This window comes from Triticum urartu, chromosome 1A, assembly GCF_056163025.1.
Source record: "Triticum urartu cultivar PI428250 chromosome 1A, HENAU_Tu73, whole genome shotgun sequence".
Classification (NCBI taxonomy): Eukaryota; Viridiplantae; Streptophyta; class Magnoliopsida; order Poales; family Poaceae; genus Triticum; species Triticum urartu.
The window spans coordinates 262,658,342-262,802,520 of NC_141873.1; the positions used below are offsets into that span (position 1 = coordinate 262,658,342).

The 144,179-nt window shown below is 44.9% G+C and overlaps 1 protein-coding gene and 1 long non-coding RNA gene across 2 annotated transcripts; one reads left to right on the forward strand and one right to left on the reverse strand.

Annotated features, from left to right (window-relative positions):
- The first annotated feature begins 49,559 nt into the window (after nt 1-49,559).
- Nucleotides 49,560-92,303, forward strand: LOC147990791 (uncharacterized). Its single transcript, XM_087538395.1, has 4 exons — nt 49,560-49,572; nt 91,595-91,694; nt 91,779-91,998; nt 92,082-92,303. Exons 1-4 carry the CDS (start codon nt 49,560-49,562, stop codon nt 92,301-92,303), a joined length of 555 nt encoding a protein of 184 aa, XP_087394521.1.
- Nucleotides 92,304-121,550: 29,247 nt separating this feature from the next.
- Nucleotides 121,551-123,427, reverse strand: LOC125532837 (uncharacterized). The gene is made up of 2 exons (XR_015601023.1): nt 122,357-123,427; nt 121,551-122,250 (listed from the first exon to the last, which is right to left on the reverse strand). It is a non-coding gene; the product is annotated as an uncharacterized LOC125532837 (long non-coding RNA).
- Nucleotides 123,428-144,179: the final 20,752 nt, after the last annotated feature.

Genomic DNA, 144,179 nt, shown 5'->3' on the forward strand with positions numbered 1-144,179 from the left:
GACTAGCAATATCTAGTAATGCATGTCACAAAAAATGTACTACTCCCTCTGTAAATAAATACATGGTGTTTTATTCCTATCGGCCAGAGAACTAAATGTTTTTTTGCTAACTATAGTACTAATAGGATTACATGCAATGAACTAAACACTGCATGTCATGTTTGGTAGTCTCAAGTCATTGAAAACATGCACGGCCCACATCTCATTGGTTGATATGTCACGAAATAAGAAACAAGGAGGGAGTTAATGCACCGTGCCTAAGTATTTTGGGATTATTTGGTTTTCGTAAGGTGACTTACACAACATTTTTGTTTACATGCATTAACATTTTATTAGTTAAATCAAAGGTCAAAACTTGGCGCAAAATGCAAAGGGGACCAATAAACCAGTAAACATCAAACTTCTCTTGTTTGGCCCCAACTAGAGGTCCGGTGAGATGACTATACTGCAATGGCACGGAGGGGGATGCAGCTTCATTGACTTACGACAACTACCTTTGGGTGAATGACACGTGGGCCCAGGGGGTGGCTGGCCCACCTATCATACAGCCAAAGGCAGGTGTAGTAGAGGGCCGAGGAGTAGTATGAAATCCTATGCACCTATGCACGCTAACCAAGGGCAAGAGTGATCACTCGAATCGCAAGATCAGTTGACTAGAAGCTAAGCTAGACCCATGGAGGCGATGAGCGCGAGCATCAGCCGGCTGTGCCAGATGGTCCACGACGCCGGCCTGTGGCCCGGCACCGAGGAACGTCTCCAGGTAGTATTGCTTGAGGCCGCCAGAGCGAGGGGGCGCTTGGATGACAGCTTCGTCTCTTTGTTCGACGAGGTCCTCATCGGTTTCCTCGACAAGTTCACCATCATCAAGAAGCTTGCGGACGACTTTGACGTAAGCCTCCAGCCGACGTGCCTAGGCTCCGCGATGCCCGCCACCCTTAACGGCCACTATGGTGACAACCTCTTCGACGCACTAGTGGTCCTGCAACTGCCCGCCGTCGCGCCGGAGAATGTCCACCTCGAGGTCGCGCTCGCCGTGCAGCGCCTGGCGTAGCAAGACACCATCGACATAATCACCCACGTCTACGCACAAATCGTCCACAAGGACTACTACATGCAAGAGGAGGACGATAGGACGCTGGCCTTCTTGGACCGCAGGGCAACCTTGCACGGCACTGTTCAGAAGCACGTTGAGCTCGCCGCCAACGCCGCTGCTCCTCACAAGTCGGTTGGTGACCCGGCGCACTAGGGCGTGAGGATGTCGTTGATGGATCCGTATGTATTTTTATCTTTCCGTCAAATCCATGTAGTAGTATATGATACTACAGTAATTATCTTACCTTTCCCATCAACTTCATAATTTTCATACGTACTCCATGCATGAACGGCGCCAGAACCAAACTTCTCATTACTCTAGGCAAAATCATTATTTTCTATCTATCGGTCACGCCATGGAGCAGAACCAAATTTTACAAGTTATGAGTTCAAAAGGAAAACCTGCGTGTTCGCGTCGCACCCCCACACGGTTGGTCCGGCATGCCGCTCAAGCAGGAATGCGCGCAGTGTTGCATTTTCACTTACAGGTGGGACCGCAGTTGAGCAAACCGATTATCGGAAAACCCCCACCCCACCCATCGTGCGATGGCTGAGAAAACAGGAGGGAGAAGAGATGGCTGTAGCATGGACTCCAAGAAAATTGGTGTCGGATGGGACTCGTGTGGGTGGCGTGTGCCGTACTGCTAGACGTGAATGCTAGTTACGGCCCATGCCACCCCACTATATCGAGCCTATATCGAGGTACGTAGAACAAATTTCCTGCAATCCATGCTCAGCCCTCCTCTATCTCTCTTCTCAGCCAGCCAACGTATGCGCGGAGCCCATCATCTGTTTGCTCACATGCGGCCCCACATGTCAGTGAAAACGCAAGAGGACCCACTGAACCTGCACATTTTTCACCTCGACATGCTGGTGATGAAAAACAAATCCAATAAAGATCTTCGGTGTCCGCTTTTGGAGTTACTCAAGAGTAGTAAGATTCTATTTACAGTTTAACCCAAGATGCACATCTCGTGGCTTCAACTACCACTCTATTTTCTTTCATGACACGACCTGGATGCTGGATGTCCCACATGTCGGCAAAAGGAGGAAGAACCCGACCAAATCTTCGATTGTGCTCTCGGATTAGACTAGTTGTGCTAACTTAAAAAATTTATTGTGTACTCCATCCATTCCAAAATACTTGACTTCCATTTGTCCAAAAATGGATGTACCTATATACTAAAACATGTCTAGATACATATATATATATTGACAAATAGAAGGCATGTATTGTGCAACGGAGGGAGTAGAATGGATGAAAGTTTTTGTATTGGGAAGAAGAGTACATCCATATATTGATAGAGTGCATTTTAGTAGATGTTCTATCACTTTTAGCTAGCACAGAGGCCAGAGATGAGATTAGTGCACTTGTTGATACTCCTACTAGAATAGAGGCTAGACATGAGACTAGATGCGAGGAAGCAACATCTACTTCTTTACACTCGAAGAAGAAAGAAGAATGCAAGATCGAGCCTCCGCAGATCAACAATGAATGCATCGAGAAGGCACTAATCCAACTTACAGGAGTAGTAAAATGTATTCTTGTGGTTCTTGTTTTCTTTGGTCTTGCTTTTCTAGTCAAAATTATCGTTGGAGTTCATGCAAAACGGACGTCCGTTTGGGGTCGTGCGTTGGAGTTGGCCTTACAAGTGGGACCGTAGTTAAGGAAACCGACTATCGGCAAACCCCCACCTCGCCCGCCGCGCGATGGCTGAAGTTAGAGAAACGACGAGGTTGAAGAGATTGCTCTAGCACGGACTCCAAGAAATAATATGGTGTCAGATGGATGTCGTGGTGGTGGCGTGTGCCGTACTCCTGGACGTGAATGCTTGTTCTGGCCCATGCCACCCTACTATTCCTACTACTTACTCCTACTATATACTACTAGTATCGAGGATTCGAGGTGCTGGTTACGTACAGCGAACACATTAACATATGGCTACAGTAAAAACACCCGCCCGACGCGCGAAGCATGTGATGCTAGTACAAATAGTGTACTACTATTATTGATTGGCCTCATCCGATAACCTGTTGCAATGCACGTAAAATTATGTATTCGGAAAATATTTTTTTGCCTCGTCGCACCACTCACTCGGAGAAGCGACTCGAAAGCCATTCATAAATTTATTAAGTTTATCACAGGAATATCATTTTATTACATACAACAGGTCATCAACCCACATCGACAACGAGGATACATTATAAATACTAAAGTTTTCACCACACAACAAATAACAAGCAATGAAATGAACTTCAACTCAACCATTCCTCGGCGTTGGAAACGCTTGCTTTGAACCACAAGTGATTCTTTGGGACGGGCCATCGATTGTCGATCTGGAAACCAACGCAGGACTGATCATCCAGGCTGAAGCGGCCTACTATATCAGTACCAAGGTAGGGAACAACCCAAATGTCCGAGGTATAGACACAGTTTCTTCTCATAAATGGTACTAGTAACATTGTGTCAACATCAGTTGGATCGCCTTTCACCATCATCGAATAGTTTTGTCCAAGGAAGAGCGAGTTTTCTCCAAGACTATCAATTCTGTACCAGGGAGAAGGAGTTGGCGCTAGCACACTAGTATCCACCCCGAATACCATGCAACGGGTGTTGGAATAGGTCCGGAGAGTGCAGCCATGGGAGACTACACCTGCTTCCTTAGCAGTAACATCATCAGTGGGCTGTATACACACAAGAAGAGGTGATCCATCGGAATTAGTTGCCAGGCGCCACAGAGTATATGGGCGCTGCTCGTCCTCATGCTCGTGATCATCACCATCGTCATCTCCCCCTTGGTTATAAAAATTTTCAAGTATAGGTGGTGGGATGTTCACAGGACCTTGGAAACACAAGAAGAAGGTTAATTAGTAAAGGGAAACTTGCTAACCCGCATGCATGTGGATGAAACAATTATAATTACGGTGGAAGACAAACGTACTGAAACTACGAGGATCCCATGCAAAAACAGTGCCACGAGTGGTGGCAGCAAACACAAGTCCCTCGTATTGAATTGCATCACAGTACTCATCCGTGTACAGAAACTGATTTTTGAGCAATATCCATCGAGTGAAACCACCAAGGACGGCAACAAGCTTGTCGAAGATAGCAACAACTTTATAGTTGTTGTAATTCCAAGAGCGGTTGGGAACTCGACAAATTGCTATCTTCCTTAGAAGACAGTCACCATGCTCGTATTTGAACGTGCATACAATACCGGTGTGCTCAACCTCTGGGCAGTCTGCTGAGATTTTTGGAAGTGGAACCCGGTCACGAGTGTACACATTGTAAAGTTCCCACTCGCAGTTGGACCCAAAGTAAACAACCCAATCTCCATTTGCGCCCGCCCAAGCCTTGCCCTCAAGCGATGGCATCTTAACATCATACGTATCATTATCAAGCGGCATCAACTTGCACAGGGCGAGGCCTCCGTCGTGCCGACGCCAGTCATCAGGGTCACGACGAAGAAGATAGGGGAGATCAAACTGCTCCTTGACTCTTGGATTCTTTGTAATGATGTTATTAGTTGAGTCAAGAATGGGCTTGAACGAACCTGCCATGCTAGCCGAGGTGATGACGTCGCACCGATCAGTGAGTTCCTCCACCACATCATCTTTCAGATCGGGGCAAGAATAACGGGGTTGTTTCCGGCCTGTTCCCTCCGTGGAGAAGACGACAGAACAATGGCAGAAGAACGGGTGAAGGGCTGAAGGAGAATGGAGGAGGGAGAGGAAGAGCGTGCGACAGCAGTTCCAAATCGAGAGGGAAAGGCGAAGAGTCGGTGGACGGTTATGAGTTTGCCACGGTTCACGAAGAGGCGCCCCAGCCTACACGTCCGTTCAGAAATACTCCTACTACTCGCCGTCGTCTCGCTGATATGTTGGAACGGGACCACATGTCAATGAAACATGGTGTGTAATTTCTCGTGCAAAATGCGATCTGGCTGTGTTGGCCCGAGGTGCCGCATTAGTTATCGACCTTTATTTTTTTAATGGCATGCCGATCAGTTTTGAAGCACGACTAACTGGTACTGTATGCAGAGAAAATATAAATTACTCTACCACTACTCCACCTCCAGTACTAGTAGTATAAAAAAGATATATAGGCTGGAGCTTGAGCGCTTTCTTGCTAAGGTCTGCCCACTTGCTTCTCACACTACCACCCTCTCTCCAGATCTAAAAAAGACGGCCCCTCTCTCCCTCCTCACCGGTGGTCACAGATCTGCCGGGGAAGAAAAGGACGTGCAGCGTTGACGCACTCGTCGTCGGCGAGCGAGGTCACGCACTAACGACAAGGCCGTCCTCTCAGACCTAGCGCCCGCGCGGGATGGCCTCCGTCCCCAAGCTCGCTGCCGTAGTGTGTGCAGAGAACGACGACCACGAGCGAAGCCACTTCCTGCCGACCCTCAGGTATGCTACCTCTTTTTGAACCATAACCTTGTTCGATTGCCCCATCTGCCACGTCGTTGCATGTGGATCTTTTTCCACTCCACCATCTTCCCAATTTGCTATCATCTGCTCTGCTGGCCACGCAGACGAAAACCACAATTTGCACTATTAAAGGAAACCCTACTTCATGCAGACTAATCCATGTCTAGGTTGAATAAGGAAAGGAAGGGAGACTGTACTGTCCAAGAGAGTAGGCATCGAACCCGCATCTAGGTTGAAAAGGGGAAAATCAGTAGCTAAGGAACGAGTCTCGTGTCTCTTGGTTGAAGAAGGGTAGAAAGGCATGACAACGCAATAGAGAATGACCAGGTCGATCGGTTTGTTGTCCTCGCATAGGAAAAAGGTGGCTAAAGAGAACAAAAATGGGACGTAATCCACATATGCTGCCTGTATATTTGTTGCTCTGGGCAACCATACCTCCCTCACCACTCTGCGTCCGTGGAGGTACATCGTACTGGTGCGCCCACTGTCTGAATGGGCCTCCCATGTTATTATTGCCACTTTTTTTGCTGTTAGTATAACGCCAGCAGTCAAGTCAAGCAATGCTACTGCTAAAATGATGCCACATTTAACTAATGCCGCTCTCAGTCTAATGCCACCGATAAATTTAAGAAATGCCATTTAATGTCACTGGATTATTTCAGGGTTAGCTGTTGATTGTGGATGTATTAAAGATTTTTCAGCTAAGGCATTCTAATGCTGTTGCACAACCAGTATACCAACGATGAAACTTGTTACTACCTCCAGATTTTTGCACTGTTAATGCTTATAGATTACATACCTCACTTTCATGAGATAAGTTGATTTTTTTGTACAGTGTCACCAAAATGCCAAGGCGCTGATGTCATTTTATTTTGGTTAAACTGCACAGACAATTATGAAGACAAGAGGAAAGGTCAAGAGTGGGCACCTCCTCCTCCGGCTGTTCTCTTGATTCGTTTGATCAAGTTTTTATGTTTGATTGATTATCAAGATTGGGATAGCAATTTTTAAGGTCCCCCCAAGTTCGAAATGATATTTACCTTGGAGGTACATGGTTTGCAATTTTTTTATACTATCATTAGTGAATAATGCTAGTTACCTTCAGACTTTTGTATTTGGTTTAATGCTCATGCACAACTAGTATACCAATGCTGAAACTTGTTACCTTTACATTTTGTATTGTTAATTCTTATAGAAACCTTCCGGTGCTAGAGTTTATTGAAATCTGTTCAGTAAAACCATTGTACTGTACCCTGTAATAAACTAACTACTCTACTCTTGCACTAGCCACTTGATTAGTGTATATTTGTAGTATTCGAATGGTGTTGCATTAGCGTATGGACATAAATGAAGTGTGGCAAGCTTTCCCAGATATGTGCTCAAGAAAACTACCACCTGTTTTTCTAAATACTAGACATTTGGGTACTTTAAATTGAACCGCGAAAACGTCTTATATTAAGGAACAAAGGGTGTAGAGTTCACTCAAATTATCCCGGTAAAGCTAGTCACACCTTTGTTAAAATTAATGTTCATTATGTTATCGGAGGAGGTCTGTATGTTTGTCTCTAATGCCTGTCGACTACATACCTGACATCATGATGTAATGTTAAGTCATTTCCTTTTGTACAGTGTCACTGAATTGTCAAGGTGGTGATGGTATTTTATTTTAGTAGAACTACACAAAATTTGCTTAAAAGAAGAGGAAAGATCAGGAATGGCTCAGTTTTTTAGAAAAAACTATGTATGCCTTCCTGACATCAGCCGTTGTTGCTTTATTTATTCCTTCAAACAGGTGGTTAGAAACAGTCTTGCTACCTTTTCCCATTAAGAAATTGGAATGCTTATATTTGTGAGTGTATGCTTCAACTAGTGCCACTTTTAGAGTAATCACACTTTCAATATCTATGCAAATAGGGATGCTCGATTTTAGTGGAACTGCACAAAAAGTCCAACTGGTTCAACATTTGGAGCATGTTTTTTTTAAAACCTTTATGTCCAATTGGTGGCACTATGAGCTGTTCATTACGAAGGTACATGGTTTGCTACTATCTTGCTACTCTTTTTGTACTGTCATTAGATAGTAATACTAGTGGTTTTCATGTGAATTTATTGGCAGGGTGGACCTACATTGGAGGTGCAGGACAAGATTCAATGATTGGATGCTCAATTTCGGTTGTATTGATTTCACCTCTTCCATCACTGCGAACATGGATATCCTTGGTCTGATGAAGAATAGGCGCTGTATTTCTGCTCTGAACCAGCAAATCAATTCAGTATGAAATTGTCCAGGGCAAAACATAACTATATCAGATTGTCCAGTGCAGAACATGACAGATGCTAAGCAGAAGAGACATGTTTAAACCAAAAATATAAGGTGTGGTATATGTTTACTAGCTGCTTGATATTTGTGCAGACAGAGATGTCTGCCGTTGCTATTTTGCAAACAAACAAAGTGTTCGCAATTTTGGTTGAACTGCACAAGAGAATAGTATAGTCACTGGATGCAGTGCCATTTGAAAATAGACACAGAAAGATTGGATAGTCACTTCATGGACTACAGAAAAGTAGTATTGTACTATTTATTGGCCAACACTAGGTGCTTCATTGCTTTGGTCTGATTATACAATGGGCATCATTTTGCCTAAGTTAAATTTTGTATTCTGGAAATAGTCTCGCGGTGTGATCGAGAGAAGACCAAATCATATTGCAGTGGATGTTCCTCCATCATGTGTGGTTCATTCTCATGGTTCCAGCTGTTGGCGAAACCACTTACGTTTGCAAGAGGAATTGTAGACTTCACAAACAAATTTGTCTTTCAGTCTGTACTGAATGTTGACCAAGAGAAGCATCCGTGTTAGTAGGAAGAACAGATGTTTTTTTCTAGATCTTTGCTTTTGGAGCTACATATTTGTATATGATCTGTGAATCATTGAGATGCATTAACATGTTGATCTTATGTATGGGAATCGTACTAGTTAGTTTTAGTTGCGACACAAGATCCGAAGTGGCTAATCTTTGCTTTTGGAGCTACATATTTGTATATGATCTGTGAATCATTGAGATGCATTAACAGTTACTTATTTCTGTTCGCTCAGTGTTTACAAGTTACTGATCGATCACTAGCTAGCCTACAAATGCGCTCCTGGCAGTTTTATTTGCGACGCAAGATGCGAAGTGATAGTTTTTTGAATAAAAATGCCTACCTCTGAAGAAACTGACAAGCTACACTATCGATCCTACACGGATAAAAATGCCTACCTCTGAAGAAACTGACAAGCTACACTATTGATCCTACACGAATAAATAGCGGATCACGCACGTACTACCTCCTTTCCGGTTTGCAGGGCTCAATTCAAGAAACGACCAACTTGATCCTACACGAATAAATAGCGGATCACGCACGTACTAGTACCTCCTTTCCGGTTTGCAGGGCTTAATTCAAACCTCTCACCAACCAAGGTACTCCCTCCGTCCGGGTTTATTAGTCCCGTGAGCAAAGCAGCAAGACCAAGGCATGGCAATAATTAACGGCATGCAGAAGTTTAAGCCTAATTAATTCCAGTGATTTAAGTGGCTACATGCGTGCCCTCGCCTGCGACTCCAGCTAACTGATGTGAAAAAAGATACACTTTAATTGTTGTGGGCTTTTTAAATTCGTGGAATCATTATTGACAAGGAGGGAGATGATTCGAGTACACTCGTTGGACCGCCATGCCGGCGTGCGACCAGACGGGACGGGACGACACAGTCATAATTTCAGTTTCTCTAGTTTTCCACGGCAAGCTGGCGCGCTAAGCCATTATGGATTGAATTCCGATGACCGTCGCGCTACCTTCCGCCTATAGGTACTGTTTCCCGGCCTTCTCCGGTGCCATCGTGACCCAACTCGCCATATCCTCATATGCCCCCACCGGCCCGACGTCGCTCGCCACATCCGCCATGCCCCCGCCCGTCCGCTGTAGGCGACGCCGGAGGCGGTCACCGCCGGAACTAGTGTTCGTGTTTTCACTGGAAGGCAGACGGAGGGAGGAGGCATTCTATCTGTCTTTAGATGGCAATGCGGAGATCAAGGAGTTGTTGGAGCGTGACCGCATGGCGGAGGAGCAGGAGTTGTTGGAGCGCGACCGCCTAGCGGAGGAGCAGCGTATCGCCGATTTACGCCGCCAGGGGGACATGGAGCAGCAGTGCACCGACGCTCTAAGTCGCGAGCAGAGCGCCCGCAACTGGGCCGACTACGTGGAGGCCGATGCCCGGCAAATAGCCCTGGAGGCTGTCGGGCACGCACGCGTTCGCGATGCCGATTTTTACTACCAGCTCGTCAAGTGTGTTTCCCGCTTGGAAGCCGAAGCTTCGGTGGACCACGCCGGCATGGAAAGGGCCAACGCACGCGAGCAACGCGCCCTATCGCACCTCTTGCAAGTCCGAGGCGAGGCGCACGGCGCCTGTGCCGACGTTTAGCGTGTATCACAGATGGCGGCCAACATCGTCTAGTTAACTAAGAGTAAGTTAGTACTTGTACGCTACTAGAGTATTAGTGGGAGTAGATAGTTAACTTGGCTATGATGGTTGTCAACGTGGAAGTTCAGTACTCTATATGCGGATCAGACCTGTTACTTTGCTCTGAATGTTAAACTTTCCGTTTGAACGTATGGAATGGGCTGTTATTTTTTTAAATGGGTTGTATTTGTTCTCCACGGGTTTAGAGGCTGACTTGTGGGCCTAGCAAGTTGACGCGTACACAATCAGGAGATGATTGTATGTGGAGAGGATGACAGCAGGGACCCGCCAAGGTCATGGCAGTACGCAAGCAAGTGCCTCCTTATTTCAAGCCAATAAAAAATGGCTCCTCCTAGTGGATTTCTGACATCTGGGTCCCATGCCATTGTCAACGTAGTCAATAAACGAGAGAATTGCACAACGAGCGGCTGACACCAGGGACCCATCAGCTCGCCCAGTTATTTTTGTTTTGGGTTAATTTGATAAATGCCACTCCAAATCTGGTGTATCCGAGAAATGCCACTGCAATTTCCAAACTTTGAAAAATGCCATTTCATTCCATTTCTAGTGGCATTTTTCGAAGTCTGGAGTGGCGTTTTTCAAAGTTTGCAAACTACAGTGGCGTTTTTCAAAGTTTGCAAAAATTGAAGTGGCATTTTTCAAAGTTTGGAAATTGTAGTGGCATTTTTATGAATCGCCATAATTGGAGTGGCATTCATCTAATTTGTTTTTGAGACGGAAGCAGGGTGTCAACTGGGCTGTGCGGGACACTCTGGCCTGTCAAGACAACCTTTTCTTTTATGTTTACCACGGACCAGCCCAGTAGTTTTTTTTCTTTCTGAAAATGCCTAGCCCAGTTTTTTGTGATTTGTCAAGTAAGTCGCTTTATCAGGCCTGTTGGGCTGCAAATCTTTCAACACGAGGAGAGCTTCATTCGGCTGGCCGAGAAAATGGCCTATCAGTAATGAGAAATGGGTTGTACATTTTTAAAACACATCAAACCGGCAATTAGTTTCAACTATCTTTTTTCATTTAGAGATTTTAAATTGCATTGATTTTTATGCGTGGACAATTTATTGGATTTTATATTGATATACATTTATTTTTAAAATCAATATGAATGTGACTCGAAATTTCGGGATTAAAAACAGTTCAGACCGCACCGACATATGCAAAATATTCTTATAATTTTTTAACCGTGGCCACAATATGGGCTGTAATGCTAAAAAAAGAATATGGGCTCCAAAAAAAACCCGTAAGAATTAGCAAATGGGCTGTAAATTATTTGAAATAATGGCAGATGGGCTGTATGCTGTTTTCCACAGATTTGAGGCTTTCCACAGATGGCGTGTATACTGTTGGATGTCCATCCAACGGCCGTCGTGCTTCTTCAATCTCTGCTCTTCCTGCTCCAGCCGCTCAAACAAGCGCCGGCAGGACTGCCTGCTCCCTTGTTCCCGTGGCCGGCTGTGCTGCCGCGCAGGCCTCACCGCCCCACCGTACTCCCATCGCTGGCCTAGCCATCCCTCTACTCACCCACACCTGCTGTTATTCTCCGGCGACGGCGGGCGAGCCAGTAAACCCTCGTACAGTCATACTCCCCTCCGTGTGGGAAACAAACACAACTGCCGAGTCTTCCCTGCCTCCGTGGCGTTCCCTTCCTAGGCCTCACCGTCGTCCACCGCCCTGGTGCTCTCGGCGTGGCGTGGTCAACGTGGTCAACGACCGACATGCATCTAAAGTGGACTGTACGTGGAGAGGCTGACAGCTGGGTCCACGGCCGCACGCAAGGAAATGCCTCCTTATTACGTGCAAAATAATGATTCCTCCACCTGACATCTGGGACCCACCAAAAGGGCCTCTGTATTTCGCAAAAAAAACGTTACCGCCACTGACAGCTCGGACCCACCAGCTATATCTTCACACGCAAGGAAGTGCCTCCTTATTACGCACAAAAAAATGAATACTCCCCCTGCTAGCTGGGACCTAGTATAGTGGGCCTACTAAGTTGACCGGGACGAAGGGCTTTGTCAACTTAGTCAATATGCACGATTCTAGCTCGACTGACCGTACGATGTCCATCCAACGGCCGTAGTGCTTTTTCAACCTCTGGTCTTCTTGCTCCAGCCGCCCAAAGCAGCGCCGGTCGTGCCGCCTGCTCCTGCCTCCCGTCGCCGGCTGTGCTGCCGCGGAGGCCTCACCGCCCCATACTACTCCCACCGCTGGCCAGGCCATCCCTCCACTCCACTCACCCACACCCCATGTTATTCTGCGGCGACGGTAGCGCAGCCGAACCAGTGAACCCTCGTACTCCTCTTCGCGTGGGCATCAACTGCCCCGTCTTCCCCGGCTCCGCGCCGTCCCCTTCCTAGGCCTCGCCGTCATCCACCGCCGTGGTGCTCTCGGCGCGGCGTGGTTAATGTGGTCAACGAACGAATTCCATCGGAAGAATACTGTACGTGGAGAGGCTGACAGCTGGGTCCACAGCAGCTGCAAGGAAGTGCCTCCTTATTACGCGGAAAATAATTATTCCTCCACCTGACAGCAGGGACCCACCGGACGCCCACCAGTATTTCGCGAAAAAAACGTTTGCCCCTGACTGCTGGGACCCACCCGACGGGCCACCGTATTTCGCAAAAAAACGTTCCCCCTGCTGTCAGCTCGGACCCACCAGAAGTGCCTCCTTATTACGCACAAAAAAATGAATACCCCCTACTAGCTGGGACCCACCTTGGTGGGAGGCTGACTTGTGGGCCTACTAAGTTGACGGGGACGGAGGGCTTTGTCAACTTAGTCAATATAAACGATTCTAACTCCAGTGACCGTACGATGTCCATCCAACGGCCGTAGTGCTTCTTCAACCTCTGGTCTTCTTGCTCCAGCCGCCCAAAGCAGCGCCGGTCGTGCCGCATGCTCCTGCCTCCCGTGGCCGGATGTGCTGCCGCGGAGGCCTCGCCGACCCTACTACTCCCACCGCTGGCCAGGCCCTGCGGCGACGACAGCCTCACACCGCAGCCGAACCAGTGAACCCTCGTACTCCTCTCCGTGCGGGCTTCCACTGCCGCATCTTCCCCGGCTCCGCGTCGTCCCCTTCCTAGGCCTCGCCGTCGTCCACCGCCCTGGTGCTCTCGGCGCGGTGTGGTCAACATGGTCAAGGAACGACTTCCATCGGACGTGGACTGTACGTGGAGAGGCTGACAGCTAGGTCCATGGCCGTAGCAAGGAAGTGCCTCCTTATTACGCGGAAAATAATGATTCCTCCACCTGACAGCTGGGACCCACCGGACGGGCCACGGTATTTCACGAAAAAAACGTTTCCCCCTGACTGCTGGGACCCACCAGCTACATCTTCGCGCGCAAGGAAGTGCATCCGGGCAAAAAAAACGATTCTCCCCCTTAGAGGCTTGGACCCACCAGCTACATCTTCGCACGCAAGGAAGTGCCTGACAGTCGGGACCCACCTGGTCGAAGCGTACGTAGCGTTGTCATTCTGGTCGCGAACGTGTACGTACATATATACTGGTGGATGTAGAGGCGCGCACGTGTCGTAGTAGAGGCACGCACGTAGCATGTACACGTACGTACAGCGGCCAAAGTGCAAGAAATAAAATACGGCCACGTATGTGTACATACGGGCGGGGTCTTGAACGCCTACTCGCGCATATGTACGACGAGGGCTCGTGTACATGGCTGGGTCGGAACGGAGAAACAGCATCGTCATTGTGTTCATGGGGAGGCAACGAAATGCATCGTGTTCATCGGGAGGTCTTGGACGGAACAAGCGATGGAAACGAGGCCTGGCGTACCGCAGAACGGAGAAAACGGACCTCCTATGGTCGAAACGGGGGTCTTGTTGATCGGGAGGGGCGTGGCGTACTGCAAAATGGAGGAAACGGACCTCCTACGGTCGAAACGGGGGTCCTGTTGATCGGGAGGGGTGTGGCATACCGCAAAACGGACGAAACGGACCTCCTACGGTCGAAACGGGGGTCCTGTTCATTGGGAGGGGTGTGGCGTACCGCAAAACGGGACTCCACGGGATACTGTTCATCTCCACCGTCGACCTCCTCTAGCCTCCACGGGCTACCATCGACCTCCTCCAGCCTCCACGGGCTCCTGTTCATCCAGCCTCCACCGCGCGCTACTCCACCGGCTACTGTTCAACCACCCCTCCACCGACTATTGTTCATCCAGCCCTCCACACCACGGGGTCCTGTTCAACCACCCCTCCACGGGCACCCCTCCACCGTCTACTATTCATCCAGCCCTCCACCACACCACGAGGTCTTGTTCATCCAAAGGCAACGCCACCGCTCACTGTTCATCCACCCCCCCCGCAACGCTCACTGTTCATCCAATCGATCGGCTTCAGTTAGCAGCAGTAGCGAAGGAATCGCTCGATCGGGTTCAGTTAACAGCCATCGATCGATCGCTCGGGTTCAGTAATGCGTAGCCTGCAGTGCAATCGCTCGGGTTCGGTTAGAGCCCAACGCCTCGCTTGGGTTCAGTTAGAGCCAACGCCTCGCACACATGCGCGTACGCGTACGAGAGAAACGCGCATCGCTCGGCCCCCGACCTCCCACCGTAACCGGGAACTCCCCGAAATTTTCCTCCCCCTCGCTTCTACCATAGTTTTTTCTGTCATGGACAGCCCAAAGAATGTCATGCAGCTGCGTCTCCGGCCCGCCCAGGATGAAAAGCCCATTTTCTGTCATGATTTTTTGTCATAGAAGTAGGAGCCCACCACATCTATGATGATACCGGGTTTTGTCACAATAATCGTCATAGAAGTGTCATATGTATGACAGAAAAAATCCGTTTGGCCCAAAATGTCACGGATGTGTCTTTTTTTGTAGTGAAGGGCAACGTCGCGTCCTTCACAGCCAAGGAGGTGGAGAATATCAAGGCCAAGGGAGTTTCTTCCTTCTACAACCGCAAGTTCAAGAAGTGGCACTGCCCCTACTACACGACCGAGCCAAAGCCAAGGGATGGCCGCTTCGATCACCTTCTGTCTCATGCTGAGGATGTAGCGATTCGCGGGGATGACTACATGATCAGGGGGTAGCATGCCACCCTCGCGAAGGCCCTGACTCCAGCATGATGTGATCGATGATATGATGCTGTGTTACTTTTGGTTTGTTTGTTGAACTGTTGGATTAGTTTTGGTTTGTTGAACTGAATCTCGTTGGTTATGGTATGTTGAACTGAATCTCGTTGGCTATGCTAGTAATCTGGTTGCTATCTATATTTGCCTGTCCTTAAATTTGCCTGTGGTATATTTGTCTGTCCTGAATCTATGGTTAGTTATGTTTAGATGTTGTGAACTATGGTTTTAGGTGCTGCAATGATCACACATGTTGTGTAGGAAATCAAATGCATGCTCCAAATGTGATCATGTAAAACCTTGGCAAACCTGGACAGTATAAATTCAAGAAAATGCAAAACACAAGTAAAACCTTGGAAAACTTTCTATGTTTGTGTAGGAGATCATGTGTGCAAAATTTGAAGTGATTTAGAGGAGGTCAGATAAATTTGAATTTGAGAAATGTGCTCCGAATGAGCTCCCGGGTAGGGTAAACAGCCCATTTGTAATCAAGTTTTTTTGGACCTACTCTAAATGAGCCAAATGTTTTTTTATTAACACATATTCACTTTCCATAGTGTAGATTCGAAGTCTCACTATTTTTTGAATTTATTTTCATATTTTACATTTTCTTTTGAAAACATATGCTTTAATATAAAAACTATTAAAAACATGTTTTGAAACATGAAAATGGAAAACTAAGTTTAGATCCTTCTTATTCACTTTGAAATAAAGCTTTGGTGATTTTTTTGATTTTTTAATTTTTTTAAAAATAGAAGGTAACCCAACCTCCTCTCCTTGAACTCTATGAAATCTTGTACGTGATAGCTCATATGTGTGAAGGTTTTCTCATGAAAATGACCATAGACCAAGTTTATGATTTTTGGTTGGTAACATGTCACATAAGACAACATTGTGCGCAGGTTTTATATATTTTTGATTTTTTTAAAGTTAATGGTGCTCATTTGATCTCGATCGTGCCAGCTAGAGTTTTTTCATGAAAATGACCATAGACCAAGTTTAGTAATTTTCCTCATTAGTTTGTCTTATAAAATGACGAACATCGAAGGTTTCATATTTTTTCGATTTTTTTAAATTAGTTATGCTCAGTCAAAGCCTTCGAAACCCCGTTGACCAGCTCAAAACCCCTCTAAACCCGACGGGGTTTCGCCTAACCCTAGCTCCCAACATCAACCGTACGATCATACCCTCGCGCCAAGTGACAACCCTCAGATCTGGTCTTCCAGAAGGAATTAGGTGGGCTGGTTGCATGCAGGCTCCGCGCAGTTGGATCACAAGGACGGCTCTGCATCGTTGGATCGTGGAGCGATCCACGAGAGGCGATCCTATTGGTTGTGCTTGGCTGCTCGCCCACCACTGACTCCTCGAAAAAAAATTTGTTATTTGTGACGCCGTCGATTCAATCGTACACTAATCATACACGCAAATGTGTACGATCAAGATCAAGGACACACGGGAAGATATCACAACACAACTCTAGACACAAATTAAAATAATACAAGCTTTATATTACAAGCCAAGGGCCTCTAGGGCTCGAATACATAAGCCCAAAAACACAAGAGTCAACGGAAGCAACAATATCCGAGTACAGACATAAGTTAGACAAGTTTTCCATAAGAAGGATAGGACAAAAGCAACAACGATCGAAAAGGCAAGGCCTCCTGCCTGGGAGCCTCCTAACTACTCCTGGTCGTCGGCGGCCTCCACGTAGTAGTAGGCACCCTCGATGTAGTAGTAAGCGTCAGTGGTGTCATCTGGCTCCTGAGCTCCACCATCTGGTTGCGACATCCAGAAATAAAGGAAAAGGGAAAAAGAGGGAGCAAAGCAACCGTGAGTACTCATCCAAAGTACTCGCAAGCAAGGATCTACACTACATATGCAACATTATCAAAGGAAGGTTGTATATGTGGACTGGGTTGCAGAAATGCCAGAATAGAGGGGAGAGCCTAGCCCTATCGAAGATTCGAATCTTCAGCATCTTCAAGAATCTTGCAGTGTTTAGAAGAGTACAGATCAACATAATGTAAGGTAGTAGTAGTGTTATCAACCTCGGCCAGAGATCCTTTCTCGACTCCCTGCGAGAAAGCAATCCCAGAGCCATACTATCCAGTTATCACCTCAAGTTTCCAGTTCTAGTTGTATCGATCGGGATACAACTCCAAGTGTCCGTTACCATAGGACAGGCTATCGATAGATGTTTTCTTCCCTGCAGGGGTGCACCAACTTACCCACCATGCTCGATTAACTCTGGCCGGACACACTTTCCTGGGTCATGCCCGGTCACGCCGCAACCTGACCTAGGCTTGATAGAGAGGTCAGCACGTCGGACTAAACCTATGCCCCCAGGGGTCTTGGGCCATCGCCCCGGGAACTCCTGCACATTGCATGGGCGGCCGGTGAGCAGACCTAACTACCTCCTTAAAAAGGCAGGAGCTTACCAGTCCAACCCGGCGCACGTCGCTCAGTCGCTAATGTCTAATAAGCTTCGGCTGATGTATAGGACGCAGAACGCCCATACTATGCCCACGTGATGGTTAGTGCTATCAGGCCAGAGGCCCCTTGGATCAAATATCCAAACCGTTACTGTGTTGGTAGTGCGGTCATGAGCAAAGACTCACGAAAGGTGTGACCCCATCGCCTCGTCTCGAGTACTTGCGACAAGGGCTAAGAATGCCCGGCCATGCCTCATGTTAAACTCTCGGGTACCCTCCAGGTCAACCCGTCTCCACATCACTCGCGGGTACCCCTCAAGGTCGACCCGCCTTTCCAAGTAATAGTTGTAAAGTCCAAGTATCCGTGTGTCCAAACATCAAGGGGAAAACACGAGGAATCACCCCCAGTGAATTCCACTCGATGTAATCATCAAGGTGAACGTAAGAGGATCCACCCTTGAGGTTCACACTTGAGGGGTTGCACGATAGAGTTGTATCAGAAGTGGTTAAGGAGGAAATCACCCTCGATGACCACGACCGAATAGCTACACTACAGAGATCTCATCAGGAGTGATGTATGAGGTTCCACCCTCGGCACTTGATGGTAACTCTGCAGAGTCGTACAACTAGTGGGGGTGATGTGTGGTGTCGGGGCCTGGACGTCGATCACGTTGATCGAGTCATCGAACATAAAGCAGGGCAACTGGGACAATGTGGGGGTCACTAATGGATCTCTAACCAACCTATACTAAGCAGTTTAGAATAAGCAGGTAAGGTATGAAAGCAGGTAACAAAAACAGGCTATGCATCAGAGTAGGATCATACATAAAGCAGTAGCAGTTCTAATGCAAGCATGAGAGGGAAATAAATGGGCGATATCGGAATGCTCAAGGGGGGTTTGCTTGCCTGGAAGCTCTGGTGACAGACTCAGATCCTCGACGGTGAAGTAGTCGATCATCGGATCAACAACGGTCTCGGGATCTACCGGAAAGAAGTAACGAAGGGGGAACATAAAAAACAGAGCAAACAATGCATTACAAAGCATGACAAAGCAAAACGTTGCGCTGGGGGTGACCTAATACAGTGCTACACGTTGCCGACGAAGCAGGAAATTAACCGGAAGGTTTTCCCGGTTTCGGACATCTGTCAGACAGATGAACCGGAGGGGAAGGTTCCATGTTTGCAGTGCTGGAGGCATCTGACAGGTATGTGGATAGCGTAATCGAGTTCGTCATGTTTTTCTGAGCAACTTTCTTGTAGTAAACATTTTCATCGGAGTTAATGTTTAATTTCTATGAATTTTCAAAGTTTTAAAAGGTTTTATGTATTTATCAATATTTCAAAATAGAAAATAGAATATACTTTTGTCACCTAGTGCTATCCTAGCTTGTGTGTATGACAGTGGGACCAGTGGGGTTTGGTTGACCCAGTCAAGGGCTGACTGGTCAACATATGAACAGTGTAACTGGGTCCCGCGTGTCATTGCCTTTAGTTTAATAAAATGGTAATTAACATGGGTGATCCCACATGTCATTTCTTAGGCTAAATTAGCACTAGATTAGTACTAATTGATCCAAGACCTAAAGCTAAACAAGGGCCAGCGTGATGGCATAGCCGTGCACACAACACACACACACACACACACGACACACACGCTGCACACTCGGCCATGGCCACCGTGCACACACACAACACACACATACACGACACACACACACGCTGCACACTTGGCCATGGCCTTGCCCATGGCCAGCTGCAAGCAGCAGCATAGCAGCGTTGAGCAGCATGAGCAGGCAAACCAGCAGCGTAGCACCCTAAGCAGCACTAGCTAGCAGCAGTACACATCCATAGTAGCAGAACACAGTACAACAACGAACGCATAGGGGCGAGAGCAGGCAGCAACATCGCAGCGACAGCAGGAGGCGATCGGGGGCTCGGCCATGCGCGTGTGGGGGCGTGGCCTGGGTGTGGCGGGCGCGAGCGGGGGCACGTGCAGGCAGCCAAGGGCGTGGGGGACATGGCCAGGGGCGCGCGGGAGCGCGGACAGCGACGCGGTGAGCACAAGCTCCGACGGCATCGGGCACGGCGGCCTACGGCGGTGGTTCGATGGGGAAAATAGGGGAAACTGGAGGAGGGCTCACTACCGGGAGGTCATGGATGAGCTCGAGGGGTTTGGGGATGGCCGGAGCTCGCGGGACGATGGCGAGATGGCGACGGTCGAGGTTGGTGGAGCCAGTCGATGCCGTCGTTGTGGTGCTGCTCCCGACAAACGGGGACTCGGAGAAGACGCGGTGGTTGACGGGGGTCCTCCTAGACAACTCCTTCAACGCCGTGGAGTGTGTGATAACACACAAGCATAGGGGATTGCAACAGTTTTCGAGGGTAGAGTATTCAACCCAAATTTATTGATTCGACACAAGGGGAGCCAAAGAATATTCTCAAGTATTAGCAGCTGAGTTGTCAATTCAACCACACCTGGAAACTTAATATCTGCAGAAAAGTATTTAGTAGCAAAGTAATATGATAGTAGTGGTAACGGTAGCAAAAGGTAATGATAATAAAAGTAATGTTTTTGGTATTTTGCAGTGGTGATAGCAATAGCAACGGAAAAGTAAATAAGCGAAGAACAATATATGGAAATCTCGTAGGCAATGGATCGGTGATAGAGAATTATGCCTGATGCGGTTCATCATGTAACAGTCATAACCTAGGGTGACACAGAACTAGCTCCAACTCATCAATGTAATGTAGGCATGTATTCTGAATATAGTCATACGTGCTTATGGAAAAGAACTTGCATGACATCTTTTGTCCTACCCTCCCGTGGCAGCAGGGTCCTAGCGGAAACTAAGGGATATTAAGGCCTCCTTTTAATAGAGTTCCGGACCAAAGCATTAACACATAGTGAATACATGAATACCTCAAACTACGGTCATCACCGGTAAGTATCCCGATTATTGTCACTTCGGGGTTAACGGATCATAACACATAATAGGTGACTATAGACTTGCAAGATAGGATCAAGAACTCTCATATATTGATGAAAACATAATAGGTTCAGATCTGAAATCATTGCACTCGGGGCCTAGTGACAAGCATTAAGCATAGCAAAGTCATAGCAACATCAATCTCAAAACATAGTGGATACTAAGGATCAAACCCTAACAAAACTAACTCGATTACATGATAAATCTCATCCAACCCATCATCGTCCAGCAAGCCTATGATGGAATTACTCACGCACGTCGGTGAGCATCATGAAATTGGTGATGGGGGAAGGTTGATGATGACGATGGCGACGGATTCCCCTCTCCGGAGCCCCGAACAGACTCCAGATCAGCCCTCCCGAGAGGTTTTGGGGCTTGGCGGCGGCTCCGTATCGTAAAACGCGATGAATTCTTCTCTCTGATTTTTTTCTCCCTGAAAGCAAATATATAGAGTTGGAGTTGAGGTCGGAGGAGCTCCAGGGGGCCCATGAGGTAGGGGGCGCGCCCCCCACCCTCGTGGCTAGGGTGTGGGCCCCCTGGTCTTCATCTTTTGCAACGATTTTTTATTATTTCCGAAAAGATGTTCCTTGAAGTTTCAGGTCATTCCAGGAACTTTTGTTTCTGTACATAAATAACACCATGGCAATTCTGCTGAAAACAGCGTCAGTCCGGGTTAGTTCCATTCAAATCATGCAAGTTAGAGTCCAAAACAAGGGCAAAAGTGTTTGGAAAAGTAGATACGATGGATACGTATCAACTCCCCCAAGCTTAAACCTTTGCTTGTCCTCAAGCAATTCAGTTGACAAACTGAAAGTGATAAAGAAAAACTTTTATAAACTATGTTTGCTCTTGTTGTTGTAAATATGTAAAGCCAGCATTCAAGTTTTCAGCAAAGACTATGCACTAACCACATTCACAATAACGCATAGGTCACATGTTTACTCATATCAATGGAATAATCAACTAGCGAGCAATAATAATAAATCTCGGATGACAACATTTTCTCAAAACAATCATAATATGATATAACAAGATGGTATCTCGCTAGCCCTTTCTGAGACCGCAAAACACAAATGGAGAGCACCTTTAAAGATCAAGGACTGACTAGACATTGTAATTCATGGTAAAAGAGATCCAGTCAAGTCATACTCAATGTAAACTTACAGTAATGAATGCAAATGACAACGGTGCTCTCCAACTGGTGCTTTTTAATAAGAGGATGATGACTCAACATGAAAGTAAATAGATAGGCCCTTCATAGAGGGAAGCAGGGATTTGTAGAGGTGCTAGAGCTCGGTTTTGAAATGGAGGTGAATAATATTTGGAGTGGTATACTTTCATTGTCAACATAACAACCAAGAGATGGCGATATCTTCCATGCTACACACATTATAGGCGGTTCCCAAACAGAATGGTAAAGCTTATACTCCCCCTCCACCAACAAGCATCAATCCATGGCTTGCTCAAAACAACGAGTGCCTCCAACTAACAAGAGTCCCAGGGGGAGTTTTGTTTGCAATTATTTTGATTTAGTTTGCATAAAGCATGGGACTGGGCATCCCAGTGACCAGCCATTTTCTCGTGAGTGAGGAGCGGAGTTCACTCCTCTTGAGAATAACCCACCTAACATGGAAGATATGGATAACCCTAGTTGATACATGAGCTATTCGAGCATACAAAATAGGATATTTATTTGAAGGTTTAGAGTTTGGCACATAAAATTTACTTGGAACGGCAGGTAGATACCGTATATAGGTAGGTATGGTGGACTCATATGGAATAACTTTGGGGTTTATGGAGTTGGATGCACAATCAGTATTCCCGCTTAGTACAGGTGAAGGCTAGCAAAAGACTGAGAAGTGACCAGCTAGAGAGCGACAATAGTCATGAACATGCATTAAGATTGATCAACACCGAATGCAAGCATGAGTAGGATATAATCCACCATGAACATAAATATCGTGAAGGCTATGTTGATTTTGTTTCAACTACATGTGTGAACATGTGCCAAATCAAGTCACTTAAATCATTCAAAGGAGGACACCACCCTATCATACAACATCACAAGCATTTTAATAGCATGTTGGCACGCAAGGTAAACCATTATAAGCTCCTAGCTAATCAAGCATGGCACAAGAAACTACGATCTCTAGTTGTCATTGCAAACATGTTTATTCATAATAGGCTGAATCAGGAATGATGAGCTAATCATATTTACAAAAACAAGAGAGGTCGAGTTCATACCAGCTTTTCTTATCTTAGTCAGTCCATCATATATCGTCATAACTGCCTTTCACTTGCAGGACCGAATGATGTGGATAATAATAATAGTGCATGTGCATTGGACTAAGCTGGAATATGCAAGCATTCAATAAACAGGAGAAGACGAGGCAATATGGGATCTTTTGTCAGATCAACAATAATGCATATAAGAGCCACTTCAACAATTTAATCATGGTCTTCTCCTATCGACCCCCAAAGAAAAGAAAAGAAATAAAACTATTTACACGGGAAAGCTCCCAACAAGCAAAAGAAGAACATGAAATATTTTTGGGTTTTCTTTTTAATTACTACTACAAGCATGGAAAGTAAACTAATTAAAAGCCACAACTATTTTTTTTGGTTTTTCTTGAGGTTTATCAAACATACAAGAAGAAAGCATAAAAAGGAAAATAAACTAGCATGGATGATACAATGAAAAAGTATGAGCACCGACATCTAGCAATGAGTGTGTGAACATAAATGTAATGTCAGCGAGAAATACGTACTCCCCCAAGCTTAGGCTTTTGGCCTAAGTTGGTGTATGGCCACGGCTGGCCTGGCGGATATCCATAGTAATAGTTGGGGTCGTACTGAGATGCAGCGGCTATCGCCTCCTGAGCTGCAGCGGGGCGACGAGCGGCCTCCGCCCTCCTCTCTTACTAATCTGCCTCCTCTCTGGTAATAACATATCTTCCTTTTGCCTGATAATCAAAGAACGCAGGAGCAGGGAGAGTAATACGGACAGCACGACGTCTGTCAAAGGTTAAGCAATACTGGAGAGGTGATTCATTCCTCTCAACAAACTGGTGGTGAACCATAGCATTAAAGTCTAGGTAAGCAGGAGGCAATTCAATATCATCATTACGTATGGTTACACCAAGAAAATCAGCTAAGCGGGTTCCATAAATTTCACCAAAGAAATCTCCATTAAATCTATTAACATGCAACCTACGTGCAACAATGGCTCCCAAATTATAAGATTTATCTCCTAACACGGCACTCCTAAGAATACTAAGGTCAGGCACACACATGTGACATGCCTCATCTTTACCATTTATACACCTACCTATGAAGAGAGCAAAGTAATGTATAGCAGGAAAATGAATGCTCCCTATGGTAGCTTGTGTTATAGCTCTAGATTCCCCCACAGTTATACTAGCAAGAAAATCTCTAAATTCAGATTTGTGAGGTTCCCTGACACTACCCCATTGTGGAAGTTTGCAAGCAGTGGTAAAATCCTCTAAGTCCATAGTGTAAGAATTTTCATAAAGATCAAACAGGACAGTTGGAGAATTACGTGAAGATGAAAATTCAAACCTCCTCACAAAGGAACTAGTGAGATAGTGGTACTGACGGCATTTTTCTTCCTCGAAGCTCACAAGATCAGCGTTACGCAAATATGCATTAAATTCTTCCTTAATCCCCGCTCGATCCATGAAGTGCTCTGAAGGCCATTCATAGGGCCGCACTGGGGCCTCCCTTGGTGGCTCGTCATCAGCATCACGCATTGCAAGCCTGGGCTCTTGTTTCCTTAAAGAACCACCTTGGTACATTTTCTTAAACATATTTATTTCTCTGAAAAATTTCTGAAATTTTTAGTAACTTCAAACAAAAGTAAACCAAACTCAACAAAATTGATAGCAACTACTCCTACAAGTGCCTAGAGCCTATATCATGCATCAAAACTACTTGGAACCATATAAATTTGACATGCAAGCTCAAGAACATGGTCACCTAGGCAGCATAAATTTGCAATGAATAAAGCACTAGAACAAAAACTAATTGGACCAATGGAGGAGTCACATACCAAGGAATAATCCCCCCAAGCAGTTTTGTGAGAGGTGCTTTGAGCAAGGAGATCGAAAATGGCAGCAAAATGAGCTAGAACTCGTGCTTGAGCTGGATATTCGTGTTTGTGGGAGGAAGTAGAAGTGTGTGGGTGCAGGAATAAGTGGGGGAGGGCCACCATGGGCCCACAAGGCAGGGGGCGCGCCCAGGGGGTAGGACGCGCCCTCCACCCTCGTGGCCAGGTGGATGCCCCCCTGCTGTGTTCTCAGTGCCAGATATTCTCAAATACTCCAGAAAAAATCATATTTAAATTTCAGGGCATTTGGAGAACTTTTATTTTCGGGGTATTTTTATATTGCACGGATAATTCAGATAACAGACAGAAAAATACTATTTTTATTTTATTTAATATAAATAACAGAAAGTAAAAGGAGGGTACAGAGAGTTGTGCCTTCTACTTTCATCCATCTCATGCTCATCAAAAGGAATCCACTAACAAGGTTGATCATGTCTTGTTAACAAACTCATTCCGAATAACATGGAACCAGAGAAATTTCAAATAACACTATGTTACCTCAACGGGGATATGCACATCCCCAATAATAAGAATAGCATATGTCTTCTTGACAGTAGAAAGAGGAAATTCAAAACCTCCAAATATAATCGATGGAATTTTTCCAATAGAGTTGATACTATGAACTTGAGGTTGTTTCCTCGGAAAGTGTACCGTATGCTCATTACCATTAACATGAAAAGTGACATTGCCTTTAGTGCAATCAATAACAGCCCCTGCAGTATTCAAAAAGGGTCTTCTAAGAATAATAGACATACTATCGTCCTCGGGAATATCAAGAATAACAAAGTCCGTTAAAATAGTAACATTTGCAACTACAACAAGCACATCCTCACAAATACCGACAGGTATAGCAGTTGATTTATCAGCCATTTGCAAAGATATTTTAGTAGGTGTCAACTTATTCAAATCAAGTCTACGATATAAAGAGAGAGGCATAACACTAACACCGGCTCCAAGATCACATAAAGCAGTTTTAACATAATTTCTTTTAATGGAGCATGGTATAGTTGGTACTCCGGGATCTCCTAGTTTCTTAGGTATTCCACCTTTAAAAGTGTAATTAGCAAGCATGGTGGAAATTTCAGCTTCCGGTATCTTTCTTTTATTAGTAACAATTTCTTTCATGTACTTAACATAAGGATTCATTTTAAGCATATCAGTTAATCGCATACGCAAAAAGATAGGTCTAATCATTTCAGCAAAGCGCTCAAAATCCTCATCATCCTTTTCCTTGGATGGTTTGGGAGGAAAAGGCATGGGTTTCTGAACCCAAGGCTCTCTTTCCTTTCCATGTTTCCTAGCAACAAAGTCTTTCTTATCATAATGTTGATTCTTTGATTGTGGGTTATCAAGATCAACAGCAGGTTCAATTTCCATATCATTATCATTACTAGGTTGAGCATCATCATGAACATTATCATTAACATTATCACTAGTTTCAGGTTCATTACCAGATTGTGTTTCAGCATCAGAAATAGAAATATCATTTGGATTCTCAGGTGTTTCAATAACAGGCTCACTAGAAGCATGCAAAGTCCTATCATTTTTCTTTTTCTTCCTTTTAGAAGGACTAGGTGCATCTATATTATTTCTCTGAGAATCTTGCTCAATTCTCTTAGGGTGGCCTTCAGGATACAGAGGTTCCTGAGTCATTCTACTAGTTCTAGTAGCCAGTCTAACAACATAATCATTATTCCTACTATTCAATTCATTGAGCAAATCATTTTGAGCTTTAAGTACTTGTTCTACTTGAGTGGTAACCATAGAAGCATGTTTACTAATAAGTTTAAGTTCACCTTTGACATTAGCCATATAATCACCCAAGTGTTCAAGCATATTTGAATTGTATTTCAATTGTCTACCAAAATAAGCATTAAAGTCTTCTTGCTTAACCATAAATTTATCAAACTCATCTAAGCATGGGCTAGCAAACTTACTAAATGGGATTTCTGCTTTATCATATCTATAGAGAGAATTTACCTTTACTACCTGTGTCGGGTTATCAAGACCATGTTTTTCTTCAATAGGTAATGGATTAAGATCATATGTTTCTTCAATAGGCGGTAAATTAAGACCGTGTATTTCTTCAATAGGAGGTAAATTCTTAACATCTTCAGCTTTAATACATTTTTCTTTCATAGATTTCTTTGCCTCCTGCATATCTTCAGGACTGAGAAATAGAACACCTCTTTTCTTCGGAGTTGGTTTAGGAATAGGCTCAGGAAGTGTCCAATTATTTTCATTTGTCAACATATTATTCAATAGAACTTCAGCTTCATCCGGTGTTCTTTCCCTGAAAACAGAACTAGCACAACTATCCAGGTAATCTCTGGAAGCATCGGTTAGTCCATTATAAAAGATATCAAGTATTTCATTTTTCTTAAGAGGATGATCAGGCAGAGCATTAAGTAATTGGAGAAGCCTGCCCCAAGCTTGTGGGAGACTCTCTTCTTCAATTTGCACAAAATTATATATATCCCTCAAAGCAGCTTGTTTCTTATGAGTAGAGAAATATTTAGCAGAGAAGTAATAAATCATATCCTGGGGACTACGCACACAACTAGGATCAAGAGAATTGAACCATATCTTAGCATCACCCTTTAATGAGAACGGGAATATTTTAAGGATATAAAAGTAACGAGTTCTCTCATCATTAGTGAACAGGGTAGCTATATCATTTAATTTAGTAAGATGTGCCACAACAGTTTCAGATTCATAGCCATGAAAAGGATCAGATTCAAACAAAGTAATTATATCAGGATCAACAGAGAATTCATAATCCTTATCGGTAACACAGATAGGTGAAGTAGCAAAAGCAGGGTTAGGTTTCATTCTAGCATTAAGAGATTGCTGTTTCCATTTAGCTAATAACCTCTTGAGCTCGTATCTATCTTTGCAAGCTAAAATAGCTAGAGCAGCTTCTTTTTCAAAAACATAACCCTTAGGAATAACAGGTGATTCATATTTATTAGGGGAAGAATCTTCATCATCACTTTCATCAATATTATCAGTTTCAATATTTTGATTCTCTCTAACCCTAGCAAGTTGTTCATCAAGAAATTCACCAAGTGGCACAGTAGTATCAAGCATAGAAGTAGTTTCATCATAAGTATCATGCATAGCAGAAGTGGCATCATCAATAATCAATAACATGCGACATGTCAGAACGAATAGGAGAAGCAAGTTTAGGTGTCGCAAGCTTACTCAAAACAGAAGGTGAATCAAGTGCAGAGCTAGATGGCAGTTCCTTACCTCCCCTCGTAGTTGAGGGATAAATCTTGGTTTTTGGATCTCTCAAGTTCTTTATAATGATAAGCAGATATAAATCCCAAGTGACTCAAAGAATAGAGCTATGCTCCCCGGCAATGGCGCCAGAAAATAATCTTGATAACTCACAAGTATAGGGGATCGCAACAGTTTTCGAGGGTAGAGTATTCAACCCAAATTTTTGATTCGACACAAGGGGAGCCAAAGAATATTCTCAAGTATTAGCAGCTGAGTTGTCAATTCAACCACACCTGGAAACTTAATATCTGTAGCAAAGTATTTAGTAGCAAAGTAATATGATAGTAGTGGTAACGGTAGCAAAAGGTAATGAAAATAAAAGTAATGTTTTTGGTATTTTGTAGTGGTGATAGCAATAGCAACGGAAAAGTAAAATAAGCGAAGAACAATATATGGAAAGCTCATAGGCAATGGATCGGTGATAGAGAATTATGCCGGATGTGGTTCATCATGTAACAGTCATAACCTAGGGTGACACAGAACTAGATCCAATTCATCAACGTAATGTAGGCATGTATTCCGAATATAGTCATACGTGCTTATGGAAAAGAACTTGCATGACATCTTTTAATAGAGTCATACGTGCTTACGTGGCAGCAGGGTCCTAGCGGAAACTAAGGGATATTAAGGCCTCCTTTTAATAGAGTTCCGGACCAAAGCATTAACACATAGTGAATACATGAACACCTCAAACTACGGTCATCACCGGTAAATATCCCGATTATTGTCACTTTGGGGTTAACGGATCATAACACATAATAGGTGACTATAGACTTGCAAGATAGGATCAAGAACTTGTTGGGTTAGTAATTTCAAAAAATTTCCTACGCACACGCAAGATCATGGTGATGCATAGCAACGAGAGGGGAGAGTGTTGTCTACGTACCCCCGCAGACCGACTGCGGAAGCGTTGACACAACGTAGAGGAAGTAGTCGTACGTCTTCACGATCCAACCGATCAAGCACCGAAACTACGGCACCTCCGAGTTCGAGCACACGTTCAGCTCGATGACGATCCCCGGACTCCGATCCAGCAAAGTGTCGGGGAAGAGTTCTGTCAGCACGACGGCGTGGTGACGATCTTGATGTACTACAGCAGCAGGGCTTCGCCTAAACTCCGCTACAGTATTATCGAGGACTATGGTGGCTGGGGGCGCCGCACACGGCTAAGGAATAGATCATGTGGATCAACTTGTGTGTTCTTTGGGGTGCCCTGCCTCTGTATATAAAGGACTAGAGGGGGGGAGGCTGGCCGGCCAAGGGAGGGCGCGCCAGGAGAGTCCTACTTCCTCTGGGAGTAGGATTCCCCCCCCCCCCCAATCCTAGTTGGAATAGGATTCCTTGAGGGGGGAAAGAGAGAGAGGGAGCCGGCCACCTCTCCTAGTCCTAATAGGACTAGGGGAAGGGGGGGAGGTGCACAGCCACCTTGGGCTGCCCCTTTCTCCTTTCCACTAAAGCCCACTAAGGCCCATATAGCTCCCGGGGGGTTCCGGTAACCTCCCGGTACTCCGGTAAAATCCCGATTTCACCCGGAACACTTCCGATATCCAAACATAGGCTTCCAATATATCAATCTTTACGTCTCGACCATTTTGAGACTCCTCGTCATGTCCGTGATCACATCCAGGACTCCGAACAACCTTCGGTACATCAAAATGTATAAGCTCATAATATAACTGTCATCGTAACCTTAAGCGTGCGGACCCTACGGGTTCGAGAACAAATGTAGACATGACTGAGACTCGTCTCCGGTCAATAACCAATAGCGGGACCTGGATGCCCATATTGGTTCCTACATATTCTACGAAGATCTTTATCGGTCAGACCGCATAACAACATACGTTGTTCCCTTTGTCATCGGTATGTTACTTGCCCGAGATTCGATCGTCGGTATCCAATACCTAGTTCAATCTCGTTACCGGCAAGTCTCTTTACTCGGTCTGTAATACATCATCTCACAACTAACATATTAGTTGTAATGCTTGCAAGGCTTATGTGATGTGCATTACCGAGAGGGCCCAGAGATACCTCTTTGACAATCGGAGTGACAAATCCTAATCTCGAAATACGCCAACCCAACATGTACCTTTGGAGACACCTGTAGTACTCCTTTATAATCACCCAGTTACGTTGTGACGTTTGGTAGTACCCAAAGTGTTCCTCCGGTAAACGGGAGTTGCATAATCTCATAGTTATAGGAACATGTATAAGTCATGAAGAAAGCAATAGCAACATACTAAACGATCGGGTGCTAAGCTAATGGAATGGGTCATGTCAATCAGATCATTCAACTAATGATGTGACCTCATTTAATCAAATAACAACACTTTGTTCATGGTCAGGAAACATAACCATCTTTGATTAACGAGCTAGTCAAGTAGAGGCATACTAGTGACACTAAGTTTGTCTATGTATTCACACATGTATTATGTTTCCGGTTAATACAATTCTAGCATGAATAATAAACATTTATCATGATATAAGGAAATAAATAATAACTTTATTATTGCCTCTAGGGCATATTTCCTTCAGTCTCCCACTTGCACTAGAGTCAATAATCTAGATTACACTGTAATAATTCGAACACCCATGGAGCCTTGGTGTTGATCATGTTTTGCTCGTGGAAGAGGCTTAGTCAACGGGTCTGCAATATTCAGATCCGTATGTATCTTGCAAATCTCTATGTCTCCCACCTGGACTAGATCCCGGATGGAGTTGAAGCGTCTCTTGACGTGCTTGGTCCTTTTGTGAAATCTGGATTCCTTTGCCAAGGCAATTGCACCAGTATTGTCACAAAAGATTTTCATTGGACTCGATGCACTAGGTATGACACCTAGATCGGATATGAACTCCTTCATCCAGACTCCTTCGTTTGCTGCTTCCGAAGCAGCTATGTACTCCGCTTCACATGTAGATCCAGCTACGACGCTTTGTTTAGAATTGCACCAACTGACAGCTCCACCGTTTAATGTAAACACGTATCCGGTTTGCGATTTAGAATCGTCTAGATCAGTGTCAAAGCTTGAATCAACGTAACCTCTTACGGTGAGCTCTTTGTCACCTCCATATACGAGAAACATATCCTTAGTCCTTTTCAGGTATTTCAGGATGTTCTTGACCGCTATCCAGTGATCCACTCCTGGATTACTTTGGTACCTCCTTTCTAAAGTTATAGCAAGGCACACATCAGGTCTGGTACACAGCATTGCATACATGATAGAGCCTATGGCTGAAGCATAGGGAACACCTTTCATTTTCTCTCTATCTTCTGTAGTGGTCGGGCATTGAGTCTTACTCAACTTCACACCTTGTAACACAGGCAAGAACCCTTTCTTTGCTTGATCCATTTTGAACTTCTTCAAAACTTTGTCAAGGTATGTGCTTTGTGAAAGTCCAATTAAGCGTCTTGATCTATCTCTATAGATCTTAATGCATAATATGTAAGCAGCTTCACCGAGGTCTTTCATTGAAAAACTCTTATTCAAGTATCCCTTTATGCTATCCAGAAATTCTATATCATTTCCAATTAGTAATATGTCATCCACATATAATATTAGAAATGCTACAGAGCTCCCACTCACTTTCTTGTAAATACAGGATTCTCCGAAAGTCTGTATAAAACCAAATGCTTTGATCACACTATCAAAGCGTTTATTCCAACTCCGAGAGGCTTGCACCAGTCCATAAATGGATCGCTGGAGCTTGCACACTTTGTTAGCTCCCTTTGGATCGACAAAACCTTCCGGTTGCATCATATACAACTCTTCTTCCAGAAATCCATTCAGGAATGCAGTTTTGACATCCATCTACCAAATTTCATAATCATAAAATGCGGCAATCGCTAACATAATTCGGACAGACTTAAGCATCGCTACAGGTGAGAAAGTCGCATCGTAGTCAACCCCTTGAACTTGTCGAAAACCTTTCGCGACAAGTCGAGCTTTGTAGACAGTAACATTACCATCAACGTCAGTCTTCTTCTTGAAGATCCGTTTATTCTCAATTGCTTGCCGATCATCGGGCAAGTCAACCAAAGTCCATACTTTGTTCTCATACATGGATCCCATCTCAGATTTCATGGCTTCAAGCCACTTTGCGGAATCTAGGCTCACCATCGCTTCTTCATAGTTCGTAGGTTCATCATGATCTAGTAGCATGACTTCTAGAACAGGATTACCGTACCACTCTGGTGCGGATCTTACTCTGGTTTATCTACGAGGTTCAGTAGTATCTTGATCTGAAGTTTCATGATCATTATCATTAGCTTCCTCACTAACTGGTGTAGGTGTCACTGAAACAGTTTTCTGTGATGTACTACTTTCCAGTAAGGGAGCAGGTACAGTTGCCTCGTCAAGTTCTACTTTCCTCCCACTCACTTCTTTCGAGAGAAACTCCTTCTCTAGAAAGGATCCATTTTTAGCAACGAATGTCTTGCCTTCGGATCTGTGATAGAAGGTGTACCCAACAGTCTCCTTTGGGTATCCTATGAAGACACATTTCTCCGATTTGGGTTCGAGCTTATCAGGTTGAAGCTTTTTCACATAAGCATCGCAGCCCCAAACTTTAAGGAACGACAACTTTGGTTTCTTGCCAAACCATAGTTCATAAGGTGTCGTCTCAACGGATTTTGATGGTGCCCTATTTAACGTGAATGCGGCCGTCTCTAAAGCATAACCCCAAAACGATAGCGGTAAATCTGTAAGAGACATCATGGATCGCACCATATCTAGTAAAGTACGATTACGACGTTCGGACACACCATTACGCTATGGTGTTCCGGGTGGTGTGAGTTGCGAAACTATTCCACAGTTTTTCAAATGTACACCAAACTCGTAACTCAAATATTCTCCTCCACGATCAGATCGTAGAAACTTTATTTTCTTGTTACGATGATTTTCAACTTCACTCTGAAATTCTTTGAACTTTTCAAATGTTTCAGACTTATGTTTCATTAAGTAGATATACCCATATATGCTTAAATCATCTGTGAAGGTGAGAAAATAACAATATCCGCCACGAGCCTCAATATTCATCGGACCACATACATCGGTATGTATGATTTCCAACAAATCTGTTGCTCTCTCCATAGTACCGGAGAACGGTGCTTTAGTCATTTTGCCCATGAGGCACAGTTCGCAAGTACCAAGTGATGCATAATCAAGTGGTTCCAAAAGTCCATCAGTATGGAGTTTCTTCATGCGCTTTACACCGATATGACCTAAACGACAGTGCCACAAATAAGTTGCACTTTCATTATCAACTCTGCATCTTTTGGCTTCAACATTATGAATATGTGTATTACTACTATCGAGATTCAATAAGAATAGACCACTTCTCAAGGGTGCATGACCATAAAAGATATTACTCATATAAATAGAACAACCATTATTCTCTGATTTAAATGAATAACCGTCTCGCATTAAACAAGATCCAGATATAATGTTCATGCTCAACGCTGGCACCAAATAACAATTATTTAGGTCTAATACTAATCCCGAAGGTAGATGTAGAGGTAGCGTGCCGACCGCGATCACATCGACTTTGGAACCGTTTCCCACGCGCATCGTCACCTCGTCCTTCGCCAGTGTTCGCTTAATCCGTAGTCCCTCTTTCGAGTTGCAAATATTAGCAACAGAACCAGTATCAAATACCCAGGTGCTACTGCGAGCTCTAGTAAGGTACACATCAATAACATGTATATCACATATACCTTTGTTCACCTTGCCATCCTTCTTATCCGCCAAATACTTGGGGCAGTTCCGCTTCCAGTGACCAGTCTTCTTGCAGTAGAAGCACTCAGTTTCAGGCTTAGGTCCAGACTTGGGTTTCTTCTCCTGAGCAGCAACTTGCTTGCTGTTCTTCTTGAAGTTCCCCTTCTTCTTCCCTTTGCCCTTTTTCTTGAAACTAGTGGTCTTGTTAACCATCAACACTTGATGCTCCTTCTTGATTTCTACCTCCGCAGCTTTCAGCATTGCGAAGAGCTCGGGAATAGTCTTGTTCATCCCTTGCATATTATAGTTCATCACGAAGCTCTTGTAGCTTGGTGGCAGTGATTGGAGAATTCTGTCAATGACGCAATCATCCGGAAGATTAACTCCCAATTGAATCAAGTGATTATTATACCCAGACATTTTGAGTATATGCTCACTGACAGAACTGTTCTCCTCCATCTTGCAGCTATAGAACTAATTGGAGACTTCATATCTCTCAATCCGGGCATTTTCTTGAAATATTAACTTCAACTCCTGGAACATCTCAGATGCTCCATGACGTTCAAAACGTCGTTGAAGTCCCGATTCTAAGCCGTAAAGCATGGCACACTGAACTATTGAGTAGTCATCAGCTTTGCTCTGCCAGACGTTCATAACATCTGGTGTTGCTCCAGCAGTAGGCCTGGCACCTAGCGGTGCTTCCAGGACGTAATTCTTCTGAGCAGCAATGAGGATAATCCTCAAGTTACGGACCCAGTCCGTATAATTGCTACCATCATCTTTCAACTTTGCTTTCTCAAGGAACGCATTAAAATTCAACAGAACAACAGCACGAGCCATCTATCTACAATCAACATAAACAAGCAAGATACTATCAGGTACTAAGTTCATGATAAGTTTAAGTTCAATTAATCAAATTACTTAAGAACTCCCACTTAGATAGACATCCCTCTAATCCTCTAAGTGATCACGTGATCCAAATCAACTAAACCATAACCGATCATCACGTGAGATGGAGTAGGTTTCAATGGTGAACATCGTTATGTTGATCATATCTACTATATGATTCATGCTCGACCTTTCGGTCTCCGTGTTCCGAGGCCATATCTGCATATGCTAGGCTCGTCAAGTTTAACCTGAGTATTCTGCGTGTGCAAAACTGTCTTGCACCCGTTGTAGATGGACGTAGAGCTTATCACACCCGATCATCACGTGGTGTCTGGGCACGACGAACTTTGGCAACGGTGCATACTCAGGGAGAACACTTCTTGATAATTTAGTGAGAGATCATCTTATAATGCCACCGTCAATCAAAGCAAGATAAGATGCATAAAAAGATAAACATCACATGCAATCAATATAAGTGATATGATATGGCCATCAACATCTTGTGCTTGTGATCTCCATCTCCGAAGCACCGTCATGATCACCATCGTCACCGGCGCGACACCTTGATCTCCATCGTAGCATCGTTGTCGTCTCGCCAATCTTATTCTTCCACGACTATCACTACCGTTTAGTAATAAAGTAAATCATTACATCGCGATTGCATTGCATACAATAAAGCGACAACCATATGGCTCCTGCCAGTTGCCGATAACTCGGTTACAAAACATGATCATCTCATACAATAAAATTCAGCATCATGCCTTGACCATATCACATCACAACATGCCCTGCAAAAACAAGCTAGACGTCCTCTACTTTGTTGTTGCAAGTTTTACGTGGCTGCTACGGGCTTAAGCAAGAACCAATATCACCTACGCATCAAAACCACAACGATAGTTTGTCAAATAGACTCCGTTTTAACCTTCGCAAGGACCGGGCGTAGCCACACTTGGTTCAACTAAAGTTGGAGAGACAGTCGCCCGCAAGCCACCTATGTGCAAAGCACGTCGGGGGAACCGGTCTCGCGTAAGCGTACGCGTAATGTTGGTCCGGGTCGTCTAGTCCAACAATGCCGCCGAACCAAAGTATGACATGCTGGTAGGCAGTATGACTTATATCACCCACAACTCACTTGTGTTCTACTCATGCATATAACATCAACATAAATAACCTAGGCTCGGATGCCACTGTTGGGTTTCGTAGTAATTTCAAAAAAATTCCTACGCACACGCAAGATCATGGTGATGCATAGCAACAAGAGGGGAGAGTGTTGTCTACGTACCCACGCAGACCGACTGCGGAAGCGTTGACACAACGTAGAGAAAGTAGTCGTACGTCTTCACGATCCAACCGATCAAGCACCGAAACTACGGCACCTCCGAGTTCGAGCACACGTTCAGCTCGATGAAGATCCCCAGACTCCGATCCAGCAAAGTGTCGGGGAAGAGTTCTGTCAGCACGACGGCGTGGTGACGATCTTGATGTACTACAGCAGCAGGGCTTCGCCTAAACTCTGCTACAGTATTATCGAGGACTATGGTGGCTGGGGGCGCCGCACACGGCTAAGGAATAGATCACGTGGATCAACTTGTGTGTTCTTTGGGGTGCCCTGCCTCTGTATATAAAGGACTAGAGGGGGGAGGGCTGGCCGGCCAAGGGAGGGCGCGCCAGGAGAGTCCTACTCCCTCTGGGAGTAGGATTCCCCCCCCCCCCAATCCTAGTTGGAATAGGATTCCTTGAGGGGGGAAAGAGAGAGAGGGGGCCGGCCACCTCTCCTAGTCCTAATAGGACTAGGGGAAGGGGGGGAGGCGCACAGCCACCTTGGGCTGCCCCTTTCTCCTTTCCACTAAAGCCCACTAAGGCCCATATAGCTCCCGGGGGGTTCCGGTAACCTCCCGGTACTCCGGTAAAATCCCGATTTCACCCGGAACACTTTCGATATCCAAACATAGGCTTCCAATATATCAATCTTTACATCTCGACCATTTCGAGACTCCTCGTCATGTCCGTGATCACATCCGGGACTCCAAACAACCTTCGGTACATCAAAATGTATAAGCTCATAATATAACTGTCATCGTAACCTTAAGCGTGCGGACCCTACGGGTTTGAGAACAAATGTAGACATGACCGAGACTCGTCTTCGGTCAATAACCAATAGCGTGACCTGGATGCCCATATTGGTTCCTACATATTCGACGAAGATCTTTATCGGTCAGACCGCATAACAACATACGTTGTTCCCTTTGTCATCGGTATGTTACTTGACCGAGATTCGATCGTCGGTATCCAATACCTAGTTCAATCTCGTTACCGGCAAGTCTCTTTACTCGTTCTGTAATACATCATCTCACAACTAACATATTAGTTGTAATGCTTGCAAGGCTTATGTGATGTGCATTACCGAGAGGGCCCAGAGATACCTCTCTGACAATCGGAGTGACATATCCTAATCTCGAAATACGCCAACCCAACATGTACCTTTGGAGACACCTGTAGTACTCCTTTATAATCACCCAGTTACGTTGTGACGTTTGGTAGTACCCAAAGTGTTCCTTCGGTAAACGGGAGTTGCATAATCTCATAGTTATAGGAACATGTATAAGTCATGAAGAAAGCAATAGCAACATACTAAACGATCGGGTGCTAAGCTAATGGAATGGGTCATGTCAATCAGATCATTCAACTAATGATGTGACCTCGTTTAATCAAATAACAACACTTTGTTCATGGTCAGGAAACATAACCATCTTTGATTAACGAGCTAGTCAAGTAGAGGCATACTAGTGACACTAAGTTTGTCTATGTATTCACACATGTATTATGTTTCCGGTTAATACAATTCTAGCATGAATAATAAACATTTATCATGATATAAGGAAATAAATAATAACTTTATTATTGCCTCTAGGGCATATTTCCTTCAGAACTCTCATATATTGATGAAAACATAACAGGTTCAGATCTGAAATCATGGCACTCGGGCCCTAGTTACAAGCATTAAGCATAGCAAAGTCATAGCAACATCAATCTCAGAACGTAGTGGATACTAGGGATCAAACCCTAACAAAACTAACTTGATTACATGATAAATCTCATCCAACCCATCATCGTCCAGCAAGCCTACGATGGAATTACTCATGCACGGCGGTGAGCATCATGAAATTGGTGATGGAGGAAGGTTGATGATGTTGATGGCGACGGATTCCCCTCTCTGGAGCCTCGAACGGACTCCAGATCAGCCCTCCTGAGAGGTTTTAGGGCTTGGTGGCGGCTCCGTATTGTAAAACGCGATGAATTCTTCTCTCTAATTTTTTTCTCCCCGAAAGCAAATATATAGAGTTGGAGTTGAGGTCGGAGGAGCTCCAGGGGGCCCACGAGGTAGGGGGCGCGCCCTAGGGGGCAGGCACGCCCCCCACCCTCGTGGCTAGGGTGTCAGCCCCCTGGTCTTCATATTTTGCAATGAGTTTTTTATTTCCGAAAAGATGTTCCGTGAAGTTTCAGGTCATTCCGAGAACTTTTGTTTTTGCACATAAATAACACCATGGCAATTCTGCTGAAAACATCGTCAGTCCGGGTTAGTTCCATTCAAATCATGCAAGTTAGAGTCCAAAACAAGGGCAAAAGTGTTTGCAAAAGTAGATACAACGAAGACGTATCAGTGCGCAGGCCGCGGCAACGGCGATGACACACACAACCACATCGCGATCTCGCGAGCTCGTTTTTGAGCGGAAGGAAAGGGGACACGATGGGGAAAGAGAGGGGATCGGACGAGCTCGATCTAGGGTTCCCAGGGGACGTTCTTAAAGTGCTAGGGGGTACTGTGGTGTGCGTGGCGGCCATCAAGCTGTGGTGGCCATGGATGTGCGCCGCGCACATGTCCCTGCCCCCTCCCCTGTTGATAGATAGGAGAAGGCCTTAGGTGGGCTGGACTTTAGACTGTAGCATTGGGTCATAAGTGAACAGTGCTCTTTTATATCCCCTTTTCTTTTCTTCTTTACATTTTCTTTAGTGTTTTGCATTTAGAATTCATACCAAATAAATTTAGTCGACTAAGAAACTTGTTACATAAATATTAGTCATTATTTTGGAGAGGCCCGCAATGTTTCAAGTCAAAAGGGAAAATATATAAATATTTTTTTATTTGAAAAGGGGTAATTTTGTTGTTTTTGAACCACTTTATATTTTACTAGGGATTAATTGGTGAGTCAAATGATCTTGGTTCAACATGTTAAAATATCAGGAGAATTTATACTTAAATTCGATCATATTAGTTTTATACTTTGGAGAAATAAATATTTGACTTGCAAATTTAATTTGAAATTGACTTTGATTTTTGGACATGTGGCAAGTTGCATAGTAATCACGATGACATGGCCACCATTAGGCGGAGATCACTGTAGCAAGATTCTCGGGGTGTTATATTATTGGGCCCAAAAGGAAACCAAGCTCTGGTTGGGCCGTAGAATTGCGTCGTTTTTTGCATCGTTTGCTCTGTTTTTTGTGAACGTGTTGGCTCTGTATTTTTGCATCGTTTGAAATCAATTGACATTGCATAGCAAATGACCAAATTTTTAAGGGCCAAATTTATTTTTATCATGCAAAAGGCCACAAACTACTCAAAAATTGTCTCCTTTTGTTCATATAATATATATGACCACGGATTCCCACGCGTGCAATTAGCTTCTTTTTCTTCTTCTTTTTCAAACCACCGTTTCCCACGCGTGTACACTCCCGATGCTGTGGTGGGTTTGAAAACGGGTTACTTCACATTTGACCCCGTTATTGCCATGGCCAAATAACACGCAGCACTACGGCTATTTAAGCCACCCTCTGCCTCTGCCATCCCTCATCCATCTCCCATCCTCTCTGCCATCTGCCCTTCTTGCTCTTCTAACACTTCTCCTTCTTCTAGCACATCCTCAGCCATGCAGTACACCGGACCAACCTACCACTTCCCACCCATCATGTGGGAGAGGCTCTACCCTCCTGGCGTGTACGTTGAGCACACACTATGTGTGTGGGCAATATCAAGGTGGAGGACCGCAAGGAACTTCACCGAGTTCTTCCTTGCATCTGGCTACCACCACCTCCCACGGGGATCTCCAAGGATGTTCCGTGTTGAGGAGGTCATCCAAAACGGGGTGGTGATTGCTCCCCTTGCCCACTTCACCAACACATTCAACGCCTTCTACCTCCTTGGTTGGGTGTTTTGGTGTGGCTGCGAGTTCATCGCTTTCACCACCCACAACATGTTCACGGAGTACACCAACATCTACCCCACCGCATCCCGCATGCACACTCTTCCGTACCCCATCGACAATGCCCCGGAGGAGCAGTGAAGGGCGCCCAGAGGAGGAGCGAGGTGGAGAAGTCGGCGTCTAGGGTTCTAAACCCTCTATCTATTTTTCTTTTGTTTTTGAGTCTATGTTATGTTAAGTTGTAATCCCATTGAACTGTGTGAGAGATGCTATGGGCTTGTTGGCCCTTTTATCAAGTTCTATTATTAAGTTTTCTATCTATTCTATTATAAAGTTCTTCCTACTTTCAACTACGTGATCGTGCTATGGGCTTGTTGGCCCTATCTACATGTATGTTGATTGTTTTCTTAGAGAGCTCACTTTGTTAGTAACCACCTAGTGCATGCAGCCACAATGAACCCTTCTTTTCTTACACAAGCCACAAATATGTAGCCACCTAGCTAGTGCATGCAGCCACAACATATTTGTTCAATTTATTTGTCATAGCAAAACGGGTGCAGGTGCGAGTGGATCGAAAAGGCTACAATTGATCGTAAAAAATGATGCTCTAAATTGAGAAGACAAGTGTGCGAGAAGAGAGGAACCAGTGGCAGCGACCCTCGCTGCATCCGTGGAGGCTGGCATGCACGAAAGCGGCTCGGTCAGTGCATCATCGTGGCGGCACGCATCAGCGCATGCAGGCTCGGTCGGCGCATGCAGACTCGGTCGGTGCATCGACGTTTGCAGGCAGGCTTGTTGGGTGCATGCATAGCAGGCTTTTGTCATGGTGGCGCGCGCAGGCATTTAATGCAAGGGGCGGCCCAACGAAACCACGGCCCAACGGTCGAACAGCTACACCCCCAACGCAGCCCCACTCGTCAGAGTTAACGGTCAAAGCACTGACCCGACGGCGACGTCCGTTGTGACCTCTTTTGAGGGTTTTGGGCAAGGGAGTGGGGAAAACTGAGCAAAAGTTAAGAGTGTGGGGATGGATGAGTAGAGCTAAGGAACCAGGGGCACAGATGTAAAAAAACCTAGATATATCATAGGCGGTTCCCAAACAGAAAATAAAGTTTATTCCTTTTTCCACCATACTTTCACTTTCCATGGCTAGCCGTATCCACGGTTGCCCTCCATACCAACACTTCCCAAGGAATTTATTATTTGACAACATAAAGTAAATTCATTTTTTTGCATTTTGGGACTGGGCATCCCTAATACCTTTGCCTTACTCTCGTGCAATGACAAGTGAATAAACACTCATCTTGAGAATAACACATCTAGCATGGAAAATAGTAGCCACCCCTCACTGCTCCATGAGCGAAACAAACACACAAAAGAGAAGTTTATTTTGAAAATTAGAGATGGCACATGAAAATTTGCTTAGAACAGCAAAAGAATACCGCATATAGGTAGATATAGTGGACTCATGTGGCAAAACTGGTTTAAGGATTTTGGATGCACAAGTAGAGATCATACTTAGTGCAAAATGAAGGCTAGCAAAAGATATTTCTTTGACTGTGCACTGTAGGGAAAAAACCCACAACCTATCTCTTTATTCCACTCCAAAAAGTTACAATATATACAAGGTTATGAAGGATAACCCCAAAATAAATCCTAACCTATACAACAGAAGAAAAGAAAATACATCAAGGGGGAAGATAGGTTAGCCAACGCACAAGGCTATCCTTGAATCTAGGCTTAATCCTAAAGGAGAGTAAAGATATGTCATGTACAAAAGATCTCCTCCAATGATTGAAGCTATGTCTGACATGCCTAAAAACTTTAGCATTCCTGATCAGCCAAATATTCCAGCAAGCAGTGAACACCACTTCAGCAAAAAAGGGCTTATTGAAATCTCTTCTAGCTTTAACAACAATATATGACATGTTGTTACCATGGGACCAATCAATGTGAAGATAGTTCCACACACGTTGACTAAAAAGGCAATTGAAAAAGAGATGATCCATGTCTTCTCTGATATGCAAATGGCAGAGCACACATGAGATCCCATCATTAGTATGTCGATGCCTTCTCTCAATCATGTCCTTAGTGTTTAACCTATCCATTATCATCATCTAGGCAAAGACCTTGATTTTCATAGTACAAGAGCTGGCCCAAATCCAGTTCAGAAGAGGATTTGAAAGACAAATTCAAATGCATTTGGATGTAAAATCTCTTGGGGGTATAGAACTTGTCAGTTCCATGCCAGTACCACACATCATTGGATTCAGGTTGAACCTCATGAAGCAACAACAGATTTTTTAGAGAAAGAAACTCCCTGTAAGCTTGCTCAGATAGAGGTAGATTAAACCAAGAAATTAGGTCTGAACAATCCAAGCCCTCTTTAATAGTTGACAGAGCATCTTTGCAGTAAGAAAAGAGCCTTGGAAATCTTTGCTGCAATGGGATAAGAGAATTTTCTAACTGCCATTTGTCAGACCAAAAGAAAGCAGTATCCCCCTGATTGACCTTAATCCAAGTCACCTCTTTGAAATGATCCACCAACTTTAGAATGTCCTTCCACCAAAAAGATCCACATGAAAATGTACACTGTGGTACCACCCCATGATAGTAGGAATTCCAAACAAGTTTAACCCAGGGCACACCAGCCTTATTAAAAAATGTGTTCACATGCTTGAGAAGAAGAGCCACATTCTGAATGCCAATGTTCAAAATTCCCAACCCACCTTGGTTTTTAGGCCTGCAAATGAGCTCCCAAGCAGCCAGAGATGGAGCAGGCTCTTGCCTGTTCTTTATCCATAAGCACTGCCTCTGAATTCTTTACAACTGCTTCAAAATTCCAGGATTAATGAGCAGACTGCAAAGAAAAAATATGGGCAGAGAGGACAAAGAAGAGTTTAGATACTGTAGCCTCCCCCCTTGTGCCAAAAAATAGGAGCTAGCAGTCATTCTCCTTTCCATGCAATCCACCAGGGGCATAAGATCTATCATTTTGGGGTTTTGTAGTGCCAACAGGAAGACCCAGGTAAGTAAAAGGCATTGCTCCAACTTGACAACCAAAGATTTCATCCAATCTCTTTGTCTCCTCTTGAGAAACATTAATTGGTATCATGCAAGATTTATGGTAGTTTACATCAAGTCCAGTGGATTGGGAGAAAACAAGCAACATTCTCTTAAGAGCCAGCAACTGACTTTCCACAGCAGGCACAATAATCAAAGTGTCATCATCATACTGGATAATAGATGGTGTGTTCATGATGAACTCCTTGCTCTTGTGCTTCAAATGATAGTCTCCCCAACACTCAACTCTCTCTCACAAATTTGGCTATGGTGGAAAGAAGATTTGAGTGGAAAGCAACTTGGGGAAGCCTAGAGATCAAGATTCTTGTGGTTGGATTGGAATGTCTTGGTCTCAACACATGAGTAGGTGGTTTTCTCTTAGAAAATGAATGCTGGAAGTGTAGGCACGTTCTGATGGCTCTCTCACTTATGGAGAGGAGGGTGGAGGGGTAAGCAAAAGATTGAGAAGCGACCAACCAAGAAACAGATAATCTCATAAGCAAGCATTAAGCATAAATAACACCGAATAAAGCATCGCAAGTAGGATGTAATTTCATTGCATGACTATTGACTTTCGTACTTGCATAGGGAATCACAAACCTTAACACCAATATTCTTACTAAAGCATAATTACTCACCAACATAACTCACATATCACATCATCATATCTCAAAACTATTACTAAGAATCAAGTTTATTTTGTCCAATGATCTTCATGAAAGTCTTTATTATATCCTTCTTGGATATCTATCACTTTGGGACTAATTTTCATGTGTTGCTTTTGACAAGCTCCAACAAATATAAGTGAAGATCATGAGCATAATAAATTTTTCTTTCTCTCAAATTAATTTAAGTGAAGCAAGAGAGAATTTCTTGAAAATTTTACTAACTCTCAAATAAATCTAAGTGAAGAAAGAGAGCATTTCTTCAAAAATACTAAAGCACACCGTGCTCAAAAATATATAAGTGAAGCACTAGAGAAAGTCCATAACTCATAAAAATTTAAGTGAAGCATAGAGAGCAATTCTAACAAGTCATGACATAATTTTGGCTCTCTCAAATAGGTGTGTCCAACAAGGAATGATGACTTAAAACACAAAATAAAACAAGCAAAGATTCATATCATAGAAGACGCTCCAAGCAAAATACATATCATGTGACGAATAAAAATATAGTTTCGAGTAAAATACCGATGGTCGTTGGAAGAAAGCGGGGATGCCACTCGGGGGCATCCCCAAGCTTAGTCGATTGCTCATTTTTGGATAATAGCTTGGGATGTTGGGGCATCCCCAAGCTTAGGCTCTTCCATCCTTCCTTCATCCATCGTAAGATAACCCAAACTTAAAAACTTCAATTACACAAAACTCAACAAAACCTTCATGAGATCCGTTAGTATATGAATAATAAATCACTACTATAAGTACTGTATCAATTCATATTTTGTTTTTGTATTACATCTACTGTATTCCAACTTTTCTATGGCCAAAACTCATCAAAGAAAACCATAGAGCATTCAAAATAAGCACACAACACAAAGAAAACAGAATATGTGAAAACAGAACAATCTGTAGTAATCTGACTATTTTGAGTACTTCTGTAACTCCAAAAATTCTAAAAAGTTAGGAAGACCTGAGAAATTTGTATATTGATCTACTACAAGTGGAATGGGTATTTTATCGCTCTCTAGTAAACAATGGAAATTAATTTCGCGAGCGTAAAAGTTTATGTTTTTTAGCAAGATCAAACAATTATCACCCAAGAAGATCCTAAAGGCTTTACCAGGCACAAACACTAATTAAATCATACAAAACACAATCATAACAGTAGCATAATTGTGTTAACACTCAAAAACAGGAAGCAAAAATCAAAAATAAAATTTATTCATTGGGTTGCCTCCCAACAAGCGCTATAGTTTTACACCCTTAGCTAGGCATAAAGCAAGGATCTGAGGTTTGTTATCTTTGGTTCGAGATCCATAAGATGCCCTCATGATTGATTCATAAGGTGGCTTAATTATAGTTCTTGGAAAGTGTTCCATACCTTTCCTCAAAGGAAATTGGAACTTAATATTGCCTTCTTTCATATTAATCACGACACCGATAGTGCGTAAAAACGGTCTCCCAAGAATAATCAGACAAGACGGATTGCAATTAATATCAAGAACAAGAAAATCTATGGGCTCATAATTCATATTTGCAAGAATAAGAACATCATTAATTCTTCCCATAGGCTTTTCAATAGTAGAATCCGCCAAGTGCAAATTCAAAGAACCACTGGTACTTGTCGGTGCTATACAAACGGTTTTTAACCCCTTTCCGCGACAGCATTTGGGACCGTCACCAAGTGAGTGTGTGGATAGGGTGTCCTTCCCACATGACCCAGAAACCATAGGGGATATGGAGCAGTGATCCAGAGGCCTTCCAAAATGTAATCGTGTGCGATGCAGCACACACTAAATTCTTTCGCACGTGTGGTATCGGTGATTAAGCATTTCTAATGACGCAGTGAAACCATACGGTCTGTCGTAATGAATCGTTTGGGAAATAGTATGTAAGGCACATGGGCCAACATATGAACTGTGTGCAATTTGTGCCCCATCACACACGAGTTTTCTGCGTAACCCGTCTGCCATGCTAGACTCCATCGCACACGTTTGCCAACAATTACCGTCTGCGATAATGTTCTATCACAAACGGTTCAGTAGCCCCTTCACACACATACAAGTCTTGCATACCGTTTGTTATTTGTTGGGTATCACCGACGGTTACCGCAAGAGTGATGTGTGCTTTTCGTTTGGGATCCCACACGTTTCCTGAAAAAATTACGACTGGGATTGTATTTTACATTGGGCACGGTTTACTCCCAGTTCTCGTGTGCGATAACGCGATATCACAAATAGTTCCAAAGACCCTACGCACACGTAGTAGCACAGCAAATCGTTTGTGATCTGCTGTGCATCACCGACGGTTCCGCTACGATTGACGTATGCTTTCCGATGTGGATCACACACACTCATTTAGTTTAACCGTGTGCGGAGCAATTGCCAGGTTAAAACAAAAATTTCCCATTTTGAATCGGCATGCAAAAAGAAAATTTGCCACAATATTCAATTGAACAAATAAACAAAAATATCATATTTTGAATTGGCACACAAAAAGAAAAGTCGCCACAATATTCAATTGAACAAATAAACAAAAATATCCATTTTGAATCGGCACGCAAAAAGAAAATTCACCACAATATTCAATTGAACAAATAGTGTCCACAGGAAGAACATTCATCAGATTTTGTAACAATTGCAATTGAACATATGGTAGCTAAATTCCAATGATTTGTCCACACAGATATGCATTACATAATTAATCATAGTGCACGAAATACGAAGACCTCATCAGATGGAAAACAATGGCTCCATGTGTTATATGTTTAGCGGCTAACTCTTACCCAATGTTTCAGGAGAAGGCATGCTTAAATCTTCATTATCACCAGTGGTATTGATGTAGTGCTCCAGGAAGAAGTTGCTGATAAATCTCTAAATCATCAACAATTCACCAGCCGGGAGTGGTTCAGGGGTCCTCGGTTTTAAGATGAGCTGCAGTATTTTTAGGATCAAAATGTGCCATATGAGTGGAGTAGAAGATATTAATTAAGATAGACTTACTAGTACTAATTCACGAGGATCGTCACAGCTATCAGCAGATTTGCAGATGGAGATCATGTGTCTGCAAACATAGTATCCACAAAGGTTGGTCCCTGCTTCTTGGTGAGGACACTGAAATTTTTTGTACAAAATTAATCATGTATTTGTCCTGTTAGGAACAACCTAACCGGTGTTAGATGCATCATTTTTTCTTTGGACAAAATAGAAAGAGGTTTATTTAGAAGCTTGAACATTTGACTAGCGTACGGAAAGGTATTTGCAGACTATTGGATAAATTTTCCGAAAATAACGGATTTCGGTGTGTTACCGGAGAAACGATCTCGGGGTGCAGAGGTAGTTCCCTCTCAAACAGGTTCCCTGGTGTAGTTTTCCACAATGCGAGCACACTGCAAATGATGATGAATTTTGACAACATCAATTATTGAACCAGATATGAATGCAAATTAATTTCAACATCATGGAATTCAATACCTATCCATGAATTGCTGAAGATGCGTCAGATCCTGAGCGTTTGTTGACTCTCTGAGAGAATCGATGTAGTAAACTATGTTCTTGTTTGGAACAATGAATACCAATATTCAGTGTTCGCTACATATTAAGAAAGCCATGAACTAGCGAATTATGTCGAAATCTGAAAAACAATAAGTGTATGCGTGGTTGACTTACCGTTCATGATATGGCCAGAGAAATGATTCTGTATGGGATGTGTTTTCGAAGAGACGGAGGACCGTGTTAACGTCCCAGTCCCTTAGGTCCTTAGCATGTATTGTTGTGTTTTCTAATTCACGATCTATGAAATATACACCCTCCCTTTTTCTTCTCTGCGTGTTCAATCCCCTGAGAGGAATAAAATTCAGTTAGCTCTTTATCATTTACAGCCTTGTATGGAGAAGTTGATCAGAGTTTGTTAAGTACTTACAAAATCAGGCATCTAACAAGAATGGCATCGAGCACGTTGAAGTTGAAGAAGAGTTGTAAGTCCTCGAAACTCACATTGATGGAACCAGCATCGTGTCGGAAATGATCTCTATTGTAGTGGACTAGCAAAGCTTGATGACCTGCTGACATTTGATCCATGCAATATTCATGTAACTCGCGGCAACTCGAGCTGCACTCATCAAAGTATTCACCAACAAGAAATGGCTGGCCATGGACGTAATTGCGTACTTCAAGTATGTCTGCTTTACTTTTAGCAAGCAACAAACATACTTCTTCATCATCCATGTCGTTAGAAATAATATTACTCCATGATTCGCACAAGCTGCTGTTAATTTGGTTCTGGGCGATGAGTGCTTTAAGTAAGAGGCAATCGTTCTCTTTCCTCTTCACTCTCCCGATGCGCTTCCTCGTGGTCGTGAGTGTAGCCTTTTTGGCCACTTCCTTCTTGGTACTTGAAGCATTTCTGGCAGAACGTCTGGTTTCCTGCAAGGTAGACTGCCAAGCGGACGGTGAAGCTTGGACGGACTACTTAGTAGATGATTTATCTATGCCGGACCGCTGAGCTGGCGGTGCTGCTGTGATGGACTGTTGGGCAGTAGGAGCAAAGGCATCGGACTACTGACCATGTGTTGAAGCTATGTTGGGTTTCTGCGCAGGTGGTGCCAACTTGTCGGTGTGCTGAGGAGGTCGTGCCAATGCGTTGGTTTGCTGAGCAGGAAGTGCTGACGCATTGGTATGCCGATCACGCAACTGCGGACCGACGGACTGATGAGCAGTCGGTTCTGGACCTACAGACTGCTTAGCACGAGGTTCCGAAGCATCAGACTACTTAGCAGTCTGTTCCACCAGGTTGGTCTGCTGAGCATGTGTTGCAGCTGGGTCTCCCCCTAGTGCTTCAGCGGCCAACATCTGAACTGGTGGTGCGTCTTCAACAGTTTTAGGCCTTTCCACTGGCTACTTTGGGTGGAGGATGAAATGTCTTGTATGCCACAAAGTCGGGTCGGCTGATCACAGGTTGATGCATCAGCCCGTGAGAGCTGTTGTGGAAAGGAGAGTGTCACCGGTTGAGGGGCGATGGTGGTTGCTCTTGGCGGGGCTTCAGGGATCTCATCGATGAACTCTATTTCCTTTCGTGGCCATTGGATGACATGTAATAGTGTTTGTCCAAAGGTCCTTTGCTCAGCGAAGTCTCCTAGGACATTCTTCCAGGCAAATTCATTGAATCCAGGCTTTATGTTAGTGATGTAGCACTTCACACCGCCCGGCTTCAATGGCACATTGTCCAAGAGGAGGCCATCTTCCAAGAAGGGTGGACAAACCCAGGCTGTTACACATTTTAATGTACCTTCATAATGTGTAAGCACACCCTTCAGCCCGTCTTTCATTCCAGATAGATCAGATATAGCATCATCACGAGCAGTTGCAGTCTCAGTGTCGCTGGGGTCAGCTGATGCACAACTACTCTTGTGCAGTGTTGTCGCGCAATAAGCAGCATCCTCCATGCCCGCGTCCCCTCCCATCTGCTGGCTATCTGTCAGTGTTAGAGTCTTCTGCATCATCATTGACTCCTCAACATCCTTTCGAATAGCCGGATAAATCTCCTTCCTCAACCTTTTATACAATGCATTCTGCTTCATTTCACTCCTCGCTTTTTTCATGCTGAGCCTCTCTTCTTTGCTGAGTGTGAAAGCCCTCTTGTGCGGGACATTAACACCTATACCCCTTGCATGGCCATGGGGCTCTTTTGTTCCCAGAGCAATGGACAGAATGTCACATGGCCCTAAGTTCCTGTAGAACCTTCCAGGGATCTTGGAAGCCTCTAACATCACTTCATACAGTTTTGCGTCACGTGCGTTTTCAAAGTAATAAGTTTCGTCATAACGCATCTTTGCATGTGCCCACAAGTAGTCTCTGGCGCGTTCGCCCTGATTTCACTAAAGGCCGGATTCCCACCCGCCACTACTGCTTCTTTGTCCTCCTGTTCCCATATCAGTTTCATGCCGTAGTATCCTGCCACACCCATACGGTGGGGGTGTATGTTCTTCTTCTAAAGTTCCGATTGCTTGAAAATCTTCTCAGCAAACTCTTTAGTTGTCCTCACCCTTTGGAATTCTGCCCAGTCTGCCTTTGTAATTTGGGGGTATGCGGGGATTGGGTCTGTAAGTGCATCTAGTGCCTCTTAGTGATTTTGGTGTATTGAAGACTTATAGGTTAAGGGACTGATGCGTTTGTGAGTGTACACAGGTCTATAAGTATATGAGGAGTTTGATATTTATAGAGAAAGTCGACCCCTAAAAATGAAGTTCTTTGACTGAAGACTTTGGATTTCTGAAGACTTTCTGAAGACTTTGAAAGTGAAGAAATTGGTGAAATCCTGAAGACTTGGTATTCATTCGAGGAACATGAAGCATGAAGACTTTTTTCGCGGTTTCATTTTCTCTTTCTCGAGTCATAGGGGGTCGAGAAAATACTATGGAAAAATTTCCAAGTGATGCTCAACTCAAATCCTACACCTACCAGTCCCTTCGAGTGAAGCCATTGGAAATCTCATACAGTTCAGTCAATTTCTTCAGTGACAGAGACGAAGTTCTTCTGCTCTCTGAGGAATTTGTTCTGACTGAGGAGTTAGGAATTCGCCAGTGCAGATTGCCTACACAGTGAGGAACATGATAGCCCTGAGGAATTTGATACTCAAAATTCCGACCGTTGTTGTGCTATGCGCCAGCTGTCCCAAAATATCTACCCACCTAACGGTCATATCATTGAAGGGCATTTATGTCTTATCATGCCGGGCTGCTCCCTAGGTTATAAATATCCGTCCCCTACAACCATTAGCTGGTTGGCTGCTCCGAGAGAAACTGACACTTGTCATTTGACAGCATCCCATCCTCCGAGGACTTTGAGTGAAAATCATCAAGTGAGGAAAACCCAAACCCAAACACCTACAAACCCAAAGTGATTGAGCATCACTGAAGAGATTGATCCTGCGTGGATCCGATGCTTGTTACCTTTAAAGACTGTGCATCTTCCAGACAGTTAGGCGTCATGGTCTAGAGCATCCAAGAGGAAATTTTGGATCGCTGAGTGACCGAGTCTGTGAAGGTTTGGATGTCACCTGAAGACTTACCACGAGTGATTGGGCGAGGTCTGTGTGACCTCAGCTCAAGGGGAATACGGTGAGGACTGAGTGTTCTGAGTTGAGTGTTCAGGACTAGGTGTCTGGGACTGTGTGTCCTCAGGTTTAAATACCCAGCCGCCCTAACCAGACGTGCAACTGTCACATCAGTTGGAACTGGTCTACCAAATCATTGTCTTCACCGAGCTTAACTGGTTCCATTTCCTCAACCCTTCCATTTCCTCTTATCTGTGTTGTGTGCTTGTTCATATCTGTTTGAAGACTTTGACTGAAGACTTTCTCTATTTCCTCAGTTCAATTTCTTCAGTCTGTTTGTCTTATTGCTACCTCTTGAGCACTTGCCTTGGTTTTTCCTTGAAGAGGAAAGGGTGGTGCAGCAAAGTAGTGTAAGTATTTCCCTCAGTTTTTGAGAACCAAGGTATCAATCCAGTAGGAGGCTACGCGCGAGTCCCTCGCACCTACACAAAACAAATAAATCCTCGCAACCAATGCGATAAGGGGTTGTCAATCCCTACACGGTCACTTACAAGAGTGAGATCTGATAGATACGATAAGATAATATTTTTGGTATTTTTATGATAAAGATGCAAAGTAAAATAAAAGCAATGAAAATAACGAAGTATTGGAAGATTAATATGATGAAGATAGACCCGGGAGCCATAGGTTTCACTATTGGCTTCTCTCAAGAGCATAAGTATTTTATGGTGGGTGAACAAATTACTATTGAGCAATTGACGGAATTGAGCATAGTTATGAGAATATCTACGTATGATCATGCATATAGGCATCACGTCCGAGACAAGTAGACCTACTCCTGCCTGCATCTACTACTATTACTCCACACATCAACCGTTATCCAGCATGCATCTAGAGTATTAAGTTCAAGAGAATAGAGTAACGCTTTAAGCAAGATGACATGATGTAGAGGGATAAACTCATGCAATATGATGAAAACCCCATCTTGTTATCCTCGATGGCAACAATACAATATATGCCTTGCTGCCCCTACTATCACTGGGAAAGGACACCGCAAGATTGAACCCAAAGCTAAGCACTTCTCGCATTGCAAGAAAGATCAATCTAGTAGGCCAAACCAAATTGATAATTCGAAGAGACTTGCAAAGATAACCAATCATACATAAAATAATTCAGAGAAGATTCAAATATTGTTCATAGATAAACATGATCATAAACCCACAATTCATCGGTCTCAACAAACACACCGCAAAATAAGATTACATCGAATAGATCTCCACAAGAGAGGGGGAGAACTTTGTATTGAGATCCAAAAAGAGAGAAGAAGCCATCTAGCTAATAACTATGAACCCGAAGGTCTGAGGTAAACTACTCACACTTCATCGGAGAGGCTATGGTGTTGATGTAGAGTCCCTCCGTGATCGATGCCCCCTCCGGTGGAGCTCCGGAACAAGCCCCAAGATGGGATCTCGTGGATACAGAAAGTTACGGCGGTGGAATTAGGGTTTTGGCTCCGCATTTGATCGTTTGGGGGTACGTAGGTATATATAGGAGGAAGGAGTACGTCGGTGCAGCAACAGGGGGCCCACGAGGGTGGAGGGCGCGCCTGGGGGGGTAGGCGCGCCCCCCTACCTCGTGGCCTGCCTGTTAGTTGCTTGACGTAGGGTCCAAGTCTCCTGGATCTTGTTCGTTCAAAAAATCACGTTCCTGAAGGTTTCATTCCGTTTGGACTCCATTTGATATTCCTTTTCTTCGAAACCCTTAAATAGGCAAAAAAACAACAATTCTGGGCTGGGCCTCCGAATAATAGGTTAGTCCCAAAAATAATATAAAAGTGTATAATAAAGCCCAATAACGTCCAAAACAGAAGATAATATAGCATGGAGCAATCAAAAATTATAGATACGTTGGAGACATATCAAGCATCCCCAAGCTTAATTCCTGCTCTTCCTCGAGTAGGTAAATGATAAAAACAGAATTTTTGATGTGGAATGCTACTTGGCATAATTTCAATGTAATTCTTCTTAATTGTGGTATGAATATTCAGATCCAAAAGATTCAAGATAATAGTTTAATATTGACATAGAAATAATAATACTTAAAGCATACTAACTAAGCAATTATGTCTCTTCAAAATAACATGGCCAAAGAAAGTTATCCCTACAAAATCATATAGTCTGGCTATGCTCTATCTTCACCATACAAAGTATTTAAATCATGCACAACCACGATGACAAGCCAAGCAATTGTTTCATACTTTTGACATTGTTAAACTTTTTCAATCTTCACGCAATACATGAGCGTGAGCCATGGACATAGCACTTTAGGTGGAATAGAATGGTGGTTGTGGTGGAGACGAAAAAGGGAAGATAGTCTCACATCAACACTACAAAAAAAGACACATCCGTGACATTTTGGGCCGAACGAATTTTTTTTCTGTCATACATATGACACTTCTATGATGATAATTGTGACAAAACCCGTTATCATCATAGATGTGGTGGGCTCCTACTTCTATGACAAAAAATCATTACAGAAAATGGGCTTTTCGTCCTTGGCGGGCCGGAGATGCAGCTGCATTACATTCTTTGGGCCGTCCATGATGGAAAAAACCGTGGTAGAAGCGAGGGGGAGGAAAATTTCGAGGAGTTCCCGGTTACGGTGGGAGGTCGGGGGCCGAGCGATGCGCCATTCTCTCGTACACGTACGCGCGTGTGTGCGAGGCGTTGGCTCTAACTGAACCCGAGCGAGGCGTTGGGCTCTAACTGAACCCGAGCGATTGCACTGCAGGCTACGCTTTACTGAACCCGATCGAGCGATTCCTTCGCTACTGCTGCTAACTGAAGCCGATCGATGGGATGAACAGTGAGCGTTGCGGGGGGGGTGGATGAACAGTGTGCGGTGGCGTTGCCTCTGGATGAACAGGACCCCATGGTGTGGTGGAGGGATGGATGAACAGTAGACGATGGAGGGGTGCCCGTGGAGGGGTGGATGAACAAGCCCCCGTGGTGTGGAGGGCTGGATGAACAGTAGACGGTGGAGGGGTGCCCGTGGAGGGGTGGTTGAACAGGCCCCCGTGGTGTGGAGGGCTGGATGAACAGTAGACGGTGGAGGGGTGGTTGAACAGGACCCCGTGGTGTGGAGGGCTGGATGAACAGTAGATGGTGGAGGGGTGGTTGAACAGTAGTCGGTGTAGTAGCGCGCGGTGGAGGCTGGATGAACAGGAGCCTGTGGAGGCTGGATGAACAGGAGCCCGTGGAGGCTGGAGGAGATCGACGGTGGAGATGAACAGTATCCCATGGAGGCCCGTTTTGCGGTACGCCACACCCCTCCCGATGAACAGGACCACCGTTTCGACCCTAGCGCTCCAACACAAGTCTGTTTCCTCCATTTTGCGGTACGCCACACCCCTCCCGATCAACAGCACCCCCGTTTCGACCGTAGGAGGTCCGTTTCCTCCGTTTTGCGGTACGCCAGACCCCTCCCGATGAACAGGATCCCGTTCCGAACGTGGCCGGTCGAACACAAGGCCGTTTCCTTCGTTCTGCGATACGCCAGGCATCGTTTCCATCGCATGTTCCGTCCAAGCCCTCCCGATGAACACGACGCATTCCGTTGCCTCCCCATGAACATGACGACGACGTTGTTTCTCCGTTCTGACCCAGCCATGTACACGAGCCCTGGCCGTACGTATGCGCGGGTAGGCGTTCGAGACCCCGCCCGTACGTACACATACGTGGCCGTATTTTCTTTCTTGCACCCTGGCCGCTGTACGTACGTGTACATGCTACATGCGCGCCTCTACTACGACATGTGCGTGCCTCTACATTGACCAATATGTACGTACACATTCGCGACCAGAATGACAACGCTACGTACGCTTCGACCAGGTGGGTCCCGACTGTCAAGCATTTCCTTGCCTGTGAAGATGTAGCTGGTGGGTCCAGCAGTCAGGGGGCGAATCGTTTTGTTTTTTGCTTTTGCCCGGACGCACCTCCTTGCGTGCGAAGGTGTAGCTGGTGGGTCCCAGCAGTCGGGGGCCTGGTGGGTCCCAGCAGTCAGGGCGGCGAATCGTTTTTTTTTTCGGACGCACTTCCTTGCGTGCGAAGATGTAGCTCATGGGTCCTAGCAATCAGGGGGCGAATCATTTTTCGCGAAATACAGTGGCCCGTCCGATGGGTCCCCGCTGTCAGGTGGAGGAATAATTATTTTGTGCGTAATAAGGAGGCACTTCCTTGTGGCTTCCGTGGACCCAGCTGTCAGCCTCTCCACGTACAGTACTCTTCCGATGGAAGTCGGTCGTTGACCATGTTGACCACGCCGCGCCGAGAGCACCAGGGCGGTGGTCTGGACGACGGCGAGGCCTAGGAAGGGGATGACCGGAGCCGAGGAAGACGCATTAGTGGAAGGCCGTGCGGAGAGGAGTACGAGGCTTCACTGGTTCGGCTGCGGTGTGAGGCTGCCGTCGCCGCAGAATAACAGGGGGTGTGGGTGAGTAGAGGGATGGCCTGGCCAGCGGTGGGAGTAGTACGGGGCGGCGAGGCCTCCGCGGCATCACAGCCGGCCACGGGAGGCAGGAGCACGCGACACGACCGGCGCTGCTTTGGGCGGCTAGAGTAAGAAGACCAGAGGTTGAAGGAGCACTACGGCCATTGGATGGACATCGTACGATCACTGCAGCTAAAATCGTTTATATTGACTAAGTTGACAAAGGCCTTGGTACGCGTCTACTTAGTAGGCCCACAGCTCGGATTTGGCAGAGAACATATAGCCCATTTGCGATTTGTAAGAATGTACAGCCCATTTTTTAATTCTAATGGACTTTACTACAGCCCATTTACAGTTTGTTAAAAGTACAACCCAACTTCTAGCTAGGACAAGATTAATAATTTCAAACAACCGCTCAAAACAGAATTCAAAAAAATCCCACATTTTGATGGGATCCGAAATATTTGTATCCGAAATTGTATTACGTTAAAATCCAACGAAATATTGCGCGCGCAACAAGTAATGAAATTAAAATTTTCAAATTCCAAAAATAATATATTTTTCAAACTAATTACGTGTTTGGTGCATAGTAACTGTTCAGTTATTATAATTACATCCCATTTATTATTTCTTAAAGTCCATTTTCTTGTTAAGCCTAATGCATACCTCCTAGGAAAGTTTGCAGCCCAGCGGGGCGGAGAATAACAAGTTGACCCGGATATTGTGTACAACTGTCAGCCCAGTTGCATTGCTGATGTTGAAAAAAAGCTATTTTTATACACACATTAAAAAATTGTATAGATAAGGAACATTTTTTATACACACATTTAACAATTTTTAAATACATGATTAACACTTTTTAAAACATATTTTTTAGTCAACAGTGGGCCCACAGCGAGCGGAGGAGGTCACAATACACATATTTTTAAATACATGGCCCACAGCGAGCCAATTAGCTCTAGTTGGCCCACAGTGGGCCGACAGGGGCCAGTCGACCAGTTGTAGGCTGACTGGAATCCAATCGGCCTGCTGTGGGCCGACTAGGCCCATTCGGCCTGCAGCAGGCGGACGGTGTATTATTTTTGAAAAAAATTTACCCAGCGTAATATTTATGAAAATTAATAAAAAATTTATTATTAAAAAAATAGCGAAAAAAGACCTGTGTAGTACAGTACAACCTAACATGGTTACTCAGCCCACATTCAGCGACGTCGGAAAGGCCCAAAAAGGCTTCTGTACAACTTTTTGAAGTCACTGAGCTCAATTAATAACTTAAGAAAAAATTTAGATTACAGTGGAACCTAATTAAAAGCTGTCATGAGCAAATAAATAATTCAACGGGTCCCACTTGTGTGTGTGCGTGTGTGTGAGAGAGAGAGAGATAGAGAGAGAGAGAGAGACCCATCGGCCGATACTCGTAAATACATATTTTAGCCATATGCATTGCTAATGCTCAGTAAAACCTTATATAGTTGACACAATCATATAGAACATCATAGCACACTGAACTTCCACACAAAAATTTCACGCAGGCGGCACAATCAGGATGGAAGCAGTGGATCGCTACGGGAAGGGCTATGTTGAAACCAATGAAGTCGTACATAACGGTTCATTGTCTTCATCAATGACGGGGAAATATCTTGAATGTTGTGCAAAGAAAACAGGCAGACAACACAATAAGTTCTCCTAGCACATTAAGTTGACGTACAGCCCTTTCTAAAAAAAGTTCAGTTACAAAATTAGAACAGGTCACAATCAAATGTATCGGCATATCAGTGCTTCACACCCATAGCTCGGATTTAACTAGTATCTGACAAGATTCAGTTGTTACCTCAAATTAGAGCACATCCAGGCAGCCAGCCCTGCCTCTTCTCCCAAAGAAGCAGTGGCCTCCGGCGGGCGATGGAGTAGGCCCTGTGCCATCCATCGTTCCAAGCAACATGGGGAAAGTCTGACGTTGACTCCTGTAATGGACGTCGTTGACGGACCCTGGCACCAGCGGCGGAGACAGGACTTCGATTGATGGATTGACCACTTCTTCGACATGCATGAACACTCGATACAGGTACATCCCTAACATGGTCCGCGGCGGCCTTGGTGGCGATGAATAGTACAACCCCGGTTCCTGCACCGGTATCTCAACACCAATCACCTTCGGTATGGTGGACGGCTTCTTCATCCATGCCATAACCGTCAGAGCCCAGCTGTATGGAGGAACATACTTACGAGCTCACCTCCAAGGTCGTTGATAAGCTCGTTCATGGACTCGTTGTTCCAAGCACGTCGAGGCATGCCGTGGAAGGTAAGCTTTGTTAAAAACTCAAGCTCAAAGGGCACCGAGCCCCATCCTGGGTGCCACCGATCAAAGCTCACCAGCGCGCCATCGCAGAACAAACGCCGGGAAGATTCGAACACATGACTGCAGTCGAAAGTTGACCGGAACCTGATGAAGAAATCAGCCGGTGGCGGACAGACTTCGATGAGCAAGTCACTTATTTGGATGCAGTGCGCAATGCCAAGAGCTTTGACAAGGTCATCCGGCGAGACGGGAGGCCGGTCGCCATTGATGGTTACCATCAGCACTTTGCCGGCAAACTGGTTGTCAAGCGCCGCCATGCCACTATTGAGCGACATCACGCAGCGACCGAAGGCAGGACGGACCTCAGGATCTCCGTCTCGGAGATCCGTGTTGACCGGCGACATGATAGTGCGCTTGAGTACGGGGAGTACAGGAGGGGGATTTTGGGTAATTGGAGTAGGAATCGAGATTCCAGAGGTGGGGGAGGGCGGGAGACTGCGGATAAAAAGGTAGCATGAATTTCAAGCACGCGCCAATATGCTCTCGGCGCGCAAGCGCATGAAAACACCAGTGGCGCCCACATGTCGGCCTAAGAGTCCTTATTCATTCTTTTTTGGAGAGCCCGGCCATTTTTCAGGATCTTTTGAGAGCCTGGCCTGAGAGTCATAATTGACGTGTTTGGCATTGCGTTACTACTCGGCCCATATTCAACGACACCTCACTGGCCCAAACAAGTGTACATCATCGAAAAGACACTGAGCTCAAATTATATAACTTGAAAAAAGGAGATATACTCTGAACACTGGAGAATGGTGATGCCCTCATTTAGCCCACAAGTAGTTCGAGACAATAAACAGTTCGAAACAACAATATATACAACATTCAAACACTGACTAGTGACTACTACTGACATAAACAGCAAGACATGATAGTTCATAAGAAGTCTTGCTACACCACCAAAACGCACCCATCTGCAGCGCTGAGACTCTCGTGATCCAGACGAGAATGACATTCTAAACAGAAGCAACTATTACATCGTAAGAGTGTCATAGACGAGGATGACCAAATGACAAGGAATATGCATAACAAAAGAAAGAACTACCCATCCAGAACCAGCAGCAAAGACAACAAAGTCATTCGAAGAGATGATCCAACACCATCATAATTTGCAGCCCCGCTTCAGCGACCAGTGATCCGGAGACACCAGTACTCCACCCTTTCGATGCAATAGCCCAATTACCTATCAACCTGAAGGCTATAACCACATCATTGTCTGTCGTAATTGAGACATCCAAGGATCAAAGTTAATCCGGATGCCTTTGTCATTCTCACCTTCTTTTGGCTGCAGGCTGTATCGTTGACAATCAGGGGAGTTTTCTCCCGAACTCCTAGGGCTCACCGTGTAGACACAGTTTTCCATAGCAAACAGAGCCTCTCTGCCATCAAGGTCCTTGCCAACGGTGATCTCCTGGTTAATCGGATAATTGAGTCCGAGAAACAGAGAGTGTGAACCAAGGCTGTTTACCCGCCTCCAACTAAAAAATCCTAAAGGCCCCAACAAGCTGGTATCCTACTCATAGACGTAACCTCCACTGTCCGAATACTCACGTATTACACGGTGCTTGTATACGGTGGGGTTTTTGCAATATAACTTTTCCGGCTCATGTGTCAGAATGATCATCAGTCTGTTGCCGTCGTCTGATTGAGCGAGGAACCAGTTGTGCTTCCCTGTTTTTGGCAAAGGTGGTGTGATTACAAAGGGTAGTAACTGTAGGGACACTGCATCATATCAAAAAGGACAGGCATTGTTAATGTAAGATCAACATTGTTCAGAGTATGAGTAGGATAATGCAAGAAACAACATTGATATGTCCCTGTTGGAACTAGGAGGAAAATACAGGGAAATGTATACTGGGTTCGAAAATATAGAAGTGCCATGCATGGTTACACTCATGTTATCTCGCAATCGATTCTTCACAGGAAACTACCATGTCATGCATGTTATGTAATCATGTTCTCTCCTCACAAACAAATTCTTCAAGGTAACTAACAGACCATGCATTGTTATATACTCGTGTTCTGTGGGTAAAAATTTTGTGAGGATATTATTCTAGCCATTGATTGCTGAAGGGCGAATATAGGTATGTACACATGGTAAGCATTGCAGGATTTCACTACTTCCAAATATAGAGTTATCCATATGCATATTTACTTCCCTAATGTATGGTTAGATGAAACCAACAGTGTGGTGCATGTTTGTACATCATGAAAATGAGGAAACTAACATGGCCATTGATACACACTCATATTTAGTAGTAGTATATAGATTACTGTAAAATAAGGATAATATCCATATATTCCTAACCATTTGATTATTCAGGGTACAAATTGGCTGTAATGACATGGTCACAATCACATGAATTAACTCATTCCAAATATAGCTGATTTACGGCGTCTCTAATACATTGCCATAGTTCTACTCAAATTCTGCTCAAACAGAGATATGCCAATCATCACAAAAAGTTCAAACAGTGTCATGGCGTCATCATTAACATGAGAGGAAACAACTTACACGCGCCGTCCCAGCAATACGTGGTGCCATCTGCTTTGTCGATCGCATAGATGATGCCATTGTGTTCAATAGCATCACAGAAGTGTGTATCAGCTTTGACGATGATCCACTGTGAGCCGAGTTGTCTCCAGCTAAAGAAGGCACCGGCGTAAAGATAGGCGAGTCCGCGGTCGAACAAGGCAATTAGCTTGAAGTCTGCGTAATTCGCATGTCGTGTGGGCACTTGGCAGATTACAATCTTCTGCAAAACAAGGTCCGTCCAACTGACGTAGTAATCTAGATGACTTGGACCGCGATGGTAATACTCTATATAATCCAACGAAGGAAGGATAATCTCATGGGAGGTCTGGAAGTTCATGAGCACCAACTTTTTACCGTCTTCTCTGAAGGCAGCCATCTAGTGGGAGTTCATGCCGACCCAGTACATATCTGCCAAGAAGTTTCGGGCGATGGTGATCGGATCGATGTCGAGGGAAATGATGTACGGTGACCCACTACATACCTGCAAAGAAGTTTCAGCTAATGGAGATCGGATTGAAGTCGAGGGGCATCATGCACGTCTCCGTATCATGGTGAGCCAATCTCGCAAGACTAGATAGCAGCAAGCAGGGTGTCTTGAAAAGCTTAGGCCTCGCTTCGACGATGGCCGTGTGCATGTCCCTCGAGCATGCAGCCAGCCGCAGGGAGCTCAACATATCCATACACGAACAACAGAGGTCGAGGATGTCAATGGGGAGATTGCTCCAACCGCGGCTCATATGGATGCTGCGCGGTTCGCATTCGGCCATGGTGGAGTTTGGAAGGGGGCTTGATTTACGGCGGAGAAGGATGTCGGTGCTGGAGCGGCTAGCGAGGGAATAGTGGTACTGGGGGAGGCGAGTGAGGCGACGGTACACGAGGGCACAGTGAGATGGAGATGGAGAAGGAGATGGAGATGGAGTGGTGCTATGGGAGCGGAGAGGGAGACGAGGCAAGGTGCCAATGTGCTGTACAGCGGCGGTGACAGACTGCACTGTGCACGGGGTGAGGCTGACTTTGGTAACCCGAACACGCCGTCTAGACTAGTGTCAGGCGCAGGGTGTTGTCACTTCACCGTGAGGACCGGATGAATAGTATTTTGACCATCAAGTGTACCACAGTTGTACTACTACTAGTAGTAGTAGGTACATGAGTACTCCAGTATTGTATAGCGTAAATAGGTCTCCCGTGCTAGCATGCTTGTTCACTTCATCGTTCAGGTATCATCCATATTGCGAGCAGAACCAAATTCTCGTGCATTCCCAATCAACGCTCTGCCGCGATGCATGCAGTGGTCGTTCTGGTTAGGGGTGGAAAGTGGTAGCGGATAATCCGAAATATCCGCTATTCATATCCGATAAAATTCCTATTCGTATCCGAAACATCCGCATCTGAACCAAAATGGAAATGGAAATTATCCGTATCCGAATTTATTAAACAAATAAAAAATAAAATATGGTAGGACATTTTGACACAAATATGGATATGGAAGTGGATATATCCGTATCCGTATAAGATTATGGGAGGTAATTTTCAAAATTCTAGCCCCAATATTCCAATTATCCAACATAAAAGCCAAATAAGTGGTCAAATTTACTCTTTGTATGATTAAACTTAGAAATTATTATGCATTACAATAGTATTTATTCATAAACCTATTTATCATTGACTTATTGTATGTCACAAGTTGACTATTTCATATCACATAGCTATTGACTAATTTACTTAAGCAATATGTTGATATTATTTGTATCCGTTCCGAATCAAGAAAACATCCAATACGTATCCGTATTCGAATAACATCCGAGCCGTATCCGTATTCGATAACATCCGTATTTGGATTCATATTCATTTTGCAAATATGAAAATGGAAGTGGTAAGAGCACTATCCGATCCGTTTCCACCCCTAGTTCTGGTGCATCAAGGGCGGCATGTAGATCGTTCCACACTTGAGAAGAGGAAAAATGGAAAGGTAGAACGCGGCAGCAGAGGAAGAGAACGCTGGCTAACGAGGCTGGGAGGGGATCGAGCGGGAAGTTAATGCTCCACGCCTAAAGGTTTTGGGAAAACCTGATTTTCATAAGGTGACTTATACTCACCTAAACGAAGGGAGTATTACTTAACCAGAGAATGTTGTGTCTCCCACTCACGCGCTGAAAAAAAACTACGACACATTTTTTTATCTGTTTGCATAGGTCCCACCTATCAGGAAGGTTGGGCACGTACACGAACAGGTACGACTCGTCAGTCTACCCGCATAGCCTTTTCGTTTAGTCTACCTAGTCGTCTAATCAACTGCCTGCACGCCACTTCTCCCATTTACTTCTCCATCGGGAACCGATTCTCCTTGGCTTCTTCACCTCCCCTTCGTCTTCATTTGCATCCAAACCCCACTGCGTTCACATTGTTTTAACCTCTTTAAATAATCATCTACTACTTCAGTTAGACTAGCCATCTAATCCTAATTCTCCAAACCATAGCCCTCCGTTACAGCGGTTCCAAATGGCGATAGAGATCGAGATGCAGGTTTTTAGCGTCCAACATGTCCTTGTCGAAGGCTCGATGCGCATAGTTGCCACCATCACCGTCCACCCAAGGGTTGTTCGGTAGTCGATCAACAATGTATCCAACTCCCTCGAAAAGGTAGAGACGAGGGTCATCGGTCTTGACGCAGAGTACACAGAGCGTGCCCCTAGGAAGATCCAGCGCGCCGCCGTCCTTCAGCTGTGCTTCGAAGATGATGTTTTGGTGTACCACATCATACACTTGCCCTCCATACCAGGTGAGCTTCATGATTTCTTGTCTCGGGAAGATGTATACTTCTGTGGGGCAGCCAACGAAGGGGACAAACAGAAGCTGGAGCCGTACAACCTTGATTTGAATAGCATCGCTGACCTACAAACCAGAATCAAAATTCCTGTAGAAGTTTGTGATAAACAGACACCATCCCTATTCGACATAGCAAATTTTGTGCTCGGTACAAATCTTCAGAAGGGTGACGAGACGGTGGCATTAAGGTCGTCTGGATGGGAGAATTATCCCTTGACGTACGAGCGGATAAAATATGCTGCCCTCGATGCCCGTGTGAGTTTCAAGATAGCTGCAAGGTCCAAAGAGCTTGTTGCGAAGCCGTCTCCCACAGAGAATGAGAACAAGAAGAAGAAGAAGAAGAAGAAGAAGAAGAAGAAGAAGAAGAAGAAGGAGAAGAAGAAGAAGAAGAAGAAGAAGAAGAAAAGGCTGCACCAGCAGGAGGGCATTATGGATGGATGAACTATTTCCTCTCTTGTAAAAAAAATTATTCCCTCTCGGTGTATATTGATATAGATGGACTATTTCGATGGTGTGCATGTCTTTGTAACAGAGTAGTAGCGTGGGTCCGCTTGACTATAAGGAACTATTTATCCGCATATATAGCTTTCTCTGCTACTCCTTCTAGTGATCGGTATGCAGTGCATGTGTCTGTAGACATGACAGCCTGTCCATGGAAGTTCAACTACGGCGACCATCATGTTTCATCTCGCGATTCCCACGACGCCTCTCCAACCCATGGCACCACGCCCCCCGACGTGCGCCTCACCCCTCTCGGCCGCACCGCCCCTCTGCCTTTGTGTGCATGACATGTGGGCCACCTAAAATGCGGTGAGCATCAAGTTTCTACCATAGTCACCCGTGATTCCCACGACGCCGCTCGAACCCATGAAACCACATGTCCCCCGACCTGCGACTCACCCCTCTTGGCCCCACTACCCCTCTGCCTACGGGAGCATTACGTGTGGACCAGTCACCTATCGGGTCCACATGTTATTGACTCAAAGGTAGGTGTAGTAAGGCGCTGAAGCTCAGTCCCGACGGCCCTGAGAGGGAAATGTAACTCCTGCGCCAGGGATTGTGGTGCTCCCGCAGCACGAACTCGTGCCAAACTCGAGATTTGTTTCTTTACTATACATGCACGCAACAATTTAATGGACATTGTAATCTCAACATGTGATGGGGAGCTCTAAATTTGAATTTGAAACTTATAAAACGAAAAGATTCAAAACAAATAAACTGGGAGAGAGCGAGTATATCGTAGGATGTGTCCCATACAAAATAAATCCCCTGGTTTGTCACCGCGAAGATGCGGTTAGAAAGGAGCACAGCGTCTTCCTAATCATACGGCAACAAATCGGCCGCAGACAGCATGGTCCGCCTTTGGCCGCCATGTGCAAGGTTCGTGCTATCTTATTCAATATCACCGTGGTTCTATCATACCAATTCATGTGGTGGACCGTTGCATGGCTGATCCCAATGTTGGACAAAGGTTCTACGGGAACGGTTTCACCGTTGTAAATATTGTGCAAATTGATGTTGGTACCCTCCCGTACATATGCAAGCCAATCTCCACTCGCACCGAGCCTAACCTGTGAAACAGTGGGTAGGGGGAGAATTTGGAAATGGACACGGAAGTAGTCTTTAGAATGCATTTACTACGTGATCAAACTCATCTTACCTGCTCATTGGAGGAAATCCGAGTGCCCCTCAATGTCGGCATCTCAAGGGGCGTCAACTTGCAACTACAGCCACGCCGCGCTGGAGAGACCCCCAAGGAAACATCCTCGTGCGTTCCACAGAACATCAAGATGCATTTGTATGAGTAGTTTATCTTGTGAGAGAAAAGGATGAACGAGGGAAGGCCTCTAGAGATAGAGATGGACACTACTACTACCAATGTGCTGGCCCGTGCGTTGCAATGGATCCAAAGTAGTAGAATAATACTTGTTCACGTGCTTGAAATATAAACACTCTAGTTTTGATATACATGTGTCAGTAGACATGACAGCTTGTCCATGGAAGTTGAACCACGGCGACCAACATGTTTCTTGTTTCTACCACTAAGCCACTGAAGTTCGGTCTCGTGGGCCCCGAGAGGGAAATGTAACTCCTGCGGCAGGCCTTGTGGTGCTCCCGCAGTACGAGCTCGTGCCAAAAACTAGAATTCATTTCTTACTACTACCAACTAGTACTAGTAAAGTACACGTGCATTGCACGCATGGGATTCTGGTGGTTTGTGCATTATGCTTCTACATGTGGATCTTTCTAGATTCTAACATGTGGCAAAATCTGGTGGAATGTAAGGTTAGGCAAGTTTGATTAACTTAGGCGAGTGTTTGATTCAGGCCACACCTTAGGCAAGCCACACTAAGGCCCCACATGACATACACACAAAAAATGTGGCAAGATTCCCTTAGGCTTGCCAACTTCTTTCTCTCGTTTTGAAGAACTAATAACTTTGCCTAAGCTTAGTTGTGGCAAAGTTAGGGTCTGTTTGATTCAAAGGATTTTCATAGGATCTTTGAAGGATTAGAATCCTTAGGAATTTTTCCTACGTTTGTCGTTTGATTCGTAGGATTGAATCATGTAGAATATTTTCCTAAGGATTCATTTGTACTACGTTTCACAGGAATTCTAACATGCACTCCAACCTCTTGAAAGAAATCCTTTGTTTTTCATGTGACACAATCAAACAAACTCAAATCCTATAGGGATCCAATGAACATGCCATTCCAATCCTGCTTTTTTCCTATTCCTGTGTTTCTGCAATCCTATGAATCAAAGAGGCCCTTAGTCATGAATTAAGTTCAACCATGGAGTCTTCTAGATTATACATGTGGCAGAATCTGGTGGATGATATCCAGCGGCCAGTAGTGCTCGGATTTGCCATCTTTGTACCGTCGGATTGGCTTCATCCAACGACCAACTTTCAAAGTTTTTCACACACTATATAGGGGGTATAGATATAGATGTGCCGGTCCATTGAAATGGATCCAAAGTATATATATATATATATTTAGTGGAGTGCACTCTAAACACATTATCTATTTATTTTTCTCTAACCTTCCGTAGCCATGCAACCAAGCCACATAAGCTTCATGGGTGCCCCCCACATCATATTATTCATACTACGTTGATTGAAAAAAAGATAAATCACCCAAAACAAGATCTTCCTATTTTTTGTTCCTACGATGTTGTGTCGTGCACGTACCTACTAGTTGTATAGTGGTAGTACTAGTAATATAGTATTAGGAGTACAAACTTGGTACTAGTAGGAGTAGTACTAGTACGGAATGCTCCTACTCTATCAACGAGCCCCGTCTGACACCAAATTTCTTGGCTTCCGTGCTACAGCTAGATCTTCCCCTTGTTTCTTTTTTCCAACCCGGCGGCGGGCGGGGTGTCGGTTTGCTCAACGGCGGTCCCACATGAAAGTGAAAATGCTAGGCAACACGCCTTCCCTAAGCCATGTGTCGTGCCGGACGGGCCGTGTTGTACTCCCGATTCCCGGGCGTGTGGGGGTGCAACGCGAACGCGGCAGGCCTTTTCCTTTTACCAGCAATGTGCTCGTGCGTTGCGACGGATCCAAAGTAGTAGAATAGTAGTATTTGTTCACAAACTTGAAAGAAATCACTATTGTTTTGATATACTCCTAATATATTACTCCCTCCGTACCTAAACATTTGTCTTTTTTGAGATTTCAAATGGACTATCACATACGGATTATATAGACATATTCTAGTGTTTCTAGCAAGATGCCCGCACGTTGCACAAAGCACAACTTATAAATTGACGGATGGAGTACTAGTTACAGTGATGCATATAATTAAGCAAAGGGATCACACATGTCGGTATTGACTGGAACGAGAATGCAACAGCACAATAAGAATTAAGGCCACGATGATGCGATCGCAGTGGTGGTTACAGAAGGCAAGAAGAAAGATGGATCCACGAACGTACGACCTCCTCCTCCTCCTCAACTTAGTGTGCCGGGCCACCGACCGGCGGCTAAGGAGCGGCGGCTTTTGTGGCGAGGTCGAGGTGCTTCTCAGCAAAGGCATCCAAGGCTTCGAGTCTGTTGAGGAAGGCCAACGTCGTAGCGTCCTCACTGGCCTTGTAGATACCTATGTACACGATTTCCTCGTACATGTGGATGTGTAGGTCGACGAATTCTTGTAGGGCGAGGTGCCTCGCGGCGAGCGCGACCTCCAGGTGGACATTCTTCGTGGCGTCGGCGGGCAGTCGCAGGGCCACCAGTGCTTGAAAGAGGTTACGGCTATGGAGCCCGATTAGGGTGGCAGGCAATGAGGAGCCCGGGCGCGCGGGCTGGAGGAGTACGGCGATGTCGTCCGCGAGCTTCTTGAGGACGGTGAACTTGTTGCTGGTGGCAACGATGATCTGGTCCAACTGAGAGTCGTAGTTGGCGTCGAAGGCGGCCATCCACCAGCCGGTCTCCAACATCGTCTGGAGACGATCCTCGGCGCCATGCCGCAGGCCGGCGTTGTGGACCATTTGGCGCAGCCGCTGGCCGCTCACGAGCATCGCCGCCATGGGTCTGGGGTGAGCTCTTTTGCGCTTAGTGTAGGTGCTTAGGCAAATGCTTAGGTGCGTACGATGTGGTAGATGCATTGGAATGGAGGGGCGCCTTTATATGAGGGCAATAAGGGAAAACTGTGTTGCATTCACATCGTGTAGCCTCTTTTCCCGGACCTCCTCCCATTACTTCCCTCATGCATTAATTGAAGAAGGATGCATTGGCCGTTCAACATATCGGGAACCGCTACTCCCTCCCTCGTCTGCATTAAAGCCGTATCGGGAACTGTGCCGCCCGCTGTCAAATCGAATACTCCCACCATCTAGGTGAGTATTAAGTCATCTTACGAAAACCAAATAGTAAACACATAGGCATGGTGCATTAACTCTCACGTTGTTTCTTATTTTTTGACATAAATAGAGGAATCAACCAAGAAGAGATGTGGGGCTTGTATGCTTTTAATGACTTGAGACTATCAAACATGACATGCTGTGGTCAGTTCGTTGCACAAGAACAAATACAACCCACGTCAGCACACACGCATCTTATATAACATCACATCCACTGGCTATAAAAGATGAATGAGACCAAATTATATCTCATCTAGATGAGTTCTAGCAAAACTGTATTAATAATACTTAGTACTCATGCGCCATGTATCATATATTAGTATCATGTAGTACTTTATTTATTTATGAGGTATCCAGATGGAACTGCACCGCCAAGAAAAGAGGGTAACATCAAAATTATGGACTACTTTTTTGAGTATGTTGGTGAGGTCCGGTTATAGTCACTTGTTGAAATCTCTAAAAAGACAAATACTCCCTTCGTCCGGAAATACTTGTCATCAAAATGGATAAAAGGAAATGTATCTAGACGTATTTTAGTTTTAGATACATCTCTTTTTATCCATTTTGATGACAAGTATTTTCGGACGGAGGGAGTAGAAAACAGAGTTGGTGATGATGGTGTGCGTGCCATCCTGCAATATAGGCCGTCGGATTTATATCTAACGGATAGGAAAGAAACTATGGCAATTTTGCAAAAATATACCCAGACGTCTCTCCACATTCGCAAATAAGGCCTTCCCTCGTTCAACCTTTTCTCTCACAAGATAAACTACTTATACAAATGCATCTTGATGTTCCGTGCAACGCACGGGCAGCTAGCTTATTTCTTTTAAAATAGTTGCTGCGATAATTGGGTTGAAGTGATATATTTTATGTCTGCCCCGAATGATTTCAGATTCACTAGTAGTAACAAAGAAAAGGTTGCCTTGTTAATTAACAGAAAACAGGGTGAAAACTATCACATGAGGCCGGTAAAAAGAAGGCACACTGGGTTCAGCGTCATCGTCACTACAGTTGTGCGCGCGAGAAGTCTACATATCGAGGGGGCTACCAAGCGAGGCACCGAGACACAATGTTTGAGAGAGAAACCAATTGACAGATTACTGTCACCCTTCTGCTGTCATTTTTTTGGGGGGGGGGGAGGGAGAGAAAGCCGTATTGAAAGTGTGCGCGGTAGGCACAGAGGCACAACTAGCGAGTGTGTGTGTGTGTGTGTTTGAAAGAGGAGTAGATAGATTATTATCAAGATCGATGTGCCACCCTACTCCTTCGGTGCTGGGTAGTGTGTGTGTGTATGTTTGAGAGAGAAGCCAGTCGATAGATTAGTATCAAGATCGAGGTGTCAGCCTACTCCTTCGGTGTTGGGAAGTGTGGGTGTGTGGGGGGGCAGTGACACTCACATATCTCTACTCTTATAAAAAACAGAGTTGGTGATGATGGTGTTCCTGCCATCCTGCAATATAGGCCATCCAATTTATATCCGACGGACAGGAAGGAAACTATGGCAATTTTGCAAAAAGATACCCACACCCCTCTCCGCATTTGCAAAAAAGGCATTCCCTCGTTCATCCTTTTCTCCCACAAGATAAACTTCTCATACAAATGCATCTTGATGTTTCGTGCAACGCATGGGCATCATGCTAGTAGGGAGAAGAAGTTTGTGTGACACATATCTAGCTATATTAAGGGATAGGTAGATAGCATATGTGTGAGAGACATTAGTGGCTGTGGGTGGGCGGAATTAAAGGGGTGGGAGTGTTAGACATAGAGAGCGTGTGTGTTTCTGTGTGAGAGACTTGTAGGACGGGGTAGAAAGACGAATTTAACCCTCACGGAGGGAGAGAAATACACGAAGTGCGCGTGTGTGATTCCGATGCCCACAGTGAAATGGGATATGTATGCGTGTGAGAGAGATTGCACAATTCATTCACGTATCACTATCTAGCGATCGTGGACGTGCATCGCTTGAACATAAGTCAATATCTACTTCGTATCATGGCCAAAGGTACAATATCGATTCAACGCTATAAAGATTGGACACTCACATATCACAATTTTTTCTATTTAAATAAGCCTTTTTAGTTGTGCATGCCAAAGTTACAGTGATGTTTCTTCAAACAACCAATGTAGCTATCATGAACATGCACCATTGTTACTCTTGCATTCAAATTCATTAGTCTTGGATGATTTAAGTTTCTATTTTGAAGTAATATATATAATATTCATATATGAATTCAACGGGTACGCAATTTATGAAATGGAGGCTATGTAATCATATGAGGTAACACTTTTAAGTAGCTGACTATAATATCCATTTCTTTTTGTGCGCCTCTACACTAACACGTCAATGCATTATGTTTAAAGTAAATAACTAATGGCACTAAATTATCTATTTACACGAGAAATACATAGGCTGAGCGTTTGATCTCCTTTTTTGTGAATGCGCCACTACACCCGTACGATTGGCCGCGCCCGTGTGAACGTCCAAGTTATCGGTGCATCATCCCAAGTTATTGTCTTTTTTCTGGGGTGGACTTCGCACCAGTTATTAACTGTTGACGCGTGCCCCGTGTACACAGTCTAGCATGACCTTCCCGCTAGCACGGTCCAAAATTAGTTGAAACTGGATACGAACGATCCTGCGGGCGGCAAAATCTCCCGCCTCCTTCTAAAATTTCTGCCACCTTAGTCTTTAGCATGTGAAATCCCCCTTTTGTCCTTGGTGCACGGAGACCAACAGTTACAATACCGCCCTCATCTACATGATAGGTCGGGGCTGCTTTGGTAACTTCTGGTTCCCCCACTACACGGCACCCCCATTTCCTCTCCCCCTCCCGCAAAAACGACTAACTCCACAGCACCAGAGCATCTTACATCACGCTGTTCGTACTTCATCTCCCTTTCTCCCCTCCCCTCTCGAAACCCTAGACTGCTCATCCACCGGCGTACCATAGCCCATTCACAGCCAGCGGCGTCCACCTCGTTGGATTTGCTTCTGCGGCCGCATCTACCCCTCCCACCTCCCCTAGAAACAAGTAGACTGCTCATCCACCACTGTACCACAGCCCATTCAGTGCCGGCCTTGTCCACGACGCTGGATCTTCTTCGCCGGTACTCTCGTGAACCGCCACGCATCTGCAGTGGCTCATTCGTACTCCCCACCGGAGACGCTTCGTCCACACCCCCCGGAGCCGCCCCACCGACGCCCCCGTCGACGGCCTCTGATCCTCTTCGCCGACACCTTCCTCAACCCTACCGGAGCCGCTTCGCCGACACCTTCCTCAACCCTACCGGAGTAGCTTCGCATATACCATTCTCAACCCTACCGGGGCCGCTTTGCCAACTCACAAGTCCACGGCCTCAGATCCGCTCCCTCGCACCCTCATCCAACCTACCGGAGCAGCTTCTGATGCCCCATCCACGGCCGCAGATCCGCATCGTCGACACCACCCTTAACCCAATCATTGGAGCAGATTCTGACGCCCCGTCCACGGCCACAGATCCGCATTGTCGACACCATCCTTAACCCAACCACCGGAGCAACTTCACCTACGCCCTCGTCCACGGCCATAGATCCGCTTCGCCCACACCGTAGTCCACCCTACCAGAGCCGCTCCACAAACACCCTACTCAACGGTTCTAGATCTCCTTATCGGACCCCGACAGCCAGCGCAGCGTCATCACCCTCGACGTTTCTAACCTGATTCCCACAGTCTGGAGAGATGCCAAGGACCCGCCACGGCCTAGGTACTTGTCACCTTTAAACCCTTCCAGCAAAACCTGCCCGATGTACTTCAAATATACTAACCGGTCGCTGTTACCTGTTATGCAGCTGGCAAAAACTACAAGGATGATGTTTCTTATGGATCTAACAGCTTGGCCAACCAAGATCCTGGACTGAGGCATTGCTATGATCTTGTAAGCGCGTCTCTCTCTCTTGTATTGTTCTGTGCATGCCTGCGTGCTTTGCTAGGATTTTTGACCAGTAATCCCTTTGTGCAGACAATGATTTCTACTACTGGCTGCTAAATTAGATATGTAGATGTCATACATGATACTACCTCGTACCTCCGTTCCTAAATATAAGTCTTTCTAGAGATTCCACTATAGGCTACATACGGAGCAAAATGAGTGAATCTACACTCGAAAATGCATCTATATACATCTGTATGTGGTCCATACTAGAATTTCTACAAAGACATATATTTAGGGACAGGGGCAGTACATTACACAAAATTGTAGGTGGCATGTAGGAATTCCAGTGCACTACATTAGGCTCCCTTAGAGTGCCTGCTAGTCCAGCATACAGAGTCATGGCAAGTTTATGGTATGCACACAATCGTTAATTGGTGGTTTAAATATGCGCAAGGGATATGCAATGTAGTATCATGTAGAGATGTCTGAAATTAGCCATGTCAACTTGCAGATAGGGTTACACAATGAAAAAGTACAAGATGTATGTGGCAATTTCATGGAACATCGCAAAAAGGAGAGGCAGCGGTGAGCCTATACAGTGTGCCATGGTACGTCACTCCTCCATTGCAATCATCGTGATATGTTATTTGTATGCCAGTTCTATTAGCCAAGTTTCTTAGGGACAGTTATTACGAGTTATCCTAAGAAAATAAGCACATGTGAATATAAGCTCCATGTAATAAGCCAACTAGTTCTTTTCATTGCGTTTTCAGCTTATCTTTGGTATGATCAGTGGAAAGTCTATATTGCATTATTATTATTTCATTTTGCTGCCCATATGGAAATTAATTTGACTTGCAAACATCACAAATTGAACCCAGTACAGTAATTAATATGATAGGTAAATAGACCATCACTATTTGCTCAAAATGCAAATACAAAGATACCATCTACTTGGCACAATCTACTTTGGTCAATGTTTTCCATAGAGATCCCATTGCCTAATTTAAACAAAGAACGCATGACCCACATTTAAATGAAGAACAATTATTTATTGAAATTCAATGGTCCAAGTGGCTGGTTATTATCGTATAGCAGCACCACCTGAAAGCATCATATAGCAGCAGCAGCTCATAGCAACTCATCATACAGCAGCAGCAGCAGTCTGTAATTCATCATATACCAGCAGCAGCTCATAGCAATTCATCATATAACAGCAGCAGGAGCAGCTCATAGCAATTCATCATATAGCAGCAGCAGGAGCAACTTGTAGCAACTCATCATATAGCAGCAGCAGGAGCAGCTTGTAGCAACTCATCATATAGCAGCAGCAGCAGCTCATAGCAATTCATCATATAGCAGCAGGAGCATCTCATAGCAACTCATCATACAGCAGCGACAACTCATAGCAATTCATCATATAGTAGCAGCAGGAGCGGCTCATAGCAATGCATCATATAGCAGTAGCAGAAGCAGCTCATAGCAATTCATCGTATAGTGGATTGAAATAAAAATTAGGCAAAAAATCAGAGGAGATCCTCACCTTGCTGGATGAGCTCATCCTTCAACAGCACCTCAAGGCCATGGCCTGGGAGGAGGGGAGGGGGAATAAATTGCCTTCTGTTGGGGAACGATGCAGAAAACAAAAAATTTCCTACGATTTCACCAAGATCCATCTATGAGTTCATCTAGCAACGAGTGATCGGATTGCATCTACATACCTTTGTACATCACGCGCGGAAGCGTTCAAAGAACGGGGATGAGGAAGTCGTACTCGATGTGATCCAAATCACCGGAGATCCTAGCACCGAACGGACGGCACCAACGCGTTCAACACACGTACGGTCAGCGTGACGTCTCCTCCTTCTTGATCCAGCAAGGGGGAAGGAGAGGTTGATGAAGATCCAGCAGCACGATGGCGTGGTGGTGGATGCAGTAGTCACCGCAGCAGGGCTTCGCCGTTCTCTACGAAGGAGGAGGAGGTCTTGGAGGGGAGAGGGAGGCGCCAGGGGCATGGGTCGGCTGCCCTCCCTCCCCCCCTCTATATATAGGGTCCCCAGGGGGGCGCCGGCCCTGGAGATCCAATCTCCCAAGGGGGCGGCGGCCAAGGGGGGTGGAGTGCCCCCCAAGGCAAGTGGGGCGCCCCCCACCCTAGGGTTCCCAACCCTAGGCGCAGGGGGAAGGCCCAAAGGGGGGCGCACCAGCCCACTAGGGGCTAGTTCCCCTCCCACTTCAGCCCATGGGGACCTTCGGGATAGGTGGCCCCACCCGGTGGACCCCCGGGACCCTTCCAGTGGTCCCGGTACAATACCGGTAACCCCGAAGCTTGTCCCGATGGCCGAAATAGCACTTCCTATATATAATTCTTTACCTCCGGACCATTCCGGAACTCCTCGTGACGTCCGGGATCTCATCCGGGACTCCGAACAACTTTCGGGTTACTGCATATACATATCTCTACAACCCTAGCGTCACCGAACCTTAAGTGTGTAGACCCTACGGGTTCGGGAGACATGTAGACATCACCGAGATGGCTCTCCGGTCAATAACCAACAGCGGGATCTGGATACCCATGTTGGCTCCCACATGCTGCTCGATGATCTCATCGGATGAACCACGATGTCGAGGATTCAAGCAACCCCGTATACAATTCCCTTTGTCAATCGGTACGTTACTTGCCCGAGATTCGATCGTCGGTATCCCAATACCTCGTTCAATCTCATTACCGGCAAGTCACTTTACTCGTACCGTAATGCATGATCCCATGACCAGACACTTGGTCACTTTGAGCTCATTGTGATGATGCATTACCGAGTGGGCCCAGAGATACCTCTCCGTCATACGGAGTGACAAATCCCAGTCTCGATCCGTGTCAACCCAACAGACACTTTCGGAGATACCCGTAGTATACCTTTATAGTCACCCAGTTACGCTGTGACGTTTGGTACACCCAGAGCACTCATACGGTATCCGGGAGTTACACGATCTCATGGTCTAAGGAAAAGATACTTGACATTGGAAAAACTCTAGCAAACGAACTATACGATCTTGTGCTATGTTTAGGATTGGGTCTAGTCCATCACATCATTCTCCTAATGATGTGATCTCGTTATCAATGACATCCAATGTCCATAGTCAGGAAACCATGACTATCTGTTGATCAACGAGCTAGTCAACTAGAGGCTTACTAGGGACATGTTGGTGTCTATGTATTCACACATGTATTACGATTTCCGGATAACACAATTATAGCGTGAATAAAAGACAATTATCATGAACAAGGAAATATAATAATAATAATCCTTTTATTATTGCCTCTAGGGCATATTTCCAATAGTCTCCCACTTGCACTAGAGTCAATAATCTAGTTACATTGTGATGAATCGAACACCCATGGAATTCTGGTGTTGATCATGTTTTGCTCTAGGGAGAGGTTTAGTCAACGGATCTGCTACATTCAGGTCCGTATGTACTTTACAAATCTCTATGTCTCCATATTGAACACTTTCACGAATGGAGTTGAAGTGACGCTTGATATGCCTAGTCTTCCTCTGAAACCTGGGCTCCTTGGCAAGGGCAATAGCTCCAGTGTTGTCACAGAAGAGACTCATCGGGCCCGACGCATTGGGTATGACTCCTAGGTCGGTAATGAACTCCTTCACCCAAACTGCTTCGTGTGCTGCCTCCGAGGCTGCCATGTACTTCGCTTCACATGTGGATCCCGCCACAACGCTTTGCTTGCAACTGCACCAGCTTACTGCCCCACCATTCAAAATATACATGTATCCAGTTTGTGACTTAGAGTCATCGAGATCTGTGTCGAAGCTAGCGTCGACGTAACCCTTTACGACGAGCTCTTCGTCACCTCCATAAACGAGAAACATTTCCTTAGTCCTTTTCAGGTACTTCAGGATATTCTTGACCGCTGTCCAGTGTTCCTTGCCGGGATTACTTTGGTACCTACCTACCAAACTTACGGCAAGGTTTACATCAGGTCTGGTACACAGCATGGCATACATAATAGAACCTATGGCTGAGGCATAGGGGATGACACTCATCTCTTCTATATCTTCTGCCGTGGTCGGACATTGAGCTGAGCTCAATTTCATACCTTGCAACACAGGCAAGAACCCCTTCTTAGACTGATCCATATTGAACTTCTTCAATATCTTATCAAGGTATGTGCTTTGCGAAAGACCTATGAGGCGTCTTGATCTATCTCTATAGATCTTGATGCCTAATATATAAGCAGCTTCTCCAAGGTCCTTCATTGAAAAACTCTTATTCAAGTAGGACTTAATGCTGTCCAAAAGTTCTATATCATTTCCCATCAAAAGTATGTCATCTACATATAATATGAGAAATGCTACAGAGCTCCCACTCACTTTCTTGTAAATGCAGGCTTCTCCATAAGTCTGCATAAACCCAAACGCTTTGATCATCTCATCAAAGCGAATGTTCCAACTCCGAGATGCTTGCACCAGCCCATAAATGGATCGCTGGAGCTTGCATACCTTGTTAGCATTCTTAGGGTCGACAAAACCTTCCGGCTGCATCATATACAGTTCTTCCTTAAGATAACCGTTAAGGAATGCCGTTTTGACGTCCATTTGCCATATCTCATAATCATAGTATGCGGCAATTGCTAACATGATTCGGACGGACTTCAGCTTTGCTACGGGAGAGAAAGTCTCATCGTAGTCAACCCCTTGAACTTGTCGATAACCCTTAGCGACAAGTCGAGCTTTATAGATGGTAACATTACCATCCGCGTCCGTCTTCTTCTTAAAGATCCATTTGTTTTCTATCGCTCGCCGATCATCGGGCAAGTCTGTCAAAGTACACACTTTGTTTTCATACATGGATCCTATCTTGGATTGCATGGCTTCAAGCCATTTGTTGGAATCGGGGCCCGCCATCGCTTCTTCATAGTTCGAAGGTTCACCGTTATCCAACAACATGATTTCTAAGACAGGGTTGCCGTACCACTCTGGTGCGGAACGTGTCCTTGTGGACCTACGAAGTTCAGTAGCAACTTGATCTGAAGTTTCATGATCATCATCATTAACTTCCTCTCTAGTCGGTGCAGGCACCTCAGGAACATTTTCTTGAGCTACGCTGCTTACCGGTTCAAGAGGTAATACTTCATCAAGTTCCACTTTCCTCCCACTTATTTCTTTCGAGAGAAACTCTTTCTGTAGAAAGGATCCATTCTTGGCAACAAAGATCTTGCCTTCGGATCTGAGCTAGAAGGTATACCCAATAGTTTCTTTAGGGTATCCTATGAAGACGCATTTTTCCGACTTGGGTTCGAGCTTTTCAGGTTGAAGTTTCTTGACATAAGCATCGCATCCCCAAACTTTTAGAAAAGACAGCTTAGGCTTCTTCCCAAACCATAATTCATACGGTGTCGTCTCAATGGATTTCGACGGAGCCCTATTTGAAGTGAATGCGGCAGTCTCTAAAGCATAGCCCCAAAATGATAGTGGTAAATCGGTAAGAGACATCATAGATCGCACCATATCTAATAGAGTGCGATTACGATGTTCGGACACACCATTACGCTGAGGTGTTCCGGGCGGCGTGAGTTGTGAAACTATTCCACATTTTCTTAAGTGTGTACCAAATTCGTGACTCAAGTATTCTCCTCCATGATCTGATCACAAAAACTTGATTTTTCTGTCACATTGATTCTCAACCTCACTCTGAAATTCCTTGAACTTTTCAAAGGTTTCAGACTTGTGTTTCATTAAGTAGACATACCCATATCTACTCAAGTCATCAGTGAGGGTGAGAACATAACGATAGCCACCACGAGCCTCAACACTCATTGGACCGCACACATCAGTATGTATGATTTCCAATAGGTTGGTTGCTCGCTCCATTGTTCCTGAGAACGGAGTCTTGGTCATCTTACCCATGAGGCATGGTTCGCACGTGTCAAATGATTCGTAATCAAGAGACTCTAAAAGTCCATCTGCATGGAGCTTCTTCATGCGTTTGACACCTATGTGACCAAGGCGGCAGTGCCATAAGTATGTGGGACTATCATTATCAACCTTACATCTTTTGGTATTCACACTATGAATATGTGTAGCATTACGCTCGAGATTCATTAAGAATAAACCATTCACCATAGGAGCATGACCATAAAACATATCTCTCATATAAATAGAACAACCATTATTCTCGGATTTAAATGAGTAGCCATATCGAATTAAACGAGATCCTAATACAATGTTCATGCTCAAAGCTGGTACTAAATAACAATTATTGAGGTTTAAAACTAATCTCGTGGGTAAATGTAGAGTTAGCGTGCCGACGGCGATCACATCGACCTTGGAACCATTCCCGACGCGCATCGTCACCTCGTTCTTTGCCAGTCTCCGTTTATTCCGCAGCTCCTGCTTTGAGTTACAAATGTGAGCAACCGCACCGGTATCAAATACCCAGGAGCTACTACGAATACTGGTAAGGTACACATCAATTACATGTATATCACATATACCTTTTGTGTTGCCGGCCTTCTTGTCCGCTAAGTATTTGGGGCAGTTCCGCTTCCTGTGACCACTTCCCTTGCAATAAAAGCACTCAGTCTTGGGCTTGGGTCCATTCTTTGGCTTCTTCCCGGCAGCTTGCTTACCGGGCGCGGCAACTCCCTTGCCGTCCTTCTTGAAGTTCTTTTTACCCTTGCCTTTCTTGAACTTGGTGGTTTTATTGACCATCAACACTTGATGTTCCTTTTTGACTTCTACCTCTGCTGATTTCAGCACTTCCAGTGACCACTTCCCTTGCAATAAAAGCACTCAGTCTCGGGCTTGGTTCCATTCTTTGGCTTCTTCCTAGCAGCTTGCTTACCGGGCGCGGCAACTCCCTTGCCGTCCTTCTTGAAGTTCTTTTTACCCTTGCCTTTCTTGAACTTGGTGGTTTTATTGACCATCAACACTTGATGTTCCTTTTTGACTTCTACCTCTGCTGATTTCAGCATTGAAAATACCTCAGGAATGGTCTTTTCCATCCCCTGCATATTGAAGTTCATCACAAAGCTCTTGTAGCTCGGTGGAAGCGACTGAAGGATTCTGTCAATGACCGCGTCATCCGGGAGATTAACTCCCAGCTGAGTTAAGCGGTTATGTAATCATGACATAGTGAGTATGTGCTCACTGACAAACTATTTTCCTCCATCTTACAGCTGAAGAACTTGTCGGAGACTTCATATCTCTCGACCCGGGCATGAGCTTGAAAAACCATTTTCAGCTCTTCGAACATCTCATATGCTCCGTGTCTCTCAAAACGCTTTTGGAGCCCCGGTTCTAAGCTGTAAAGCATGCCGCACTGAACGAGGGAGTAGTCATCAGCACGTGTCTGCCAAGCATTCATAACGTCTTGGTTCTGTGGGATGGGTGCGTCACCTAGCGGTGCTTCTAGGACATAATCTTTCTTGGCAGCTATGAGGATGATCCTCAGCTTCCGGACCCAGTCCGTATAATTGCTGCCATCATCTTTCAGCTTGGTTTTCTCTAGGAACGCGTTGAAGTTGAGGACAACGTGGGCCATTTGATCTACAAGACATATTGTAAAGATTTTAGACTAAGTTCATGATAATTAAGTTCATCTAATCAAATTATATAATGAACTCCCACTCAGATAGACATCCCTCCAGTCATCTAAGTATAACATGATCCGAGTTAACTAGGCCATGTCCGATCATCACATCAGACGGACTAGTCAACATCGGTGAACATCTTCATGTTGATCGTATCTTCTATACGACTCATGCTCGACCTTTAGGTCTTCTGTGTTCCGAGGTCATGTCTGTACATGCTAGGCTCGTCAAGTCAACCTAAGTGTTTGCATGTGTAAATCTGTCTTACACCCGTTGTATGTGAACGTTGGAATCTATCACACCCAATCATTACGTGGTGCTTCGAAACAACGAACTGTCGCAACGGTGCACAGTTAGGGGAAACACTTTCTTGAAATTATTATGAGGGATCATCTTATTTACTACCGTCGTTCTAAGTAAACAAGATGCAAAAACATGATAAACATCACATGCAATCAAATAATAATAGTGACATGATATGGCCAATATCACATAGCTCCTTTGATCTCCATCTTGGGGCTCCATGATCATCTTGTCACCGGCATGACACCATGATCTCCATCATCATGATCTCCATCATCATGTCTCCATGAAGTTGCTCGCCAACTATTACTTCTACTACTATGGCTAACACGTTTAGCAATAAAGTAAAGTAATTTACATGGCGTTTCTCAATGACACGCAGGTCATACAAAAAATAAAGACAACTCCAATGGCTCCTGCCGGTTGTCATACTCATCGACATGCAAGTCGTGATTCCTATTACAAGAACATGATCTCATACATCACATATATATCATTCATCATTCATCACAACTTTGGCCATATCACATCACAAAGCACTTGCTGCAAAAACAAGTTAGACGTCATGTAATTGTTGTTGCAAGTTTTACGTGGCTGCAATAGGGTTCTAGCAAGAACGTTTTCTTACCTACGTAAAAGCCACAACGTGATTTGTCAACTTCTATTTACCCTTCATAAGGACCCTTTTCATCGAATCCGCTCCAACTAAAGTGGGAGAGACAGACACCCGCTAGCCACCTTATGCAACTAGTGCATGTCAGTCGGTGGAACCAGTCTCACGTAAGCGTACGTGTAAGGTCGGTCCTGGCCGCTTCATCCCACAATACCGCTGAAGCAAAATAAGACTAGTAGCGGCAAGAAAGTTGACAACATCTACGCCCACAACAAATTGTGTTCTACTCGTGCAAAGAGAACTACGCATAGACCTAGCTCATGATGCCACTGTTGGGGAACGATGCAGAAAACAAAAAATTTCCTACGGTTTCACCAAGATCCATCTATGAGTTCATCTAGCAACGAGTGATCGGATTGCATCTACATACCTTTGTAGATCACGCGCGGAAGCGTTCAAAGAACGGGGATGAGGAAGTCGTACTCGACGTGATCCAAATCACCGGAGATCCTAGCGCCGAACGGACGGCACCTCCGCGTTCAACACACGTACGGTCAGCGTGACGTCTCCTCCTTCTTGATCCAGCAAGGGGGAAGGAGAGGTTGATGAAGATTCAGCAGCACGACGGCGTGGTGGTGGATGCAGTAGTCACCGCAGCAGGGCTTCACCGTTCTCTACGGAGGAGGAGGTCTTGGAGGGGAGAGGGAGGCGCCAGGGGCATGGGTCGGCTGCCCTCCCTCCCCCCTCTATATATAGGGTCCCCAGGGGGGGCGCCGGCCCTGGAGATCCAATCTCCCAAGGGGGCGGCGGCCAAGGGGGTGGAGTACCCAACAAGGCAAGTGGGGCGCCCCCCACCCTAGGGTTCCCAACCCTAGGCGCAGGGGGAAGGCCCAAAGGGGGGCGCACCAGCCCACTAGGGGCTGGTTCCCCTACCACTTCAGCCCATGGGGCCCTCCGGGATAGGTGGCCCCACCCGGTGGTCCCCCGGGACCCTTCCAGTGGTCCCGGTACAATACCGGTGACCCCAAAACTTGTCCCGATGGCCGAAATAGCACTTCCTATATATAATTCTTTACCTCCGGACCATTCCGGAACTCCTCGTGACGTCCGGGATCTCATCCGGGACTCCGAACAACTTTCGGGTTACTGCATATACATATCTCTACAACCCTAGCGTCACCGAACCTTAAGTGTGTAGACCCTACGGGTTCGGGAGACATGTAGACATGACCGAGATGGCTCTCTGGTCAATAACCAACAGCGGGATCTGGATACCCATGTTGGCTCCCACATGCTCCTCGATGATCTCATCGGATGAACCACGATGTCGAGGATTCAAGCAACCCCGTATACAATTCCCTTTGTCAATCGGTATGTTACTTGCCCGAGATTCGATCGTCGGTATCCCAATACCTCGTTCAATCTCGTTACCGGCAAGTCACTTTACTCGTACCGTAATGCATGATCCTGTGACCAGACACTTGGTCACTTTGAGCTCATTGTGATGACGCATTACCGAGTGGGCCCAGAGATACCTCTACGTCATACGGAGTGACAAATCCGAGTCTCGATCCGTGTCAACCCAACAGACACTTTCGGAGATACCCGTAGTATACCTTTATAGTCACCCAGTTACGCTGTGACATTTGGTACACCCAGAGCACTCATACGGTATCCGGGAGTTACACGATCTCATGGTCTAAGGAAAAGATACTTGACATTGGAAAAACTCTAGCAAACGAACTATACAATCTTGTGCTATGTTTAGGATTGGGTCTAGTCCATCACATCATTCTCCTAATGATGTGATCTCGTTATCAATGACATCCAATGTCCATAGTCAGGAAACCATGACTATCTGTTGATCAACGAGCTAGTCAACTAGAGGCTTACTAGGGACATGTTGGTGTCTATGTATTCACACATGTATTACGATTTCCGGATAACACAATTATAGCATGAATAAAAGACAATTATCATGAACAAGGAAATATAATAATAATCCTTTTATTATTGCCTCTAGGGCATATTTCCAACACCTTCTGCCGCAGTGTGGCATCACCCTTAGTTGTGCAGTGCCCGCCGGAGTAGTGCATTGGACGAACCATAGTGGAGCAGCTGCTGGAGACCATGAGAATGAGGGGCGGCGCCAGAGGGAGGAGAAGCCAGGGAGATTTGCCCCTACCCGCCAGCCATGTAGCCTAGCTGGACATAGCATCGTCGAGGACAAGGCCAGATGGGACCAGTGGCGATGGCTCGCTGGAGGAACCCTAGTGCTGCAAGCAGGGGATCGAGGTAGAGGGAAAGGGGAGAGGAGATGCAAGCGGGCAGGGCAATGAATGCTTGCGTGTTTGTTTTTACTTGAGGGTCAGGTGTGACACGGGTGTCAGAAGTTGTGTTTTGAGTGTAATATAGGCAGATAATAGAGTCATTTCACTATTCCCCTTCCCTTCAATTTTTAGTGAGGTTCTACCCGAAACACCCCCCTCCAAAGCGAAATTAGTTAAGCCTAAGCCCATAACTCAAAAATGACTTCTTTACATCTTTTATGGCTTATTTTGACAATATGCCCTGAAAAGGCGAAATCGAACTGGCCCTTAACCTGCAATTCAATTGTGTGTGCAATGATGAATCACTCCTGCCTACTATGTGTACATTTAGGCATCATCATACATGGCATAACCTAATACATGTGCATTCCATTGTAGAATCTGGAATATGCAATGTTTATGTTAGTTCATAAGTTGCACATGATGTTTAAATGCCCTTAAATCTGGTCAGTCAAGTGATGGTCTTTAAGCCTCCTTCTTTGCTTCTTTTCTTGATATGTAAGATTTGCTCACACATTTGTTCAATTGCTTGTTTGCATCAGCCAGCCATACTAGGACTGTTTGCTTTGATTACTTGTTGTTCTTCACATAACACTCTAATAGAGCTTGTCAACGATTTAAACACTAAGGGCTGCTGTAGTGGGGCCTTGTCTAACTCATAGGTGACATAAAGGTTTGGTTGTACACTACAGTAGGCTCTCCAAGAGTACCTGGAGATCCAGTTCGAAGGTATGCCTAGTTTTTACATAGTGCAAACATAGTAAATGCTCATTTCATTGTGTGCAAGTGCAAGAGATGCGACATGTTTCATTATGTGGTGTTGTTTTGTTATAATCTCATTCTTTTGTGTTCACAGACTGGAAAGTATGCATATTTATCTTCCAAGGAGACAAGTAACTAGTTTGTGTCACCTTGCAGAGGGGGTGCAATGAAGATAAGATTGAGGATTTCCAAGTACAAGATGTTAGGAAGGAGCCTTGCAAGAGAAGTAGGAGCTGCGCTGAGCCTCTTCAACCTGCTAAGGTAAGTCACTGTATGCAACTCAACAGTTCAATTCCTTGTTTATTTCAGGCATAGTTAATTTTCTCTTTTCAATTGCTTTATTTGTCCTCAGTTAATGAGATGCCCAAATAATCATGCCTGATGTTCGGTACTTGTATCACTGTTAGTTGACATAATTAAAGGCCTTACCATTTAATTACTCTGCCGAAGTGTGCCTGAAGCTTTGAAGTCTATTAACCAACTATTATTGCATGAGGCTCACAATCTAGTTTATACTACGCTAATGATTGCATAGTTTTGCCTGCTGTAGTATGTTTGTATGAAACCCTCTGCTGTTCATTATGCTCCCTAAGACTTTAATTGAGGCACATAATGGCCAACTTCTTTCTTACTTATACGCAATGTGCTGTCTAAATTTGTAACTTGTCTGTGTTTTCGATTGGGCCCCAACATCATGCTCCTCTGGTGAGCTAAGAGGGATTTCTGTATGCAGTCTGCACAGACTATCTTTTTTATAATTTTTAAAATATCACCTGCTTATTCTTCATGACGTTTAACATTTTTTTTGAAAGTGACGTGTAACATTATTGTTAGTCCTGTTTTGCCATGTAGTACAAAATACTGTCTTGTTCGCTTCACTGTTGTAACTATATTTTTGCCCTAGTCATGTGTACTTACAGAAACACTTCAGGATGAAGTGACAGCAACACAGAGATCTGCGAGCAGTGTGGCATGGCCGTTACCGAATGATTATGGATTGGAATTGGAATGTGCTGATGTTCTCGAGCATCAACTAGAGGTGGCAAGACAACATGTACATGATTGTCAATGTATAATCAACAAGTTGAGACTGGACATGCAGGTATTAGATGCAGGAGTCAAAAAAATGAAACAAGACACTGAGGTAACCATGAAGGAATTGGAGATTTTGCAGACTGAAATTTGTGCTATCTGAATCCGGCCAATCCTATTTTCTGAAGAGATTATAGTTCAAATGGAGTTAAGTTAATGTGCGTCCATGATGTATGAGATGTATTTGCCCAGAGGGTATAACCGGCTGTAATTTCTTTATTGTATAGTGTAGGATTATTCTACCTTTCTATGCCTTGATCTCTTTGTTGTAATAGTGTAGGCTTTTTAGAGGTGATAGTATTGAGTAGGATAATTCTTTGAATATGCTATATCGTTCAAATGGGGGCCAATTCGCCCGACCATGGCCCTTCTACGTCTCGTAGGATCCATCGGCCTTCTACGTCTCGTAGGATCCATGGGCCTTCTACGTCTCGTAGGATCCATGGGCCTTCTACGTCTCGTAGGATCCATGGGCCTTGTATGTCTCGTAGGATCCATAGGCCGCCGGCTCATTTATGGGTCTTGTACGGGCCTTTAATGGGCCGTAGGCGGGCCTTTAACGGAAATCGTATGTTTTATGGGCTGACCATAACGGGCCGTTAATAGGCCGTATTTGGTGATGCTATGAAAATGGCCCAACAGACTAACGGTCCACAAACGGGCCGACTGTAACGACGGGCTGAATTTGGCTCACAAACAGAAAATGACAGTAGTGGGCCGTAAGTAACCGAATGCTGCAAATGAGCCCAAGAATAAATGGGCCCTCAGAAGGCCGAAAGTTAACTTGGGCTGGAAACGGCCCAACGGAATAACGGGCTGTTAATGGGTATAAAGTGATACACTGTTCATTATGGGCCAGTTTCACCACGGGCCGTTAATGGGTGTAAAGTAATACACTGTTCATTACGGACCAGTTTCAGCACGGGCCGCTAATGGGCCAAGAGTTACAAAGGGCCTCATATGGGCCGAAAGACGTCATGGGCTATACATGGGCCAGAAGTGAAAACTGCCTGGAATCATATTGGACGGCCGAGATGACGCTACTGGGCCTAATTCGGAAAGGGCGTAACGGGCCTTGGGTTAGCGGGCTGTAAATGGGCTATATGCGAATATGCCGTTAACAGGCTTTCCATGGGCCAACCCGCCAGCTTTTGACCAAGTCAAATGGGCCGGCCTTTTCACAGGAATGGGCCACTGTTGGGTCGTGCCACGTGTCGACGTATCATAGGCGCCTTATGTCCAGTGAGTGGATGACATCTGTCCCAATGATGAGCCGACACGTGTTTCCTCTAGCCAATGATGATTTTACACGTGGAAAATCCCCATTGGTTGGGGCTATTAACGGGTTATCGGATCCAAAACCCAACCCGATAGCTTAACGGCGCTCCATTACGGTTGATGCCACGTGTCGGTCACCCTTGATGAAAGCACTTCCGTGACGCGCGATTTATTGTCATGGAAGTGGACACTTCCGTGATGATAATTTTGGTAATGTTATGGAACACTTCTACGACAGCACAGGTATGACTATCGTGATTCTGTCATAAATTTGTCATGGATGTACATGCATGACAAAAAAGCGACCTACTGTGACAAACACGTATCATCCCGGAAGTGTATTTTTTTATAGTGCAACTAGGCATATTAACGGGCTATGGAGATGCCCATCACACTACTGGAATCAGCTACTTTGCCATCTGCCAGCTCTTTGCCGTCAGCTAGCGGACGGCAAAGAAGCTCTTTGCCATCAGCTACCCGAAAGCAGGCGGCAAAGAACTGGCTGATGGCAAAGAAAGCCTTTGCCATCAGCCAGCTCTTTGCCGTCCGCTAGCTGACGACAAAGAGGGAGGGGGGGCCCACTGAGGAGCTGGTTAAAAAATACTTAACGTCCCCCCGCTTTGCCGTCCGCCGCAGATGGCAAATATGAAGAAAAGCGGACGACAAAGGAGGGCGGACGGCAAAGGCTACCCTAACTAGCTAACCTAACTAACGGCCGAGCCCCCTCCCCCGCCCGTTACTCATCTCTCTCCCTCGACCTCCTCCGCCCCCGCCCCCGCCGCCCCCGCCCCGACCGCCCGGCGCCGCCCTCGCCGCACCCGCCACCGCCCATCGCCGTCCGGTGCCGCCGCCGCTCCCACCCCCTCCCCCACCCGCCACCGCCCCCACCGTCCCGCCGCCTGGCGCTGCCCCCGCTCCTCCCGCCCGGCGCCGCCCCCGCCCCCTCCGCCCGGCCATCCCACTGCCCCGGAGCCCCGCCGCCCCCCCCCCCACCCACCCACCACCCCGACGCCAGCGTCGCCCCCTGCTCCGGTTAGTTTTTTTTGTCTGTTTTTCTTTTTTTGCTGTTTAATTCTTGTTTAATTGTTAGTGTTAGTGTTAGTGTTAGATTTAGTGTTAGAAAATAAGAAAATTTAGTGTTAGTGTTAGAAAAAAGAATATGTAGAAGAAAAGAAGAAGTGGAAAAAAGATGAAAAAGAAGAAAAGAAAAGAAGTAGAAAAAAGATGAAAAAGAAGAAGAAGAAAAGAAGTAGAAGAAGTAGAAGAAGTAGAAGAAGAAGAATAGAAGAAAAGAAAAGAAGTAAAAGAAGTAGAAAAAAGATGAAAAAAGAAGAAGAAGAAGAAGAAGAAGAAGAAGAAGAAGAAGAAGAAGAAAGGAAAGAAGAAGAAGAAGAAGAAGAAGAAGAAGAAGAAGAAGAAAGGAAAGAAGAAGAAAAAAGAAGAAGAAGAGAAGGAAAGAAGAAGAAGGATAGAAGGAAACACCCCGACCATTGACCCCGACACCCCGACCCCGACACCACACCCCGACACCTGACCCCGACACTCTGACCCCGACACCCCGACCCCGACACCACACCCCGACACACAGACCACGACACCACACCCCGACACACAGACCACGACACCACACCCCGACACCCCGACCCCGACACGACACCCTAACCCCGAAACAGCATCCCGACACCGACATGACACCCCGACCCCCTGAACCTCCCGAAAAGGTGCTCTTTGGCCTTCTAGAGGCCGACGGGGTTATATATTTGTGAATTATTAGTTAGGTCATATATTTTTCAATTTTGTTATGAAAAACATCATATATAATTGTGTTGATCGGGTAGATTTAAATGTGCAGTTGTTTCATCGCTGCGAGGTTTGGTGTTCGACGACTGCGCCGTGCGTTTAACGAGCTCTGCCCCTTTGTGCGTGGGTGAGCACAAATGACATGTCCTTCTCCCCCATTAATTATTTGCACAAATGACATGAAATTTGGTAGCTAGCTATATATGTGTCTTGAATCATCAGTATGCGTAACCAATATGTGTCTCCCGTTCGAAAGCGTCATAGTTATAAATATGCATGCATTTGCATATTTATAACCTTGATTCTTTTGAATTGTCCAACGCTATCCACGGACAGCCCAAGTATGTGTATATTGGGTTCGTTTTCCCATATGCTTTGCTCCGGATCCGACGCATAAATTTCGTCAGTGCCTCCCCTGTTGTTCTCCGGGTACACATCCTCTCTATTTATTGCAGAGACGTGTATCAGGAGAACAGTGGGGAGGTGCTGCCGAAATTTTGCGTCGGATCCGGAGCATAGCATATGGGAAAATGAACCCAATCTACACATACTCGGGTGGGATTAGGACCTATCATTACCTATTAGAGTGTAGGTTGCATGGACGTAATAAAATTGACAAAGTAGATCAACTGATGAATATATACATGGTGAATTACATATATAATTGTTGTGTGTCCAGTAGCTCTGAAAGTCAAGATGAGTGACCGTGCTTGGATGTATACCGGTCACACTGGTCAGAACAAATGGAGCGCTGAATGGTTCACAAAAACCAAGGGGTTTGTGCAAGCCGCATTTGCAAATGGCCAGAGGAAAACTTGGTGCCCCTGTTTCCAATGCGGCAATTGGGAAAAGAGGACAGAGGCAGAAATGGGTAAACACCTGCAGAAGAATGGTTTTATGCCCGATTATACGGTGTGGACATTTCATGGTGAGTCTGCCCAACGTGACGGCAGCCCAATACAGTTGTTTGGTATGATCCGAGGCATCCTCGAGTCGGCATCAGCATCGATGGGTTTAGTGTGTTTGGTATGACGGCAGCCCAATACAGTTGTTGGCCCGTATTTGTCTTTCCACTCAATCTCCCCCCCCCCCCCGGACAGATTATGCAAAGAAAGAACATTTTCCTGACGTTGATAATTCCAGGACCCAACTATCCGGGGAAAAATATGAATGTGTACATGCAGCCGCTTAAGGACGAATTGCAAGAAGCCTGGGATAATGGGTTCAAGACATACGACGCCTTTAGCAAACGGAACTTCATAATGCGTGTCTGGTACATGTACTCGACGCATGACTTGCCGGCGTATGCGCTATTCGTTGGCTGGTGTGTGCATGGAAGGTTCCCGTGCCCCACATGCCAGGGAGCTCTTGAGTTTCGTTGGCTTCAGGCCGGTCGCAAGTTTTCTTGCTTCGACATGCATAGACAGTTCCTGGATCCTTGCCATAAGTTCAGGAAAGACAAGAAGAACTTCATCAGGGGTAGAGTTGTCAAAAACTCTGCACCACCTGCATTGACAGGCCAACAGACCCTGGATCAATTAAACGCTCTCGAGCCAGATCCACAACGTCCAGGGTACTTTAAGGGGTATATTACTAAGCACGCGTGGACTCACAAAACATGCTTATGGGATCTGCCTTACTTCAAAGACCTCCTTTGCCCACACAACATCGACGTGATGCACACTGAGAAGAATATCGCCGAGGCACTTTTTGGTACATTGTTCGGCATAGATGGGAAGTCAAAGGATAATACTAAGGCTAGAGTCGATCTGGAGGCGCTATGTGATAGGCCGTTACAAAACATGAAAGAACCGAAAGGAAAGCATAACTAGACGAAGCCAAAGGCATGGTTCAATCTTGGAAGGCCAGCTATGAGGGAAATTCTCTTGTGGGTGCAACAGCAGTTGATGTTCCCCGATGGGTATGCAGCGAATCTAAAGAGGGGAGCGAATCTTGATAAACTGAAGATATTTGGTCTCAAGAGTCATGATTGGCACATATGGATTGAGCGGGTAATGCCGGTGATGTTGCGTGGCTTCATCCCTGAGGATGAATGGCTAGTACTGGCAGAACTCAGCTATTTCTTCCGTGTTCTTTGTGCGAAAGAACTATCGCCTGGCGTGCTAGAAGAAATGGAAGAGTTGGCGCCGGAGTTGATCTGCAAGTTAGAGAAGATCTTTACACCGGGCTTCTTTAATCCAATGCAGCATTTGATTTTGCATCTCCCGACCGAGGCAAGATTGGGGGGGGGCGTGCAAAATCGTTGGTGCTACCCAACTGAGAGGATGCAGAAGACGCTTCGAGAAAAATGTAAAAATAAACGTAGAATTGAAGCATCGATGGCTGAGGCATTCATCACAGAGGAGGCGGCAAACTTCGTAATAGCGCACTACGAAGCCAAAAATCGTCATTTGCATAATCCGAAGCCTCGGTACAATGCTGACGAGCCTAAAAAGGGTGGATCCAACCTCAGCCTATTCAAAGGGAATCTCGCACCAGCTAGTGTTTCACATCCAGTATCTTTGGATAACGAAGAATGGCGGACCATTTCGTTGTATATCTTCAACAACCTGATAGAAGTGCGGCCGTACATCGAGTAAGTTCTCGGTACATTGTTTCGCAACTTCTATTTCCTTTGAACTACTCTTATTCCTGGATATGTCATACAGTCGATACGTCGCCATATTCTCGTATGGAGCGGAGATCCAAAAGGATTCCGTCGAAGAGTATGAGCTTCTCGCAAAGCAAGGAGGTGGCTATCCCGGTTTCATCTCTTGGTTCAAACAAACGGTAATTTCTATTAGACAATTTCATTTCATTCGCTAATTTGTGCATAATGCAACAATCCTTTCATATTAAACTTGTAGGCTAATTCAGAGTCTATGGACGCCAAATTGAGACAAGTCGCTAATGGTTTTGACTATAAGGTCTGTTCATTTGACAAGTACGACATCAACGGGTATCGCTTTCGTGCCTATGGCAAAGATCTATCTATGGCCGACCGAAAGTCTACAAATTGTTGTGTATCTGCTATCGGCGAAGGAGGTACCGAGTATTATGGGAGAGTTGAAGCAATTTATGAACTTCTGTTCTATGGTGAAAACCCACCGAATGTCGTAGTCTTCAAATGTTATTGGTTTCAGCCGAAGGAGACTAGAAGGACTCATGAACATATAGGGCTAGTTGAAATCAACCAAAGCACTCATTTAGATGTTCCTGATGTCTATATTATGGCTCAACAGGCGACCCAAGTATTCTATCTACCGTGGGCCTGCCAAACTAATCCAAATCTGAAAGGTTGGGATGTCGTTTATGAAGTGCCGCCACGTGCTAGACTTTCTCCCCCAAAGGAAGAGGATTATGAACCTCACATTAACCCAGACACATATGAAGGAGAATTCTTCCAAGAGACACGTCTTTCCAAAAAGCGTTTCAAGAACCGCTATACTTCACCCCAAAACATTGAAGTAGACAGCGACAATGAATCCGACATCACCCCAGAGGAGGAACAAGAAGAGCCGGAACAAGAAGAGGTTACTGCTGCGGATGACCTGTCAATGCTTGACCGATTACGTCAAGGTGGCCTTGCACATGTTGATGCCAATGAACCCTATGATCCCATCATTGATTATAGTGATGATGATGATTATGCATTTATTGATGATACTGATCAAGATTATTAGTAGTGTCAGGTATTCAATTTTTTTATGTTGTACTTGATGATGATACACTTAAGTGATATACATATTATTATTCATGTCGGTACTTTTTTTATGTTGTACTAATTTCGTTTATTCTTTGTCATGGCAGGTGTTGAAAGATGGTGGGCGCTGGTCGGGAGCGCGCCGAGGCCCCTTCTTCGTCGGCGCGTGGTGCGAGGTCTTCCATTCCACACGCACCTCTCCGCCGAGAGTTGCTGGATAGTATGGCGACACCGCCGGGCCCTTCTTCGTTGACCGCGGTGCCCAGCAGGGGACGAGGTAAGAAGAAGAGAGGAGGTGGAGCACGTGGTCGCGGGAGAGGAGGTAGGGTGACTCTTACAGCGCCTTCCTCGCCACCGCCCCCAGCTGTTTCACCCGAGCACGTGACTGCTAGGGTGGACTCGTCTGAGGAGGAGGCTGCACGGACTCTGGTCCACGAGTCTTCGGCCCACGAGCCTCGGGTCGACGGGCCTTCGGCCCACGAGACCCCGGAGGAGCACACGTCTGGATGGGGTACCTGGTCGGGTCAGCCTGAGCATGGCGGGGAGCCGACTGGCCATGCTGATGATGGCGGGGAGCCGACTGATGAGGAGGGGGAGGAGGGGGCAACGTCTACCAGCGTGGTGCTACACGGCTCCCGTCCGTGCCGGTGACCCGCGAGCAGAGGTGGTTGATTTTCCCTGATGGGGAGAGGTACGTAAGTGCATTTAATATTTTTGTACCTTCTGCATTCACGTTTCTTCAAATAACTAATGTGTTGGCCTTGTCATGCTACAGGGGTTGGGACCACCATCATAGTGTCCGCCGGCCCAACTCCGTCCTTGGAGTTCTTTGCCGGCAAAACTTCCCGGGGTTTGTCACGTTGCCTGGTGAGGGTCGGCTTCCAGAGCTTGGATTGAGCTGGGAGCACTACGTGGCTGCCCCGGCCCCGCCGGATGAGATTATCGACGGTGTCGTGTGCGACACGAGGGCAGACATGGTGATCAGAAAGTTCTGGGTAATTTCTCCTTTACACATTTAAAAATCTTCAACTAGCTAGTTATTAATTGTACTAATCAATATTGTCTCATTTGATTGCAGACATTCTACAGGTGTGAGGAGGGATACGAGGAGGACGCGGCACATGTTATCGAGAACGTCTGCAAGCGCCTACTCCAGAACTTACGGCACGAGGCTCGGGTGCAGGCTGTTCGAGACTACTACGCCTTGCGTGGTATCAAGAAGACCAAGCCGGCGTGCCGCGATAAGTTCCTGAGTAAGGAGCAGTACATGAAGGTAATTCTTAAGGCCTTCTCTACTTAAGTTCCTTCATTTAGTAATTCTTAGCCGTAGCGCTCAAGTTTCTATTTGCTAACTTAGGCGCCTCCGAGATGGTGTGCGGATCGGATGGATTGTTGGGAGGTGTTGGTCGATGAGTGGTGCTCAAAACAATGGCTAGCCCTCCACAACGAGGCCAAGGACAAATGTGCCCAAATGGAAGGTGTGCCACACCATCAAGGCAGCTCCAACTTATATCAGTTCGGGCGCAACTGGGTATGTGGTTTGCTTCATGATTCATGCAATTCATTCATCATGCTAGCTTGAGACCTTTAATTACTAATTTTCATTGTTTCTCTCTTTGAGGCACGCTACAATAAGGCGGATAAGGTGCCAGAGGTGTACGACCTGTATGCCATGGCCCACACTGCCTCTTTCAAGAAAGTCAAGGCTTTCTCTCAGTCTGACCTCGATGATGCAAACAACTTCACCAACATCTCCTCCCACAACAAGCTCGTGAGATATAGAGATGAGGGGAAGGTGAGGAAAGGGGAGGACTTTAACCCGAGCCAGGGTCCCATTGATCCAGAGCTGGTGATGATATCTGGTGGCGGGAGGTCCCATGGCTCCATAGCCATTGGAGATGGACTTATCCGTTGTCCTAGCACTCTCCCGGAGATCAAGGCGCGCCAGTCGAGCTCCGCTCCTGAGATAAGGCCTCGTGAACGGCCAGTGCAACTCGCCATCAAGGTTAGTGATACGTACTCAGTTATCTTTCTCCATTACATTGTGTGCGCTTCCATCAATGATTACAAATGGTCATGTGAGTGGTGTTGCAGGCTGCTATACAGAGTGAGAGATAGAACGGAGAAACTTCTGGCGGAGGCGGCGGAGAGGCAGCGGGAGTTGGAGGAGAGGACGACAAAGATGATGGAGGAGGAGAGGGCACGGAATGACATGCAGGCAAGGGCCATGTACGAGCTCCTTGTGGTAAGTTTCTTCTGCAGATTAGCCAAAACATTCATGTAGTGTTTGTCTCATTACTAACTAGTATGACTGAGTCGTCAAAACCAAATGTGCAGTCTGTGTGCGAGAAGACAGGTCAGACCGCTCCGCCGATGCCAGTGATTGCCCCTGGGACCACGGTGAGTTTTATTTGAATGGACATTACTTGCTAGTCTTAACATTTGAGTGTCATCATGCTAACAAGACATTGGAAATGATCTTTGGTGCAGCGTAACTCCAGACAAGCATCGCACGATCCTTCTCCAGCTACCGACACGAGCCACCCCGCTCCTACACCTCCTAGATCTTGGTAAGTTTATCTAGTGTTTTGCTTAACACATGCATAAAGACCTAAACTTAGCTTTATTTCCTCCAATGCTTACCATAATGACCTAGACTTAGCTTCTTCTCCTCCAAAATGACTAAATAAGCTTACTGACCTCCAAAACCATCCATTTTACCTAAGTTAGCTCTAAAACGATCTGTACTTAGCTTACTTATGTCAAAAATTGCATAATTAGCTTAGTTAGCTCATAGACGATCCATTTTACCTAAGTTAGCTCTAAAATGACCCATTTTACCTAGGTTAGCTTATAAATGATCCAGTTCATCCAAGTTAGCTCAAAAATGACCCATTTTACCTAGATTAGCTCCTAAATGATCCATTTTACCTACGTTAGCTTTAAAATGACCCATTTCACCTAGGTTAACTCCAAAATGACCCATCTTACCTAGGTTATCTCATAAACGATCCATTTCAACTAATTTAGCTCATAAACGATCCATTTCACCAAGTTAGCTAAAAACGATCCATTTCACCTAAATTAGCTCTTAAATGATCCATTTCACCTAAGTTAGCTCAAAAAGATCCATTTCAACTAAATTAGCTCATAAATGATCCATTTCACCTAAGTTAGCTCAAAAACGATCCATTTCAGCTAAGTTAGCTCATAAATGATCCATTTCACCTAAGTTAACTAAAAAACGATCCATTTCACCTTAGTTACCTCAAAAACGATCCATTTGACCTTAGTTAGCTCATAAACGACCCATTTCAACTAAGTTAGCTCATAAATGATCCATTTCACCTTAGCTAGCTCATAAACGACCCATTTCAACTTAGTTAGCTCATATATGATCCATTTCACGTAAGTTAGCTCATAAATGACATACTCTTCTTGTTCTAGTCTTCTTCTTGTTCTACTCTTCTTGTTCTAGTCTTCTTCTTGTTCTACTCTTCTTGTTCTAACTTTCTTATTTTTCATTTTGCAGATTTCATTCACTTGACGAAAGCTTGCATAGATGGAGTGCTCCTTATCCCTTTCTCTGTTTCTTTTGTATCATTGAACTATGCATGTATCGTTGGATGAAACTATTGTAATATATATGGTTGGATGCCTCTATGTTGAACTTGTTATGTATGATGGAACTATGCATGTAATATATATGGTTGGATGATGAAGTTATGTGTTGGATATCTTATATGTTTGCTCTGTAATGGCCTTTTGAAATATATCTATATATGTCATATATATTTGTGATGAAATTGTTGGATTTAATAAAAAAACAGATAAAAGAGCCAATATGCAGGCTCTTTGCCGTCCGCCACCGACGGCAACGGGCTCTTTGCCGTCCGCCGCGGACGGCAAAGAAGACACGTGGCATCCAGCTGTGCTTCCTTGGAGCTGACCCATTTGGTCAGTTTGCCTACAGTGGCAGACGGCAAAGACTTTGCCATCAGTGGCAGACGGCAAAGAACCTGCACTTTGCCATCAGTGGCAGACGGCAAAGAACCTGCCATGTAGTGACGTGTAGATGACATCATACGGCGGACGGCAAAGACACTAGAAATTTTGCCGTCAGCGGCGGACGGCAAAGGCCTGCCGTTAGCCACTTAACGGACTGACAGCGCAATTATTGCCGTCCGCTCTCTTTGCCGTCCGCCGCAGACGGCAAAGGGCCTTTGCCGTCAGCCGCCAGGAAGCAGACGGCAAAGTAGCTGTTTACCGTAGCCTACTTTGCCGGAGCCTTTTGCCATCCGCCGTTCATGCCTTTGCCGTCCGCCGTGGCAGACGGCAAAATAGCTGATTCCTGTAGTGTCAATAGATATCAGTGTGAGCGAGTAGGGATTTCCATGCAACGGATGCACTAGAGCTATAAGTATATGAAAACTCAAAAAGAAACTAAGTGGGTGTGCATCCAACTTGCTTGCTCACGAAGACCTAGGGCAATTTGAGGAAGCCAATCATTGGAATATACAAGCCAAGTTCTATAATGAAAAATTCCCACTAGTATACGAAAGTGATAACATAGGAGACTCTCTATTATGAAGATCATGGTGCTACTTTGAAGCACAAGTGTGGTAAAAGGATAGTAGCATTGTCCCTTCTCTCTTTTTCTCTCATTTTTTTATTTGGGCTTCTTTGGCCTCCTTTTTTTATTTTTACTTTTCATCCGGAGTCTCATCCCGACTTGTGGGGGAATCATAGTCTCCATCATCCTTTCCTCACTTGGGACAATGCTCTAATAATGATGATCATCACACTTTTATTTTCTTACAACTCAAGAATTACAACTCGATACTTAGAACAAGATATGAATCTATATGAATGCCTCCGGCGGTGTACCGGGATATGCAATGACTCATGAGTGACATGTATGGAAGAATTATGAATGGTGGCTTTGCCACAAATACAATGTCAACTACATGATCATGCAAAGCTATATGACAATGATGGAGCGTGTCATAGTAAACGGAACGGTGGAAAGTTGCATGGCAATATATCTTGGAATGGCTATGGAAATGCCATGATAGGTAGGTATGGTGTTTGTTTTGAGGAAGGTATATGGTGGGTGTATGATACCGGCGAAAGGTGCGCGGTATTAGAGAGGCTAGCAATGGTGGAAGGGTGAGAGTGCGTATGATCCATGGACTCAACATTAGTCATAAAGAACTCATATACTTATTGCAAAAATCTACAAGTTATCAAAGCAAAGTATTACGCGCATGCTCCTAGGGGGATAGATTTGTAGGAAAAGACCATCGCTCGTCCCCGACCGCCACTCGTAAGGAAGACAATCAATAAATAAATCATGCTCCGACTTCATCACACAACGGCTCACCATACGTGCATGCTACGGGAATCACAAACTATAACACAAGTATTTCTCAAATTCACAACTACTCAACTAGCATGACTCTAATATCACCATCTCCATATCTCAAAACAATTATCAAGTATCAAACCTCTCTTAGTTTTAAACACACTCATAAGAGAGTTTTATTATTAATCTTGAATGCCTAGCATATTAGGATTATTTAGGAAAATTACCATGCTATTTAAGACTCTCAAAATAATCTCAGTGAAGCATGAGAGATCAATAGTTTCTATAAAACAAATCCACCACCGTGCTCTAAAAGATATAAGTGAAGCACTAGAGCAAAACTATATAACTCAAAAGATATAAGTGAAGCACATAGAGTATTCTAATAATTTCTGAATCATGTGTGTCTCTCTCAAAAGGTGTGTACAGAAAAGATGATTGTGGTAAACTAAAAAGCAAAGACTCAAATCATACAAGACACTCCAAGAAAAACACATATCATGTGGTGAATAAAAATATAGCTCCAAGTAAAGTTACCGATAGAAGTAGACGAAAGAGGGGATGCCTTCCGGGGCATCCCCAAGCTTTGGCTTTTATGTGTCCTTAGATTATCTTGGGGGTGACATGGGCATCCCCAATCTTAGGCTCTTGCCACTCCTTGTTCCATAATCCATCAAATCCTTACCCGAAACTTGAAAACTTCACAACACAAAACTTAAAGTAGAAAATCTCGTGAGCTCCGTTAGCGAAAGAAAACAGAAGACCACTTCAAGGTACTGTAATGAACTCATTCTTTATTTATATTGGTGTTAAACCTACTATATTCCAACTTCTCTATGGTTTATAAACTATTTTACAAGCCATATATTCATCAAAATAAGCAAACCACACACGAAAAACAGAATTTGTCAAAAATAGAACATTCTGTAGTAATCTGTAGCTAGCGCAAGATCTGGAACCCCAAAAATTCTAAAATAAATTGCTGGACGTGAGTAATTTATCTATTAATTATCTGAAAAAATAATTAACTAAATACCACTTTCCAAATAAAATGGCAGCATTTCTCGTGAGCGCTAAAGTTTCTATTTTTTACAGCAAGATTAACAAGACTTTCCCCAAGTCTTCCCAACGGTTCTACTTGGCACAAGCACTAATTAAACACAAAAAACACAACCAAAATAGAGGACAGATAAATTATTTATTACTAAACCTGAGCAAAAAGAAAGGAATAAAAATATAATTGGGTTGCCTCCCAACAAGCGCTATCGTTTAACGCCCCTAGCTAGGCATAAAAAACAAGGATAGATCTAGGTATTGCCATCTTTGGTTTTAGGGAAGAAAAGAGCAAACTTGCTATCTATGGAATTAATCTTTCTATTTTGATAAAGCACATGGCCATTGATGGTAGAAGAAAGATTAAGTATGTTACGGAAATTTGTATCTAAGCTAGCCTTCATCTCTTTGATCGATTCATTTTGGTAAGAGAGCAAAAGAGATGTAGATTCAACTTTCTCATTCATGGGGTGCCCAAATATGGTTTTCATCTTCTCATAAGTGTCTACGGCATCCCCTTCAAGAAATCCTTCTTCAAATATAGAATCTAAGACATGCTTAAAAGAAGAAGGAAGGGCAATATAAAAGCTTTTTAAGTAAATTTCAATTTGGTATTGAGGCACATAGCTAGCCCTGATCCTTAATAGTCTATACCAAGAATCTTTCAAAGATTCATCCAGTAAATAACGAAAAATTCCGGAATCATCTTCATCAAAATTATTAAGATTCTCATTGATAACTTCGGTAGGTTTTTCCATAGTATCCTTTATAAGCTTAGCGAGAATAGAAGGGTTGTCCAAAGTACTAAAACTCGGGAGAGAACCCCCAACCCTTTTTGATTCAGACATGGAGGAAGAAAGGCGAGCGAGAAAAAGAAAGGGCGGATAAAACGGCAAGGGTGAAGTGGGGGAGAGGAAAACGAGAGGCAAATGGCAAATAGTGTAATGCGGGAGATAAGGGTTTGTGATGGGTACTTGGTATGTTGACTTTTGCGTAGACCTCCCCAGCAACGGCGCCAGAAATCCTTCTTGCTACCTCTTGAGCACTTGCGTTGGTTTTCCCTTGAAGAGGAAAGGGTGGTGCAGCAAAGTAGCGTAAGTATTTCCCTCAGTTTTTGAGAACCAAGGTGTCAATCCAGTAGGAGGCCACGCGCGAGTCCCTCGCACCTACACAAAACAAATAAATCCTCGCAACCAACGCGATAAGGGGTTGTAAATCCCTACACGGTCACTTACGAGAGTGAGATCTGATAGATATGATAAGATAATATTTTTGGTATTTTTATGATAAAGATGCAAAGTAAAATAAAAGCAATGAAAATAACTAAGTATTGGAAGATTAATATGATGAAGATAGACCCGGGGGCCATAGGTTTCACTAGTGGCTTCTCTCAAGAGCATAAGTATTTTACGGTGGGTGAACAAATTACTATTGAGCAATTGACAGAATTGAGCATAGTTTTGAGAATATCTAGGTATGATCATGTATATAGGCATCACGTCCGAGACAAGTAGACCGACTCCTGCCTGCATCTACTACTATTACTCCACACATCGACCGCTATCCAGCATGCATCTAGAGTATTAAGTTCAAGAGAACAGAGTAACGCTTTAAGCAAGATGACATGATGTAGAGGGATAAACTCATGCAATATGATGAAAACCCCATCTTGTTATCCTCGATGGCAACAATACAATATGTGCCTTGCTGCCCCTACTGTCACTGGGAAAGGACACCGCAAGATTGAACCCAAAGCTAAGCACTTCTCCAATTGCAAGAAAGATCAATCTAGTAGGCCAAACCAAACTGATAATTCAAAGAGACTTGCAATGATAACCAATCATACATAAAAGAATTCAGAGAAGATTAAAATATTGTTCATAGATAAACTTGATCTTAAACCCACAATTCATCGGTCTCAACAAACACACCGCAAAAGAAGATTACATCTAATAGATCTCCACAAGAGAGGGGGGGAACTTTGTATTGAGATCCAAAAAGGGAGAAGAAGACATCTAGCTAATAACTGTAGACCCGAAGGTCTGAGGTAAACTACTAACACTTCATCGGAGAGGCTATGGTGTTGACGTAGAAGCCCTACGTGATCGATGCCCCCTCCGGCGGAGCTCCGGAACAGACCCCAAGATGGGATCTCGTGGATACAGAAAGTTACGATGGTGGAATTAGGGTTTTGGCTCCGTATTTGATCGTTTGGGGGTACGTAGGTATATATAGGAGGAATGAGTACGTCGGTGGAGCAACAGGGGGCCCATGAGGGTGGAGGGCGCGCCTGGGAGGGGGGTAGGCGTGCCCCCTACCTCGTGGCCTCCATGTTGGTTGCTTGACATAGGGTCCAAGTCTCCTTGATCTTGTTCATTCCAAAAATCATGTTCCCGAAGGTTTCATTCCGTTTGGACTCCGTTTGATATTCCTTTTCTTCGCAACCCTAAAATAGGCGAAAAAACAGCAATTCTGGGCTGGGCCTCCGGTTAATAGATTAGTCCCAAAAATAATATAAAAGTGTATAATAAAGCCCAATAATGTCCAAAACAGAAGATAATATAGCATGGAGCAATCAAAAATTATAGATACGTTAGAGACGTATCGCTAATCCTGTGTTATCATGTGTTTACGCTTTCTGTACTTTGTGCTTGTTTTCATTTCTTCATGAAGACCATGCTCATGATCTGTTATGTTTACTTCTGATTACTTATTCCGCTGCAAGTAGTTCTTCACTCAGGAATTTCCTCACCTTGAAATTCCTTAGTGAAGAATTCATAAAAATTGCCTATTCACCCCCTCTAGTCGATATAACGCACTTTCAATTGGTATCAGAGCAAGGTACTCCCTTGTTCCATGTGATTTTGGTTTAACCGCCTAGAGTTTTAGTTATGTCGACCGCAGGTATGATCAAGGTTTCTGCTGGGTGTCCTACCTTCGATGGGACGGACTACCCCTACTGGAAGAATAAGATGCGCATGCATCTTGAGGCAATTGATAACAATCTCTGGTACGTTGTGGAGTCCAAGGTCAATGAGGGAGTCTCAACACAGCGTGACTCTCGAGTTGACGTTCTTCGAAATCTCTTCAACCGCTTCAAAAGACTCGACAATGAAAATGTTCAGCAAACCTTCGATCGCCTCACTGACATCTCAAATGAGCTTCAAGCACTTGGTGCCACTGATATCACCGACCATGAGGTGGTGAAGAAATTGCTGAGATCGCTTGATTCCTCATTTGATACCTTGGCATTGATCATACAAGAACATGGAGACTATAAGTCACTTGATCCCGCCGATATCCTCGAGAGACTAAACACTCATGAGTTCCAGCTTGCTGAGAAGAGAGATCTCTATGGACCAAGCTATGGTAGATCTCGGGCTCTGAAGGCCAAGGCAGTGTCTGAATCTCAAGGTGAAGATTCTGACAGCAGCCTTGGTGACCCTGAGGAACTGAGCCAGGAGCTAGCTATGCTCGTGAGGAAGTTCCAAAAGTTCTCAAGACGTGGTCGCTTTGGTAAATCCCCAAGAGGTGGTGACTTGAGAATAGATTCCTTGTCCCATGATTACAAGAAGAGACTCTGCCACAAATGCAAGAAGCCTGGACACTACATTCAAGATTGTCCTCAGTGGGAAAAGGGGTCAAAGAAGAAGAAGTACAAGGATTACAGTTCTGATGATTCAAAGAAGAAGAAGAAATCTTCAAAGTCCTCATCATCAAAACCTTCAAGGTCCTCATCTCAAAAGAAGAGCAGCTCCAAGAAGGCTCGGGCGTTCATTGGCAAGGAAATGGACTCTGAGGCTGAATCTGAGGAAAATGAGGAAGAGGAGGAATCTGAGGAGTCCGACTCTGGTGTGGCGAGCCTAGCCCTCACTACCGCGTTCGTCAGCAAGTCCATCTTCAGCTCTGAAGAAAAGGACCTCCCCAACACTACTGATGGCGGTGATGAGGACTACGCTCCCACCTATTGCTTCATGGCAAAAGGCTCAAAGGTACTCAAATATCCCTCCTCTGAATCTAGTGAGGATAAATCTGATGAAAACCTCAGACCCAGCTATTCTAAACTTGCTAAGATTGTTGTGAAACTACAAAAGGCTCTTGAAAAGGTTCAAAACATGCTAGATAAAAGCGATGATATGTTGGGCGAGGAAATGGATAGCACTAAAATTTTGACTGAAAATCTTTAGAGACTTCAGTCCAAGTTTGACAATCTTCAAGGTCAGCATAACACTCTCCTATCTGATCATGAGAAGCTTTCTTATGAATTTCTTCAAAGAAAGAAAGATCTTGAGCAGTTAAGAGTGAGTTATGAAGATCTTCAGAAGGAGTGTGATTCATTACTTACTCAACAGATCAGCGCTACTCAGGATGAATTTATTCCTCCATGTTTGAAGTGCATTGAACGTGAAACTGCTAATTCTTCACCTGAATGCTCAAATACTTCCATTGCTGCAAATTCTTCAACTGCCTCTGCTATCACTAATTCCTCATCTGAGGACATTGCTAGTATCACTGATGATGCATGGTTGAAGGAATTGTATATGACAGGCATGTACAAAAGCCTCAAAGGGCATCAGGCTCTTTGTGACGTGCTTAAAAAGCAGATCCTCAGCAAGAACCCTAGGAAAGAGGGTATTGCCTTTGAGAGGAAACTTAATGCTGATGGGACCTACTAGAAACCTGAGCAGTATCCCAAAACCTCATGGGTTGCTGCAAAGGGACTTTCAGTGGATCCATCTACTTTATCTGGCTTTACATGTGAATCTTCATATTCTTCTGATGAGTCATTTGACTCCAATTATAAACTGTTCAAAAATCAGAATGGTGAAGTATTTTCTAGATATGTTGGCACTAACTGCAGGAATGGTTCTCCTATGAAGAAAATTTAGGTTCCCCAAAGGTGCCTTGAAAATCTTTAGGTGAATGTCATCATGACACCACCTGTGAAGAATAGGAACCCCAGATCAAATTCTTCATATGGACCAAATTCCTCAAAAGGATCAAAGTCCTCATATGAACATCATCGTGCTAACCCGTCTATTTCGCAGGGAAGATCTAAGGATTATGGATATGTGCATTATTCTTCAAATTATTATGTTCATAAGTCCTTGAATAATTTCTCTCCTTGCTCCTATACTTACCCTAACCCCTCTTATGTGAAACGAAGTGGATTGGCATCTATGCCACCTTTCTCTTATGGAGCTCGCAGAATGATGAACTCTATGCCACCCCTCCAGATGTGGGTGGTGAAGAAAAAGAACTAACCTCTTATGCAGGGTCAGGTCTCCAGATGAACTTAATCGTCTGAAGAATTTGCTGGAGACCTGAATTTGCTTGAAAGGACGCAAGCTAATCATGAAGAAATGAATTTTCATTTCTCACGTCCTCATTCTGTTTTATCTGTTCTATTGCTTGATGAAATTGATACCATATTCTTCACTGGTGAAGTATATGAGTTCGTAAGTTGCACTAATTCATCTGCAGGATGATCAACCCAAAGCCACTGAGTGGGTCCTCGATAGTGGATGTACAAATCACATGACTGGTGACAGGAGCTTATTGATGGACTCTTCTTTATCTCCATCGCATCTGAAGCATATCACCTACACTGACAAAGGCAAAAGCAAGGTATTGGGTCTAGGTAAGGTTGCAATCTCAAAGGATCGACACATGGACAAAGTCATGCTTGTCGAGTCCTTAGGGTTCAACCTCATGTCTGTCTCAATGCTTTGTGATCTTGATATGGTTGTTGTCTTTGGCAAGTATCGTTGTGTTGTGATCATGGAAGCTGACAATTCCAAAGTCTTCGAAGGCTTTAGGAGTGGAGATTTGTATATTGTTGATTTCTCTACAGGACCACAACCTGCTACATGTCTACTTGCAAAAGCTTCAGAAGGCTGGCTATGTCATCGATGACTTGGTCATGCTGGCATGAGGAATTTGCACACGCTCGCAAAGAATAAGCATGTCATTGGCATTGAAAATGTCAAATTCCTCAAGGATCACTTATGCGGAGCCTGTGAAGCTGGAAAAATGACCAAGGCCAAGCATCCAGCGAAGACTATCATGACTACTACTCGACCATTTGAATTATTTCACATGGATCTCTTTGGCCCTACTCACTATGCCACATTTACTAATGCTGCATCCTTATATGGCTTTGTCATTGTTGATGATTATTCTCGATATACATGGGTCCATATCATCACTTCCAAAACTGAAGTGCAGGAAGTCTCCAAACGATTTTCATCGAGGGCTCAACCAACTTTGGTGTGAAGATCAAGCACATCAAAAGTGATAATGGAACTGAGTTCAAGAACACTGGTCTTGATGACTATCTTGATGAACTTGGTATTACTCATGAGTTATCTGATCCTTATACTCCTCAGCAAAATGGCGTCATAGAACGCAAGAACAGGACTCTTGTTGAGATGCCCGCACTATGCTTGATGAGTACAAGACGCCTCCTCGCTTTTGGCCTGAGGCAATTGATATTGCGTGCCACATCATCAATGGGGTATATCTTCACAAATTATTCAAGAAGACTGCATATGAACTCCTCACTGACAAGAAACCCAATGTGAGTTATTTGAAAGTCTTCGGTGCTAAATGCTGGATTAGAGATCCTCATCACAGTTCCAAATTTGCACCGAAAGCACATGAAGGTTTTATGCTCGGTTTTGATAAGGACTCGCACACCTACAGAGTCTTCAACACCTGTTATCACAAGGTTGTTGAAACTGTAGATGTGCGGTTCGATGAAACTAATGGCTCGCAAAGAGAGCACCTACCTCCTGTGACAAATGAAATAGCTCCTAAGGAATCTATTAAGTTCAAGGCTACTGAGGATGTCATTCCTACTGAAGAATCTGCTGAAGAAGTGATTCCAGAACATGAAGTACGTCATGCTGATGCACCTGAGGAAAATGGTGCTGAAGAAAATGCTGATCAAATTCCTCAACGACAACCCGCTCATCCTCGCGTTGCAAATGAAGTGCAAATTGAGAAAATCATCAGCGACATCAACATTTCAGGTCCTCTCACACGCTCAAGAGCTTCACATTTATCTAACTTTTGTGGGCACTTTGCTTTCGTCTCTATCACAGAGCCCACTAAGGTAGATGAAGCATTTCTGGAGCCTGAGTGGATTCAAGCTATGCAAGAGGAGTTACATCAATTCGAGCTCAACAACATCTTGGAACTGGTCAAACATCCAGATCATCGCAAGCACAATATCATCAGCACAAAGTGGATCTACCGCAACAAGCAAGATGAAAATGGCCTTGTTGTGAGGAATAAGGCACGGCTTGTAGCTCAAGGCTACACACAGGTTGAAGGAATTGATTTCGATGAAACTTTTGCGCCTGTTGCTAGACTTGAAGCTATTCTCATATTACTTGCTTATGCTAACCATCATGATATCATCTTATATCAAATGGATGTGAAAAGTGCATTCCTCAATGGTAAGCTTGAGGAAGAAGTATATGTTGCTCAACCCCCAGGTTTTCAAGATCCAAAGCATCCTAACAAAGTCTTCAGACTCAATAAGGCCCTCTATGGCCTCAACCAGGCCCCATGGGCGTGGTATGATACTTTGAAGGAATTCCTCATGAAGAAAGTCTTCAAACCCGGTTCACTTGACCCAACTCTTTTCACTAAATCTTATGATGGTGAATTGTTTGTGTGCCAAATTTATATTGATGATATCATTTTTGGCTGTACTGACCAATGTTACGATGAATTTGCCTATATGATGAGTGAAGAATATCAAATGTCTATGATGGGAGAATTGAAATTCTTCTTAGGTCTTCAGATTCGCCAACAGCGCAATGGCATATTCATATCTCAGGAGAAATACCTCAAGGATGTACTGAGGAAATTCGACATGCAAGATGGCAAAGGAGTCAAAATCCCTATGCCCACAAATGGTCATCTATGCACTGATGAAAATGGTATTGACTTCGATCAAAAGGTATACCACTCCATGATTGGTTCTTTATTGTACTTATGTGCATCTAGGCCATATATTATGCTTAGTGTTTGCATGTGTGCCCAATTTCAAGCTACACTGAAGGAATCACACCATAAGGCTGTGAAGTATATTCTTCGATATCTAGCTCACACACCAACACTTGGATTATGGTACCCCAAGGGCTCGGTTTTTCATCTCATTGGATATTCAGACTCTGACTATGCTGGTGATCGTGTGGACCGCAAGTCAACATCTGGCACATGCCATTTCCTCGGACGATCCTTGGTCTGTTGGTCCTTGAAGAAACAGAACTGCGTATCACTGTCTACTGCTGAAGCTGAGTACATTGCTGCTGGTTCTTGCTGTGCTCAACTACTATGGATGAAGCAAACTCTCAAGGACTATGGAGTCAATGTGAAGAATGTGACACTCTATTGTGACAATGAGAGTGCCATCAAGATTGCTCATAACCCAGTTCAGCACTCGGAGACAAAGCACATTCAGATTCGTCATCATTTTCTTCGTGATCATGTGTTGAAGGGCGACATCTCTATTGAGCATGTGAGGACTGAAGAACAGCTAGCCGATATCTTCACTAAGCCCTTATATGAGAAGAGATTTAGCAAGTTGCGGTGTGAGCTAAATATCCTAGAATCTTCAAATGTTCTTTAAAAAGGACACTCGTCCTAACACTTATGCAAAATTGATGACTTAGATGTGCAACACATGAAGAAACGTTTTTCTTCAATCAATGAAGAATAACACTCTAAGTGTGAAGAAATTAACGGAGAATTTGATTCTCAGAACCCTACGACAATTGTGCGCGGTGTCTCAAATCATTGTTCATATACGGTGGGTCACTCCACCACAAAATGTTGAAAATCTTTAATTGAGTTGTTCCTTGGTTCCTTGAAATTCCTCTGTTGTTTTTCAACTTGCTTTGTCTTCACCATTTCCGTCGTTTTTCTTCATTGGCTATATGTCCTCTACAGCATTCACTTATTGCTATTTCTTCAAGTTGCTTGTTCTGCTAAGTGAATGTGATCGGACCCTTTCCCCCTCTATGCTAAACTCAACCCAGTCTATTCACAAATTCTTCATGTGCGTTCTATTTGAATCTCGTTCAAAATCTTCACTGTGTCCTTGTCAGCTGAAGAAATTGTGAACGGAACTTTAAAACCTATCTTATCTAAATTTTCGGCTTTGCCGCTCAAACCGTTTTGCATTCTATGCGATGTTTATCTTTTCACCCGTGATCATCACCTCTATATACGTGGGTGACACATGTCAAGCGAACGAGAAAGGTCAGGGGCACGTTCGTCCTATTTCCTCGGGCGAGCGGTTTTTCACTTCGGCTATAAATACCCCTCTCCCTTCCTCACTTCACTTTTACTCCGCTCGATCTCACTCCCTTGCTCGAGCTCCTCAACCCTAGCGCCGTGATACGTCTCCAACGTATCTATATTTTTTGATTGCTCCATGCTATATTATCTTCTATTTTGGATGTTTATGGGCTTTATTATACACTTTTATATCATTTTTTGGACTAACCTATTAACCCAGAGCCCAGTGCTAGTGCCAGTTTATGTTTTTTTTCTTGTTTTAGAATATCGCAGAAAAGGAAAACCAAACCGAGTCCAATTGACCTAAAACTTCACGGAACTTATTTTTGAATCAGAAGAAGCCCGGAAGACTTGGAGTGCATGTCAGGGGATCTACGAGGAGGCCACGAGGTAGGGGGGCGCGCCCACCCCCCCTAGGGCACGCCCTCCACCCTCGTGGGCCCCTCGTGGCCCCCTGACGTACTTCTTCCGCCTATATATCTCCATATACCCTAAAAACAACGGGGAGCACAATAGATCGGGAGTTCCGCCGCCAGAAGCCTCTGTAGCCACCGAAAGCCAATCTAGACCCGTTCCGGCACCCTGCCGGAGGGGGCAATCCCTCTCCGGTGGCCATCTTCATCATCCCAGTGCTATCCATGACGAGGAGGGAGTAGTTCTCCCTCGGGCCTGAGGGTATGGACCAGTAGCTATGTGTTTGATCTCTCTCTCTCTCGTGTTCTGGAGGTGATACGATCTTGATGTATCGCGAGCTTTGCTATTATAGTTGGATCTTATGATGTTTTCTCCCCCCCCCCTCTACTCTCTTGTAATGGATTGAGTTTTGTTGAGGAACGTAGTAATTTCAAAAAAAAATCCTACGCACATGCAAGATCATGGTGATGCATAGCAACGAGAGGGGAGAGTGTTGTCCACGTACCCTCATAGACCGAAAGCGGAAGCGTTAGCACAACGCGGTTGATGTAGTCGTACGTCTTCACGATCCGACCGATCAACTAGCGAATGCACGGCACCTCCGAGTTCTGCACACGTTCAACTCGATGACGTCCCTCAAACTCCGATCCAGCCGAGTGTTGAGGGAGAGTTTCGTCAGCACGACGGCGTGGTGACGATGATGATGTTCTACCGACGTAGTGCTTCGCCTAAGCACCGCTACGATATGATCGATGTGGATTATGGTGGAGGGGGGCACCGCACACGGCTAAGAGATCAAGAGATCAATTGTTGTGTCTTTGGGGTGCCCCCTGCCCCGTATATAAAGGAGTGGAGGAGGGGGAGGGCCGGCCCTCTCTATGGCGCGCCCTAGGGGAGTCCTACTCCCACCGGGAGTAGGATTCCCCCTTTCCTAGTAGAACTAGGAGCCCTTCCAAGTAGTAGGAGTAGGAGGGAAGGAAAGGGAAGGGACAAAGAGAAGGAATGAAGGGAGCGCCCCCCTCCCTAGTCCAATTCGGACAAGCCAATGGGGAGGGGTGCGGCCACCCTTTGAGGCCTTTCTCTCCTTTCCCGTATGGCCCATTAAGGCCCAATACGAATTCCCGTAACTCCCCGGTACTTCCGAAAATACCCGAATCACTCGGAACCTTTCCGATGTCCGAATATAGTCGTCCAATATATCGATCTTTACGTCTCAACCATTTCGAGACTCCTCATCATGTCCCCGATCTCATCTAGGACTCCGAACTCCTTCGGTACATCAAAACACATAAACTCGTAATATAACTGTCATCGAACTTTAAGCGTGCGGACCCTACGGGTTCGAGAACTACGTAGACATGACCGAGACACGTCTCCGGTCAATAACCAATAGCGGAACCTGGATGCTCATATTGGCTCCTACATATTCTACGAAGATCTTTATCGGTCAAACCGCATAACAACATACGTTGTTCCCTTTGTCATCGGTATGTTACTTGCCCGAGATTCGATCATCGTTATCTCAATACCTAGTTCAATCTCGTTACTGGCAAGTCTCTTTACTCGTTTCGTAACACATCATCCCGCAACTAGCTCATTAGTTGCAATGCTTGCAAGGCTTATAGTGATGTGCATTACCAAGTGGGCCCAGAGATACCTCTCCGATAATCGGAGTGACAAATCCTAATCTCGAAATACGCCAACCCAACAAGTACCTTTGTACACACCTGTAGAGCACCTTTATAATCACCCAGTTACGTTGTGACGTTTGGTAGCACACAAAGTGTTCCTCCGGTAAACGGGAGTTGCATAATCTCATAGTCATAGGAACATGTATAAGTCATGAAGAAAGCAATAGCAACAAACTAAACGATCAAGTGCTATGCTAACGGAATGGGTCAAGTCAATCACATCATTCTCTAATGATGTGACCCCGTTAAACAAATGACAACTCATGTCTATGGCTAGGAAACTTAACCATCTTTGATTCAACGAGCTAGTCAAGTAGAGGCATACTAGTGACATACTGTTTGCCTATGTATTCACACATGTATTACGTTTTGGGTTAATACAATTCTAGCATGAATAACATTTATCATGATATAAGGAAATAAATGATAACTTTATTATTGCCTCTAGGGCATATTTCCTTCAAGTTTTCCCTTTGAAGTTATCTTATCGGATTGAGTGCTAAATGATCAATAGCAACAAACTAAACGATCAAGTGCTATGCTAACGGAATGGGTCAAGTCAATCACATCATTCTCTAATGATGTGACCCCGTTAATCAAATGACAACTCATGTCTATGGCTAGGAAACTTAACCATCTTTGATTCAACGAGCTAGTCAAGTAGAGGCATACTAGTGACATACTGTTTGTCTATGTATTCACACATGTATTACGTTTCCGGTTAATACAATTCTAGCATGAATAATAAACATTTATCATGATATAAGGAAATAAATGATAACTTTATTATTGCCTCTAGGGCATATTTCCTTCAAGTTTTCCCTTTGAAGTTATCTTATCGGATTGAGTCTTTAAAGATTTGAGAACACTTGATGTATGTCTTGCCGTGCGTATCTGTGGTGACAATGGGATATCACGTGATTCACTTGATGTATGTTTTGGTGACCAACTTGCGGATTCCGCCCATGAACCTATGCATAGGGGTTGGCACACGTTTTCATCGTGTTTATCCGGTAGAAACTTTGGGACACTCTTTGAGATTCTATATGTTGGTTGAATAGATGGATATGAGATTGTGTGATGCATATCGTATAATCATACCCACAGATACTTGAGGTGACATTGGAGTATCTAGGTGACATTAGGGTTTTGATTGATTTGTGTCTTAATGTGTTATTCTAGTACGAACTCTAGGGCTGTTTGTGACACTTGTAGGAATAGTCCAGCGGATTGATTGGAAAGAATAACTTTGAGGTGGTTTCGTACCCTACCATAATCTCTTCGTTTGTTCTCCGCTATTAGTGACTTTGGAGTGACTCTTTGCTGCATGTTGAGGGATAGTTATATGATCCAATTATGTTATTATTGTTGAGAGAACTTGCACTAGTGAAAGTATGAACCCTAGGCCTTGTTTAAACGCATTGCAATACTGTTTACGCTCACTTTTATCATTAGTTACCTTGTTGTTTTTATATTTTCAGATTACAAAAACTATTATCTACCATCCATATACCACTTGTATCACCATCTCTTCGCCGAACTAGTGCACCAATACGATTTACCATTGTATTGGGTGTGTTGGGGCCACAAGAGACTCTTTGTTATTTGGTTGCAGGGTTGCTTGAGAGAGACCACCTTCATCCTACGCCTCCTACGGATTGATAAACCTTAGGTCATCCACTTGAGGGAAATTTTCTACTGTCCTACAAACCTCTGCACTTGGAGGCCCAACAACGTCTACAAGAAAAAGGTTGCGTAGTAGACATCAAGCTCTTTTCTGGCGCCGTTGCTGGGGAGGTGAGTGCTTGAAGGTATATCTTTAGATATTTCAATTGATTATTTTAGTTTCTTGTTTTATCACTAGTTTAGTCTATAAAAGAAAACTATAAAAAATGGAATTGAGTCTACCTCATACGCTTCATCTTTTTAATATCTTCCGTGAGTATGATGGAAAGGAAAATTGTGCCAAAGTGTTAGAAGAAGAATGCATTAAAATGTTTGGCACTAAATCTTTGAATGATGAGCATGATTGCAATGTTGTTAGTATGAACTCCTTGAATATCCATGGTACTAATGATGATTGCACTAGTTATGATGAAAATGTCTCCTATAAACATGTCAATTTTTGTGGAGTACATTGGGTTTGTAAGTACACACCAAATAGGGAAGATAGATATTGCAAGAGGCATAAGTACTTAGAAACTAAATTGTTGCAAGAAAGGCTAGATGAATGTGCAGAAAATTTAAATTATCTTGGCCATACTTGTGAGCTTTGCAATGAACATGATCATTTCAGTACCCAATGCAAATTGTTTCATGATCGTATCATGTCCAAAAATTGTGATGACTTGATTTCACTTGCACATCATAATGAACTTAGTTTGCTTATGGGTTACGGAGAAATGAAACGTAGAACTAATTATCTTCCAAAATTTGCTAGTTATAAACTTCTTGGATTTGATCTAGAGGAAAATTATATGTATTGTGCGATGAATTGTATTGAAAATCCTTATATTGCTAACTACATAAAGAAAAGAAAACAAATAGAGGATGAAGAGAATACTAATGAAAGGGAAGAGACTTCCCAATACCCTCCTATTATTTCTTATGATGAATCATGTAACGAGGAGGAGCCTCCTATTCAACCAATCTCATTAATAAGGATCTCCAAAAAGAGGATTGAACCCACACATGATGTGGTGAAGAAGAAGAAAAGAAAAAGGAAGAGAGGTAAAAAGATATATCCCCAAATAATGTTGCTCCTATTACTATTGTGCCTCATGAAAATATAATTGTGGAAGATAATGATACTTCTTATGATCTTGAAAATCTTTTTGGCACTTGCTTGGACGAATATGATAATTGCTATACTATTGGTGCTATCCATACTATTAATGATGAGAGTGATTATGCTTATGATATGAAAAGGCCCAAGATTGGGGATGCTATGTTTGATGAAGATGATGTTTTTGAGAATATATTTTCTGCAATTAATGTTTGTCCTAAGCTTGGGGATGCTAAGTTTAATGAAGATGATATTTATAGTCTCCCAAGTTTTGATATGCAGATTTATAATGATGATAGCATGCCTCCTACTTATGATGATTATTGTGATGATACTTATGCTATAAAAAGTAGTGATTATATTTATAAAACTTGGCATGATTATGGTTACCACTTTTCTGAACACTACTCTTTTAATGTGGAAACAATTTATAGCATTCAAGTTTCTTATGATACTCCTACTGTTCCGAATGAGAAGAATTTTGCTTATGTGGAGAGTAATAAAATTTCTATGCTTGTAGATCATCAAAAGAATGCTTTAGATGATGGTTATACTGTTGAATTCATTCAGGATGCTACTGAAAATTATTATGAGGGAGGAACATATGCTTGTAGGAATTGCAATAATATCAAGTTTCCTCTCTATGTGCTTAAAGTTTTGAAGTTATGCTTGTTTTACCTTCCTATGCAAGTTGATTCTTGTTCCCATAAGTTGTTTGATCACAAAATCCCTATACATAGGAAGTACGTTAGACTTAAATGTGCTAGTCATATTCTTCATGATGCTCTCTTTATGTTTCAATTCTTATCTTTTATGTGAGCATCGTTGAAATCATCATGGCTAGCTAGGGGCGTTAAACGACAGCGCTTGTTGGGAGGCAACCCAATTTTATTTTTGTTCCTTGCTTTTTGATCCTGTTTATTAATAAATAATTAAACTAGCCTTTGTTTATATGTGGTTTTATGCTTTTAATTAGTGTTTATACCAAGTAGAACCTTTGGGAAGACTTGGGGGAAGTCTTTATGATCATGCTGTAAAAAACAGAAACTTTAGTGCTCACGAGAATTGCTGCCATTTTTATTTGGAGAGTGATATTTAGTTAATTCTTTTTGAAGATTATTAATATATATATTCCTCAGGTCCAGCAATTTATTTGAGAATTTTATGAGTTCCATAAGTACATATTTGATCCAGATTACTACATACTGTTCTGTTTTTGACAGATTCAGTTTTTCATGTGTTGTTTACTTATTTTGATGAATCTATGGCTAGTAAAAGAGTTTATAAACCATAGAGAAGTTGGAATACAGTAGGTTTAACACCAATATAAATAAATAATGAGTTCATTACAGTACCTTGAAGTAGTGATTTATTTTCTTATACAAACGGAGCTTACGAGTTTTCTGTTAAGTTTTGTGTTGTGAAGTTTTCAAGTTTTGGGTAAGGATTCGATGGACTATGGAATAAGGAGTGGCAAGAGCCTAAGCTTGGGGATGCCAAAGGCACCCCAAGGTAATATTCAAGGACAAGCAAGAGCCTAAGCTTGGGGATGCCCCGGAAGGCAACCCCTCTTTCGTCTTCGTTCATCGGTAACTTTACTTGGAGCTATATTTTTATTCACCACATGATATGTGTTTTGCTTGGAGTGTTAATTTATTTTGTTTTGCTTGCTGTTTGAATAAAATACCAAGATCTGAAATTATTAAATGTTAGAGAGTCTTCACATATTTGCATAATTATTCGACTACTCATTGATCTTCACTTATATCTTTCGAAGTAGTTTATCATTTGCTCTAGTACTTCACTTATATCTTTTAGAGCATGGTGGTAGTTTTATTTTGAAGAAATAGATGAACTCTCATGCTTCACTTATACTATTTTGACAGTCTTAAATAGCATGGTAATTTGCTTAAATAATCCTAATATGCTAGGTATTCAAGATTAGTAAAAAATTCCTATAGAGTATTGAATACTAAGAGGAGTTTGATGCTTGATGATTGTTTTGAGATATGGAGGTAATAATATCAAAGTTGTGCTAGTTGAGTAGTTGTGAATTTGAGAAATGCTTGTGTTGAAGTTTGCAAGTCCCGTAGCATGCACGTATGGTAAACGTTGTGTAACAAATTTGAAACATGAGGTGTTATTTGATTGTCCTCCTTATGAGTGGTGGTCGGGGACGAGCGATGGTCTTTTCCTACCAATCTATCCCCCTAGGAGCATGCGCGTACTGCCGAGGTTTTTGATGACTTGTAGATTTTTGCAATAAGTATGTGAGTTCTTTATGACTAATGTTGAGTCCATGGATTATACGCACTCTCACCCTTCCATCCTTGCTAGCCTCTTCGGTACCGTGCATTGCCCTTTCTCACATTGAGAGTTGGTGCAAACTTCGCCGGTGCATCCAAACCCCGTGATATGATACACTCTGTCACACATAAACCTCCTTATATCTTCCTCAAAACAGCCACCATACCTACCTATTATGGCATTTCCATAGCCATTCCAAGATATATTGCCCTGCAATTTTCCACCGTTCCGTTTATTATGACACGCATCATCATTGTCATATTGCTTTGCATGATCATGTAGTTGACATCGTATTTGTGACAAAGCCACCGTTCATAATTCTTTCATACATGTCACTCTTGGTTAATTGCATATCCCGGTACACCGCCGGAGGCATTCATATAGAGTCATACTTTGTTCTAGTATCGAGTTGTAATCATTGAGTTGTAAATAAATAGAAGTGTGATGATCATCATTTTCTAGAGCATTGTCCCAAGTGAGGAATAAAAAAAAGGAGAAAGGCCATAAAAAAGAGAAAGCCCAAGAAAAGAGAAAGGCCATAAAAAAGAGAAGGCCCAAAAAATGAAAAAATAAAAATGAGAGAAAAAGAGAGAAGGGACAATGCTACTATCCTTTGCCACACTTGTGCTTCAAAGTAGCACCATGATCTTCATGATAGAGAAGGGACAGCATAACTCATTTGCAGTGTTCCTCGAAGAAAAGTTGCATACCTCTTTAGAGAACTCAATCGTTCAAAACCCTGAGCTGAAGAAAATGGCAGATGGCAAGAAACCACAGAAGGGAGGAAAGAGGCCTGAGGTAAACACTGCATTTGAAATCCCTGAGGATATATACAAGGATTATTGCACTCCTGATGAGGCCAAATTTGGCAAGGAGGACAAAAATCAGCGCAAAGTACGCATCCAAAGGATAGAGAGGTGATGGGCATGGGAATGGAGGGAATACAGATATGTTACTCCCAAGTATATGAAGAAATTCGCTCTTAATCCTCCATGCCCAAGACCTCCGTTGGCACCTGGCCAAGTAGCTGATCCCACCAGCCTCAAGCGTGGTGAGGATTATCCTGATGAATGGGCCAAGCGCCAGACCAAGCTTGCCAGAGTTGCTAAGGAAGCAGTGAGGAAATTCAATGAAGACTCTGCTGCTGCTGCTGCCACTGCTGAGGCCTCTGCAAGTAAGCCCAAGAAGGCAATGCCAAAGAAGCCGTCTCATAAACCAAGTGCTTCTACCCAAATGCCCTCATGGCCAAGTTCCTCAGCAATGCCCTCACGGCCAGTTTCTTCAAAGCCCTCACGGCCAATTCCTCAACCCACACCAGCTCCTCCGTCAAAGTCCTCAGCACCTGCGCATCTTGCCTCGTGCCAAAGGACAACAGGCATCTCTATTGCCTCAGGCGCCTCTACAAGTTCTTAAGCTCCACTGCATTCTTCAACTGGCCCCACTCTGTTGAAGACCAAGGCAACTGCTGGACGAGACTCTCAACCAAGTCCTCAAAAAAAGCAGGTCGCTTTTCAAGTGCCGTTTGATGAAGACGAAGCTGATGATGAAGAACTTGATGAAATCATCAGGGACAGGCAAGTCAGGGCCACTAGAGCGAAAGGCACAAGTGTGCCTCTGCTTTTGGATCCAAAGTTGATCCTTGAGTACATTGATCTCTGGCACAAGGACCCCAACACTCCGATGCCATATTTCCAGTTGACACCTGGCCAAAGTCATATGTTGACTCACTTCATTCAGGAAGAGAAATAGAAATTTGAAAAGGCCAGGCGGATCAAGAAAGCGCAGTACAAAAAGGAGCGCTTCCTGAAGAAAAACGTTATCTCTATGACAACTGAAGAACTTGTCACTATTTAATCTGAGATCAAGAAACTCAGTGATGAATTTGACGCATACCATGCTGATTGGCTAGGAGCCAAGGTTCGTTTTGTGAGACTTGCTGACAACTTCACCTCCACTGTTGCTCCCCAAACGCAACAAGAAATTCCTCAGGCTGCAGCATCTGCTCAGCCTACTAAAGAAAATGCCAGCACCACTGATGACACTCAGGCTGCTGAAGAAAATGCTAATTCCAGGGATGATGACTGCATTCCAGCCGCCGAAGGAATTGCCAGGGCAACCTCTAGTGTTGTGCCTGAAGAAAATGAAGAAGTCAAGGAAACTGCATCAGTTGTGCCTGAAGATCTTGAACCAAATTCCTCTGCTCCTCCTGCGCCTACACCAACTCCTATCCTTCCATTTGCATCAGATGTGAAGAAGACCAAGGCTGCAGAGCGTGCAGCTGTGAAGAAAAGGAAGGCATCAACTGCATCAGATTCTTCAGCTCCAAAGAAAATGAAGCCACTGACAAGTTCCTATGACAATCCAATTGATGATGTTCCTGTATCATCCATGCCATCAAAGGACCTTATTCCTTTTGATGAAGAATACGTGATCCCAAGTGGATCACATGATGGCATTCCTTCTGCTGCTTCGTCAAAGCAGTTGGATGAATAAATTGAAGTGGATGAAATCCCTTCAACCCCTATTATCTCATCGCCCATGTCTCAGTTCACTGCTGAAGAGGCCGACGTTGAAGAAATGGATGAAGAAGAAGATGTGGACATTGGATGTACAACTCCAGTGATGAACGATGACTTTTGGGAAAGTCAGCACCCCAATTCTCCTCTGTTCACACCCCTTCAACAAATTCCTCAGTCCCCTGTAACCACTAAAGTTCAAATGGGATCTGAAGAACCTCGTGCCACACCATCTGTCCATGAAGAGATTCCAGCCACTAGTGCTGAAGAAAATGTAAATGAAGAATTGAAGTCCCAGGCTGCCACTGAAGAAGAACCTGAAATTCCTCAGCCTGCGGAACCTGAGATCGAGATTCCTGAGGTTGTGATGCAATTGACTGACACTCCTCGCCCCAAGTCAAAGGATCCCTTCTCAAAGAAGCAAAAATTCAAGGCCGATGACTTCTTTGGCGAGCATGTATTCTTCACTGACTACAATCCTTATGACTCTGCTCGTCTAAGGAGGAAGCGCTTCTGCACTGCTTTTTAACAAGGACAAAATCTTCTACCATGAGCATATTCCGTACGTGTACATGGAATCATTGCCTTGTTTCTCTCATGTCCTCGGTGTGTTTCATGACGCAAGCCTCCTCAATTTTTGCTCTGACATTGTTGATTGGAATGAAGAGCTTATTCTTCAGTTCTATGCGACACTGCACATCACAGGTGATCCTGAAGATATCAACACCTAGATCTTGGACTGGATGACCGATAACACTCATTATAAGGCACCAGCCTCTGAATTACTTCACGCCCTGCCCATCAGTCCACCCAGTGAAGGAGCTCGCTGCCTGTACCAAGAACCTGAACTCACTGCTCATTGCATGCAAGTTCTAGTGAAGCCTCTGAAGCCCGGCCAAGCCCCAAGGACCAAATTCCTTGTGAAGGACTTACTCTATGTGCCCAGAACAGTCTGTCGCATTCTGACGAGGACAATGAGTCCTATCAAAGGCCACGACTCATCTGATGAGGAAATAGTTGGCATCATGAAGAATTTGCTATTCAACATCATTCATAGCATTCCTTTCAATTACCATGATTTCTTCATGAGGACTCTACCAAATGTTGCACTCTCTCCGTTTGAGTTGAAGCCTTATGCTCCTTGGATTATGAGATTCCTTAGAACAAGGTCTTCACTCAACTACAAGGTTGATTTTTAGAATCACCTCAGCTACCTGTCCCTGATTGAAGTCCTCAAGCAGACTTTTACCTCAACTGATGAAAAGGGGAAGGCACCTGTTGTCATTGATGAAGGCATTGGTCTATTGGATGGTAAGTTTCGCAAAGATGCATCTTATTCCACCAATGATGACTCTACCACTCATGACTCTGCTGCAAATGCATCCAAGTCAAATCCTCAAGCCATAGCTCCCAGGGTGATGACTGACCATGAGCTGCTTCTTAGTCTTCACCAGAAGGTGGATCGCAACCATAAATGGGTTAAGCGTCAGTTTGGTTCAATTCTTCACAACATGACTACTATACATAATGCGGTGAAGAAAAACCATTACTACCTCCATGAAGTTTTTGGTCGCACATGGGCTGTCTTATCATATCTGTATGGTGAAGAAGATCTGAAGCAAAAGGGTCTCGAGGAGAACTTTGACTGGTCTGCACCTCCTCCGAAGAAATTCAAGAAGGTCAAAGTTCCTACCTTGGTGGCCAGCTCATATTCTTCATCCCGCGACACCGACGAGTATGAAGACTTGGACGACACTGCGGCAGGCCCTACAACGACAAACGACCCCAACAACGCTGGCGCTCCTCCATAAACTTGATATTCTTCAGGGGCGTTAGTCCTCATTTTCGATCCTTTTGGTCATTCGATGACAAAGGGGGAGAAATTTGAGTTAGTCTTCAAGCAGGTCTATCTCTATGGGCGTTTTTTCTAAGTTACAACTCTCGTTCTTTTGAAGACTTTGCTGGACCGAGTTGTAATCTTAAACCCTATGGTGCTCTGATACTTTTGCTGATTTCTTCTGCATGCTTATTCATCATTAATGTTAATGCACGCATGATGTATTACATCAGTCACCATATTTCATCATGCATTTCAAATTCTTCATATTATATGTTAAATGCGTGTCTGGATTACAAGATATAGGGGGAGATCTCCATGATTCTACTCTTCAAAGTGTGCATTGCTTCAAAAGCAAAATCCTCACTGTGCACATCTTCAGGGGGAGTTCTTCTATATCTTGCAATCAAATTCCTCAATATCAGTATTTACACTTCATATGTTTATCCCCGTTGAAACCTTAACCTATATTGTCATCAATCACCAAAAAGGGGGAGATTGTAAGTGCATCTAGTGCCCCTTAGTGATTTTGGTGTATTGAAGACTTATAGGTTAAGGGACTGATGCGTTTGTGAGTGTACATAGGTCTATAAGTATATGAGGAGTTTGATATTTACAGAGAAAGTCGACCCCTAAAAATGAAATTCTTCGACTGAAGACTTTGGATTTCTGAAGACTTTGAAAGTGAAGAAATTGGTGAAATCCTGAAGACTTGGCATTCATTCGAGGAACATGAAGCATGAAGACTTTTGTTTTTGCAGTTTCATTTTCTCTTTCTTGAGTCATAGGAAACACCGTACTGTTAAAGGGGGTCGAGGAAATACTATGAAAATTTTTCCAAGTGATGCTCAACTCAAATCCTACACCTACCAATCCCTTCGAGTGAAGCCATTGGAAGTATCATACAGTTCAGTCAATTTCTTTAGTGACAGAGACGAAGTTCTTCTGGTCTCTGAGGAATTTGTTCTGACTGAGGAGTTAGGAATTCGCCAGTGCGGATTGCCTACACAGTGAGGAACATGATAGCCCTGAGGAATTTGATACTCAAAATTCCGACCGTTGCTGTGCTATGCGCCAGCTGTCCCAAAATATCTACCCACCTAACGGTCATATCATTGAAGGGCATTTATGTCTTATCATGTCGGGCTGCTCCCTAGGCTATAAATAGCCGCCCCCTACAACCACTAGCTGGTTGGCTGCTCCGAGAGAAACTGACACTTGTCATTTGAGAGCATCCCATCCTCTGAGGACTTTGAGTGAAAATCATCAAGTGAGGAAAACCCAAACCCAAACACCTACAAACCCAAAGTGATTGAGCATCACTGAAGAGATTGATCCTGCGTGGATCCGACGCTTGTTACCTTTGAAGACTATGCATCTTCCAGACGGTTAGGCGTCATGGTCTAGAGTATCCAAGAGGAAATTTTGGTTCGCCGAGTGACCGAGTCTGTGAAGGTTTGGAAGTCACCTGAAGACTTACCACGAGTGATTGGGCGAGGTCTGTGTGACCTCAGCTCAAGGGGAATACAGTGAGGACTGAGTGTTCGAAGCTGCGTGTTCAGGACTAGGTGTCCGGGACTGTGTGTCCTCAGGTTTAAATACCTAGCCGTCCTAACCAGGCGTACAACTGTCACAGCAGTTGGAACTGGTCTACCAAATCATTGTCTTCACCGAGCTTAACTGGTCCCATTTCCTCAACCCTTCTATTTCCTCTTATACGTGTTGTGTGCTTGTTCATATCTGTTTGAAGACTTTGACTGAAGACTTTCTCTATTTCCCCGGTTCAATTTCTTCAGTCTGTTTGTTTTATCCTGTGTTTACGCTTTGTGTACTCTGTGCTTATTTTCATTTCTTCATAAAGACCATGCTCATGCTCTGTTATGTTTACTTCTGAGTACTTATTCTAATACAAGTAGTTCTTCACTCAGGAATTTCCTCACCCTGAAATTCCTCAGTGAAGAATTCATAAAAATCGCCTATTCATCCCCCCTCTAGTCGATATAACGCACTTTCAAGGTCTATCGGGGATATACCCCGCGGTATGACCCGGCCGGAAATATGACCCGGCCGAACTTGGTGGTTTTCTTGAGACCCGGCTGGCACTTGGCGATTCACTGGCGACCTGCCCTGACATGGCGGTTTACAAGCAACCCGCCAGAACATTATGACACACTGGTGACCCGGCGGACGGATCAGACGGATGACAAGGCCCAAGGCCCAGAAGGCCGGTTCATGTTAGTGGTGGGCTGGTTTATGAGGAAAGCACAAGGAATATTCCCCAAAGGAAGCAAGACTAGGACTCCATCTGTAATAGAGTAATCCTAATCCAACTAGGACTAGTGATGTAAACCGCCCCTTCAACATATATAAGGAGGGGCAGGGCTCCCCAAAGAGGAAGAGAAAATAATAGTTAAGGCTAGACACAACTAGAGGAGAGCCGGTTTATGCAGCGACTCCATCATGAGCATAATGAGACCTAACCACAAACAGCATGTAGGGCTATTCCGGATGATGTTTCTCGGGGCCCGAAGCTGTCTAAATCATTGTCTTGTGTGATGATCCGCCTCGCGTCTCTCGTCCCGATCAACCCCTCTCAAGTTACCACATAGATGCGTTGGCCTCACAACTAAGGCCTCACACTAGGACATTTACCATGACAATTCCACGACAGTTGGCACCTACCGTGGGGCCCGCGCACGGTGGTAATGAGTTCTTGAAGGGATCTCTTTCAAGGATCGAGGAGTTTGCAATTATCCATATGAAAAAGAGTTGATACGAAAGGATTTACATCTTCGGCGAGTTTGTTGGTCAGATCAATTCCGAACTAATCTAGTACCAGGCTCAAGAAGAACAAAACGGTGGTGTTACAGGCTCTGCCATGGGTGTTCTTTTTATCTAATCTACTCGTCTGTCATCAGTCGCCGGTGAATTTGCTTTTCTATCAAAGTCAATATTGGTGTCGTCTAAAAGATCAAACTTGGAAGAAATTTTGTGGATAGTTTCGATCATCACCTCGAAACGGAATCAATCTGCATCTACACATGTATCCTCGGACAAGCACACCAGGTCAGGCCAGCCGATGCTAATTTCTACTCCGTCGCATCGACGAGGCAATATGCCAATATGATATGCGCCTGCAGTCAGTACTACTCCTGAGACCGTGCACAGCCTCTACGCGGCTCAGCTCACCGCACGCAGTTAAACGCAGAGTTGTAAAATCAACCATGACTCGGACGTGGATTGGTCAACGTTGACCACGACCCAAAAGCAAGACGATGCTGTTGCCAGTATGATTGTATGGTAGTACTACTAGTACTATCCACGTATAGATCGGAAAGAGAAAAAAGGAAAGGAGAAGTAGAAGACCCAACGTGGATGGTCAAACCAAGAACGACCATGACAAGGAAGTGGATGGGAGTTGGATCCGGTCTCGGCCGCTGTGGCCTCGTTTTCGAGCCGCCATCGCGCAAAACTCGCATCGAGCTGCCGGGCTTCGTCGGCACGCCTCCGCTGTGGCTCGCCGTGACCGGCGCGGCTCCGTTTGGCTGTCTCCGTCAAACCGCCATTGCTTTGTTCATCACCGAGCCGCCGTCACGTGACATCTTGCTGCCGTGGCCGGACGTGGCCGTCCTCCAGCGCCCACCCATCTTCTGCGGCTGCACCATCACTGAGCCGCCATGACCTCGCTTCGCCTCTACCGGCTTCACCGCTGTGTGACTGAGCTGCCGCGCTGGCTTGCTGCCCCTGCCGCGGCCCTCGCCTCCATGGCCACTGCGCCGGATCGTCGACTTGCTGGGGGGCTCACCCCTGCTACTGCCTCGCTGCCAGAGCGCCCCGTCGAGTTGCCATGCCTCCGCTCGTTGAACCGCTCCTACTGCGGTTCGCCGTTGAGCTGACCGTGAATCAATACCGGTGCTCCGACCTGCCGCTGTGAGCCGCCTGCGAACGGACGTTTTGTTCACCTCTGCCATTATTGACCCAAGTCAGATATGGTCAACTCCTACTAGGCATATGCCTCAAAATGTTGCTGACAGAAAAGACAGGGAGGTCGCCTCAGAGTTTGCTTGTACCTACGCGGTGCTCGACTTGCCGCGCCGCTTGCTGCCGTCACCGTGCCTTTACTCCAGTTTTGAGTCACCGAGACTGAATTGAGTCGCTGATCAACTTTGTTGAGACCGCTCCGCCTTCGCCAACCCGGTCGCCTGGCCTCCGGATTGCTTTGACCTCGAGTTGCCCTGGCCTCGCCTCCCTCTCGCTTCCATCGTGACTCGCCGTGTCGCGCTTCTGCCGTGGCCTCGCCCTACTGGCCGGTGTATTTTCGCCGCCGTGACGCGCTGCGCTTCACTACGAGCCGCCTCGCTTCACAGAGCCGCTCGTCTCCTCCGCAGATGAGGCTGCATCCACACCTGAGACCACCGAGGAACAACGACCTGGAGGGTGCCAAGGTGGATTCTTCCAGAACGAACGTGACTCGGAAACGGACAGAAGCTGCAGATTTGATCCTCCACCATGCCACAGGCTCACCTCGTTGCTCCTCCACCACGAGCTGCGCCTCGGCCGCAACTGCGGTCTCCACTGGCCGGCGTTGCTAACCCGCATCTGCCTCGAGTCGCCTTCGCCACTCACCTCCACGACCCTTGCCTCGCTCCGAGTCGCCATTACTGTAACCGGGCTACTGCTTCCGAGCCGCCTCTGCCGCGGCCGTATTGTCAATTACTACATCGGTTCTTATGGCCAAACTGCAGGAGCACTACCAGGATAATTAATGGCAGCAAAGGATGAGCGCATGCACAAGACTGCAGAGTACTTGAAGAAAATGAGAATTATCAAGCTACATGCAGAAGAGGATAGGATCATGGGCACGGACTCCGTCGCTACGCCTGGCTGGCTGTCGCCTGACGCCTCTGCCTTCGGCCGGTCATTGCTCCGGGTCGGCTCTCGCGTCGCCGTGCCTCGAGTGACTGCCTCGGCCTCTCCGTCTGCTTCCGCCGGTATGAGTAAAAGAGATAAGTATGGCCGGTTGGGAGAAAAGTCAAAAGGTCTGGGCGTTTGTTGTAATAAAAAAAGATGCCACGATGGCGTATTTGGCCGAAGAGTCACGGATGCATGTACCATGAGCGGCCGCTAGGCCGATGAAAACTGCTGTCGTTTCTATCATTGCTGCATCCCATTCAAGGCCAAGTACTGGTAGGTAGTACTTTTTCTCTGTTCAAAGGTTAAAATCGCAGTACAAAACGTTCTGGGCAGATCCTAGCGGACGTTTGACATCAGTTATCCAAATACATAAGGACAATTATTCATTATAAATGAAGCATTATAATGTGGGTATGGAGCATGCGCTGGCAATGTTCTACACCGGATTTTCGCCCATGCCATGCTACCATAAGAGCGGACGTACATAAGTCGTCGTCCCTGTGGCCCGGTCTACATCAACTTCGCCCGTCTGTGAGGCTTATCGCGCCCGCGATTAACTCGTCCGTCCGCAACATCAACTTCGCCCGTCTGCGAGGCTTATCGCGCCCGCGATTAACTCGTCCGTCCGCTCTTGCGGCCGGTTCACGCGTCCACGCCGGCTTACAACGAGGAGGACATTTGCCGAGCCCAGTGGCGTGGGCTCGTAACCCCAATTAAACCTACGAGGAGGACAACTTGCTTGTCCGCACCGGCTTACAACGCTGCGGCCGACTCATCTGTCTGTTCCCGCGTCCGACTCGCTGGTGATTGATTTCAGTTTCACCATGCTGATCATCAATTCTGCGGTGGATAATTTCTTGAAATCCATCCAATATATTTTTATATTATATAATACTTTTTTTAAAATAGCAATTACTCTGTCTTGCAAGTTCTCCAATGCAGGGCAAGTTATATCACTGAGCTGTTGAATGACTCATACCGGTTTATATCACGGTCAAAGATGGAGAATCTCAAGCCAACTCCTCGAATCGTCTTAAGACTCGAGGGCTACAATGACATTACTCGGGAACTCCGGGTCATTGGATGGAATGATAACCCGGTTCCGGAGGACACCGCCATATTGATGAAAATTTAAAGGCCGTCAGAAAATTGACGGTTCAAAATAAAGATTCCGGTTTAAAATCCGGTTCTAGAGACATCTCTCTCCTACAAAGTTTTGAAGCTCTCAAATCCGATTCAAACATCCGACTCAAGGTAAATTTGTCTCTTACAAAGCTTTTAAGCTCTCAAATCCGGTTTTAACATCCAGCTCAAGGACAATCTATCTCCCACAAAGTTTTGAAGCTTTCAAATCCGGTTTAAAGTTCTGGTTCAAAAAGAATTAATCTCTTGCAAGATTTGAGTTCTCAGAAAAATTAAAGGTTGCCAAATAGAACTTGCTGCCATGATGTGCGGTTCAAATATGGGTATCCTGCCTTACGGCTTACCTTATTATGGTCACTTGGGGGCTTCCTGCTCATCGAGCATAGCTGTCGGTACCCTCTTGATCGGGGCGATGCCAAAATTTATATGGTCACTTGGGGGCTTCCTGTTCAAACATAGGTCGTATTTGAACCAAAGAAAACATAGCTGTCGGTACCCTCTTGATCGGCACACTGCCAAACTCACTAGGGGGCTTCTTGATCGTATTCGAATCATAGCTTAACCCCTTTTGGGTCCGACTTGGATCATATTCGAATCAGGGTCGTTAAAAACCTCTCAAGGTCATTTGGGGGCTTCCTGTTCAAACATAGGTCGTATTCGAACCAAAGAGAACATAGCTGGCGGTACCCTCTTGATCAGCGCAACGCCAAAGCCACTGGGGGCTACATGATCGTAATCGAATCCTAGCTTAACCCCTTTGGAACGGTTTACTGATCGTATTCGAATCAGAAACCTCGATTTTTATTTGGTTTAAGTTTTTTAAACAATCTTTTGGGTTTGTCTTGAGACTTTTTGTTCATATCTGAGGCATATATGTGGTTTCGATTAACCCGGCTTGACTTTGGATGATAAGTCGCCATATATGACAATCATAAACATTTGGAAGTTTTTGGCTTCTAAAGATTGGGTTATCACCCTTACTGCACAGGTATCCTAAACCGGCAGTACGATTCAATATCACAGGAACCGGTTTTTCAAACCGGGTTATATTATTCAAATCTTTAATAGCCAACATGGCTGGATTTTTATTATGGTTATCAATATCCAATATTACGATTGAGGTTTTCAAAGTCACTTCAGCGCAATGGATATTATTTTATCAATGGATATAATTTATTCTACAATGGAAGGAATAGTCCCGAGTCGCTGCAGGCTTACGACCCGACACTTGGGGGCTACATTATTCAAGTTGAGATCACATCAAATATGCAAGTCTCATGTCACTGCCAGCATGCACCATGGCACTTGGGGGCTAATGCAAAGACATTTTTACTGGCCTTATTGAAGACCCGACTCATCACATCATAATGAGCCGGCCCTTGGGGGCTACCAATTGCTCCTGTCAACAATTTAAGGTACACAAATTTTCATCCATTATTAAAGGATCCACTGCTCAGTTGGTAAAGTACAAACCTCTCGACCTTGTGGACGTGGGTTCAAGCCCCATGATGGGGGTTACATCATATAATGTTATTCTCAATGAAGTATATATAAAGTCCCAGCTCAATATTATCCTACTGAGCTGACCCTTTGGGGTTACACATTGCTGTTCAAATCTACATGATCATATTTATAAAGTCCCTACTCATTATTGCATAATGACCCGGCCCTTGGGGGCTGTTGGGGAACGTAGCAGAATTTAAAAAATTTCTACGCATCACCAAGATCAATCTATGAAGTCATCTAGCAACGAGGGAGAGAGGAGTGCATCTACATACCCTTGTAGATCGCGCGCAGAAGCGTTCAAGAGAACGGGGTTGATGGAGTCGTACTCGACGTGATCCAAATTGCCGATGATCTAGTGCCGAACGGACGGCACCTCCGCATTCAACACACGTACGGTTGGGAAGACGTCTCCTCCTTCTTGATCCAGCAAGGGGGAAAGAGAGGTTGATGAAGATCCAGCAGCACGACGGCGTGGTGGTGAATGTGTTGGGGAACGTTGCAGAAAACAAAAATTTTCCTACGGTTTCACCAAGATCCATCTAGGAGTTCATCTAGCAACGAGTGATTAGATGCATCTACGTACCTTGTAGATCGCGAGCGGAAGCGTTCAAAGAACGGGGATGATGTAGTCGAACACGACGTGATTCAAATCACCGATGATCTTAGCACCGAACGGACGGTGCCTCCGCGTTCAACACACGTACGGAACGGATGACGTCTCCTCCTTTCTTGATCCAGCAAGGGGGGAAGAGAGGTTGATGAAGATCCAGCAACACGACGGCGTGGTGGTGGATGCAGGGCGTCACAGTAGCAGGGCTTCGCCTATACTGCGAGAGAGAGACGTAACGGGGAGAGAGGAAGCACCAAAGGCTGAGGTATGAAGTCCCTCCTCTCCCCCACTATATATAGGAGGGCCAAGGGGGGGTGGTGCGCAGCCTAGGAGATCTAATCTCCTAGGTGCGGCGGCCAGGGGAGGGTTTCCCTCCCCCCCAAGGAACCTCGGGGTGCCTTCCACCACTTGGACTCCTCCGTGGTGGAAACCCTAGGCGCATGGGCCTAGTAGGGCTGGTGCCCTTGGCCCATATAGGCCAAGGCGCACCCCCTACAGCCCATGTGTCCCCCCGGGACAGGTGGCCCCACCCGGTGGGCCCACGGGACCCCTCCGGTGGTCCCGGTACAATACCGATAACCCCGAAACTTGTCCCGATGGCCGAAACAACACTTCCTATATATAATTCTTTACCTCCGGACCATTCCGAAACTCCTCGTGACGTCCGGGATCTCATCCGGGACTCCGAACAACATTCGGATTACTGCATATACATATCTTCATAACCCTAGCATCACCGAACCTTAAGTGTGTAGACCCTACGGGTTCGGGAGACAAGCAGACATGACCGAGACGACTCTCCGGTCAATAACCAACAGCGGGATCTGGATACCCATGATGGCTCCCACATGCTCCACGATGATCTCATCGGATGAACCACGATGTCGAGGATTAATCAACCCCGTATACAATTCCCTTTGTCAATCGGAATGTTACTTGCCCGAGACTCGATCGTCGGTATCCCAATACCTTGTTCAATCTCGTTACCGGCAAGTCACTTTACTCGTACCGTAATGCATGATCCCGTGACCAACCACTTGGTTACCTTGAGCTCATAATGATGATGCATTACCGAGTGGGCCCAGTGATACCTCTCCGTTATATGGAGTGACAAATCCCAGTCTCGATCCGTGTCAACCCAACAGACACTTTCGGAGATACCTGTAATGCACCTTTATAGTCACCCAGTTACGTTGTGACGTTTGATACACCCAAAGCACTCCTACGGCATCCGGGAGTTACACGATCTCATGGTCAAAGGAAAAGATACTTGACATTGGAAAAGCTCTAGCAAACGAACTACACGATCTTTGTGCTATGCTTAGGATTGGGTCTTGTCCATCACATCATTCTCCTAATGATGTGATCCCATTATCAATGACATCCAATGTCCATAGCCAGGAAATCATGACTATCTGTTGATCAACGAGCTAGTCAACTAGAGGCTTACTAGGGACATATTATGGTCTATGTATTCACACGTGTATTACGATTTCCGGATAATACAGTTATAGCATGAATAAAGACAATTATCATGAACAAAGAAATATAATAATAATGCTTTTATTATTGCCTCTAGGGCATATTTCCAACAGTCTCCCACTTGCACTAGAGTCAATAATCTAGTTACATTGTGATGAATCGAACACCCATGGAATTCTGGTGTTGATCATGTTTTGCCCTAGGGAGAGATTTAGTCAACGGATCTGCTACATTCAGGTCCGTATGTACTTTACAAATCTCTATGTCTCCATTTTGAACATTTTCACGAATGGAGTTGAAGCGACGCTTGATGTGCCTTGTCTTCTTGTGAAACCTGGGCTCCTTGGCAAGTGCAATAGCTCCAGTGTTGTCACAAAAGAGTTTGATTGGCCCCGACGCATTGGGTATGACTCCTAGGTCGGTGATGAACTCCTTCACCCATATTGCTTCATGTGCTGCCTCCGAGGCTGCCATGTACTCTTGTGAAATCTGGATTCCTTCGCCAAGGCAATTGCACCAGTATTGTCACAAAAGATTTTCATTGGACCCGATGCACTAGGTACGACACCTAGATCGGATATGAACTCCTTCATCCAGACTCCTTCATTTGCTGCTTCCGAAGCAGCTATGTATTCTGCTTCACATGTAGATCCCGCCACGACGCTCTGTTTGCAGCTGCACCAGCTCACTGCTCCACCATTCAACATATACACGTATCCGGTTTGTGACTTAGAGTCATCCAGATCTGTGTCGAAGCTAGCATCGACGTAACCCTTTACGACGAGCTCTTCGTCACCTCCATAAACGAGAAACATTTCCTTAGTCCTTTTGAGGTACTTCAGGATATTCTTGACCGCTGTCCAGTGTTCCTTGCCGGGATTACTTTGGTACCTTCCTACCAAACTTACGGCAAGGTTTACATCAGGTCTGGTACACAGCATGGCATACATAATAGAACCTATGGTTGATGCATAGGGGATGACGCTCATCTCTTCTATATCTTCTGCCGTGATCGGACATTGAGCTGAGCTCAATTTCATACCTTGTAACACAGGCAAGAACCCCTTCTTGGACTGATCCATTTTGAACTTCTTCAAAATCTTATCAAGGTATGTGCTTTGTGAAAGACCTATGAGGCGTCTTGATCTATCTCTATAGATCTTGATGCCTAATATATAAGCAGCTTCTCCAAGGTCCTTCATGGAAAAACTCTTATTCAAGTAGGCCTTGATGCTGTCCAAGAGTTCTATATCATTTCCCATCAAAAGTATGTCATCTACATATAGTATGAGAAATGCTACAGAGCTCCCACTCACTTTCTTGTAAACGCAGGCTTCTCCATAAGTCTGCATAAACCCAAACGCTTTGATCATCTCATCAAAGCGAATGTTCCAACTCCGAGATGCTTGCACCAGCCCATAAATCGAGCGTTGGAGCTTGCACACCTTGTCAGCATTCTTAGGATCGACAAAACCATCTGGCTGCATCATATACAACTCTTCCTTAAGGAAACCATTAAGGAATGCCGTTTTGACGTCCATTTGCCATATCTCATAATCGTAGAATGCGGCAATTGCTAACATGATTCGGACGGACTTTAGCTTCGCTACCGGTGAGAAAGTCTCATCGTAGTCAATTCCTTGAACTTGTCGATAACCCTTAGCGACAAGCCGAGCTTTATAGATGGTCACATTACCATCCGCGTCTGTCTTCTTCTTGAAGATCCATTTATTTTCTATGGCTCGCCGTTCAACGGGCAAGTCAGTCAAAGTCCTTACTTTGTTTTCATACATGGATCCTATCTCGGATTTCATGGCTTCTAGCCATTTGTCGGAATCCGGGCCTGCCATCGCTTCTTCATAGTTCGAAGGTTCACTATTGTCTAACAACATGATTTCCAAGACAGGGTTGCCGTACCACTCTGGTGCGGAACGTGTCCTTGTGGACCTTCGAATTTCAGTAGGAGCTTGATCAGAAGTATCTTGATCATCATCAATAACTTCCTCTCTAGTCGGTGCAGGCGCCTCAGGAACATTTTCTTGAGTTGCGCCATTTTCCGGTTCAAGAGGTAATACTTCATCAAGTTCTACTTTCCTCCCACTTACTTTTTTCAAGAGAAACTCTTTCTCCAGAAAGGATCCATTCTTGGCAACAAAGATCTTGCCTTCGGATCTGAGGTAGAAGATATACCCAATGGTTTCTTTAGGGTATCCTATGAAGACGCATTTTTCCGATTTGGGTTCGAGCTTTTCAGGTTGAAGTTTCCTGACATAAGCATCGCATCCCCAAACTTTTAGAAACGACAGCTTAGGTTTCTTCCCAAACCATAATTCAAATGGTGTCATCTCAACGGATTTCGACGGAGCCCTATTTAAAGTGAATGCGACAGTCTCTAAAGCATAGCCCCAAAAAGATAACGGTAAATCGATAAGAGACATCATAGATCGCACCATATCTAATAGAGTGCGATTACGACGTTCGGACACACCATTACGCTGAGGTGTTCCAGGCGGCGTGAGTTGTGAAACTATTCCACATTTTCTTAAGTGTGTGCCAAATTCGTGACTCAAGTATTCTCCTCCACGATCTGATCGTAGAAACTTGATTTTCCTGTCACGTTGATTCTCAACTTCACTCTGAAATTCTTTGAACTTTTCAAAGGTTTCAGACTTGTGTTTCATTAAGTAGACATACCCATATCTACTTAAGTCATCAGTGAGGGTGAGAACATAACGATAGCCACCGCGAGCCTCAACACTCATTGGACCGCACACATCAGTATGTATGATTTCCAATAAGTTGGTTGCTCGCTCCATTGTTCCTGCGAACGGAGTCTTGGTCATTTTACCCATGAGGCATGGTTCGCATGTGTCAAATGATTCATAATCAAGAGACTCTAAAAGTCCATCTGCATGGAGCTTCTTCATGCGTTTGATACCTATGTGACCAAGGCGGCAGTGCCACAAGTATGTGGGACTATCGTTATCAACTTTACATCTTTTGGTATTCACACTATGAATATGTGTAATATTACGTTCGAGATTCATAAAGAATAAACCATTGACCATCGGAGCATGACCATAAAACATATCTCTCATATAAATAGAACAACCATTATTCTCAGATTTAAATGAGTAGCCATCTCGTATTAAACGAGATCCTGATACAATATTCATGCTCAAACTTGGCACGAAATAACAATTATTGAGGTTTATAACTAATCCCGTAGGTAAATGTAGAGGTAGCGTGCCGACGGCGATCACATCGACCTTGGAACCATTCCCGACGCGCATCGTCACCTCGTCCTTTACCAGTCTCTGTTTATTCTACAGCTCCTGCTGTGAGTTACAAATATGAGCAATGGCACCGGTATCAAATACCCAGGAGTTACTACGAGTACTGGTAAGGTACACATCAATTACATGTATATCACATATACCTTTTGTTTTGCAGGCCTTCTTGTCCGCTAAGTATTTGGGGCAGTTCCGCTTCCAGTGACCCTTCCCTTTGCAATAAAAGCACTCTGTCTCAGGCTTGGGTCCACACTTTGACTTCTTCTTCCCAGCAGCTTGCTTGCCGGGCGCGGCAACTTCCTTACCGTCCTTCTCAAAGTTCTTTTTACCTTGCCCTTCTTGAACTTAGTGGTTTTATTGACCATCAACACTTGATGTTCCTTCTTGACTTCTACCTCTGCTGATTTCAGCATTGCAAATACTTCAGGAATGGTCTTTACCATCCCCTGCATATTGAAGTTCATCACAAAGCTCTTGTAGCTTGGTGGAAGCGACTGGAGGATTCTGTCAATGACCGCATCATCCGGGAGATTAACTCCCAGCTGAGTCAAGCGGTTATGTAACCCAGACATAGTGAGTATGTGCTCACTGACAGAACTATTTTCCTCCATCTTACAGCTGAAGAATTTGTCGGAGACTTCATATCTCTCGATCCGGGCATGAGCTTGGAAAACCATTTTCAGCTCTTCGAACATCTCATATGCTCCATGTCTCTCAAAACGCTTTTGGAGCCCCGGTTCTAAGCTGTAAAGCATGCCGCACTGAACGAGGGAGTAGTCATCAGTACGTGTCTGCCAAGCGTTCATAACGTCTTGGTTCTATGGGACGGGAGCTTCACCTAGCGGTGCTTGTAGGACATAATATTTCTTGGCAGCTATGAGGATGATCCTCAGGTTCCGGACCCAGACCGTATAGTTGCTGCCATCGTCTTTCAGCTTGGTTTTCTCTAGGAACGCGTTGAAATTGAATACAACGTTGGCCATTTGATCTACAAGACATATTGTAAAGATTTTAGACTAAGTTCATGATAATTAAGTTCATCTAATCAAATTATTAATGAACTCCCACTTAGATAGACATCCCTATTCTAGTCATCTAAGTATAACATGATCCGAGTTGGCTAGGCCGTGTCCGATCATCACGTGACACGGACTAGTCAACGTCGGTGAACATCTTCTTGTTGATCGTATCTTCTATACGACTCATGCTCGACCTTTCGGTCTTCTGTGTTCCGAGGCCATGTCTATGCACATGCTAGGCTCGTCAAGTCAACCTAAGTGTATTGCGTGTGTAAATCTGTCTTACACCCGTTGTATGTGAACGTAAGGATCTATCACACCCGATCATCACGTGGTGCTTCGAAACGACGAACTGTAGCAACGGTGCACAGTTAGGGGGAACACTTTCTTGAAATTATTATGAGGGATCATCTTATTTACTACCGTCGTTCTAAGCAAACAAGAGGCAAAACATGATAAACATCACATGCAATCAAATAATAATAGTGACATGATATGGCCAATATCACATAGCTCCTTTGATCTCCATCTTGGGGCTCCATGATCATCCTGTCACCGTCATACTCATCGACATGTAAGTTGTGATTCCTATTACAATAGCATGAACATCTCATACATCACATATAGATCATTCATCATTCATCACAACTTTGGCCATATCACATCACATAGCATACCCTGCAAAAACAAGTTAGACGTTCTCTAATTGTTGTTTGCATGTTTTACGTGGCTGCTATGGGTTTCTAGCAAGAACGTTTCTTACCTACGCAAAGACCACAACGTGATATGCCAACTGCTATTTACCCTTCATAAGGACCCTTTTCATCGAATCCGATCCGACTAAAGTAGGAGAGACAGACACCCGCTAGCCACCTTATGCAACTAGTGCATGTCAGTCGGTGGAACCTGTCTCACGTAAGAGTACGTGTAAGGTCGGTCCGGGCCGCTTCATCCCACGATGCCGCCGAATCAAGATAAGACTAGTAACGGCAAGCATATTGAACAAAATCAACGCCCACAACTACTTTGTGTTCTACTCGTGCAAGAGAACTACGCATAGACCTAGCTCATGATGCCACTGTTGGGGAACGTTGCAGAAAACAAAAATTTTCCTACGGTTTCACCAAGATCCATCTAGGAGTTCATCTAGCAACGAGTGATTAGATGCATCTACGTACCTTGTAGATCGCGAGCGGAAGCGTTCAAAGAACGGGGATGATGTAGTCGAACACGACGTGATTCAAATCACCGATGATCTTAGCACCGAACGGACGGTGCCTCCGCGTTCAACACACGTACGGAACGGATGACGTCTCCTCCTTTCTTGATCCAGCAAGGGGGGAAGAGAGGTTGATGAAGATCCAGCAACACGACGGCGTGGTGGTGGATGCAGGGCGTCACAGTAGCAGGGCTTCGCCTATACTGCGAGAGAGAGACGTAACGGGGAGAGAGGAAGCACCAAAGGCTGAGGTATGAAGTCCCTCCTCTCCCCCACTATATATAGGAGGGCCAAGGGGGGGGTGGTGCGCAGCCTAGGAGATCTAATCTCCTAGGTGCGGCGGCCAGGGGAGGGTTTCCCTCCCCCCCAAGGCACCTCGGGGTGCCTTCCACCACTTGGACTCCTCCGTGGTGGAAACCCTAGGCGCATGGGCCTAGTAGGGCTGGTGCCCTTGGCCCATATAGGCCAAGGCGCACCTCCTACAGCCCATGTGGCCCCCCGGGACAGGTGGCCTCACCCGGTGGGCCCACGGGACCCCTCCGGTGGTCCCGGTACAATAGCGTTAACCCCGAAACTTGTCCCGATGGCCGAAACAGCACTTCCTATATATAATTCTTTACCTCCGGACCATTCCGGAACACCTCGTGACGTCCGGGATCTCATCCGGGACTCCGAACAACATTCGGATTACTGCATATACATATCTTCATAACCCTAGCGTCACCGAACCTTAAGTGTGTAGACCCTACGGGTTCGGGAGACAAGCAGACATGACCGAGACGACTCTCCGGTCAATAACCAACAGCGGGATCTGGATACCCATGATGGCTCCCACATGCTCCACGATGATCTCATCGGATGAACCACGATGTCGAGGATTAATCAACCCCGTATACAATTCCCTTTGTCAATCGGTATGTTACTTGCCCGAGACTCGATCGTCGGTATCCCAATACCTTGTTCAATATCGTTACCGGCAAGTCACTTTACTCGTACCGTAATGCATGATCCCGTGACCAACCACTTGGTTACCTTGAGCTCATAATGATGATGCATTACCGAGTGGGCCCAGTGATACCTCTCCGTTATATGGAGTGACAAATCCCAGTCTCGATCCGTGTCAACCCAACAGACACTTTCGGAGATACCTGTAATGCACCTTTATAGTCACCCAGTTACGTTGTGACGTTTGATACACCCAAAGCACTCCTACGGCATCCGGGAGTTACACGATCTCATGGTCAAAGGAAAAGATACTTGACATTGGAAAAGCTCTAGCAAACGAACTACACGATCTTTGTGCTATGCTTAGGATTGGGTCTTGTCCATCACATCATTCTCCTAATGATGTGATCCCGTTATCAATGACATCCAATGTCCATAGCCAGGAAATCATGACTATCTGTTGATCAACGAGCTAGTCAACTAGAGGCTTACTAGGGACATATTATGGTCTATGTATTCACACGTGTATTACGATTTCCGGATAATACAGTTATAGCATGAATAAAGACAATTATCATGAACAAAGAAATATAATAATAATGCTTTTATTATTGCCTCTAGGGCATATTTCCAACAGAATGTAGCAGGATCCCGGCAGGGCTTCGCCAAGCACAAGCGGGGAGGAGAGGTGTTACGGAAGGAGAGGGAGGCGCCAAGAGCAAGGGGTGCGGCTGCCCTCCCCCCACTTTATATAGGGGCCTTGGGGGGCGCCGGCCCTAGGAGATGGATCTCCAAGGGGGCGGCGGCCAAGGGGTGGCTTCCCCCCCAAGCCAAGTGGGGGGCGCCCCCACCCCTAGGGTTTCCCAACCCTAGGCGCAGGGGAGGCCCAAGGGGGGGGGGCGCACCAGCCCACTAGGGGCCGGTTCCCCTCCCAACTCAGCCCATGGGGTCCTCCGGTATAGGTGGCCCCACCCGGTGGACCCCCGGGACCCTTCCGGTGGTCCCGGTACAATACCGGCGACCCCTGAAACCTTCCCGATGGCCGAAACTGGACTTCTATATATAAATCTTTACCCCCGGACCATTCCGGAACTCCTCGTGACGTCCGGGATCTCATCCGGTACTCCGAACAACTTTCGGGTTACTGCATACTAATATCTCTACAACCCTAGCATCACCGAACCTTAAGTGTGTAGACCCTACGGGTTCGGGAGACATGCAAACATGACCGAGATGCCTCTCCGGTCAATAACCAACAGCAGGATTTGGATACCCATGTTGTCTCCCACATGCTCCACGATGATCTCATCGGATGGACCACGATGTCGAGGATTCAATCAATCCGTATACAATTCCCTTTGTCAATCGGTACGTTACTTGCCCGAGACTCGATCGTCGGTATCCCAATACCTCGTTCAATCTCGTTACCGGCAAGTCACTTTACTCGTACTGTAATGCATGATCCCGTGATCAACCACTTGGTCACATTGAGCTCATTATGATGATGCATTACCGAGTGGGCCCAGAGATACCTCTCCGTCATACGGAGTGACAAATCCCAGTCTCGATTCGTGCCAACCCAACAGACACTTTCGGAGATACCTGTAGTGTACCTTTATAGTCACCCAGTTACGTTGTGATGTTTGGCACACCCAAGGCACTCCTACGGTATCCGGGAGTTGCACAATCTCATGGTCTAAGGAAATGATACTTGACATTCGGAAAAGCTACAGCAAACAAACTACATGATCTTTGAGCTATGCTTAGGATTGGGTCTTGTCCATCACAACATTCTCCTAATGATATGATCCCGTTATCAATGACATCCAATGTCCATAGTCAGGAAACCATGACTATCTTTTGATCAACGAGCTAGTCAACTAGAGGCTCACTAGGGACGTGTTGTGGTCTATGTATTCACACATGTATTACGATTTCCGGATAACACAATTATAGCATGAACAATAGACAATTATCATGAACAAAGAAATATAATAATAACCATTTTATTATTGCCTCCAGGGCATATTTCCAACAGTCTCCCACTTGCACTAGAGTCAATAGTCTAGTTACATTGTGATGAATCGAACACCCATGCAGTTCTGGTGTTGATCATGTTTTGCTCTAGGGAGAGGTTTAGTCAACGGATCTGCCACATTCAGGTCCGTATGTACTTTACAAATCTCTATGTCTCCATTTTGAACACTTTCACGAATGGAGTTGAAGCGACGCTTGATATGCCTGGTCTTCCTGTGAAACCCGGGCTCCTTGGCAAGGGCAATAGCTCCAGTGTTGTCACAGAAGAGAGTCATCGGGCCCGACGCATTGGGTATGACTCCTAGGTCGGTTATGAACTCCTTCACCCAGACTGCTTCTTGTGCTGCCTCCGAGGCTGCCATGTACTCCGCTTCACATGTAGATCCCGCCACAACGCTTTTGCTTGCAACTGCACCAGCTTACTGCCCCACCATTCAAAATATACACGTATCCGGTTTGTGACTTAGAGTCATCCAGATCTGTGTCGAAGCTAGCATCGACGTAACCCTTTACGACGAGCTCTTTGTCACATCCATAAACGAGAAACATATGCTTAGTACTTTTCAGGTATTTCAGGATATTCTTGACTGTTGTCCAGTGTTCCATGCCGGGATTACTTTGGTACCTTCCTACCAAACTTACGGCAAGGTTTACATCAGGTCTGATACACAGCATAGCATACATGATAGACCCTATGGCCGAGGCATAGGGGACGACACTCATCTTTTCTCTATCTTCTGACGTGGTCGGGCATTGAGCCGTGCTCAATCTCGTACCTTGCAATACAGGCAAGAACCCCTTCTTTGACTGATCCATTTTGAACTTCTTCAATATCTTGTCAAGGTACGTACTCTGTGAAAGACCAATGAGGCGTCTCGATCTATCTCTATAGATCTTGATGCCTAATATATAAGCAGCTTCTCCAAGGTCCTTCATTGAAAAACACTTGTTCAAGTAGGCCTTTATGCTTTCCAAGAATTCTATATCATTTCCCATCAACAGTATGTCATCCACATACAATATGAGAAATGCTACAGAGCTCCCACTCACTTTCTCGTAAATGCAGGCTTCTCCATAAGTCTGCATAAACCCAAATGCTTTGATCTTCTCATCAAAACGAATGTTCCAACTCCGAGATGCTTGCACCAACCCATAAATCGAGCGTTTGAGCTTGCACACCTTGTCAGCATTCTTAGGATCGACAAAACCTTCCGGTTGCATCATATACAATTCTTCCTTAAGGAAACCATTAAGGAATGTCGTTTTGACGTCCATTTGCCATATCTCATAGTCATAGAATGCGACAATTGCTAACATGATTCGGACGGACTTCAGCTTCGCTACGGGTGAGAAAGTCTCATCGTAGTCAACCCCTTGAACTTGTCGATAACCCTTAGCGACAAGCCGAGCTTTATAGATGGTTACGTTACCATCCGTGTCTGTCTTCTTCTTAAAGATCCATTTATTTTCTATGGCTCGCAAATCATCGGGCAAGTCAGTCAAAGTCCATACTTCATTTTCATACATGGATCCTATCTCGAATTTCATGGCTTCTAGCCATTTGTCAGAATCCGGGCCCGCCATCGCTTCTTCATAGTTCGAAGGTTCACCGTTGTCTAACAACATGATTTCCAAGACAGGGTTGCCGTACCACTCTGGTGCGGAATGTGTCCTTGTGGACCTACGAAGTTCAGTAGCAACTTGATCTGAAGTTTCATGATCATCATCATTAACTTCCTCTCTAGTCGGTGCAGGCACCTCAGGAACATTTTCTTGAGCTGCGCCACTTACTGGTTCAAGAGGTAACACTTCATCAAGTTCTACTTTCCTCCCACTTATTTCTTTCGAGAGGAACTCTTTCTCTAGAAAGGACCCATTCTTGGCAACAAAGATCTTGCCTTCGGATCTGAGGTAGAAGGTATACCCAATAGTTTCTTTAGGGTATCCCATGAAGACGCATTTTTCCGATTTGGGTTCGAGCTTTTCAGGTTGAAGTTTCTTGACATAAGCATCGCATCCCCAAACTTTTAGAAACGACAACTTAGGTTTCTTCCCAAACCATAATTCATACGGTGTCGTCTCAACGGATTTCGACAGAGCCCTATTTAAAGTGAATGCGACAGTCTCTAAAGCATAGCCCCAAAATGATAGCGGTAGATCGGTAAGAGACATCATAGATCGCACCATATCCAATAGAGTGCGATTACGACGTTCGGACACACCATTACGCTGAGGTGTTCCAGGCGGCGTGATTTGTGAAACTATTCCACATTTTCTTAAGTGTGTGCCAAATTCGTGACTCAAGTATTCTCCCACACGATCTGATCGCAAGAACTTGATTTTCTTGTCATGTTGATTCTCAACCTCACTCTGAAATTCCTTGAAATTTTCAAAGGTCTCAGACTTGTGTTTCATTAAGTAGACATACCCATATCTACTCAAGTCATCAGTGAGGGTGAGAACATAACGATAGCCACCGCGAGCCTCAACACTCATTGGACCACACACATCAGTATGTATGATTTCCAATAAGTTGGTTGCTCGCTCCATTGTTCCTGAGAACGGAGTCTTGGTCATTTTACCCATGAGGGATGGTTCGCACGTGTCAAATGATTCGTAATCAAGAGACTCCAAAAGTCCATCTGCATGGAGCTTCTTCATGCGTTTGACACCTATGTGACCAAGGCAGTAGTGCCACAAGTATGTGGGACTATCATTATCAACCTTACCTCTTTTGGTATTCACACTATGAATATGTGTAGCATTATGCTCGAGATTCATTAAGAATAAACCATTCACCATCGGAGCATGACCATAAAACATATCTCTCATATAAATAGAACAACCATTATTCTCGGATTTAAATGAGTAGCCATCTCGAATTAAACGAGATCTTGGTACAATGTTCATGCTCAAAGCTGGCACTAAATAACAATTATTAAGGTTTAAAACTAATCTCGTAGGTAAATGTAGAGGTAGCGTGCCGACGACGATCACATCGACCTTGGAACCATTCCCGACGCGCATCGTCACCTCGTCCTTCGCCAGTCTCCGCTTATTCCGCAGCTCCTGCTTGGAGTTACAAATGTGAGCAACGGCACCGGTATCAAATACCCAGGAGCTACTACGAGTACTGGTAAGGTACACATCAATTACATGTATATCACATATACCTTTGGTGTTGCCGGCCTTCTTGTCCGCTAAGTATTTGGGGCAGTTCCGCTTCCAGTGACCACTTCCCTTGCAATAAAAAACACTCAGTCTCGGGCTTGGGTCCATTCTTTGGCTTCTTCCCAGCAGCTTGCTTACCGGGTGCGGCAACTCCCTTGCCGTCCTTCTTGAAGTTCTTCTTACCCTTGCCTTTCTTGAACTTAGTGGTTTTATTCACCATCAACACTTGATGTTCCTTTTTGATTTCCACCTCTGCTGATTTCAGCATTGAATATACCTCAGGAATGGTCTTTTCCATCCCCTGCATATTGAAGTTCATCACAAAGCTCTTGTAGCTCGGTGGAAGCGGCTGAAGGATTCTTTCAATGACCGCATCATCCGGGAGATTAACTCCCAGCTGAGTCAAGCGGTTATGCAACCCAGACATTTTGAGTATGTGCTCGCTGACAGAACTATTTTCCTCCATCTTACAACTGAAGAACTTGTCGGAGACTTCATATCTCTCGACCCGGGCATGAGCTTGGAAAACCATTTTCAGCTCTTCGAACATCTCATATGCTCCATGTCTCTCAAAACGCTTTTGGAGCCCCGGTTCTAAGTTGTAAAGCATGCCGCACTGAACGAGGGAGTAATCATCAGCACGTGACTGCCAAGCATTCATAACGTCTTGGTTCTCTGGGACAGGTGCGTTACCTAGCGGTGCTTCTAGGACATAGTCTTTCTTGGCAGCTATGAGGATGATTCTCAGGTTCCGGACCCAGTCCGTATAGTTGCTGCCATTATCTTTCAGCTTGGTTTTCTCCAGGAACGCGTTGAAGTTGAGGACAACGTGGGCCATTTGATCTACAAGACATATTGTAAAGATTTTAGACTAAGTTCATGATAATTAAGTTCATCTAATCAAATTACTCAATGAACTCCCACTCAGATAGACATCCCTCCAGTCATCTAAGTGAAACATGATCCGAGTTAACTAGGCCGTGTCCAATCATCACGTGAGACGGACTAGCCAACATCGGTGAACATCTACATGTTGATCGTATCTTCTATACGACTCATGCTCGACCTTTCGGTCTTCCGTGTTCCGAGGCCATGTCTGTACATGCTAGGCTCGTCAAGTCAACCTAAGTGTATTGCGTGTGTAAATCTGGCTTACACCCGTTGTATTCAAACGTTAGAATCTATCACACCCGATCATCACGTGGTGCTTCGAAACAACGAACCTTCACAACGGTGCACAGTTAGGGGGAACACTTTCTTGAAATTATTACGAGGGATCATCTTATTTAAGCCACCGTCGTTCTAAGCAAATAAGATGTAAAACATGATAAACATCACATGCAATCAAATAGTGACATGATATGGCCAATATCATTCGCTCCTTTTGATCTCCATCTTCGGGGCTCCATGATCATCGTTGTCACCGGCATGACACCATGATCTCCATCATCATGATCTCCATCATCGTGTCTTCTTGAAGTTGTCTCGTCATCTATTACTTCTACTACTATGGCTAACGGTTTAGCAATAAAGTAAAGTAATTACATGACGTCATATGTTGACACGCGAGTCACAATTAAATTAAGACAACTCCTATGGCTCCTGCCGGTTGTCATACTCATCGACATGCAAGTCGTGATTCCTATTACAAGAACATGATCATCTCATACATCACATATATCATTCATCACATCCTTTGGCCATATCACATCACAAAACACTTGCTGTAAAAACAAGTTAGACGTCCTCTAATTGTTGTTGCAAGTTTTTACGTGGCTGCTATAGGATTCTAGCAAGAACGTTTCTTACCTATGCCAAAACCACAACATGAATTGTCAATTTCTATTTACCCTTCATAAGGGCCCTGTTCATCGAATCCGATCCGACTAAAGTGGGAGAGACAGACACCCGCCAGCCACCTTATGCAACTAGTGCATGTCAGTCGGTGGAACCAGTCTCACGTAAGCGTACGTGTAAGGTCGGTCCGGGCCGCTTCATCCCACAATGCCGCCGAATCAAGATAAGACTAGTAACGGCAAGATAATTGACAGTATCGACGCCCACAACTACTTTGTGTTCTACTCGTGCATAGAAACTACGCATAGACCTAGCTCATGATGCCACTGTTGGGGAACGTAGCAGAATTTAAAAATTTTCTATGCATCACCAGGATCAATCTATGAAGTCATCTAGCAACGAGGGAGAGAGGAGTGCATCTACATACCCTTGTAGATCGCGCGCGGAAGCGTTCAAGAGAACGGGGTTGATGGAGTCGTACTCGACGTGATCCAAATCGCCGATGATCTAGTGCCGAACGGACGGCACCTCCGCGTTCAACACACGTACGGTTGGGGAGATGTCTCCTCCTTCTTGATCCAGTAAGGGGGAAAGAGAGGTTGATGAAGATCCAACAGCACGACGGCGTGGTGGTGGATGCAGCAGGATCCCGGCAGGGCTTCGCCAAGCGCAAGCGCGGAGGAGAGGTGTTACAGAGGGAGAGGGAGGCGGCAAGAGCAAGGGGTGCGGCTGCCCTCCCTCCCTCCTCTTTATATAGGGGCCTTGGGGGGCCGGCCCTAGGAGATGGATCTCCAAGGGGGCGGCGGCCAAGGGGTGGCTTCCCCCCCAAGCCAAGTGGGGGGCGCCCCCACCCCTAGGGTTTCCCAACCCTAGGCGCAGGGGAGGCCCAAGGGGGGTGGGGCGCACCAGCCCGCTAGGGCTGGTTCCCCTCCCAACTCAGCCCATGGGGCCCTCCGGGATAGGTGGCCCCACCCGGTGGACCCTCGGGACCCTTCCGGTGGTCCCGGTACAATACCGGCGACCCCCAAAACCTTCCCGATGGCCGAAATTGGACTTCCTATATATAAATATTTACCCCCGGACCATTCCGGAACTCCTCGTGATGTTTGGGATCTCATCCGGCACTCCGAACAACTTTCGGGTAACTGCATACTAATATATCTACAACCCTAGCGTCACCGAACCTTAAGTGTGTAGACCCTACGTGTTCGGGAGACATGCAGACATGAACGAGATGCCTCTCCGGTCAATAACCAACAGCGGGACCTGGATACCCATGTTGGCTCCCACATGCTCCACGATGATCTCATCGGATGAACCACGATGTTGAGGATTCAATCAATCTGTATACAATTCCCTTTGTCAATCGGTACGTTACTTGCCCGAGACTCGATCGTCGGTATCCCAATACCTCGTTCAATCTTGTTACCGGCAAGTCACTTTACTCGTACTGTAATGCATGATCCCGTGATCAACCACTTGGTCACATTGAGCTCATTATGATGATGCATTACCGAGTGGGCCCAGAGATACCTCTCCATCATACGGAGTGACAAATCCCAGTCTCAATTCATGCCAACCCAACAGACACTTTCAGAGATACCTGTAGTGTACCTTTATAGTCACCCAGTTACGTTGTGATGTTTGGCACACCCAAGGCACTCCTACGGTATCCGGGAGTTGCACAATCTCATGGTCTAAGGAAATGATACTTGACATTCGGAAAAGCTACAGCAAACGAACTACACGATCTTTGAGCTATGCTTAGGATTGGGTCTTGTCCATCACAGCATTCTCCTAATGATGTGATCCCGTTATCAATGACATCCAATGTCCATAGTCAGGAAAGCATGACTATCTTTTGATCAACGAGCTAGTCAACTAGAGGCTCACTAGGGACGTGTTGTGGTCTATGTATTCACACATGTATTACGATTTCCGGATAACACAATTATAGCATGAACAATAGACAATTATCATGAACAAAGAAATATAATAATAACCATTTTATTATTGCCTCTAGGGCATCCAACAGGGGCTACACTGGTTGAAGTTTTTTGAGCATCATGCAATTACAAGTCCCAGGTTGCTGCAAGCATGACAACCCGGCACTTGGGGGCTACATAATATGGAGTATTCAGTTTTTACTAGTGACTGAGATGAACAACATGGATTTCTTCAAAAGTGGTAGTATTTATATTGAAGCAAATCTCCAACAATCACTTTGTTCTTCTCAAAACTTGGGGGGCTACAGGTAATATGGATATAGGGGAGAAAAATCTTCAAATTCTCAGTTTTGAGCAAATCAGGAAGATCAATTACATAACCCGGTGTCAACAACAATTATGACCTGGCATTGTCTGTTTTATAACCCGGCAATTTTGGTAATGATAAACCGGCAAGTTTTACATCTTCAAGCCGGCTAAAAGTCAGATGAGTATTTCAAAATCAATATTTTTTAAACCGGCATTGTGGAAGTCGATCAAGTGGAATATTTCTTACAATATTTCTCTACAAGAGAACAATCTCAACAAATTGACTCTGAAGCTGGCTTGTTGACCGGATTTTTTAGAAGGAAATAACAAGGAGTTAAGGATGATCAGGTGCCGGTTTACAAGAATTCTTAACCCAGAACACAATCTGTCAAATTTGTTCTTGTGTTTGTTTTACATGATCAGTTTAACATAGATAAATCCAAATTAAACCAGGGGCTAATGTCGGGGATATACCCCGTGGTATGACCCGACCAGAAATATG

Bases quoted from the DNA above. Each gene is read 5' to 3' on its own strand.
- LOC147990791 (XM_087538395.1), top strand. The intron at 91,695-91,778 runs GTACGTAAGTGC...GTCATGCTACAG, and splicing joins ATTTTCCCTGATGGGGAGAG to GGGTTGGGACCACCATCATA. The intron at 91,999-92,081 runs GTAATTTCTCCT...ATTTGATTGCAG, and splicing joins TGGTGATCAGAAAGTTCTGG to ACATTCTACAGGTGTGAGGA.